Source organism: Adiantum capillus-veneris, chromosome 8 (genome assembly GCF_014529385.1).
Source record: "Adiantum capillus-veneris isolate H3 chromosome 8, ASM1452938v2, whole genome shotgun sequence".
Lineage (NCBI taxonomy): Eukaryota > Viridiplantae > Streptophyta > Polypodiopsida > Polypodiales > Pteridaceae > Adiantum > Adiantum capillus-veneris.
In genome coordinates, this window is record NC_140938.1 from 128,572,574 (window position 1) to 128,716,752 (window position 144,179).

General features: G+C 43.7%; 1 protein-coding gene across 1 annotated transcript; it reads left to right on the forward strand.

Moving 5' to 3' along the window:
- The first annotated feature begins 42,273 nt into the window (after positions 1–42,273).
- LOC147452948 (Ubiquitin-associated/translation elongation factor EF1B protein) lies at positions 42,274–112,259 on the forward strand. Its single transcript, XM_086518488.1, has 5 exons — positions 42,274–42,546; positions 67,565–67,614; positions 67,703–67,867; positions 111,756–111,857; positions 111,944–112,259. Exons 1-5 carry the CDS (start codon positions 42,387–42,389, stop codon positions 112,067–112,069), a joined length of 603 nt encoding a protein of 200 aa, XP_086374614.1. The 5' UTR covers positions 42,274–42,386; the 3' UTR covers positions 112,070–112,259.
- Positions 112,260–144,179: the final 31,920 nt, after the last annotated feature.

Sequence of the window (144,179 nt, forward strand, 5' to 3'; positions counted from 1 at the left end):
AAGTGAATCTAATGCTTTGTAGTGCATCTAAGTGCTCAAGAGCCAGAGAGTGCTTTATGGTGCCTAATCATGCTCTGAAGAGCTTGGTAGAAATTCACAAGCTTTTCCAAGTGTTGTGGAGTGCTTTGAAGTGCATCCAAGAGCTATACAAGTAATTATAGGTTTTCCAAATTGTGCTTGTCAGTGGGACCCAGTGCTTCATAGTGTTTTATACTACTTGAGATCAGTGCATCATAATGCTTAACAATGATATAGATTTCTTGAAAGTGATTTATAATGCTTGATAGTGTTTCTAGATGTGTCTTCTATCTCATAGGGAGACTTTTATATGCAGTTTTCGGAGGCTTATCCAGACATGAGCATCTCCCTTAGATGTTTTTGAGGGTCTAAAGCCATACTTCGTATGCAAGTTAAAGGATTGCAACACTTGTTGTTGTTGTGAATGCCATGTTCAACTTGTATACATCAAGGAAGCCTCAATCAGTTTCCCCATGCAAAATATGGGCTACATGGCCAGTCATGCAGCTGTAGGTGCCTTGTTTGCAGTCCCCATGATGGAACATCACACAGTGCACAACATCCAATTCAACATTTTCAAGGTTAACAAACCTATGGGATGCATCAGCATCGCAAGTGGTGTTAGCGTTGGAGTTTCAACTGAGGACTGCTTTCCAATCGAGGCATACATTTTGATGATGATTGTAAAGGTGGAGTTTATTTTCCAAGGATGGCTAATTTTGTAGACAAAAGTGTGTCGTGCTCTCTATGCTTGTTGAGAGTGGTTCATACTGTCATATGTGTTTGTTGGCACTCATGTGAACACTTGTGGTTTGTCTTTGAGATTTTTTATCTCTATTTGTACAAATTTATAGGTCATTCATAGATCACAGGGTTTACAGATAGTTGGATACAGGTTCTACACTAGTTCTAGGTTCTGGTGGGAGCTTATGCATTGGTTTATGAGTATGTTAGCACCTGCTTATGTGTTGTAAGCTCTTTTGAGAGCATTATCCCTACTAGGACCCTATATTGCTCGCATATCTATCAGTACTTGTTTATGCATATATCCCATGCTTTTGCAAATATTTTTTGACTCATGTACATTGAGTTGTGGATTCTACCTATGTATGTCGTTGTGGAGCCTATCTTGCCTGATTTTTTATAGTTATCTCGTGGATTCTGAGACTCGATCAAAAAGAGACCCATTTGAGACTGTGGGTGGTGTCTTGAGTTTGCTTAGCCTTTTGAAGGGTCGTGTGTGAGGTACTAATGAGCAGGGATATTCTCAAATGTTGAGATACCTTTGGTAATACAGGTTGTGGAGTTCCCTATTTCACTATCCTTGCCATAGGCTATTTATAGAGGGATATAGGTTCTTTGATGCCATGTTGGTAGTCACTTGTTGATGAGATTTGACAGTTTATGCCCACTATATATCTTTTTTTCATAGATATTGTTAAGGTTTTGTTCTCCGTGCAAAGGAGACTTTGTCAAAAAAAATTCTCCATAACCCTAACCCAAAGTTTGATACTCTTGTATTTGCTCTTGGTAGTTGTGGTTGGTTCTTCTGAAAAATATGATTATTACATCAAGAAGTTTGATGGCGCAAACTTTACAATTCAAAAATGATGCATGTTTTTCACAACCCTATACATAACTAAAAGCCAAATGAAAAATCCATAAAAAAAGTTGGCCATGATGAGAAAGTGTTGAAAGAGGTGGATTTTTTCTCAAAGTAGACCGAGCGTGGTGTTTCATAAGACGCTGAGTGTTACCATATACATGTGGTAGTGATGTGTGTGAACACACTAGGACCGCCGGGGCATTTTTTCCCTCTTTAGGAGGTTTTTTCCCCCGTGCATTGTATATACGCCCATCACTCTAGGGCTATCTATCTTTCCATTGCACACTAAGTAATACACTCTCTATTGTGTGCCTTGAGCTTCCTTTGTCTTCTCCAAGCTGTGTGTGTTTCTCTGCAACCCTAATTCAAACAATTGGTATCAGAGCAGGTCACGTCCTCCCGGGCTTAGTCGCCAGCTGCTCCAGCACACACCTGCTCACTTTCTCCGATTCAGTGAGCTTTGACGAGCGTTCGCAGGTCGACAAAAATTTTGGGAAAGCTCAAAGAGCTAGGTCTTCTTAGAATTTTGATTTGGGCTCATTTCGGTCTCCGTTTCCACTACAGGCAGGTCTGCACAAGCTATTTCGTCATTTTGTGCAGAATTTCTATCAGTGTCGTTTTCTGCATAACAGTGCCTTATAGTCTTCTACACGGTTTGTGCTATATAGCACAGGTTGTTCCCGCTTCATTTCTCCTATTTTCGGACAGTTTTCACATCAGGTGCAGCATTTACCATGGCTGACAACAACAACACAGATGTGTTCAAGATGTTTGCTGCTGAGGACAGGTTGGATGGGGACAACTACCCTATGTGGGCTTATATGATGCAGCAGGTTCTTGTGTCAAAGGGTGTCTGGAACATTGTGCAGGGCATTGATGTACGTCCTGGTTCTAAGGATGTAGGCGATGTTGAGGATGTTGCAGGTCTTGCTGCAAGGATTGCAGTTGTTAGAGTTGTTTTGCCTACGGCAGAACAAGCTCGTTGGGATGTTAAGGATGCGCAGGCTCATGCATTGATTGCGTTTTCTGTGAAGCGCACCATTGTTCCTCACATCCGTTCAGCAAAATCTGCAAAACAGGCTTGGGATACTCTAGCAGGTCTTTATGCAAGCCGCAATGAGGCTAAAATTGCTTTGTTGCGTAAAGAGCTGGAGTCGAAGATTATGCATGAGGAAGATGATATGGACACTTTCCTTGCTAGTGTCAAGGATATCAATGAGCAGCTTATTTCTGCAGGTGAAGTCATTTCTGACAGTTCCCTTGTGCAGACTGTTCTTGATGCCTTACCAGATTCCTACCAGACTTTTGCTAGTACTTGGAGACTGATGACCCAAGGAAATCCTGAAGTTGTCAAGTTTGATGCATTATGCACATTGCTGTTGCAAGAGTCACTTTCTAGAAAAAACAGGACTAGGCAACGTGCAGTTGAACAGGCTTTTATTGCTTCTCAAAGAAAGGGTAACAGTAATGCAGCCACTTCTTATGGTTCTGCTGCGAGTGGAAAAAATTCTGTTCCTTATGCTTCTGCTGGCAATACTTCGTCTGGTAATTCTGGTGATAAGGGCAAAAAGAAGATGCGTTGCCATTATTGTAAAGCCAATGATCACTTGATCAAGTCGTGTCCTAAGTTGAAGGCCAAAGAGGCTAAGAAGAAAGAGGGTGGTTCCACTGCAAATGCTGGTTCCACTACAAATGCAGCCATTGTTGAGTCTTCTGTGAAAGGAGATTGTGTTGCTGATGTTGATGCAGAATGGGCGTTTAGCGTAGAGTGCACTTACAATCCTACTGTCCATGATGCATGCTTGTCAGTTGCTGCAAATTCACATGTGTGGTATTTCGATAGTGGTGCTACAAAGCACATTACCTCACATCGTGAATTGTTTACCTCTCTCGAGTCTGTCCCTCATGGGAATTCAGTCACTTGTGCCAACAACGCCTCTTATCCAGTTCAAGGAGTTGGAAAGATTGTGCTCACTGCTGCTAATGGCAGTTCCTTCACACTTGTTGATGCACTGTATGTACCTGGGATCAAGAAGAATCTCTTGTCTGTATCCGCACTTGCTAGACTTGGACTTGTAGTCAAATTTGTGGATGACAGATGTACAGTTCATGATCTCAGTTTTGGTGATGAAATTGTTGCATCTGGCCTTTTGTGCCGTGGGCTCTATAAGCTCACTTTGTATGACAAGTGTGGACAAAACTTTGCAAATGCTGTTGCAGATTCAAGGGATATTTCAGATGCAAAACTTTGGCATGCACGTTTTGGTCATCTGAATTTTGCCAGTTTGCTGCGTTTGCAGAAATCTGATATGGTTGCTTCTTTGCCGCCTCTTGAAGCACCTGACAAACATGTCTGTGAAGGCTGTATTTTGGGTAAGATGCAGCGTTCCAAATTTCCAAAGGATGGGTCAGTTCGGGCCACATGCAGGTTGCAGCTTGTGCATAGTGATGTTTGTGGGCCCATGCAAACTCCGTCCTTGGGCAATTACCTGTACTTCGTGACTTTCATTGATGATTACTCCAGGCATGCATGGGTATTTCCGCTTAAAGCGAAGTCCGAAGTTTTTATGTGCTTCAAACAATTTCTGGCTATGGCTGAAAATGTCTCGAAATGTACTATGGCACCCTCCGTTCAGATCGAGGGGGGAGTATATGTCTCATGAATTTCATGCATTTCTGGCTAGTCGTGGGATAAAACACCAATGTACAGTGCCTTATACACCTCAGCAAAATGGTGTTGCTGAGAGGAAAAACAGGTCACTGACGGAAATGGCACGATGTATGGTCAAAAGTCAAGCTTTACCGCATTCTTTTTGGCTTGAGGCCATCATGTGTGCCACTTATGTACTTAACAGGTGTCCTACGAAAGCTTTGCATTCTATTACTCCATATGAAGCATGGCATGATAGAAAACCTTCTATTGAGCACATGCGTGTTTTTGGTTGTTTGGCATATGCTTTGGTGCCACAAGTGCAGCGTGGAAAATTGGATGATAAGGCTATCAAATGTACTTTTGTTGGTTATAGTGCTGAAATCAAAGGTTACAGGTTGTATCATCCGCAAACAAAACGTATTCTGCTTTCTCGGGATGTAGTGTTTGTGGAAGATTCTGTTCAGCCCTTGCTGTCATGTACTAGAGACAGTAATGTAAGCTCACAGGACATTTATGACACTTTGTTGCCTCTTTTTAGTGGTGGAAATACGAATGTAAGTTCCAATGAGGCAAATGTACAGCCTATGGGGGTTTCTGAAAATGTTTTAGATCAGCCTATTACTGATGCAGATGTACATGATGTACTTGATGAGGAAAGGGCTGAAAATGAGCAGGCTAGAGGTATGCCAAAATGGCTGGTGCACACTTTGCGTGACAGTAAATTGGATGCACCTTTGTCTAGTCGTACTCGTTCAGGCTCTCGCCATGCATCTTATGCATCAGATTGTTATGCTTTGGCTGTGTCTAGTTTACATGATGTTGAGGAGCCTCTATCTTTTGATGAAGCACACAGAATTCAGAAAATTGGATGGCTGCCATGCAATCAGAATATGATGCACTTATAGAAAATGACACATGGACTTTATGTGATTTGCCTCCTGGCAAAAAGGCCATTGGTACGAAGTGGGTTTACAAGTTGAAACGCAAGCCGGATGGTGAGATTGATCGCCATAAGGCTCGACTTGTTGCAAAGGGTTATGCACAGCAAAAAGGCATAGATTATGAAGAGACTCTTTCTCCCACTTTTCGTATGACTACTGTGCGTTTTCTATGTGCATTGGCAGCTCATTTTGGTTGGGATGTACATCAATCAGACATTGTTACTGCTTTCTTGAATGGTGACATATTTGAGGAAGTTTATGTAACGCAGCCTCGCGGTTTTCATAAAAGGACAAGAGGACAAAGTGTGCAAATGTAACAAGTCTTTGTATGGGTTGAAGCAATCTCCTCGTGCTTGGTATGAGAAAGCTGACACTCATTTGGTCAAACAAGGCTTTCGTAACAGTCCAACAGAAAGCACATTGTATGTAAAGTGTGAGGGTGATGTATTTCTCATCGTGGTTCTTTATGTTGATGATTTGCTGATCACTGGACCAAATGAGAGACATATTGCTGAATTTAAGGCTGATTTGAATGCTACTTTCAAGATGAAAGATTCGGGGCTGTTGCATCATTACTTGGGTATACAGTTTAAGCAGTGTGATGGTGGTATTGCCTTGTGTCAGAAAAATTACATAGAGACATTGCTATGTAAGTTTGGACTTGAGGATTGCAAACCTATTGCCACTCCCATGGAGCAGGTTTGAAGTTGAGTCTACATGATGCTGGTGATCCTGCTAATGTCACTCTTTACCAAACTGCTGTTGGTTGCCTCATTTATGTATGCAACATGAGGTCGGATATCAGTTTGCAGTCTCAAAGGTCAGCAGATTTATGCATAGCCCAGGGTCTAAGCATTGGCAGGCTGTCAAGAGGATTTTTCGCTACCTTAGTGGCACTTTACATCTTGGCTTTTTTATCCCAAGGGGGGATCATTGCCGCCAGACTTACATGCTTTTTCGGACTCAGATTGGGCTGGTTGTTTTGACACGCGAGTGTCCACATCAGGTTTTTGTTTCATGCTTGGAAGTTCATGTATATCATGGTTGAGCAAGAAGCAACCTACTGTGGCCACTTCGAGTTGTGAGGCTGAGTACAGGGCAGTCTTCACAGCTACGGTTGAGTGTGTATGGCTCAGACGCCTTATGGCTGATTTGGGTGTTGGACAGGACACTGCCAACACTATCTACACTGATAGTCAGAGCGCATTGGCAGTTGCGAGGAACCCAGTTTTTCATGCTCGCACAAAGCACATTGAGGTGCATTACCACTATGTCAGGGAGAGGCTCTCAGCAGGAGAGATCAGCTTGGCTTATGTGCCAACACAGGACAACCTTGCAGATCTTTTCACAAAGGCATTGTCTCATGAGAAGCTTGAAGCTTTCCGCAAAGCTTTGGGCTTACTCCCCTTTGTGGACTGATCCTGTCCTCAGGGCATGGCACTTCCCATTACTCATGTGCCAGCTCTCGTTCACCGCATCACTCCAGGGGGGATTTGTTACCATATACATGTGGTAGTGATGTGTGTGAACACACTAGGACCGCCGGGGCATTTTTTCCCTCTTTAGGAGGTTTTTTCCCCCGTGCATTGTATATACGCCCATCACTCTAGGGCTATCTATCTTTCCATTGCACACTAAGTAATACACTCTCTATTGTTTGCCTTGAGCTTCCTTTGTCTTCTATCATCTCTAGCAACACTCTGCCTGAAGGGTGTTCTAAATATGTGAGGAACATTTGACCTACTTATCTATGTTAGATTATAATATTTTAGTTTCTGTTAGTGTTGCATATATGGAAAGAAAACTAGCTTTACAATTTTCCACTGAATAAAGAGTTAGAGAACCCTCTAGACTTGGTACATAGTGATCTATGTGGTCTATGTTGTATAAGTCTCTAGGGGGCACTATATTTCCGAATGTTCATAGATGACTCTATTAGGAAGGTGTGGCTCTACCTCTTGCAGAGGAAAGACGAAGTCTTTGCTACTTTCCAAAAATGCCTTGTGTTGTTTGAGAAACAGTTAGGCAAGAAGATTAAGGCTTTGCACACAAACAACGGGGGAGAATATGTTAACATAGAGCTCAAGGATTTCTAGAAAATGAGTCATTAGGCAATTGTACACTGCACCATATGCATCTACTAAGAATGGTGTAGCAGAGTGTATGAATAGAATCATACAAGAGAGAGTCATAGCAATGCTATCTATGCCTTACCCATAGAGTTTTGGAGAGAGGCTATTCTCAAAGCGGTTTACATCAACCACTTGTTCATGCATCTCACCCCTACCCACTAGTGTTGTTGCCCATAGAGAAAATTCTTACCTCTTTAAAGCATAATTAACCTTACAACCCAAAATAAGCAATGTGTTCTACAATTCAATCAACGTTTGATTCATCCACCATGAACCCTCTAAAATCATGTCTCTCATACCCTTAGTCTAGTTGAGGCACTTTATTGAGTATTTCCCAAACTTCAAATCGAGTATCTAAACTTTTTTCTTTCGAGTATCTAAACTTTTTTCTTTCGAGTATCTAAACTTTTTTCTTTAAGCAGTACTCTCTCAATTGAGAGAGCTAAATATTTTAGATAAAAACAAACCATCATACAATACTCCATGCTCTTAATGAGCCATGGAAGCATAAAGTGACACAAAAGAATTACCAAGTATTTGTCACAGAGTATATAAACTTTTAATAATGAACACAATTACATGTGAAAATGTATCCACATTTGGGCTGGGTCCACCAAGTCACATTCTCTTGACCTAAATCCAATCTTAGTACCATAAGGCCTGTAATTAAAAGAATTTGAACCTATGTAGCTATTCATCAACCTCATGTGGTTGCTCCTCATCTATCATTATCGAAGGATCGTGTTACTACGTATAAAAGGATATATATGCACCAACTTTTGTGATCCAATAAAACCTTCCAAACCTTTGTTGTGATAAACATCAAGTGCCTAGTGTGCTTTGAAAATTGAAATGCTCTCGTTAATGAGACCTACCTCTAGCCATCCACGCTGGCATGGATGGCTAGAGGGAGGTGTCAGACACACGACTTGCGAGGAATTTTCTAGCACAAGCAATGGGCATACGTGCATAACTCTCTCCTAGGATGATGATTGATGATGATGCAAAAAATTGTGCCCTATAATGATTGCATTCATGCTATTTGACAACTGCCTATGGCCATCCACGCCGGCGCGGATGGCTACAGACAGTTCTTGAAGGGGATGAAGCGAGACAGGTAACGACTCTCATCCTCAATAAGCTACACTCAAGCGTAGCCGTGATAGGCCAATCATGGCCGCTACCCCTCCCTTCTGATCCTCCTTCCCTTGTATACGTTCCCAATACTCCAATGCTAGCGAGAGAGAGAGAGAGAGAGAGAGAGAGAGAGAGAGAGAGAGAGAGAGAGATGTTTCCCTCCTCGGCTATCAGCACGAGTCAAATACACAGTCCCAACGAGAAGAAGTCTCTCTCTCTCTCTCTCTCTCTCTCTCTCTCTCTCTCTCTCTCTCTCTCTCTCCTCTCCTCTCTCTCTCTCTCTCTCTCTCTCTCTCTCTCTCTCTCACACACACACACACACACATAGAGATAGAGAGAGATGACCAAAGGCAAGGAAACTTTGGAAAAAAAGCATCCATGCACAAGGTAGCAAGATCAATTGGACTCAAGATCATTGGGACGCGTGGAGGCAAAGGCCGGTGAGAGGTGATTGAGACCTCCAAGGGAGAAATGGGTCTGCGTTGAGGTGAGGTAGCCAAGTGCAAAAGGCTGGGGAGAAACCAAAAGATAACATAGGATTGATGGTCTCTCCCACACGGCAAGCAAATCTCTAGCCTTTACTCTCACAACCTTCCCCCCATGCAAATGCCTCAGGCAGTCGAGTTGCCTCCATTTACATTATAGCTAGCTAAAGAGCAGCTCGCTACAATGTTAATTGACTTTGGAAAAATAGAAGCCGTATTTCACATTGTAGGGACATACTCACACGTCTGATATAGAAAAGCGCTAAGACATTCAGAGCGATGAACCTTTGTAAACATTGGGGATTGGGGATGAACATTTTTTGGCCCCTTTGCCAATCAAATTCGAGGGTGAGAAAAATAAATTTTACGAACATATTAAATACAAAATTTCCTTCAAGGTAGATTTAAAGAGGGATTTTTTAAAAAATACCGGATTTTTTGCAATTTAACTCTATTTTCTTAGATTTTTCAAACAGATTTTCTTCTTCTCCCCTCCCTTCAATTGATTGTTTTGATTTCTCAACCGGCTCATGGCTAAGCTGAGGCACACTTTTCTCAAGCACTTTAAAAATGGAAACTCGCCTTTAACCCATACAAAATCTCCAAAGCAGATATATTTCCTGTCAAAAATCGAGCCTACAAGCCAAGTCATCTCAGCATGTCATTTGCATTGACGCAAGATAGGTTGTGAGGGGAGTATTGACCAAAATGTCAACTCAAGTTTCCATCCAAATGTATTAACTATGTTATTGCTTTGCTGACCACTTAGGTGAGATAAGCAGCAATTCTCTGCTTTGCTGCCCTTTTGATTCATAAAAGGAAGCAGAAGAGTACTCGCCACAATAGAGTGACTTAATTCTCAATAGATTGTTGCATTTTCTTCTACAGTGATGCTTGAAAGCACACTCACAAAAGGACAAAAAAAGAGAGGTTTTTCATGGAGTGTTGATCATCCTCAAAGGTGAATCCAAAGAGGATGGAACAAGAGAGGTTTTCGTGCCGTCCAAAAAGGTGGATCCAAAGAGGAACACAAATTTTTCATTGAATGGATGCATGCCATGTTAGTGATACACTCTTCATTATTCCTTTGTGAAAAAATAGTCTAAAGAAGACACTTCTACATCCTAGAATATGGAGGAGGAAGTGGGCATGAATACAGTTCTTAACCCATATTGTCATGCATTGGAATCTAGTTGGACATGTTTTACAATTATTTTGGAATAATATGGGATTGCATATTGGCAATGCTGGTAGCATCCAATCTTTGCAATATTTTACATAGGGTTTTGGTTGGCTCTAACATTCGCTTCTCGCTTCTCTAATCCAAGCAAGGTGGTGTGTGCCTATGACTTCATTGTGCATTTGGATGAAGTGACAACATGCCTCTACCAAATTACTCAACATCTTCCTCCCTCAATGCCTCTCGACAATGTGTGCCCTAAACCCCCTCTTTCTTGTTCATACAAATAAATCAATACTCAAGTATGCATCAAGCCGTCTTATCCAATTGGAGGCACATCTCTCTCTCTCTCTCTCTCTCTCTCTCTCTCTCTCTCTCTCTCTCTCTCTCTCTCTCTCTCTCTCTCTCTCTCTCTCTCTCTCTCTCTCACACACACACACACACACACACACATAGAGTTCTATATTTGGAGCAAGTCACTCGGTTTTTTACTCGCTCAAAAATATTTGCTCGTTGTTTGGTAAGACTCGCATGAAGATGTCATCCTAGGGGCACCATGGTTTGACAGTATGGTTGTTAATGTAAAGTTCCTTGAAAGAAGGTTGTATTTTAAGTATAGGGAAAAGAATATGTACATAAATGCTAATGAGCCTGGTTATACCATACCCCTTGTTAATTCTCTTGCTTTTGACAAATCAATGAAAAGCTCAGTTTCTGCGTACATGATTTTTGTCAAAAAAATCCATAAAAGGTCCTAATGTTTTATCAAATGAAGATGGTAGGAATCAAGAAGATTTAGACTTGTCTAATTTTCTAAATGGATTCCAAGATGTTTTTAGCAATGATATCCCTATGGACTTACCTCCGAAACGAGGGGATGATGACCATCGAATTGTGCTCCTACTAGGAAGCCCGCCGCCTAACATGCCTCCTTATCGAGTTTCCCAAGCTCAACAAGAGGAGATCACGAGGCAAATACAGGAATTGGTAGATAAAGGGATGGTGAGGCCTAGATCCTCTCCCTTTTGTTCTCCTGTCCTTTTAGTGCAAAAGAAAGATGGTACATACCGCATGTGTGTGGACTATTGAGCACTAAACCATATCACTTTCAAAAACAAATTTCCTGTACTGCAGGTTGAAGGTCTATATGATAATCTACAAGGTTTGACCTACTTCAGTATGATTGACTTTAAAAGTGGCTATCATCAAATAAGAATAGTGAATGAAGATATTGTAAAGATCGCGTTTCGTACAACGTTTGGTCTTTATGAATATCTAGTCTTGCCTTTTGGCTTGACTAATGCACTGGCCACATTCAATCATTTAATGGAGAATCTTTAGACCTTACCACAAATTCACTGGAGTGTTCTTTGATGATATCATCATCTACTCCAAGTCCTTGGAGGAGCACAAGCAACATCTCCAGGTAATTTTTCAGGCTTTGAGGGAGAACAATCTTTTTATCAATCAAAAGAAGAGTGAATTTTTCCTTCAAGAGATTCAATATTTAGGTCATATTATCTCTCAAAATGGTATCCGTATGGATCCATCAAAGTTGGAGGTAAAAAAAGCATGGCCTAATCCAAGGAATCTACATGAGTTGATATGTGTGTATACTATAGACGCTTCATAACAAAGTTCTCTCAAATAGCAGGACCATTACATAACAAAGAAGAACATTAAGTACTCATGGAATTCTAAAGAGAAAAATACTTTTGACAAGCTCAAAGAGAAGCTTACCTCCCAACAAGTCCTTATGCTTCCAGAACTCTCAAAGCCATTTGAGGTCCAATGTGATGCTTGTGGTGATTGCCTTGGAGCAGTCTTGCTTCAAGAAGGGCATGCCATAGCATATGAGACCCGAAGGCTCAATGCCGATGAACGGGTCTTGGGCATATACAAAAAAGAGCTTTTAGCTGTTCTGCCCTAGACACATGGAAGCACTATCTATTAGGGACTCCATTTATTTTGCAAACGGACCACCAAACTCTCAAGTAGTTCATGACGCAAACTAAGCTCTCCGACAAACAAATGAGGTGGAAAATTTTTCTTTTGCAATTTTATTTTCATATTGCTCACCTTGCTAATAAGCACAATCAAGTGGATGATGCACTTTCACAACGACCAAGAGTCAATGTGGTGTCTATAACAACTCACAATGACATATCTTCTATGATAGATGAGTATGCTACTGACCCTGAATTTAAAGACATAATGTCAGCCCTTGCATTGGGGAAGAAAGAAGAACCATTCACCTTGCAAGATGGTTATCTTCTCCTATAGGCTATGTGTTACTCACTCCCTTCGTGACAAAGTCATGTATGAATCCCATGCTCCTCCCTATGCGGGGCATAGACGCATTCAACCTACTCTTCGAGGAGTAGAGACGTACTTCTATTGGCCTACCATGAAAGTAGACATACAAGAGTATGTTTCAATATGTGTGGTATGATGAAAGACCAAGAATGATAGAGGAAAGCAGCATGGATTACTCTAGCCATTGTCAATCCCTAATTCACCATGGGAGAGTATATCCATGAATTTTATCTTTGGATTGCCCAAGTCTATCCATGAGAATATGGGAATATGGACAATAGTTGATAGGTTTAGCAAGCAAGAACACTTTATTCCTGTCAAAAAGACTATTAAGGCACCCAAATGGAAACTCTTGTCATATCTCAGATTTTCAAACACCATGGATTGCCAACACCATCGTGTCAGATAGAGACCCTAGAATGACGAGTAATTTTTGGAAAGGTCTCTTTGAAAATCTAGGTACAAGATTGATTTTATCTCGGCCCTATCACCCACAAAGGGATGGCCAAAGTGAGATATCCAATCTTAAAATTCTTGATTTACTAAAGACTTATGTTACAGAAGTAGATCAACGCTCAAAATGGGAGAAGTACTTACCCCTTGTAGAGTATGCGTACACTGTTACTTTCCATACTACTATGGGAAAGGCACCTTTTGAGATCATAGAGGGAAGACCTGAAAGTCCCTTGCTACTTAAAGTACATGGGAAGACCTTTGTTGTCAATGAGTATAGCCATGACCTACAAGAATCTTTCCAAAAGATCATCTCTCAACAAAGGCAAAAATCTGTTGCTAATAAGCACAAAAGAACCTCAACGTTCAAAGAAAATGATTGGGTCTTACTCAAGTTTTCCAAGGCTTGATTGAGGCAAACAATGGGCAAAAATCCTACGGGCCATCAAAAGTATTATGCTAAACTAGCAAAAAGATACTATGGTCCTTTTCAAATCTTGAAGCCAATCAATGACATGGCTTCTCAACTCAAGTTGCCCAACCATTGGCTCATACACAATGCTTTTCATGTGAGCCTAATTAAGCCCTACAAAGGAGATCCACCGATAGAACCAATTATTGAAGACCCCCCCAAAATCTAAGACCAAGAAGAGGTGCTAGAACCCAAATCTATCCTTCGGCATGAGGACAAGATACTACGACATGGTAAGATTATTCGACGGTATCTTATTAAGTTCAAAAATTTTCCTTTTAAGATGCTAGATGGATGCAAGTCATACAGCTTAAGGATAGTATGAACCTTGTCAATGCTTACAATGCTACATTAGAGTAAGAAAATGTACATATTTCTTTTAAATGATCAATGTTCTTGTCTTATAAGACTAAATTCTCTTTTCTTGTGCACAAATTTAAGTAGTATGCATGCTTAAAATCATGTTTGTGATGACAAAGTCTCTCAAACACTAAGTAGAATTTGTCACTCTACCTTTGGAGAATGAAATGGACTCAAGAGAAGACATGCTTGCAACAGCTAAGTCTCCCAAGCCCCAAATGGATTAGTCATCCATCTTGGAATGATGTCATAGGGTAAAAAGGGATCATCTACCCGCTAAGAAACATTGACTAATGATTAAGGCTTTATCTCTTCTACCTCATCGAGGACGACTATGATTTCAAGACAGAGGTAATGACATAAAATCTGATATCTAACTAACCCAAATGATTTTCTCATATTAAACTGATCATTTAATGTGGGAGAATAAACAAGAACAAGGGTTAGAATATAAACATGTGTTTTAAGCTTAATGGCCATGTGGCCGATCGCCCATCACTAACTACTCCTAACCCTAAGTGTGCAGCTATACACTTGTGTGAGCCACTAACACAACTAGAGTGTGTATTGTGCCTAAGTGCATAAGATAGAGAAGAAAGAAAGGGGACACACAGTGTGTGTTGGCTCTCCCCTTCCAACCTGTGTGTGTGGCTATGGTGGTGGTGGTGTGTGTGTATGTGTGTGTGTGTGTGTGTGTGTGTGTGTGTGTGTGTGTATTCATCTTCCTCTTCCGATGTGCTTCTGGTTCCTCTTCTTCATCTATTATCAAAGCTGTTTCATTCTTGAAATTGCTTCCACACACGTGTGCACTTTCAAGAGTGCAAACAGGGTTCCAACTTTGGAATCGGCAAATTCAGCATTCCGAGAGTGTTTCCAGCAGGAGTCTTGTTGTTTTACCCCCCTTTCGGAGCCATTCGTGCCATCAAAAACCTCATTCGAGCTATGGTTTAGGAGCTGCATTTTTCAACTCTCTTTTGGTGTTTGTGCTATAGAGCTTCCATAGCCATTACTTGCAATCTCTTCCATCTATGAGAGCAGCTCATTCGGGAGTGTGTAGCCTCTTCCAGAGTGGCCTCATACACACACGTTGTCAGGAGTTTTTTTGGAGCAAGGGATTGCGCATATGTACATACACATGCATGGTGCATCAAATAAAGAATTGCCCATTTTCCTTAGCCAGGTGGTTACGTGGGCCCACATGTGTACAGGTAGGACAGCATGTACATAGTTCATCGATTTTCACTATCACCAGTACCAGTATGTTTTTTCTACAATAATGAGGAGTTTATAGCGCGTAAAACTTCTCGAGGAAGCTATCCGCGGGCCGACGACGTGAGGTCAGCAGGTGCGTCAGATGGCATCTAGTGGCGTCAGGAGGGCGAACGAGGTCAATATTTGCACGCAGATGAGGACGGACACAACGTGGGTGTTTGCTTGTGAGAATTATGCAGAAAGGTCATCATGAGGACCTTTTTTTGGGGCCACTTCACGTGGTGGAGAGATGCATTATTGGAAAAAAGCTGAGTGCCAGGTGTGCGAATGATGCAAAAAGGTGACAACTATGCACTGCGAGGTCAGTTTTTGGCCTGTTCGGGGTCCGTTTGAGGTCATCTAAAAGGCCAAGGGTGCCCAACTAATAAAGCTAAGTGTGGGAACTGAAAAAACTGAGAGAAGACCAGAAAAAACGTGGAGAAGGGAGGAGGAACAGCCGCAGGTGTGTTTTTGCCCATTTTGGAGCCTGTTTTGGCTGTAAACTGCTCATCCGAGGTCGGATTTGAGCACTTTGACATTGTAGACTGGGGTTTTGGGCCGTTCCGGACGCGATGGCGCTGTCCATTTTGCCAAATTCCTCACTCTTTTTCTGTTGTTTTTCTGTGTAATCTTCTCCGGTGAGTGAAGCTTCTTCTCCAATTTGTGATTGTATCTGGTATCTTTTACCCATATTGTGTGAGCTGTTTACCCCATTGGTGTTGGCCCAAGCTCAATTGTATCTAAACATCAGAAATTCTCCTCTTTTGAGCTGAGTTTTTTGGGTGTGTGTGTGTGTGTGTGTGTCTGTGTGAGTGGATAAGTGGATAGTTTCTCTCCTCTCACTCCAGAGGTGTGTTCCCTGTCTCGGCCAGGTGTGTTGTCTAAGCCGAGTGGTGCCCCATAGTGTGTGTGTGTATCTTCCCAAGAGTGTGTGTCGGGTCGTTATAGAGGCGCTGTGTGTGTTTTCATCCCGCTCACATTCTTTTGGTGCCCCCACGGAGGATCTTCTTCGAGTACCTTCTGCTTCGAGCTTCGAGCTTCGAGCTTCGGGATTGCAGATTACAGGTTGCAGATTACAGGTTACAGGTTACAGGGACAGGTACAGGTACAGGTGATTCACACAGGTACAGGTAGCTGGAGTACAGTGATATACTAGCAGTGATGTCACTTGCAGTTGTTGTGGGAATGCATCACTTGGCGCCTATTTGAGCGCATTGTCTGCTGGATTGTACGTTACTTGTGGAAACTGCCATTGTACGCATTTGTGGAGCCAAACTTGGTTGTATTTGGCAGTCCCAGCCATTTCTGAGACTTGGTCTGGAAGATAGTCATTTCTGAGACTTGACTATATGCGATTTGCATTAGCTTTCGTGTGAGGGTCGATAGCGTGAGGTTTTTATTGAGCTGGGGGATTCTCAAATGTGAGATCGTTTCGGTGATACAGGTAGCTGGAGCACCCTTTTCGTGACCTCGCCATAGGCTATGTACTAGTGAGTCCTACTTGATGCTCGGGTTCTATTGTTGACAGTTTTTGCGTACATAGACAGTCTATATTTTGGGTTCCTACTGCTCTACTTCTGGGGAAACTCTGGCAAAATTTTCCCAAGTTATGATGGCTGGTTTTTTGGTATTTTGAGCCATTTATGCTGTTATGCTGCTGAAATTCTGGCAAAATCAGAGGTTGAGTCAGGTGTGCCTTCTTGGGAGCTTCATGGTTGGCTTTAATGGATGATCAAAATGGCCCTCAGTTCACTCCTTTTCATTTAACTCAAAGAATTCAGATTAATGTTCATGTGTCCAGGAAGATCTTTTTCCAGCAGCGCATAGTCTTTATGTTTGGGCCAAGAAGATTGAGAGAGATCCTGGAATGTCCTTTGCCTGTTGTAATTCCGATGATCAACTATGAAAACTCATTTGATGTGCATGTGTTTGTTCTCATCTAAAGCTGAGCTCCATTGAAGTTTCTGGGGATTGGGTAGTGAAAAGTTTTGGGTTCTTGCACGTGTGTTTGAAGGGGTTCTCTAGCCATGGCTTTCTCTTATCCGGAGTTTCATGGAAGAAGTGATGAAGATGTGGAGACTTTCTGGAAAAGATGGAGGTTGCCTGCATTAGCAACCAGATTCATGACCCTACGCAAATGTTACGCCTTCTCCAAATTTGTTTGAAGAGTGATGCACGAGCTTGGTCCAAAGCATTTGAAGAGGAGTTGCGTATGGCTGATCCACCTATAAGATTGAGTTGGGACAATCTAAGGCATGGATTGGAAGTGGAGTTTGTGAAGATAGAAGATCCTGACAAGGTGTGGCAAGAAGTACAGGCTTTGGTGCAAAAGGAAGGTGAGCCAGTAGATGCGTACATACGTAAGTTTTCATTGGCATGGGAGCGAATGTGCAAGGCTTTAGCACCACAGGTACCCCCGCCTGACATGATGAAGAAGGACAGGTCTTGGCTGGTCTTTGGGAGAATATACGTTGGAGAGTGGAGCTAAAGAAGCCTAGGACATATGAAGATGCACTAGAGGTAGCAAGGAGCAAAGAGTGGAAGCTGAGGAAAATGAGCCAGTTAGGGGTGGAGTCTTTGCCAATGAGGTCTGAATTTCAACCTATAGAGTCTTTACAAGGGCGCATGTTAGGGGTTCATAATGAACCAGTGGTTCCTGTTACTACTCAGGTTATGCCAGCAGTGGTCACTACAGCAGTGCAAGATGATGGGCTAAGGCAAGACATGAGGCAAATGGTAGATTTGATGAAGAATCTCAGCCTAAACATGCTAGGTCAAGTGGGAAATAATCGAGGTCGAGGGAGGTTTGCAAATCAGCCAGGAGGGAATGAAAGGCCTAGGAATGGTGTTGGACAAAGCAATGGTAGGTTTTGGAGCAGACGCCCACATGTTATAATTGTGGAGAGTTGGGTCACATCAGCCCGCAATGTGATAAGCCACCAAGGATGGGGGGAGACATGTATCCATTGCCAAGACAGGTGTTAACTCGGTCAAATGATTATGGCATCGAAATTAAGGGAGACGAAGGAACCAGTGGACTGACCCAGGAGGAAAAGGAAAGACAAAAGTGCTAAGTGTAGTCACCTTGGAGAAGGCATCAAAGCTAGAGGATACATTAGTGATGCCTATTGGGAAGAGGACCACAGAGGAAAAGGAAGGAAGAAGTGCCCCAGGTCCTAGTAAGAAGAAAGGAAAGAGCCATGAAGGCGAGGATGTCAAGGCCAAGAGGAAAAGGAGAGCTCGTCGAAAGTTTCATGTTTCAGATTTTCCACTAGGGGATGGGCAATTAAGCTATGACTTGAAGGAGGATCTGACGAGCAGGAAGGCAGAGGTTACTTTTGGGCAGCTTATAGAAATGGTTCCTAAACTAAAGCGACAGTGGAAGAGGATGGTTAACCCAATGGAGAAAGAGCCAGAGAGAGGTTCAGTGAAGGTGTGGCAATGGACGAGCTACCAGACATTTGTCCAATAGTAGATGTGTGGCATAAAAGGAAAAATTTGGGACAAGGTATGTGGATGGCGGAGCCCAAATATGCGTCATAACACACTCATGCGTTGAGAAGATGGGTCTCACAGTGGCTGGGGTGTCAGGTTTTCGGATCAGATTGGCAAACCATCAAAAAGTAAAATGCTTGGGTGTTGTAAAGAGCTTAGAAGTGGAGGCATATGATGCAAAGGCAGTGGTTGATTTTCATGTGATGCCAGCAGGGTTGGGAGCATATCCTATTATACTGGGCAGACCATGGTTACGTGCAGTGGGAGCTGTTCAAGATTGGCAACATGGTACGATTAGCCTCTATGGAAAGACAGGTACCAAGAAGCTTTATAATATGGACACAAGGAAACGATTAGAGGAGCTTTATGAAGATGAGGATGAGTCTAGTGATGAAGACTCTTCCACGGTGACAGATGAGGACAGTGATAGCACTACCAGCAGTGATGAGGATGCTGATGTTGCATTTCTTTTGATGGATAAAGAAATCCAGGAGTGTGGTTTAGTCGCATTTGCGAATGAAGTTGAAGATGAAAGTGAAGACCTTATGAAGTGATTGAAGGGCTGATGCAAACCAAGGTTGAGTTGTCAAAAAAGCAGGAATTAATGACGCAAATGATTAGTGGAGACCTCTCAGCTATGGAGAAGGATATATTTTTGCATATGCTGGCTAGTTTTCCTGATTTGTTCATTACTTCATATGAAGAGATCAGAGGGTTCAAGGGCGAAGAGATGCATATAGAGCTGAAAGAAGGTTCTAAGCCAGTGCGGCAAAGGCTAAGAAGGATGGGTCAAGAGCAAATGGAAGCCTTGCGGGAAGAGGTGGACAAGTTATTGAAGGCAGGGTTCATAGTCCCTGTGGAGACCACAGAATGGGTGAGTCCAGTAGTAGTCAGTCCAAAGAAGGATGGGAAGTGGAGGATTTGTGTAGATTTTAAGCCCTTAAACGCAGCCACTAAGAAGAACCCATATCCTCTTCCATTCATCGATCAGATCTTGGATTCAGTGGCAGGTTATGAGAGGTACAGTGTGTGTGATGGTTTTTCAGGCTATTTTCGATTGAAGATTGCTCTTAAAGACCGCACAAAGACAACTTTTATTACGCCATGGGGCTGCTATTGCTACACAGTGTTGCCGTTTGGGTTGTCAAATGGACCATCTTTCTATCAAGAAAGAGCAAATTGGGTGCTGGAACCATTCATTGGTAGTTGTGTTAAGGCTTTTATGGACGACTTCTGTGTCTATAGCAGTAGGGCTGAGCATCATGAGAAGTTGCAGATGGTATTGGCTCGATATGATGAATGTGGAGGACAACTAAATCCAAAGAAATGTCATCTAGCACAGCCAAGGGTGAAGTTATTGGGCCATATGGTGTCAGAAAATGGCATTGAGGCTGATCCAGATAAGGTTAAGTCTATTATTCTTCTTCCATCACCTATGAGTACGAAGCAATTGGCAACCTTTATACACAAAGTGAAGTACATGGCACGGTTTATTCCATTGTCTTCGCAGCTTCTTTATCCATTACAGCAAGTGGCAAAGCATGATCCATTGCAATGGGATGACAAGTGTGAAGAAGTGTTTCAAGAGGTGAAAGAGGTGTTAGGGGGGTTGTCAGCCATGCAGGCTCCTGATTGGGAGAAAGTTTTTTATGTAAATCCATCAGTAGGGGATGATGCCATTGGAGCCATGCTATTGCAAAAGGGGAAGGGCAGCCATTATATGAGGCCAGTGTATTGTGCAAGCCGAGTGAAGTTGGTAGCGGAGAGAAAGTTATCGGAAGTAGAGCTAGTGATGGCCAGTGTAATATTTGCTTGTCGACGATTTCGTCATTACTTGTTACCACGGCCTTTTGTTTTCTTGACGAGTTATGCCTTTTTGCCACAGTTAATTAATGGTATTAACATGTCAAATGTGGTGAAGAAATGGGTAATTGAGCTGCAAGAGTTTGAGTTCTCTTTTCTAGTGGAAGATAGTACAAGGGCTACCCTAGCTGATTTGTTGACCTACAAGGAGAATCCCCTTATTGTTAAGGAAGAGGTGGTGAGAAAGGTAGTTGAAGAAGTGCCACAGATCAGCAATGCACATGTGTTGTTCTTTGATGGTTCATACAGAAAGAGCCATGATGCAGCTTCAGGGGGTATAGCACTTTATGATCCAGAGGGGAAGCTAGTATGCAAGAGAGGGTTCAAATTGGATGCGCATAGTAACAATGAGGCTGAATATGCTACATTGGAAGCCGGATTACACATTTGTTTGAAGCATGGGGTTCGAAGGTTGAGCATAAAAGGTGATGCCTTGTTAGTGGTGAAGCAAGTGCTGGGTGTGTGGAAGAGCAAGAACACCTCATTGAAGGAAATGTGCTTCAAAATTAAAGGCCTGTTAAAAAAGTTCGAAGCATGGAGCATCAGACACATTGAACGTGCTCTAAATGGAGAGGCACATGAAGCAGCTCAAGGCATGATTGGGGAGCTATTCGTGTTGAGGACCAATTTACCTCTTTATCATGGCCGGGAAACTTTGGCTCAAGAAGAGGAATTTTTGCTAACAGGAATCATTCCAAAGGAGATTCAGAAGTCTAAGAAGTATGGCTTTGTGCGTAGAGCATACAGGTACAAATTGATTGGTGATGTCTTATACATGAAAGGGGCTGATCTCGTGTTGAGACGTGTACCTTGGCGGGAGGAGCTTTACAGAGTGTTGGAAGAGAATCATGAAGGCGCATGTGGTGGCCATTTTGCTCTAAAGATCACCTTGCATAAGATTTTGCAAGAGGGGTATGTATGGCCTAGTTTGCACAAGGATGTTCACCATTGGTGTAGGTCTTGCAATAGGTGTCAAGCATTTGGGAAGAGAGTGTTGAAGCCAGAGCTACGAAAAACCATTATGGCGTTTGATGTGTTTGAAAAGTGGGGGATTGATGCAATAGGCCCGTTACCTATCACAAGCAAGGGCAAAAGCTATATCTTGACGGCAGTGGACTATCTCTCTAGATGGGCAGAGGCTATAGCAGTAAAACAAATCACTGCAAAGGATGTGGCAAAATTTGTGTATGATGAAATATGTTGCAAGTTTGGGGTGCCACTGGAGTTACTTTCAGATAAGGGGCCTGGCTTTAGAGCTAAACTGCTAGATTTTTTATGTGCAAAGATGAAGATTAGGCACCAGCATACCACTCCTTATTATCCGCAGTGTAATGGCTTGAATGAAAGATTCAATGGTGAGTTGGTACAGATTCTTTCGAAAGTGACAGAGCACCAAGGAAAGAATTGGGATTTGGAATTGCCTAGTGCATTATGGGCTTACCGTACTTCGGTGAAGACAGGTACAGGGTTTACTCCATTTCATTTGGTGTATGGAAAGGAAGCACTATTGCCTGTGGAGGTAGAGTTGCCTGCGGTCAAGATGTTAGAGAAGTTGCTTGGGCCGCCTAGTGATGCATTCAAAGAGAGGCTCTTGCAGTTACAAGAGGTCCAGTTGGATAGGATGAGCGCATTGGAGCATTATGGGCAGATGCAGGATAAGGCTTTGGCAAAGATAAATGAAAAGGTCAAAAGTAAGGGTATCAAGAAGCATGACTTGGTTTTGCGCTACAACAGCAAACTGGACAACACCTTCCAAAAGAAGTTTCAAATTAAGTGGGAAGGCCCTTTCAAGGTAGTGGAGTGTTTCCCGAATGGTACATATCAGTTGGCTAACCTGGATGGGATTTTACATACGTCAAGGGTAAATGGATTGCGTCTTAAGTTGTATCATGCTAGGTTGATGATGGTGGAGCAAGATGAGTTTTCTGAAGAGCGAGTGATGTCTGTGAGGGATGAGGAGACCTGTGATGCGGCGAGTCTCATATCTCTCTTTGCTGCTGCTGATCATGAATGATCTAGCAGGCTAGGGGGTGGGCAAATTATGTCAGGAGTTTTTTTGGAGCAAGGGATTGCGCATATGTACATACACATGCATGGTGCATCAAATAAAGAATTGCCCATTTTCCTTAGCCAGGTGGTTACGTGGGGCCCACATGTGTACAGGTAGGACAGCATGTACATAGTTCATCGATTTTCACTATCACCAGTACCAGTATGTTTTTTCTACAATAATGAGGAGTTTATAGCGCGTAAAACTTCTCGAGGAAGCTATCCGCGGGCCGACAACGTGAGGTCAGCAGGTGCGTCAGATGGCATCTAGTGGCGTCAGGAGGGCGAACGAGGTCAATATTTGCACGCAGATGAGGACGGACACAACGTGGGTGTTTGCTTGTGAGAATTATGCAGAAAGGTCATCATGAGGATCTTTTTTTGGGGCCACTTCACGTGGTGGCGAGATGCATTATTGGAAAAAAGCTGAGTGCCAGGTGTGCGAATGATGCAAAAAGGTGACAACTATGCACTGCGAGGTCAGTTTTTGGCCTGTTCGGGGTCCGTTTGAGGTCATCTAAAAGGCCAAGGGTGCCCGACTAATAAAGCTAAGTGTGGGAACTGAAAAAACTGAGAGAAGACCAGAAAAAACGTGGAGAAGGGAGGAGGAACAGCCGCAGGTGTGTTTTTGCCCATTTTGGAGCCTGTTTTGGCCGTAAACTGCTCATCCGAGGTCGGATTTGAGCACTTTGACATTGTAGACTGGGGTTTTGGGCCGTTCCGGACGCGATGGCGCTGTCCATTTTGCCAAATTCCTCACTCTTTTTCTGCTGTTTTTCTGTGTAATCTTCTCCGGTGAGTGAAGCTTCTTCTCCAATTTGTGATTGTATCTGGTATCTTTTACCCATATTGTGTGAGTTGTTTACCCCATTGGTGTTGACCCAAGCTCAATTGTATCTAAACATCAGAAATTCTCCTCTTTTGAGCTGAGTTTTTTGGGTGTGTGTGTGTGTGTGTGTCTGTGTGGAGTGGATAAGTGGATAGTTTCTCTCCTCTCACTCCAGAGGTGTGTTCCCTGTCTCGGCCAGGTGTGTTGTCTAAGCCGAGTGGTGCCCCATAGTGTGTGTGTGTATCTTCCCAAGAGTGTGTGTCAGGTCGTTATAGAGGCGCTGTGTGTGTTTTCATCCCGCTCACAACGTAGAGTGGGAGTTCGACGGCATTGTCTTTTTCGACGATAGGTACAGATACAGGTACAGGTACATGTACATAGAGTGGCTTGGTTAGCTTCCTCTGTGCTTCTCGGCCTTGATTTTGGCTTCGGCTATGGCATCAAGATCGACTCACACGCTACAGGTTTCAATACTTGTGACATTCTGATTCCATTGGGATCAATTGTTTATGCATACATGCATATATTGGCACTTTTGACGTGTTTGAGCTCTTTTGAGAGCAATTTGACTCCCCGCAGGGATATTTCTTTGCATACACATGCTTTTGGCGCCTGTTTGAGCGTTGTGACAGACTTGTACGTCTTTGTGGATACTGCCATTGTACGCTTTTGTGGAGCCATCTTTTGGCTAGTATGGCAGTTCCAACCATTTCTTAGACTTGGTCCAAATGATAGCTATTTCTAAGACTTGGCTATATGTTTTGCTGCATAGCCTATGTTGTTGAGGGTCGATAGCATAAAGTTTTCATTGAGCTGGGGTATTCTCAAATGTGGAGATACCTTCGGCTATATAGGTAGCTAGAGCATCCCTTATGAGGCCTTGCCATAGGACATGTATAGAGTGGTATAGGTGCTTTTGACGTCAAGTTGGCGGTCTATGGCTAGTTTGACAGTTTTATGCACCTTAGCTGGTCTCTATATAATGTGCTTTTGAGAGACATTGCCCTCTTTTATGCTTTGTGAGTGACATACTTGGTCATTTTGTCTCGTATTTTGATTGACATAATCCCAAATACAAAGGAGACTTTGTTGAAATTTTCCCAAAATCTTTTGGTAGTTTTGTCACCATGTTACTAGCAAAAATCGTGACATTTATGACATAAAGAAGTTTGATGGCACTAATTTTCAGCTTTGGAAGAACCAAATGCATGATGTGCTTGTCCAAAAGAAGCAAAAGTTGCCTATTGCCTATGCGGCTAGAACTAAAGATATGCACATGACTTAGTTTCAGTGGGAGGAGCTTAATGAGCTATGCAGGTCTATGATTAGACTGCACCTTGGTGAGTTGGTGTACTTTTCAGTGTCAGAATGCGATATTGCTCATGCTTTATGGCAAAAATTATGCGACACTTATGAAAAGGATACGGCTAGCAATAAGGTTTTCATGATGCGAAAAATTTTCAACCTTCATATGAAGGAGTCAGCTAGCGCGCTGCCAACCATATCAATGATTTGATTCTCTTTTTGCCCAGATTCGTGCGCAACGCATGACCATTAATGATGAGATGAAAGCAATATTTTTGCTTTGTTCATTGCCACCCTCTTGGGATATCTTTCTCACAATCGTTAGTAACTCTGCTCCTAATAGTACGCTAAAATACAATGATGTTACTGGTGCACTTTTGTCAAAGGAGATGCATCAAAAGACCATGACTAGCTCACATTATGGCAAAGCTCATTATGTGCAAAGGGATGATAAGAAACGTAAGGGCCGTTCTTCGCAACGTGAGTCCAAGAAAGAGGGCAATAGAGATGCATCAAAGGGTAGATCAAGGTCTTGTGGTTTCCGCAATGTTCAATGCCATTATTGTGATAAGTTTGGTCACATAAAGAAGGATTGTTATGCTTGGAAGCATGACAAAGAGAAGGGCAAAGGTAAAGGCAAAGATCATGATGATAAAGAGGAGAAACCAAAGAGTTCGGTTAAGATTGAAGAACTGAACATAGTTCACGATGACTGTGATGTGCAAGACATTAATATCTTGACTGAAAATAATGATGTCTTTTATGATGCACAAAAACTCTATCTTTGCAGAGTTCTATGCCAGACGAACTCTCACTGAACTCCTTGTTAGTGGTGAAGTATCCCATACATGGATTCTTGATTCGGGTGCTTCATTGCATGTCACACCTCATAGGCATTGGTTTACTACATACGAGGAAACCATTGGCTCTGTTACACTTGGTGACAATTACTCTTGTGACATTGTTGGCGTAGGTGATATTGCCATGGTTATGGCAAATGGGGTGAATTTTATCATCCATAATGGGCGTCCTGTTCCAGCCTTGACATGCAATCTGATTTTGGTTGGACGTCTTGATGACTTGGGTTACAAAGTCACTTTTCATCAGCAGTCTTGGCGTGTTGCAAAGGGTCATCTTATTATAGCCCATGGTTCTAAAGTTGGTTCACTTTATCCTCTTTATGTAGCTGATAAAAACAGTGTTCTTTTTGTAGTCGAGCTGCCAACCATTGCTTTGTGGCATAGCCAGTTAGGACATATGTCAAAGAAGAGAAACATTCATTTTTGACGATGCAACACGGCATGTTTAGGTCTATGCCATGAAGTCTAAAGATGAGACCTTTTCTTGCTTCAAGAAGTTCTTATCTAGTGTTGAAACTCAATCTGAACATAAGTTGAAAGCTTTGCGGTCAGACAATGGTAAAGAATATGTCTTCAAAGAGTTTACAGACTTTTGTTCAAGTAGGGGAATTAAGTGTGAGTTTACAGCTCCTTATACCCCTACACAAAATGGTGTTGCAGAACAAATGAATAGGACCATCCAAGAGTGGATTATGTCTATGCTATCACAGGCTAATTTACCGCAAGAGTTTTGGGATGAAGCATTATACACAGCTGTGTACTTGATCAATGGATCACCACATGCTTCATTACAGTTTCGTGTACCTTTGGAGTTATGGTCAAGACATAAATTTTCTTATGAAAAACTCATTACATTTGGCTGTGAAGCTTATGCACATTACCCAAGGAGTTGCATGCTAAGCTAGATCCTAAGTCGAGGAAATGCATCTCCATTGGCTATGCTGTAGATGGTCAATTTGGCTATCGTTTATGGGATCCAAAAAGTTGATGGTGATATGTAGTAGTGATGTTGTCTTTAATGAGACTAAGATGCATAGACATCCAGTGAAAGAGGTTGAATTCCAAAAAGTGATGTTTTTTGATGTATCACCTCCTATCCATATAGCTCCCAAGCCACTTACTACATAGGCTAGTAGAGTTCTGATCAGCCGCGTAGATCTCAAAGAGTCTCACATCCGTCAGAACGTTTTGTTCTAGGTATGGATATTGTTTTGCTGACAGATAGTGGTGAGCCTTCTTGTTACAAAGAGGCTATGCTAGCCAATGATAAGGTTCAGTGGGAACATGCTATGAAGAGGGAGCTGTCCAGTATTGCAAAGAACAAAACGTGGGAAATTCCGTTGCCAAAAGGTAGGAAGGTATTGCCTTGTAAATGGGTTTACAAGAAGAAGATTGACAATTACAAAGCTTGGTTAGTGGCCAAAGGATTCAAGCAAGAATATGGTGTCGATTTCCAGGAAATATTTTCTCCAATGGTCAAGATGACCACACTAACAATGTTGCTTGCTTTGGTTGCCATTGAAGATATGGAGCTTGATCAAATGGATGTCATTACAGATTTCTTATATGGTGATGTTGAGGAAGAGATTTATATGCAGCAACCTGAAGGGTTTGTGCTAAAGGACAACAAGGAACATTTGGTCTGTAAGCTTCTAAAAAGTCTCTATGGCTTGAAGAAATCATCCAGACGATCATATTAAAAGTTTGATGCATTTATGCGTTCCCTAGGCTATAAGTGCAGTAATGAGGATCCATGTATTTACGTGAAAAGACAACCCAATGGACAACTTATTATGCTTATCCTTCATGTAGATGGCATGCTTATTGCTGGTCATTCCAAGCAGGACATTGTTGACTTGAAAACCAATGTGAAAAGTCAATTTGACATGAAAGATTTGGGTGAAGCCAATCACTTTTCGAGTATGCGTATTACTCATGACCGTAAGGAGAGGTTGTTGTATCTTTCTCAAAAATATTATATGCACAAGGTTCTTGATCATTTCAACATGCAGAAGGGGAAAGCTTTGAGTACTCCATTGCCTACATATTTGAAACTTAACAAGAACAACTGTCCCAAAATCTGTTGAGGAAAAAGCTGCGATGGCTAAGGTTCCTTATGTTTCAGCTTGTGGTAGTCTCATGTATGCCATGGTGACTACAAGACTTGACATTGCACATGTAGTGGGAGTTGTCAGCAGATTTATGTCCAAACCTAGTAAAAAGAATTGGGATATTGTCAAGTCGATTATCAGATACAAGACTTGACATTGCACATGTAGTGGGAGTTGTCAGCAGATTTATGTCCAAACCTAGTAAAAAGAATTGGGATATTGTCAAGTCGATTATCAGATAATGGATCTATCTCAACAAGGGGCCAGAGTTAAAGGGATCCAAATGAGAAATGGTCTGTCAAAGAGCAATGCTAGCTAATGGAGCTTGAAAGATCTTAGGGTTAGCTTCATTAAAGACCTCCAATGGTTAGTGTAAAAGTCCTTAGACCTTAGGCAAGAGAGGGTTGTGCTTGAGGTGGGAACCCGGCCCAAGCTTGAGGTGCTTGTCGTACTTGTTGACTAAGGTGCTTGAGGTGCTTGTCGTGCTCGCTGACAAAGGTGCTTGAGGTGCTTGCTGACTAAGGTGCTTGAGGTGCTTAATGACTAAGGTGCTAGAAGGTATTAAGTTGTTCCAAAAGGTCAAAGAAAGGCCTACAAAGGAGGGGGCGAGCCATGAGAGTAGGGGATGGGCTTGAGTGTCCACTCCTTCATCCAAAGGGCACCCCTTGCTTAAAGAGGAAAAAGGGACACATATCAAGCCCCTAGCTAGGTTTCCCTCAAGGTGTGCCTAAAGCCTATTGGTTGGCCTCTCAAGGGGTCCAATGATAATTTAGCTAATTAAATTAATTGTTTGTGTATTTATCAAATCCTCTCTCTCAAAGGGGAAAGGGGGACACTTGTCCCAAGGCTAGCATGGTTGCTTGCTAAACACTATGCATAAGATTAGCTAGGCTTGTAGGGGTCCACTCAACTTCCAGCATGAGCTACAAGGGGGGTCGACCAAAGCAAGCTGGGGGTGTTCTTGGGGGGTATACTCTCTCTCACACACATCACGTGCTCATTCTTGCTTGGCAAAGTTCAAGAGCTCCATCTCCTTCTCCAAGCTTGTTGAGAAGTTGAGAGACTACACCAACACTCTTGGCTATGGAATGCAAATCCAATCAAGAGCCATGCTTCAATGCTTAAGCTTGCCATCTTCTTCATCATCATTATTATGCTATTATGCTATGCTATGCTATGCAAGAAGAGTGATGATAAGTGAGGAACAATCTCTTTCCCGTATGTTACTTCTTCTTCCCTCATTCCCCGCTAGCTCTCTCCACCTTCGAAGGTGTTTGAGGCCTTGGGACTGAGGCTAGGGATGGTTAATGCTTTTTCAAAGTTTATGTTATGCTCGTGATGCATGAATCTTTCCATATTCATTGCATCACCTAGGTCACAAGGAACACAAAGATTGTTTTGTATGAAGTCTCTCTTGATGGGGAAATCTATAATACAAAATCCTATTGGACGGCGAGCTGGCTCCAGATAAATCTGGTCCTCAACTGTTGTGATGTTCTCTAATTATCTCTCTTGCAAAAGTATTTTTCATGCCAAGCTAGTTAAGTATAATGGTTGTCTCGCTACCGTTCATTAAGTTCACACTCTATGTTCTCAACGTAGCCTCATAAAAATGTTCACTATAATTCTCTTGATTCCACTATTCTCAATGTTCATATGCCATTTCCATTACATCATGTGATACAATATATATTGGTTCGCAAATGCATCAAGCTAATCAAGGTCCATATATATGATAATTCCGTAGATGCTCTTACAAAGAGCCTAGCCTCAAAGCGGTTTGCACATTGCATTGAGATGGTGGGTGTAGGGTGAAGCCACATGCATCACAACCATATAGGTATGTACATATATAGGCCACTTGGGACACATTGGATTTCAAGTGGGACTTTGTTGGGGTTTCAAGCCAACTAAACAAGCCATCCACTAGCCCATCACTAACATGATCCACTTATTGGTTCAATAGAACAATAAGGAGTGGATGAGTATCCTTCTCATCCGTGCTCCACCACACCCCGTGTGTCTTCTTTGTACCGCACTCATCGCACACACGCTCTATATGCACTCACAAGATTTACAATGGGCACATGAGGTGGAGAGGACATTCACTAGATGTAGAAAAACTTGCATCCAACAAAGGCCTTGCTTGTAGTAGTGAAAATCAAGAAAAATATATCCAATAAATCCAAAAGTGTCTATAGTGTACTTTATTCGATTTTTCATAGAACGAGATTTGGAGGGCATGAATAGCTCCTACAGGAGGAAATATCCCAAGTTCACCTAAGTGAAAACATGCTCCCACAATCTCTTTTGGTGAAAACCACATAAAAACTACGATCGCATGCGCGAATGTTGAGCACTCTTAACTTTCTCTAATACCAATGTGAGAAGAGAGGGAGGCCATGAACTCCATGCCATCAACACTTTGATATCAAGCCTCTACGTAGTTGAATCTGCATATTGAGGCTCCACCCAACTAACTCCTTATTTAGCAAGTTCCTACCTCCTTTATAGAATATCCTACTATGTGTGCATCCCTAGGGTTAGCTACTTTCATGTTGCTTAAAATGAATGCCCAAATAATGATGCAATTTGACGTCTCAAATGTTTCATTCAAATCCTTAGGCTTCTAGCTATTAGGTAAAGGCGGTGTGCCTCACCTTGCTTTTCCCGTGTCCGTCGGCCAGTGTCCAACCGCCCACATGTATCTCCTTATTCTTTATAAAATACAAAGAATAAGGAGCTCTCACTCATTCTCACATTGTGCTCATACTGTGAGATTTGGGAGCTCCACCCACATCTTGTGTACTCTCTCTCTCCCCCTCTCCACATTCTTCGTACACGCACCACATTCGCGCATTCACAATTGGTATCAGAGCTCAAGGATTGGGAGCACCATTGGAGCTCAGTGGGGAAGCAGGCGGAGAATCAGCAAAAACTGCAACACATTTTTTCCAGATCTATTTTGGCCTATCGAAACGTCTTCATTCAAGCCGATTCTCACAATTGCTGACCGGTTTTTTGTCCTCTTTAAACTATGCAGAAGAAAGTTTTCTTAAAATCTTCACCAATTTTGAAATACGTCACTCAGATTGCTTGCACAACTAGGGTACACAGCTATAGATTTTTACAGGTCTGTTTTGGCCTATAAAAACAACACATTTCAGGTCCATTCCCATTATTCCCAACCGTTTTCTCATGGTCTACAACTTTGCAGAAGGAAGTTTCTCTGCAAATTCTGAACGGTTTGGGAGATATGGGTTGACCGGCTGCAGGGTGTTCAAAAAGTTGAGGATATGATGTATGCCTTTTGTGGTTTGATACTCATGTGATTGCAGTTTGAGCTCGGCAATGTATGCCTCGAGAATGTTTTTTGGCAATCACAGGTAGAGCAGGTATTTGTGTACTAGATTTGCAGGTGTTTCCAATGATGTATGCAAAGTGTGGAGATTGGTGCATGCATTTGAAGTGTGGTCTGATGTGCTTTGGTTGCTCATGGTTTTGAGCATGTAGTCACTTTGGTTACTGGTTTTGTAGCCGTTTTGCTGATGAAACTGTCGAAAATTTCCCAACAGTTTTATGCACATCGTTGGTGCGATCAAGATTGTGAATTGCTTGTAGCACTCAGGATTTGCGTGCAGTGTTTTCCCTTTTGGGTGGTGCATCGCGAGCGCGTTTTACTCTACATTTTTGGTCTTGAGCTGTGAGTACTCGACCATTTGGAGCTTCCAATTTTGACTTCCAGATACAGGTTGAGTCTAGTACTCCCCCATGTGTTGCCATTTGCAATTGAGGACATCTTCTGCAGTGTTTTGGCTTGCATACCGGTTTCGACACAACCATTGTCTTGAGCTTTTGATTTGTGTATGCTTTTGTGGGATAGTGGGTGGAGTTTACTCGCCATAGTTTGTGATCGAGCTTAGCTCTCACATTGACAGGTTTTGTCACTTTGGCACAATTTTGGTGTTCTTGTACCCACTCTCGCAGGAGTGAGGAGAGGCTATTGTAGAGGCTAGTGAGCTTGACCGTTTGATCACCTTCTTTGCTTGAGACAATGGTTTTCTCTCGGGTGGGAGAGTTTTGTGATCTCGAGAATTGTTTGCCATAGTTTTGGCATGGATATGGAGACGCTTCAGGCTAGAGGTAGTTCTCGCTCACGATCGTGACTAACATGTTGGCACTGCGACCACGATGTGCATATTAGGCATCGTTGCTTCAGGCGTATGAGGCAGCGGAAGAGGTAGATACATGGTGCTACTATGAGGACAGATGCTAGAGAGTATGCATGTGATGGGCATGTCACTTTTGAGTCTAGCTTGCCTTCAGACAGCTGTGTGTGATTGTAGTGGTGATGATTTTTTGATTTTGCAGTCATTCTCAGCAGATATGCCTTTGCCAGACGATGCTGACATGGTGATGCATAGTTAGGTGGTTCCTGACGAGGATGCAAGGTTGTCTTTAGTGGGAGAATGTTAGGTAAAGGCAGTGTGCCTCACCGTGCTTTGCCCGTGTCCGCCGACCAGTGTCCGATCGCCCACATTTATCTCCTTATTCTTTATACATACAAAGACTACGGAGCTCTCACTCATTCTCACATTGTGCTCATACAGTGAGATTTGGGAGCTCCACCCACATCTTGTGTACTCTCTCTCTCTCTCTCTCTCTCTCTCTCTCTCTCTCTCTCTCTCTCTCTCTCTCTCTCTCTCTCTCTCTCTCTCTCCACACTCTCCATACACGCACCCCATTCGCACACTCACACTAGCCCATGCTTAGCCATCGTGGGGTTATAGCGAACCTTTTAAATTCTCACAGCTACTCCACAAGTTTTCCAGCCTCTGATTAACTTCTGCAATTCTTTGCACCAAATGGGAAAGGCAATTCCATCTCACCTTATTTCATGACACCCAATTTTTTTGAGGATGCAATGTACATGCTACAATGATATTTTCCACATGATCTACAAGAAAGGGTATTCAAACACTTCATCCAAAAGTGGGAAAACTTCATACTATAGCTTGTTCAACCATGTATAGACCATCCAAAGTGCTTTCCAAAATGTATACATTGGAACTCATTGGGCCAATTCTTTGTCATTGATGTCATGGCTCTTGGTACATGCTTCATGCTTCACACACCACTATCTAATGTTCATACTGATCACAAACAAAGCAAGATTGCTGCAAAACATCACACTTGATTTCTCTAATGTCAACACCATTCATCTAGATTTGTTTATCTAGTTCATACCTTGTGATTTTTGTATTTCCTAGATGGACACAAAAGCTACCTTGAATATCATACCCATTGACCCATTAAAGTAAACACATGATATGAAGATGTAATAAATCAAAAAAAAATTACCTCTCTGAAATTGATATCAACTCCAAATCTTTCTTCTACCCAAAAGTTCTCTTGTGCATGAACATTTGAGACATGATATTGATACAAGTGGAAAATATACCTACATGTCGTTTGCTCATATCTATTGAAGGAATACATTCTTCACTTCCTTAGGTGTTAAAATTTTAACTAGGTTGTAAAAAATAGAACTCACATTTTCATACTACTTCCTGTCAAGCTCAATATAGACTTCCTTCTTTTCATTACAATGCTTCCCACTATATAGTCATTGGATGCGTGAAAAATTCTTGTGGGAAAAAAACACACTCATGTTATGCCAAGGGTAGGACTAGACGGGCACGGCCCGGGGAATGTGCCGGACACACATGCAGTAAAGGGGTCTATATATAGAAGCGGGCCAGGGGCCTATATATAGGATGGTTGGGAGGTTATTCGCATGTCTGTCTACCCACTTGCCTCACACTGGTATCAGAGCAAGGTGGAGGGGAGGGTGAAGAGCGAGCTATGGATGAAGGTTGTGGCTCGCATGGCTTTTCTCCCTTTCGTTCTCTCTCTCTCTCTCTCTCTCTCTCTCTCTCTCTCTCTCTCTCTCTCTCTCTCTCTCTCTCTCTCTCTCTCTCTCTCTCGATCTCTCTAGTGAAGGATGGACTCTCTTTCATGGCAAGCCTGAATCAGAACGCAGAAAAACCGAATCAAAGAAGAAGAAGATTAGAAGGATTGCATGCAAGCATGCATGCATGGTTAAAGAATTTGTTGCCGCTCGGACAAGCAAGCCGTGGGGAGCAACCCCTGTGTTGGGAGTAGAAGTCGACAGAGGACGCGGGAACGGTTTCTTCCTTGAGGACAGGCATGAATTCGGTCTGCACAAAAATTTCCAATTTCGGCCTTGTTGGAAGCGCCCCAGGCTCTAGAGGGTTTTTCGTCACTTGATGGAAGTGATTGGAGCAGCATATGAGTCGGCATGTTGGCAAATTACCTTGCGCAGAGTCGCCAAAATCGCCATAGCCTGTGCAGGTTTATTTTTTTACAGAAAATTGAAATATTCTGACCTTTTGGGCGCCCTATTTTGGGCACCCATCTCTTTTAAGGGCTTGAACCCATGGCGAACTGGATTCCGCATGCGTAACTGGCATCCGAGGCATAGCCATGCACATGGTGGTCTTGCTGAGGAACACGGAGTCTATGCACATGGTGGTCTTGCTGAGGAACACAGAGTCTATGCACATTGTGGTCTTGCCTCAAGGGGGCACTATAGATGGCTCAAGGAGCCATTGAAAAACCTCGAAAGCCTCTATTGCTTATAGAAAGACCTCAAAAGCCTACTCTGATTAGGCAAGTTTTTCGGACATAGTCACAGACTGCTCAAGGAGCCATGAAAATTTCGATATTCCGCTTACAGAGATATCCCCATTTTTGCATTTTCGTCGGTTATCAACGTGGTTTTCGACAGGGAAAGCTTGGCAGAGATGATTATGCGGCATGCAAGCTGTTTCTCGCAAGGGAATCACAAAGATGAGGATATGCTTGCAACGTCCACGGATGAACGCCATGCTCATCAGGTTTGTTTTTTTCGTCATTCCACGGATTTTCTTAATCCCTATGTGATGTTACTTTGTAGACTCATATAGAACGAATTTCCAAGCTTGATCTTTGATGCACCGGCAAGGCCGGTGGCTACTTCGGCTCATGCTTGCACAGTTGTTTTGCATGGTAGTTTGGGCTTGCAGCGAAGCAAGGCTTCCATACGTATACATCGGTCAACCGCACCATGTGGTGATTATCACGAACCATGGCACTCAAACCTAGCAGGTAAGAGCATGGAAGTTCTCACACGATTCCACCTTGGTTGCAAATTGGGCAAGGCCCTTGACAGCATGCAGTAGAGTAGTTATGGAGCATGTGCTTGATAACTTTGGTATGCATGGGACTAAATGATCACGGCACTCAAACCTAGCAGGTAAGAGCATGGAAGTTCTCACACGATTCCACCTTGGTTGCAAATTGGGCAAGGCCCTTGACAGCATGCAGTAGAGTAGTTATGGAGCATGTGCTTGATAACTCTAGTATGCATGGGACTGAATGATCACGGCTATCATTCATAAAGTCACACAGGTACGAGATGCATCATTTGCACGTATGATACTGCTTTTTCACTAGATTTATCATTCGACAAGGTCAATTTTTTGTGCATGATCGACAAGGTCGGCTTTCTTTGATATGACGACTTGTTGCACTTTCTTGTTTGATTCATTCTCAATGTACAGTTGCTAATTGTATGCTCGAGCATGGCTCACTTGGTCTTCAACATGTTGTTCTGATCATTGAGCAAGGCTCATTGAGTGCATATACCACTGTGGTGTTGAGTAAACCACTCCAGAGTTAACCCTTGCGACTTTTTATCATGCATGGCATGTATCTACTTACACGGGCAATGTCCGAAGCAAAGCTTTCATTTTTGTCCTGCTAACATTTGGAGAATGCTAGGAGCATATTCATTGGGGAAATTTTTACAATTGTATGGTATGACCATTTCATGGGGGTACATAGGACAATTGGACAAGGTCCATTATCTATGCATGATCGACACAGTTGACTCTATTCGCTATGACATCTGTCATCAATAGCATTTATTGGCAATGAGGACAGACATAGTTATGTGAAACATGGCTTCTCCTGAGTACCTTGATAGCGCACGCTCATCACAGATTACATTTTCTTTCAAAGGCAAGGCCAAGGGCCAATTTTTCAGTATCTCAAGGAGATCGACATGGCCTATTACTGGACTTGTTGAAGGCAGCAAGTTGCTCGCCACATCAGTTGGCTATTAGCACTACCAGATTTAGGTGAAGCAAGGCTTCTATTTATGCATCTTGCATAGTGACTCACCACGTTTGGCATATGCTATGAGCATACAAACTTGGGAAGGCTTTGGCAAGCAGGTGCCATGGATTCCACCACTTCATGAATTATGCTTCCACTATCACACTCGCAACTCTGTCAAGGACAGCATAAGTGATGGATTATTTCACAGGATTGTTTAACATGATTGTTGGTTGCTATTAACACGCAACAACACTAAGGAATTATTTTATGGGCAAAGTGCCACAGCTCAGTCATACTCATACAATCCATGACCCCTACAAGGTAGGTGGGTCGGAGTGAGTTTCGTACTTTTTTGTTACCTCTCTCGATGAGAGCGTCATATTGGAAAACTGTGGAATGCTTATACGATAAGCTACAAGTTAGGCATAAGATGCTTAAAAGCACACAGCTTGGGCACACACTCTACAACCTTAAGAAAAGTTGCTCAGCCCAGCATGCTCTTCTTCTCTAGTTCTCTCTCTCTTTAAGAGAAAAATGAAAAATCTTCTCAAATTAGTCTTCATCAGTTCGTCCACTGAACACTAATTTGCACAAGCGCTATGAGCCACACAGGCTAAGACCCATTGTCAGGCCAAGGGTAAGACCCAACTATTGGCATTCTTTGGGTGATTGTTCTCAAGATTGAACAGATCTACCTAGGGGAGTACACATCGACGTTAATAGACATGCAAGAGTCTTGTCATTACGGATGTTTAGGGTGTCATTTTTGCTGACACTCAAGTTGAGTTTTTGATAATCTTCAACCCACAGCCGCTGATCTCTACAAGGAAGTATAGATGCAGCAATCAGTTCCGACAGCACTTGTGTGGATGCTCTGCTCTCTCTATAGCACTACAAGTGTCTATGGAAGCACAGATTTGGGGGTACGACCCGACGGGTGAATGCTACATCACTCCATAGGCATTGAGGATCACAGTTTGACCTCTTCCAATTAGACTTTCAAGGAAATAATTCCGCAATCTACCATGCGGTAGCGGACAAACTCAACTTTTCAAGTTGATTTCAATCATTATGTACACGGTTAACTATGTTGGTTACCGTTACCTGCTAGTTGAGTAGTTTCTACAAAGGGTCTTACCAAGGGGTTTGACTACGTAGATTTTACCAAAGGGGTTGGATTGTGTAGGCAACACCCACGGTTTCCAGTGCAAGTCGTATAAATACGCTTGAATGTTTCAAATCCATGCCAAGGGCATATTGGAACAGAGTATTTTGGACCGTAGTGTCCACTATACATTACGCTATTACGAACCTAGTGTAGGGTTCGATTTGTCACATGTTGTCACATGGGATACAACATGGTCTAGGAACTCAAGGAGTTCAGTTTAGCTAAGGGTGGGGCAAGATAATGAGGGTCCCTCTCACTCTTGTCGCAGAGTGTTTGTAGTTACCTCCACACACAAGTACCAGCTCGTACTTGATGGATGTCTCTTTTCTTGATATCCTTGTTTGAGACATATTCCACATGTGGAGAATATGAGTCTCTCGGACTGACACTGGCGCCAACTATCTAACAATGTGTCGCGACAGAGTCCCTAGGTGCTGGTCGCATCCATGGATTCGACCATTTTGAGCACACAGTATCAGGAGCAATTTCAGTGGCCAGAAATTGTCGGGTACTAAGCACAAACTTGTTACGATTACAAGTGTTGTGAAACCACCTTAACGGAGGGTTGTTTCTACATATAGCAAAGTATGCTATGTTCATGAGAATGTCTCATGGTTGGTACCTAGGTGTGACCGGGTTGTCACATTCTATTATGGTCCAAAGTCTCGTCATGGAATTGCGGTTCGGATATGTTTGTGTTAAATGCATGCACACTAGGTGTTATGGGCCCTAGTGTTTAACACAAATTTATTCGGAGCGGCATGCAAATTCATGGACATTATTGTTTTTGCAATTTTTTGCACTGCCAGTGCAATCTCTCTTGTAGATTTAGTATGAGTTTACACCCTGCCATACAAGGTGATGGCTGAGTATGGGTGTTCGTGATTGGCTGCTTGAAACTCCAATCTGCTTTCAACCTAGTTGGTTGTCTCCATTCCATATCGAGTATATGGCTGGATACTCAATGATTGAGTCATAGTTTGTCGTCAGTCGTGGGCGACTCTCTGTAAGTGGTTGAGAAAAGCACCTCACTCTTACCGCTATTCATCCCGCATAGGATGGGCAACTTACGAGCATTCTATTTAGTACTAAAGGATATGCAAAGTGCATACGTTAGTAAACCATGCTAAAGGATATGCTAAGTGCATACGTTAGCAAGAAGTGAAACAACTAATCGGTTACCTTTCTGGTTTGGAGTTTACTTCATATGATGAAAGGCATGTTACGGCTAGTTTTAGTGTTTGCCTATTATTCTCAAGTTATCAACCTTAATCATCAGTTTGGATGAGGTTGACTATTGGCAAGAAACCACAGCAAGTCAAGGACTTGGTTGTTGCTGATGAGTATGTCAGCATAGTACTTTCATGGAAAGATGAGCCGAGGTTATATTGCACATTTCGGTACTTTCAGAAAGTCTGAAACCTGGGTATGCATTTAGACACCTCTTAGTTGTGATAACTCGTTTAGCATTCTCAAGTGAGTTCTAAATGGAGCCTTCACACTCTTTTGATTATGGATCGGTTAACCAAGACCGTTGCATAGGGACAGCAATGTGGAAAATCAAGATGTTACTCTTGATTTCATTGAACCTCCCAATGAACCGGGTTCCAATTCAACGAACCGTTGGATCCATGAGGGATGCCACGGTGGAAAACATTAGTGTTCTTATGAAGATACCACCACTTGTGTTTTCGAGGACGAAAACGCTTCTCCAAGGGGGGAGTAATGTCATGCCAAGGGTAGGACTAGACGGGCACGGCCCAGGCAATGTGCCGGACACACATGCAGTAAAGGGGTCTATATATAGAAGCTGGCCAGGGGCCTATATATAGGATGGTTGGGAGGTTATTCGCATGTCTGTCTACCCGCTTGCCTCACAACTCAAATCTTTTTCTTTCACTTCATAAAAACTATTGATTTTTGAGCTATGTTTTCAACAATAAACAAAGAAGGTTTAGAGCTCATGATTGATGAAGATAAAATAGCAAGTGCATCTATGTCACTTCATACATTTGTAAACTACAAATGTTTCATCTGCTATTAATACTAACATGTATGTCAACGACTGATGTCGAGTCTTCCTTGAGAAATGCTGAGGTAAAAAGACCAACACCAAAGGAGGAGAAGAAAATTTATTTGACACATCCATAATTTTGACGACAAATTGTGTGAGATGTCAATCCACTGAGTACATATACAAAGCTCCCATGTTTGAGGAATGAAAACAATGGATGATCAAATTTTACGATAAAGGATTTGCACCTCATACCAATGACAAGCTAGCAACACGTACTCATACTCTAACATTCAAACTACCACCATAATGAAGTAACTTATTTATCTCTTTCCAATTCTTTGCAAAGGTCTATTCAAAGAAATACTTGTGAAGCTTGATGCTGATGTAAAAGATGACAATTCCCTAATAACAACCTACACATAAGGATGGTTGGACAACAAGCCAAGTGACATCTAAACATACACAATGGAGATGTTTCGCTATGCCCATAAAATCGATATAGTGAAGCTCCTAGTCCTAGATAGATACCGTGCAACCAATGTGTTGAATAGAATGATAGGTAAACACGGTCTCACACACAAAGGAGAGAACACACTAGCAAGTATAGAGAAGATTGCATGGATCGAGGTAGAAACTCCATATAGCAGCTATCGTATGCCCAACAGGCTGAGTGCAAATATCGCCAACAACGACTTAACGTTCCATAGCGCAGGGCATACTGCTGCTAATATATTGTCTAAGTGCGGAATCAATTTCAGCGTCAAGATTCGTAGTTTGTCTACTGTTGAATGTATTTTGCAACCTCAAGATTCTGAAATTATTTTATTTAGTTATACACTCAATATATCATATATGTTGGGTATCAAGCGCCCTCTTTTGCAAATACATTCCTCATGATGCTGCATCTTATCTCGATTTTCTTGTAGAGATGAATCAGCTTTCTTTGCATATCTTACTGGCTTAGCATATAAGATCCATTACATCAGCAAAAATTCGAGGAGGGTTGTCTGTCCGATAGAGGGGTTGTTTGGGGTGCTGCGGATTGGAGGGCCGCTAGGGCTTGAGAAGGAGAGTTGGCTGCATGGGGTGGTGGCGGTGACATCGATTGGATTGAACATATGAATTTGGTTGTATGCAAAAAAGGGCTAGATTTCTTACAGGATTCATGCCGCCACCTCAACTGTATCATTAACAGAACTACTAGTACCTCTATCGTAAGCATTGGCTTCTGCATCTTTTGGAGGGATCACACCTTGACAACCTTCGAGTTGCATCTTTTGACTAGAGATATTAGTTTCTAATGGTGTTGCGCCCCTTGCACACAGAAAGTGGTTATTGAAGGCCCAAAATCGATGATCCTTTAAAGTTGTTTTTTGCTCATTACTGCTCAAAGCACAGGACTCACGAAAGTTCAGAAGCAGACGCTCAATGCAGAAAACAAATATATTGCTCTTGAAAGTGAGATCGTTGACAAAGGCATCATAGATCTTTTACAATTGTTGGTGAAGAGCTTGAGTATACCATCTTTATGGCAAGAAGACATAATTGCTGACCGAAGTAGCTTACAACACACACAGACACAAAGAGAGAGAGAGAGAGAGAGAGAGAGAGAGAGAGAGAGAGAGAGAGAGAGAGAGAGAGAGAGAGAGGGAGGACATATATTCACAACACTGCACATTCCAATTGCACAAGCACGACTCCAGCTCGACAACACTGCAAAGGTTCGTTATCTACATCCAATTTTCCATGCGCACACGTTTGCTTGGCGCAACACATAAATGCTACAAGGCAGGGCACGACTTCCGTTTCTTATAATTTTTTGGGGAGACCACAGTGCTAGCTCTCCACCATACTTTTGTATGGCACCTCTGTAAGACATGCACTGTATATTTTGCACTTTCAGTCTGTGACATTTCATTGCAAGTCGATATGTTTAACTATTCACATTTTTTTTTGTAGCTTGACTCAAATATCAGCTTGTAGATTGGACAATTGAAAAGCAACAGAACATTGCAGGTCAGTAAAGCACCTCATTTATTGTTGTAGCTCATTCATGCTTTATCTATTTGCTTGTTTTAGAATTTTTTGCATTACTTCCTTTGCTTCAGTTTATTTGGATCTCATTTTCAGAACTATACACTCGATACGACCAACATCTGCACATGTTAGTTACACACACAACTCTTTGCATACGGTTGCTAGACAATGCACGGGATGTATTACAGTACTGAATACACAAGTAATGAATGCATGTGGTGTATCACACTAGTGAAGTGACCTTGTGTATCTTTACTTTAGCTCTAAATAATTGATACCATACTAGGTGTCTAAATTATTGATGCCATACTATATATGTCCTTGTTTCTCGCATACTAGGTGTCAGTGTGAAGTTCTCAAGACCTAAAAGATTACAGTCCAAGCATCAATAAGCTAGAGAGCAAACTGGAGCCAACTTGAAACTAGCTTACCATCCATATGCTAGGTCATGGTTTAAAATTACTGCATTGTATAAAGATTGGAGCATGCAATGTGGCATCTTTGATCACAATCTAGAAATATGTCCCTCCTATGCGGTGACGAACCTCGCATATATAGTGATGAACGAGGTCGATAGACAAATAAAATAGACACTCTTGCTTCCCTCACTTCTGTATTATTGTTGGGCGCTTTGCCATCGGAGTGGCAACAACAAGACTTAGCAGCATTGCATCTACATACCATTACCAATTCAAGATACCAACCACGAATCAACAATATCCCCTATCTATTCATGAGACTAACAAGCGAAATTTGGACATAAAAGAGGCAGATATTATAATTATAAACAAGATGTCCATGTTAACCCAAACGACTTTTTACCTTATCGTAAGATAAAATGTCAATGTAACAAGCAGTACATTGGCAGATCCCTTCAATAATAAATGTGTTTTCATGCTCGGTAATCTTGCCCAACTACCCCTAGTTTGTCGTTACACACGGGAGCTTTGTAACACATGCCATATCACAAGCTTGGTCCACTGTCTACATGCAACTTTCTACAAGATATCATGGTTTGTAAGACATGCATCGACAGCCCCTGAATTTCTTCAATTCTTGACATTGTAGCATTTTTCAAATGTATATCCCCTTCACGCAGTGCAGTCCTTGTCAAATTAATCATCTCTTGTTCCCTTCAGTGCCAAATACTAAATGTCAATTTGCATATGTCCTGTTATATTCTATAGATGTTATATAGCAAGGCCCACGAAGCCAAGAATAGTTTATTTTAATAATTCTCAACACTACAATTTGCATATGTCCTGTTATATTCTATAGATGCTATATAGCAAGGCCCACCAAGCAAGACTAGTTTATTTCAATTATTCTCTACACTACAATTAGTACCATGGTGCAATTCTGCTCTGAAGGACACAACACATTACTCTCGAAGGGAGCGAAGTAAGCTTTTGCTTTCTCTTTCAGAAATTGAACGTGGACGAGACGGCAGGCTGAGCGATCGCAATGGACATCGTTTATCCCAACCCGGGTTCCACTTCTTCCTTCAACACCAGGCAACAGCAGCAGCATCAACAGCCGCGTTATCCCTATCCGCAACTCGCCCAGCCAGTGGGACCTCCGTATGGCCGCCCTCCTCCGCCTGTCCCTTCCAACCCTCCAGCTCGTAAGTGGTTTTATGGATTCAGAGAGAGAGAGAGAGAGAGAGAGAGAGAGAGAGAGAGAGAGAGAGAGAGGGAGAGGGAGGGATCCAACGCTACAAAATAAAAAAATTCTAAGCCAGCTAGTATGGTGGGTGGGCTTTGGAATCTTTGGGAATGCTTGATGAGATTCTTGTCCAAGCGTGCGAAGCGATAGCAAAGGCTTGTTTGTAGATGCGGCACCTATGCTTTCACGTTCACGGTATGAGCCATTATGCAAGGCATTAATACGAGCAAGCAAATGATATAAATTGTTTAGTCAATGGCTGTTGAAAAAAACGCAATGCCCAATGCTTTTCTCAATATGTATGTCAAACGTTGTGTGCCTTTTTGAAAGCACAAAAGTTTAATGATTTTGATGTCCAAGATGCCAACTCTTTGAATATGGAGTATGCCAAAGGGCAAGATGTACCACAAGGGCATTCTTGCTCAAAGAGTTTGTGTCAGAGTTCATAGGTGTGCTGCAAAAATTGGACTAGACCCTCATGAGGAGAAGAATCAACTGAATGTGTGATACTACTATAACTGGCTTGGGATAGACAAGATGGTAAATCCTTAGCAACACACACGTAAACTTTTAATACTTGAACCTCAAAACTTAAAGTCGTTGAGACATGAAGCGGCAAAATTTTGCTTCCAGATGCGTTGGTCCCAAAGTTTGGCACCGCTTCCGATGTTTCTTTTTGTATCAATAAGAACAGAGTACAATTGTCAGGGAGAGTCCTTTGCTGTGTGTGCCCACACACTAATTTACCAAAGGCTCCCTAAGGCACTCCTTGAAAAGCAATGGAGCCCCAAAAACAGGGTGCCCTCGAAAGCTTGGCACAACAGTCTTGCTGAAAATCCCCCCAAATTTTCCGTATAGGTGCCACGTGTCACCTCTACAAATAGCGGTGCAAATTATGGAAGGCTGCCATGTTATCAGTATGAAATTTTCCATGTCATCAAATCTGTCTATTTGTCAACTTATCGGCCAGTATGCCATGTCATCACATTTGTGACAACATGAGATACTTGCAAGGTACGGGCTGTGGAAGTACTTGGCAATGATTTGATCTGCATGTGTGCCAGATGTGGTGTCCTTTTAAAAGTACAAAATGTTTGTGACGGGATCTATTGAAAACGCACGAAGTTTTGTTATCGGGCTATGTTGCAATCATTGCTGTCAAAGAGACAATATTGTATTGAAGGTGCGGGCTAGCATGCTCTTGGCTATATTCAGGGACTATTCTAGGTTTATAGTGTAAAGAGATTCATTGTTAGATGTAGCAAAATTGAGAGAATAGGTAGAATCGAGAATGACACTTCCTCAACACTTGGTTTTTTCCTTGTGTTAATGAATGCAGCTTTACATTATTGATGGTTCCTTTTAGATGCGAGAGAGATAGATAGATAGATTTTATTATCGTCCTTGGAGGACCTATGGGACCAAAGTTACATATGATGTAGTATGTGTATGGTTGATGAGTGACTCTCGATGCTCCAAAATTGTGGTGATGAGAGTCGCAATGGAGAGTCTACACTGTGGCTAGGAGAGGAAAGCGTGTAGGTCTAAGTCATGGCTGAAATGTGAGAGAAGCAAGTTTGGATGTGACCAAAAGCTGAGACTCTAGTAGTGTGTGGTACTCAGACTCTCGAACTTGCAGTGAGCATAATGTGCATAGTCGATTTGACTCTTCTCCATTGCCCCAACGCCCTGTCTCGCATCGAAGGAAATGGGAGCTAAGCCGAATGGCTACGATAGTGCGTATCGCCGACAAGGGGATAGGCTCAAGCATGTAAGTGTGAGTACGGTTTCCTCTTTCAGCGAAGAACATGGTCTTGTAGTTGGGGGCAATATGGGTGGTGTAATGTATGAAGCGTGACCCACCGGATTTCTCCCAAGCCTTAATACATTGGCGTTGTAAGAAAGCTTTATTCACTTGGGAGTCAATTGAAGCATCATGTAGCAAGTGTAATGCATCCCATCTCCCAAACCACTTCTTTATGTCTTGCATGCATCCCGTGCTCAAGATCTTGCTTTTATGCATCTTTTGAACTTTTTTGCTTGCTTCCCATACAATTGTAGGAAGTCGATGTGAGGGGTTTTGGCGCATCTTTATCATGTACTCTACAACCCTTTCCATGCCCATAACCTCAATTGGAAGAGATCCCAACTCAAGAATTAGAAGCATATATGGTGTTTGTGTCTTAACTTGGAGAAAGTTTACAAGAAAACGCTTTTGGACATTCTCAAACTCTTTCCAAGTAGACTTTGAGATGCTCCCGTCCCACACTTCAACTTCGTAAAGAAGAACCGGTGTCACCAATGCATCAAAAAGATACTTCTTGAGAACCCAACAATTGATGTGTCACGTGACACATCCAACCCTATGTGTCCGTGGACAAGCTATAGCATTACCAGGGTTCAGTTCAGTCAAGTGAGTGTAGAATAGGAAGTGATCTGGCACTTTTGTGAGTGTTCGCAGACCGTGCATGTCCAGACACTTAGATTAGATGCATATCCTCTGGTTGTACACAGCACGATCATCAACATTACCATCAGAATCCATCAGGAGCATTTTTATAGTGCATAGACCTATTTTTCTAATTTTGACATTTTTCACTTATTATTTTTAAGTGACTTTTGTTGGGAACTAGGTAGGGCAATTTTGCTAAGTTTGTATGTATAGAAACCTAGCACTAGCACTTTCTGGCAGAAGAGGCAGCAAGAGCACTTGCTCAACATGCAACTTCTCAGCAAGACCAACCCCCGCAACTGACCTAGCGTTTTCAGCCCAATTGAGAAGCTAGCGTTTTTGCAAGACAGATCAGCCCTGGCGTTTTGTACAGAAGATCAGCCCCGGCGACCCCCGAAGACAGCAGATTCCGAGCGGTAGCAGATTTCTACCGCAGGAAGCAGAATTCAGCCTTGCGTTTTGGGATTGTAGTTCAGCCCTTAGCATTTTGCAGTTCCATCGGGATAAGATCAACAAGTAGACCAGCGTTTTCAGTTTTTAGTAGTCAAGCATCGCAGTAGAAACCCCAAACCTCGCAGATCTCACCTTCCCGCAGCAGATCCTCGCCGCACGGTGAGATTCATCAAGGTTTTTAGTTTCAGCCCGGAAAACATAGATTTCAGCATCTGCGTCGTCGTCGCGTCGTCATCACATCGTCGTCATCGACATCGTCACCGACATAGAGTCAAAATTCAGCAGATAAAGATTTGCAGATTTCAGCCCTTAGCGTTTTCAGATTTCAGCTCGTCTCGTCGTCGTCCTCATTGTCGTCGACATCGTCGGCAAGTCCAAGTATTGTAGACATTTGTGCAATCATAAGTAGACCACTCTCGCCATAGAGAATGGGGCCTGTAACAAACTTGGACACTCCAAGTCAAGAATCAACCGCGACAGCACCAAATAACCACTTCAAAACAATTCACAGATCACAATAGATTTGCACTGGCCCGGCGGAGTTCCGTGCCTAGAGATATTGGCCCCAAAGACTGGCGCCCCTTTCGGTATTTCTTTTTGTATTAATCAATCATCAAAGTACAAGAGAGCGGTTAGGGTTTCACTCTCAGACTCTACGTGTCACCAGCGTGTGACTACTATCTATCCTTTTTGTTGATTTCTTTCTTATTATCTATTTACTTTCACTTTTTGGAAACACCCCTCGGGAAATCTAACTGCCCTGCATTGCATAGCTAGTGTGGAACTGTCCAGAGGGAGTCCGGGCCTGAGGGCAAGAGAGCACTAAGGTTGGACAAGGACTATGGTTAGCCAAGTGGGGTCATTGACTAGCCAAAGTGGAATCCTTTGCTACAGAGGCTACATTTCAGTTCTGGATGTGGCCGCAGTGTACAAAGAGGGTCGGATGACCTAGAAAGATACAATGGCAGCATCTCCTAAAATTTAGGGAACTGCTATTTTGGGACCTGAAAATGTCTTCGTGTCATTACGTGCAGTTTGACATGGGGATCATTTTGTTACTCTGTGGCCAAGTCAACAGAGGCTGCAGGTGAGATATTTTTAGACCCGAGGGTCTAAAGCGGGAAAATGCACAAATGAGTGACACTTGGCACTTTGAGGCCAGTTTACTACTTATAGAGAAGGCAAAAACGTGATTTATAGTGGGGAGGCTCATTTTGCAAGTCTCTGTCACAGGTTAAGAGCTATGGAGTGCTTGCTTTCCCTCTTATGCACAGTGCGGTGCCAGGAGTGATGCCCTGCACGCTACGCACTGCCCTCTCTCTCCCCTTTGGCAGTATGTTATGCCCCTCTAGTGGGCTCTTCATTTGACCAATGTACAGTTGTGTGGGTTCATGCGCGATTGCCGAGGCAAGAGCCTCTTGCACAGGTACTGGATTAGCTAGCGGCTAATCCCCCCGCAGGTACAGGTGAATTCGGAGAGGTTTCACGCCAGAAATCTCGTCCGATTCAAAGGGCAAGTAGCCCTACAGGTGCGGGAGCTCGAGGACTTGCTAGGGATGCGACCGGCACGCGAAACGGAGCCCGAAACAGTGAATTACAGCCTGCTGTGTATTTTTGCAGGTTTAGGGTTTTGGCCCTAAACGGACCCTAATACCCCCAGGAGGTTCGGGGACGCAAGGGAACCGCTGTACAGGCGATCTGGCGCATTTTCAGGGCTGAAAACAGAGAATTCAGCGTGCTGCAGATTCTCGCCAGGTTTTGCAAAGTGCCCGTATGCTTCGGGAAAGTCGGTCAATGCGTGGGAATACTGACCGTGAAGGGTTCTAGTACAGTTATGCTGCCGAAATCGGGCTGGAACAGTGGAAATTCAGCCGAGTTTGTGCGGGGCAGCTTGTAGGAACCACAGCGTTTATTCCCTCTTTTGAACAATAAAGAAATACCGAAAGGGGCGCCTAAGTTAGGGGCCAATCTGGTGTCCGTCTACTCATACAGGTGCAATCTAGCAGCCTGTATCCCTCTCCCCTTTGTTGTGTCTTGAAAGTACATGTAAAATAGACGACTAATAATGGGTGAAAGCTAAATCAAGGTTTAAAGTAAAGTCTACCGCCCTTTTTGGATTGAACAGGCCGGTTTCATGGTTCCATCGACGGGATTAAATCACTTTTTCCCATAGAAGTGAGCCTTGGTCAGTTTTGGGCTTGAAGACACAAGGGATCATAGACCAGACACAGGGAATTGTAATTATGGCTGACAGACCAGATGATGTGACTGAAGAGGTTTCCTCTTCACAGGGTCAACAGACACATGAAGTGGGTGAGTCGTCAAGACCACCACAGACAGATGACGATATATTCAGGACCCAGTTGGCTACTGCTGTGGCTATGTTCACACAAGTAATGCAGAATCCGAGGTTTTTAGCCTTTCTGCAACCTCCTGTTCCGTCTCAGCAATTTGGGTCACTGGATCATATTCAAAAGCCTGTTAAGGCTCGAACACAGGTGATTCATACCGCACAGTCAATGGAAACACCTGTACACTTGACGGAGAACATGCAGTCTCCACAACGTATACCTAAGGTGCAAGAACAGGTGGCTGAGATGCCAGTTTTTCAAGCTGTACCAGTTCAGCCCGCCACCTTTCAGCAGCCTATAGCTGGTTCTAATGGGCAGGGAAGCAACTTACAGGCTATGCAACAAGTCTTCCCACCACCTTCAGTACACCCTGGCTATTTTGGAGGTGGATCGGTATTTCAGAGCATGGCTGGTCATGCACCTGGAAATCAGTTTTATACGCCAGGAACAGTGTTTGCGGGTGCTCAAACGATGATGCCTAACCCCATGTACAGTGTCATGGGTATGCAACCAGGGTTTCAAAGCACTCAGGGACAATTTGGGATGCCACAAGCAAATTTTGGTATGGCTGGAATTACAAATCAGCAGCCAAATATGGCGTTTCCAAGTCAAGTTAATAGCGGCCAAGGAACACAAATGAACCCTAATAGTGTTCCCATGTTTCAGTCACTTCCATATGACAATTTAACGCCGTTGGAGAGGCCAACTCCGTACAAAGAAGGTGGCAAAGGAGTGTCATTCACGACCTTTACAGGGTTTGATGACAGGAAGAAGGCTCTTTCATTCCTCCAGCAGTTTGACAAGGCCTATGCAGGGAGAAACTTTACAGAGGCTTCAAAGGTCCGCAAGGCAGCCACTTTCTTGACAGGGAATGCGGGACAATGGTGGACAACTTTATTGCTTCAAGGGCAAGCTCCGTCCACATGGATTTACTTCAAGCAGATTTTTGCAGCAGCATGGTTATCTGATGACTTTGAAGCAGATGTCATGACAGAATGGCATCAGCTTAATGCTGCCACTTGCAGAAATCTGGATGATTACAATCGGAAGTTTTGGAAAGCTCTACTTCCAGTAACTTCCTATAGGTTTGTGCCATTGACAGAACAGATTGAAAAATACTGTTGTGGCCTACCTAAAGGATTGAGAAAATACTGCACGAAGACAAAAGTCACTACTTTGACGCAGCTCATCGAGGTAGCAAACACTGGCAATGGTTTGCTCAAGGGAGAAGATTGTGAATTTAACACTGGCGTCAAGGCAGGATCAGGCAAGAAAAATTCAGCCAAGAAGCACGTTCCCAATGAGGCTCCTAAAGGGACTCAGGAGTCGGCCAACACAGGGAAAGACAAAGCTACGGCTGAATCAGAAAAAGGACCAGCAAAGAAATGGAAAAGACGTTTTCCTCGCAAGTCAGAAGAGCAAAAGAAGGTCCTGAGGACAGAGAACAAATGCTTTATATGTGAGCAGCCTGGCCACATTGCTTACAACTGTCCTACAAAGAAAAGGCCAGCTGATTCTGGACAAGGAAGACAAGAAAGGAAAGAAACCCATGGCTGGTCTAGTGCCAGATATGGTGGGCGACAAGCCAAATTCAGATGCAAGTGAGCTTTGCAGAGCATGGGGAAAGGTTAGGGATCAAACAGTGCTTATCTTCTTTGATCCAGGTGCCAAAGCCAACTTCATTTCCCCAGAATTGGCTTCAAAGTTGGGAATCAGACCTGAAGAGATGGGGTATATAGCAGAGGCAGGTTTGGCATGTCCTGGCCATACAGAGGCTGTGACACCCATCATTGGAAAGTTGCGTCTACATATCCAGTCCTATGTAGATGCTGAAGAATTTTACATCATGCCACTGGATGGATGTGATGTGTTGTTAGGTATTCCTTGGTTATTTCGTGTACAGGGAATCATGGATGCCTACAACAAAAAGATCACTGTACAGAGCAGGGGAAAGACTCACATTCTGGATGTAAAGCTTAAAGGGGAGTCTATTCCTACTGTATCAGCTTCTGCTATTACTTCTGTAATGAAAAAGCATCTTTCTGCGTACTTGGTTTTTGCACGTGAAGTGTCAGATTGTGATGAATCAAATTTATCTGTGCTAGATAAAGAAAGGTCAATGTTTTTACAACAATATAGTGACTGTTTTTCCGATTCATTACCGTCTCAATTACCGCCAGAGAGACCCGAGGACCATGTGATAGATTTGGTGCCAGGCTGTAGCCCACCAAATAAGCCTCCGTACAGGGTTAGTGCGGCTCAGCAGAAAGAGATAATGGGCCAAGTACAGGAGTTGTTAGAAAAGGGGCTGATTCAGCCCAGTTCATCTCCATTCTGTTCTCCAGTGTTGTTGGTGCAGAAAAAGGATGGCTCATGGCGTATGTGCATCGACTACCGTGCACTGAACAAGAATACCATCAAGAATAGGTTTCCTATACCTAGAATTGATGATATTATGGACAAATTAGAAGGAGCAGCTATGTTTAGCAGGATAGATCTAAAGAGTGGGTACCATCAGATCCGCATTAGATCAGAGGATGTGTACAAGACTGCTTTTAGAACAACGTTTGGCCTTTACGAATTTTTAGTGATGCCCTTTGGTCTCACAAATGCTCCTGCTACGTTTAATAGGATGATGGACAGAATTTTCCGTCCACACCAGCAGTTTGTTGGTACGTTCTTTGATGACATGATAGTCTACTCAAAGAATGAAGAGGAGCATAGGCATCACTTGGCCATTGTGTTCAAAGAGCTACGCAGTCATAGGTTGCTCATCAATGCAAAGAAAAGTGAGTTTTTTCTGGAAGAGATTCACTTTCTGGGACACATTGTCTCAAAGGATGGTGTCAGAATGGATCCTGCAAAAGTTGAAGCGATCAAGTCATGGCCAAATTTGAAGACGGTGCATGATGTCCGAAGCTTTTTGGGACTATGCTCCTATTACAGAAGGTTTATCCGAAATTTCGCTGAGATTGCTTCACCTTTACATGCTCTTCAAAAGAAGGCAGTCACCTTTAGATGGACACAAAAAGAGATTTCAGCTTTTAATCTCTTAAAGGAAAAGATGACTTCAGATCCAGTCATTGTGTTGCCAGATCTTAGGAAGTCATTTGTGGTCCAGTGCGACGCCTGCGGTAGTAGCATTGGTGCTGTGCTAATGCAAGATGGCAGGGTAGTAGCCTATGAGAGCAGAATTTTGCAAGGGCCAGAGATGACCATGCAGGTCTATGAGAAAGAGTTACTGGCTGTGATTCATGCGCTCTTAAGTTGGAAACACTACCTGCTAGGTGCAGATTTCGTTGTCCAAACGGATCATCAGACCTTGCGATACTTCTTGACACAGACAAAGTTATCTGAGAAGCATATGCGATGGGCAAATATCTTGTCCATGTTCCATTTTCAGATTGTGCATGTGGAAGGCAAGAAGAACGTTGTGGCTGATGCCTTGTCAAGGAAGCCACAAATTTCAGCTGTGTCGATTCCTTATCATCATGAACTTGATGATATGAGAGAACAGTATGCAAATGATGAAGATTTTGCAAGGGTCTTCGAGCAACTAATGGATGGACAACGTCATGAACACTATCTTCTCAAAGACGGGTTCATGATGATGCATGGCAGATTGTGTGTCACAAAGCCATTGCGACGCAAAGTTATGGAAGAGAGTCATGTCCCACCGTATGCAGGGCATCGTGGTATTGATGCTACAGTTAAAGCGGTTGAGACATTCTTCTATTGGCCTACATTGAGAAGGGATGTGGATGCCTTTGTGCGAGAATGCCTAATATGCCAAAAGGTCAAGTTTGACAGGCAAAAGGCACCAGGGTTATTGCAACCACTACCTATTCCAGATAAACCATGGGAAAGTATTGCTATGGATTTTATCTTTGATCTTCCGAGAACGCAGACAGGAAATGATGGTATTTGGACCATTATTTGCAGATTTAGCAAACAGGCTCATTTTATTCCTGTCAGGAAGAAGATAAAGCCAGATCAGATGGCACGCTTGTTTATGAGCAATATTTTCAAGTATCATGGCATGCCACAGTCGATTATTAGCGACCGTGATCCACGCATGACAAGTTTGTTCTGGAGAGGCTTGTTTGAGAATATGGGTACCACGCTCAAATTCTCTTCGTCATTTCATCCTCAAACAGATGGGCAGTCAGAAGAGGCAAATTCTACTGTCCTAGATCTGCTGAAGTGCTATGTGTCAGAGCATAAAGGAAAGTGGGAGCAGTATTTGCCATTGGTGGAGTATGCATACAATAATACAGTGCATTCATCAACTGGCAAGGCACCTTTTGAGATAGTTGAAGGTGGCAAGAAAGTTCCTCCCATACTGCATACAAAGGACAAGATATTTGAAGCAGATATGTATGTTCAGGACATGGATGAAATGTACAAGAAGGTCAAAGTGGCCTTAGAAAGGACTCAGGCAAAGCAAAAGAAAGCAGCTGATCGTCACCGTCGTGAAGTGGTATATTCACTTGGTGATTGGGTGCTTTTACGCTTTGAAAAGGCAAGGTTAAAGAAGATGAAGGGCAAGGAAAGACTGTTTCCAAAGCTCAGCATGCGTTACTATGGGCCTTTTCAAGTGTGCGACATAATCAGTGATGTTGCATATAGGCTGAAATTGCCTGACAGTTGGAAGATTCACAATGCGTTTCATGTGAGTCTTCTCAGACCCTATGTGGGTGATGTGCCAGAAGATATGCCAGCTGAAGATCAGCCGGAAGTCGAGGAACTTGACGAGATCTTGGTCCTTGAACAGATTTTGGCACACAAAGAAAGGAAAGTGAAAGGCAAGGTTACTAGGCGTTACTTGGTAAAGTTCAGAAACTATCCACCAATGGATGCTAAGTGGATGGAAGAAGGTGAACTTGCAGAGTCACCAACTGTGTTATCACTTTACCTGGAAGCCTTCGATTTGCAACCTACCTTGACCCCTTGAGTTTCAAAGCTAAATGGATTGTCAGTGTGACAATGGCTTCTGAAACAAATGATGTACATGGTATTTAAAGTGAGCTCAAATCAAATACCTGTTACATGAATGTTAGAGCTGTACAGATTGTCAGTTTGGCAATTGCTCTTATGGAATGTCCAAAAGTTTGATTAGTGCTATAGAAGTGAGTATTTCTTGTCAGTTTGTCAAGGATACAGTGATTGCTTCTATTGAAGAGTACATGTGTAGCTGCATTCTTAAACTGTCGGTTTGGATATGCTCGAAAGTGTTACGGGATCCAACGTGTACTATAAGACAGTGGCAAAATGTGCAGCTACCATTTTGTCATTGGAAAGTTAGTGACTCAAAGCAATGGCAGAGTGTGAAGCTACCACTATGTCATTGGGACAGGGTTCACACGCAGGCAATACATGAGTCGACGAGGTGTTGAATACACCAGGGTTGACAATGAGCATGTATGTGTCGTACATGTGTCGACAGGTGTTGAATACATCAATGTTGACTAGGAGCTTGTACGACATAGATGCAAACGAGGACGTTTGAGATTTCAAGAGGGGGGTATGTCACCAGCGTGTGACTACTATCTATCCTTTTTGTTGATTTCTTTCTTATTATCTATTTACTTTCACTTTTTGGAAACACCCCTCGGGAAATCTAACTGCCCTGCATTGCATAGCTAGTGTGGAACTGTCCAGAGGGAGTCCGGGCCTGAGGGCAAGAGAGCACTAAGGTTGGACAAGGACTATGGTTAGCCAAGTGGGGTCATTGACTAGCCAAAGTGGAATCCTTTGCTACAGAGGCTACATTTCAGTTCTGGATGTGGCCGCAGTGTACAAAGAGGGTCGGATGACCTAGAAAGATACAATGGCAGCATCTCCTAAAATTTAGGGAACTGCTATTTTGGGACCTGAAAATGTCTTCGCGTCATTACGTGCAGTTTGACATGGGGATCATTTTGTTACTCTGTGGCCAAGTCAACAGAGGCTGCAGGTGAGATATTTTTAGACCCGAGGGTCTAAAGCGGGAAAATGCACAAATGAGTGACACTTGGCACTTTGAGGCCAGTTTACTACTTATAGAGAAGGCAAAAACGTGATTTATAGTGGGGAGGCTCATTTTGCAAGTCTCTGTCACAGGTTAAGAGCTATGGAGTGCTTGCTTTCCCTCTTATGCACAGTGCGGTGCCAGGAGTGATGCCCTGCACGCTACGCACTGCCCTCTCTCTCCCCTTTGGCAGTATGTTATGCCCCTCTAGTGGGCTCTTCATTTGACCAATGTACAGTTGTGTGGGTTCATGCGCGATTGCCGAGGCAAGAGCCTCTTGCACAGGTACTGGATTAGCTAGCGGCTAATCCCCCCGCAGGTACAGGTGAATTCGGAGAGGTTTCACGCCAGAAATCTCGTCCGATTCAAAGGGCAAGTAGCCCTACAGGTGCGGGAGCTCGAGGACTTGCTAGGGATGCGACCGGCACGCGAAACGGAGCCCGAAACAGTGAATTACAGCCTGCTGTGTATTTTTGCAGGTTTAGGGTTTTGGCCCTAAACGGACCCTAATACCCCCAGGAGGTTCGGGGACGCAAGGGAACCGCTGTACAGGCGATCTGGCGCATTTTCAGGGCTGAAAACAGAGAATTCAGCGTGCTGCAGATTCTCGCCAGGTTTTGCAAAGTGCCCGTATGCTTCGGGAAAGTCGGTCAATGCGTGGGAATACTGACCGTGAAGGGTTCTAGTACAGTTATGCTGCCGAAATCGGGCTGGAACAGTGGAAATTCAGCCGAGTTTGTGCGGGGCAGCTTGTAGGAACCACAGCGTTTATTCCCTCTTTTGAACAATAAAGAAATACCGAAAGGGGCGCCTAAGTTAGGGGCCAATCTGGTGTCCGTCTACTCATACAGGTGCAATCTAGCAGCCTGTATCCCTCTCCCCTTTGTTGTGTCTTGAAAGTACATGTAAAATAGACGACTAATAATGGGTGAAAGCTAAATCAAGGTTTAAAGTAAAGTCTACCGCCCTTTTTGGATTGAACAGGCCGGTTTCACTACGTCCAGATGCTCTGAGAAGTGAGGCCCTCACCACTAATTTAAAGGTTACAAGGGATGCCCAAAAGCAAAGCCCCAAAAGCTTTTAAAATCAAAAGCATCAATTCTCTCTCTCTCTTAGAGAGTCTTTTCTCTTTTTTTTATAAAAAAAAAGCAAAAGCAAAATTCGCGTCGCTCATCGTTTTCCAAATTTTTTTTAAAAAAAAATAAATAAAAAAATAATCCGCCTCCGCGATTTCCGGAATTTAGGGTTTTTGGCAAAAATTAGGGTTTGCAGGAATTTTAGGGTTTCTTGCAGAAATTAGGGTTTTTGCTGTCTGCCACGTCATCACTTTGTGACATACCCCCCTCTTGAAAGCATTGTAATCGACCGCGATTATGCCTGCAAAACCGACAAAAGCCATAAACCGTCTTAGCAGACACTGACTGTTAGTACCTACGTACTAGGAACGCACATCTAGCACATGTACAAAATCGACAGTCACATCACACGACATCACAGGACATCACCAGACATCACAGGACATCACATGACATTCAACATTCATTCGGATCTTAGACCATGATTTATCGGCAATGTAGCTAGCAATCACATCTAGGTCCAATCGGGACCTCATCGATGTCCGATTGACTAACCCCTATTGCAACCATGTCTATTCGAGATCAATCAGACCAAAATGCTGCAGTCATTTCGGCTATCAGTTCCTGCACTCACAAGAAGTCAAGAACAAATCAGTATCATAATCAGGAATTCCATTTCATAAAGTCATCCAGCAGAATATTGTCAGCTCTCAGTATCCCTGAAGCTCAAAGAGACATCAGTGACTTTAGTATCAAAATCGAGGCATCTGTTGACAAAGGAGTGGAGTAACTCCCCTCTTGTGCATCCCACTGCACCAGATCTTCGGCCAAGCTGAATTCTGGGTTCCATTTGGAGTAGACTATGCTAAACCAAAAGCATCGAGGTAAAGTTTCACAATCTGAGGAGTATCTGCTAGGTCCTCCTCCTCCATCCACTTCGCATCAAGTGCAGGATAATTCTTGAACTTAACCAAGAACCGCCTTCGGACTTTACCCTTATTCTTCGTATCCTTATGTGCCAAAATCTGTTCAGGAACAAGGATCTCCTCGTTTTCTTCCACTTCGGGTTGCTCATCAGGCTCCCCATCATGAGACACATCACCTTTAAAAGGTTTCAAGAGATTCACATGAAATGCATTGTGAATCCTCCAAGTATCTGGCAGTTTCAATCGGAAGGAGACATCATTTATCTTGTCAGTAATCTGGAAAGGTCCGTAGTATCACATACTAAGCTTTGGAAAAAGCCTCTCCTTTCCCTTTTCCTTTCTTAGGCGTGCCTTCTCAAAAGTAAGAGCACCCAATCATCCTCCTTCAGTTTCCAGTCGCGACGATGGCGATCCGCTGCCTTTTTCTGTTGTTCTTGAGACTCCTGCAAAGTCTCGCGAACCTTAGCAAAAGCCGTATCCAAATCTCGCGAATATTCATCCGCTTCAAATTTCTAATCTTTCGTGCTCAGGAAGGATGGAACCTTCGCAGCAGTTTCAACAATCTCACATGGCGTCTTCCCCGTCGAAGAGTGTATCGTGTTACTATAGGCAAATTCCACCAAAGGTAAGTTCTTTTCCCATTGAGTCTTCTGATGCGAGATAGAAGACTTCAATAAATCTAAAATCACTGAATTGGCAATCTCAGATTGCCCATCAGTCTGCGAGAACTGCAACTGCGTGCTAATGTTCTTCCAAATTGCCTTCCAAAACAAACTCATAAATCTGGGGTCTCTGTCGGAGACAATCGTCTCAGACGTGCCATGTAATCAGAAAATCATCGTGATCATTCTGTATTCTCGGGAGATAAAAAAAAATGAAATCCATTTCAATATTTTCCCAGGGGCGGGTGGGTATGGGTAAAGGCTGTAACAATCCCTGTGCCTTATGCCTGTCAAACTTGACCTTCTGGCATACCAAGCAACTGCGCACAAACTCTTCCAAATCCTTCTTCAGTCTCCGCCAAAAGAAATCTCTCTCTACCCCTTTCATGGTGGTAGCAATGCCGCGGTGACCCGTAAAAGGTGGACAGTGGCAATCAGTCATAACCTTTTCCCTCAACGGCTGTGTAACGCACAACAGTCTTTTTCATCAAGTAGCCTTCCCGAAGGGAGTATCCAGCTACTATCTCCCCATCCCATATCCGTGTGAAAATATCTGCAAAATTTGTATCTGTGGCACACTGATCGACCATATCCTCGAAAATCCCATGATGTATCGCAGAAATAGCCAGAACCAACGGTTTCCGAGACCAAGCATCTGCCACCACATTCTTCTGTCCCTGCACATGGACAATCTCGAAGTGGAACTGTGACAAGATGTTCACCCACCGCATCTGCTTTTCCGAAAGCTGCTTCTGCGACAAGAAGTAGCGCAAACTCTGATGGTCTGTAAAGACAGTAAAATCCGCTCCGAGTAGGTAATGCCGCCACTGAGTAAGAGCATGGATAACCGCCAAAAGCTCTTTCTCATAGATCTATGCTGTCATCTCCGGCCTAGAGAACAAACGGCTCTCGTAAGCTATGACATGGCCTTCCTGCATCAAGACCGCACCCAGACTACGACCACAAGCATCACAATATACTTCAAATGACTTCTGCAAGTCCGGCAAAGTCAAAATAGGTCCCGTAGTCAATTTCTCTTTCAATGTCCGAAAGGCAGTCACCTCTGTGGGTCCCCACGAAAAAGGTACTCCTTTCTGTGTCAAGGTATGTAAAGGGGAAGCAACCTCTGCAAACTTTCGTATGAACCGCTTGTAGTACAAACACAGTCCCAAGAAGCTTTTAACTTCATGGACATTCTTCAAGTCGGGCCAATTACGGATAGTCTCTATCTTGGCCGGATCCATTTGCACTCCTGCTGTTGACACAATGTGTCCCAAAAAGTGTATCTCTGGTAGGAAAAATTCACTTTTCTTAGCATTAATCACTAATGTGTGATCTCGTAATGCCTGAAAGACCTGAAGCAGATGATCTATGTGTTCTGCCTCATTCTTGGAGAAAACAATGATGTCGTCAAAGAAAGTGCCAACAAATAGCATGTACTCTCGAAAAATCCTGTCCATCATCTGGTTAAATGTCGCAAGAGCATTGGTTAAGCCAAAAGGCATCACCAAAAACTCAAATAACCCAAAAGTCGTCCGAAAAGCTGTCTTGTAGACATCTCCTGGCGCTATCCTGATCTGATGATGTCCACTCTTCAAGTCAATCCTGCTAAAGCACGAGGATCCCTGTAACCTGTCGAGTATATCATCGATCCTAGGGATCGAAAATCTGTTCTTGATGGTGATTTCGTTGAGAGTGCTATAATCGATGCACATTCTCCAAGATCCGTCTTTCTTCAAAACCAACAACACTGGAGAGCAATACGGTGAAGTACTAGGCTGGACAAGACCCTTTTCCAAGAGGTCTTTCACTGGGCTCATAATCTTTTCATTCTGTACTCGGCTCACACGGTAAGGTGGCCGATTCGGTGGCGTGCTTCCAGATATCAGATCAATGGTATGATTTTTAGGCCCTCTCAAAAGCAATCGGCATGAGCGTGGAGAAAAAATCTTGGCGTTCTTTTCTTCAGGTCAAAACATATTCAACCTTTATCCATCGTTCAGTTCTCCCAAAAGAATGAGTAAGAAAACTGAAGTTCATCAAGTACAATCTCTAAGCCCTTCATTTATCAAAGTCGCTTTCTCGGCCCGGTGGTCAACCACGGCGTAGTTCTTGTGGTACCAAGGGATCCCGAGTAGAACGTCACTCGCGTGCCCGGAACACCCCTGTCATTGCAAACAAAGTTTGCCAATGCTCGGTGTAATGGCAACATCCCATCCGGGTGCCAGTCGAACTACCTCCGCCTGTGGCGTCAGTCTGTCGGGCGTAGTTCCAAATCGAGCCGCCAATTCCAAGTGAAAAGAAGTTGGCCTTGGCTCCTTCAAAAGAGCTTCCTGATTCTTCGCTTTGCCCCGAAAGCGGCAAAGTTTGTACTTTCATTCATTAGATTCGGTGCAGGTCCCACGCCATGTGGTACCAGTTCTGCTTTTCTATCTGCCTTTTCTGCCACATTCCTCAGCTGCTCTCGAACTCTCAGACCTGTCGTCGTCTTTATCATTCTGTTCTTTCTGTGCCTTATCAGGGCACTTTGCGAAAATATGTCCATGTTCCCCGCATCCAAAGCACTTCCCCTCTCTGATGAAGCGAGCTCTCTCCTCAGGAGTAAGCTTGGGTCGTGCATCCTTTTTTTTTCTCTGGGTTGCTCTTTTTCATTCTACTTTCATTCCCAAAAGTCTGTTCGGCTCGTTGTGTCATGGCCTCATCTGTGGGGTAGGTCAGACTGCCAGAGTGAATGGCAAAGCCCCGCTTCGCATGACTCATCAACTCCTGAATAGAAGCTGACTTCTGTTCCAAGCAGTGGTCTCGGATCTCTGTAGGTAGACCCAATGTAAACCGCTCAATCTGTTCTCTGAACGAGATCTTCTTGAATGAAGAGGCAGGTAGAAAAGAGTTCCAAAATCTTTCACAGTAAGAATTCACTGTATCGCTCTTGGTCATTTGGAGATGGTTCCAAGCAGCTCATATATCTCGCTCAAACTCTTGAGTCAACCAAGAAGAAATAAAAAGCCTCTTGAATTTCAGCCATGTAATTGGCACAGTCTTGCTTAATAGAAGCGTGGACCACCAAGTGCGAGCGTTCCCCTTAAAATAAGAGGCAGCTCTCCGAATCTTGGAGTGCTCTGAATAGCGTCCTCCCGCGAAAGCGATGTCAAACTGTTGTATAAAAGACAAAGCCTTTGAAGCATCGGAGTATCCCGAAAAAGTATCAAACTTAAGTGCTTGGCCACCTTCCTTAAACTCTCGGACTTTCTTGCTTTTATCTTCGAGAAAGTCATACTGGTTGGCTTTGTAAAAATTCCTCTTGTTTGCATAAAAGTTTCCGTTGTCAGAGTCTGAACTGTCCGTAGACGAGTCCTCTGTAGAAGTGTCACTCACTGGGCGAGACCTAGATTTCCTTGCCTTTTTCTTGCCCTTTCCGAAGCGTTGTTTCTTGCTTCGCTTTTTGCTTTTCCTGTCTTCTTCGCTCGAGTTTGAAGAGCTAGAAGAACTGTCAGAAGAAGAAGAAGAAGAACTGGGTAGGCCTTCAAACTTGACGCGCTTCTTCAGTTTCTTTGCTTTGTCGAATGTCGACTGACGACCCAAATATCCCGGGAAGTCAATACCTTTGTTCTGCTTTTTGCCGTGCTTTTTGCCTTTCTTTTGCACGTCGAAAAGCTGAGCAATCCGTGCATCAACCACGTTCTCCAGTTCCTTCTCCGTATATTTCTTGGAGGCAGAAGGTTTCTTGAGAGCGGGTTTCGGGAGTGGTGTTGTGGTTCTCTGCCACTCCCTCTGTACCTCTTCCAAAGAGGTCTGGTTCATATATTTTGCCATCTTTGGGTCCTTGGCAAAATTGAGCATCATCTTTGTTGCATCACCAATCAATTGACGACGCTCCATCTCTCTTTGCTCCGCCTGAGTAGGCCGAGGCGGGCCATACTCTCTGTCTGAATCTTCGTTGTGATCCCAGCCCGCATCTCCAGATGCAGAGGGAGTCGACTGATCATTGCCTGAAGACATAGGTGCCGCGGAAAAAAATTCGGGGATCGGATTTCCCGTCGAAGAGAAATCGGTCGTGCTCTGATACCACTGTAACAAACTTGGACACTCCAAGTCAAGAATCAACCGCGACAGCACCAAATAACCACTTCAAAACAATTCACAGATCACAATAGATTTGCACTGGCCCGGCGGAGTTCTGTGCCTAGAGATATTGGCCCCAAAGACTGGCGCCCCTTTCGGTATTTCTTTTTGTATTAATCAATCATCAAAGTACAAGAGAGCGGTTAGGGTTTCACTCTCAGACTCTACGTCCAGATGCTCTGAGAAGTGAGGCCCTCACCACTAATTTAAAGGTTACAAGGGATGCCCAAAAGCAGAGCCCCAAAAGCTTTTAAAATCAAAAGCATCAATTCTCTCTCTCTCTTAGAGAGTCTTTTCTCTTTTTTTTTATAAAAAAAAAAGCAAAAGCAAAATTCGCGTCGCTCATCGTTTTCCAAAATTTTTTTTTTTTTTAATTTTAATAATAATCCGCCTCCGTGATTTCCGGAATTTAGGGTTTTTGGCAAAAATTAGGGTTTGCAGGAATTTTAGGATTTCTTGCAGAAATTAGGGTTTCTGCTGTCTGCCACGTCATCACTTTGTGACAGGGCCTTTGGAGGAGGATTTGACAACTTTCTGGTGTCGTATTCTTCTCTCTATCTCTGTCTCAACACCTTCATTCACAGTGTTCATCACTTTATGTGTGTCCATTGCAATCTCTCACTAAAGGAACGGAAGGCTCTCCCTTTCGTAAGTAAAAGGAACCCTTGAGCACAGTTCGGAGCACTCATCTTGAGCGAAGTTCAACATTCACTTCCGCTGCACCTTACATTGGTATCAGAGCTTTGACAGTGTTGTGTATATCACAAGAACCACAAGAATTTTATTTATTTTTTGCTTGTTGCGGTCGCAGGCAACCTATGTCCTCTTGGGCGTGTCGATTCCTAATCGTGTTTTTGAAGAGTGACAGGAAACCCAAGAAAGAAGGGCTTGTCCAGCCTCCCCTTGTGCCTCTTTTTACTCATTAAGAGAGGACCGTGCACTTAGCAGCCGGCCAATCGACGTGAGGTGGGAAAAAGCAACCTTGATGTGAGCGCAAGGCCGCGAAGGGGTGCGCCCGCGGAAAAGAGCAGAACTCGTGTCACGATTGTGACTATGTTAACAACAATACATCTACTCCTAGTTGCAGATACGCGAAGTGCCATGCCAAGAAGGACCCCTGCGCTTGGATGGTCACACCCCTTCACCCAAAGGACGTGTCTCTTCGCCAAAAGCCACACTCCTTCGACGATTGGTCACACCCCTTCGCTCTATGGGTGCGACTCTTCGCCCAATGGTTGCAGCTCTTCGCCGAAAGGATGTGTCTTTACGTCTAAAGTCGTGTCTCTTCACCAAGAGACGTGTCTTTTCATTTATGTCTCTTCGTCCACTATATAAGGAGCCCTTGTATCACACATTCGATCAATCAAACACAGAGTCTTCTTAAGTCTTTCTTTGAGTTCAGTTCAGTTTCTTAAGTCTTAATCATGAGTTTAAGTACTTAATAGAGGATTAGTACCTAGAATCCTCACAGTGGTATCAGAGCAATTTTTTTCCGGGACCCGAAGGTTGTGAGCCTCTCACCCTCGCCGCTACCCTCTCCCCCCCCTCTCCCGGAGTTGTATGGAAGCAGAAGAAAGATGGAATTCAACCTCTTCGCCGATGGTCTGAGGTAACTGATTTAATTCTACGCATATAATAGCAGCATAAACAGAAACGGGACAGCAGTGTGTGTGAGTGTGTGGCGTACCCAGAGTATGTGTGTCGCGTACCCGGACGCTACACCCTTTGGCATATGCAACAGTGTACCCCTTGGAGCCAACTCTTCACATGCTCACCCCTTGCGTGTGCGTGGACAGCCCTTCCCACTCGTGACCTTTCACGCTGTTTGCACCTCTTCAACAATCAAATTCGGCCGTCAACACCCCTTCGTGAATAGGTGCTACTCTGTGTGTGCCCCTATGAAAGGTCACACCCCTTGCAAACTGAGTGTTCTGGTGTAGGCACCCCTTGGTGCTACCCCTTTACTGGCGCACCCATTGCGTAGCAACTCTTCATGTTTGCGCTACTCATTCACTGGCCCAACCCTTCACGTAGCGTACGGAATTACTTACGCAGCCATCGATTCTGGACTTTCACGCTACTGGCTATACTCTTACACATCAATAAATTGGCCGGACACCTTCAAGTTGACCAAGACCAATTTAATAAAAAGGTGTGAAGTCACTTAACTTTAAATAAAAAAAAAACAACTTCATATTCTGTGAGTAAAAGACCAACGATCTAAGTTTTTGTAAGCTGCTCCTACCCCATCCTCCAACGCTGGCATGGTGTGCTTCTCCTGCACGCGGTGCTCCCGTCCCAAAAGTTGTAACCATCTAAAAAAAAACCTGCTTTAGCACGTGTTCGAGTTCCCTTTAAGGTGTAACCATGCCGAATTCTCAGGATGGAGGTGGTCAATCTGACGATGCCCTTACTCTTATTAAGGAGCAGATGGCCACACTTTCCATAAGCCTCGCATCACTTCACACTCGCTTGGATGAGATGCACATGGAAAACACTTCTCGAAGTCGACCTGCTGTTTCTTGAACTACAAATGCAGCATCTTCAACACCTTCTTCCGAAGCTTCAGTGGACGAACCAAACGAACCAGATCCAACTGAAGAGGTAAACAATCACGAACTTCAATTACTTTATAAAATTTTTAATGCTGCACAGAAGAAGAAGCTTGATGTTAAATTGCCGGAACCATACATTGGTCGCCGCGACAAGCGCGTGCTGGACCAATGGCTGTTCAAAATGGAGATTTACTTATCGAACACAGACTTGGTCGAGAGTAAAAATGTTGCACTTGCTAGTTCTCTGCTCAAAGACAGCATTTCTTTGGTGGCAACGACGGGTTGCTGATGGTAAGCACACACCTTCTTGGGATAAATTCCGGCGTGCTATTCGCAAGGGGTTCGAACGTGCCAATGCGTATTTTCATGCCCGGTCCTCTCTTCGCCGCCTGAGCCAGACAGGTTCCTTGGCCGCGTACATCACAGAGTTCCAAAGACTAACTCTGGAGATAGAGACCCTTAGTCCCTCTGATAAACTTCACAGTTTTATCGACGGACTCGAACCCAACCTGAAGGATGATGTGCACAAATACAACCCTACCACTTTGGATGCTGCAATTGCCTATGTGGAGCGTCTTGGCGATAATCGACGCCCTACACGGAATTTTCTCCCTGGTAACAGATCTTCAAATAGCGCTCGCTTTTCACAGCGCGATCGCAGAGACAACTATAGCCAAAGTCAACAACATAAGTCTCAGTTCAGACAGCAAGCAACGCAACCTTATTCAACTTCAAGGTTCTATTCTCAAGATTGACAATCTTAAAGCAGATCTTCTTCACACGTTCCTCCACTTGATCGTGGTAAAGGACGTGATTTTTCTCAAGATCGGCATTCCAATACTCAGCAAGGCTCTTCGTCAAATGGATCTTCTACTTCAAAGAAGGAAGGATTATGTACAATTTGCAGTGGTGACCATAGATGGTATCAATGTCCAAAGAGACTAAATCCGTCTAATTCGAAAAGAAATTCCAACGCGAAAACATCATCGAATTCTGAACAACCAGATTCTGCTAAGGATAAAGGAAAATCTGTGGTCAATACGATTCGTGTCTCAGAGGATACGAGTATTCTTATGAAGCATGCTCTGTGCAATTCTTCAATTTTGGAGCCTCTCTCAAAGCAAGTTTTGAGCCTTTTTGGACTACTCAATGGTCGCTCCATCAATATTTTAGTGGACAGCGGATGCTCGAATAATTTCGTTAGCACTCAGATAGTTCAACAGCTTGGCTTACCAACTCAGAAGACATCTCACTTATATGATGTGGAATTAGCAGATGGATCAATTTTGACTTGTGATCAGACAGTTCGACAGTTGCAGTTCAAGATTCAAACTTATGCAGATCAACTGGATTTTGAAGTCATGCCTTTATCTTATTACGACATGATTCTTGGTCAGCATTGGTTATTCCAATATGATCCAGCAATTAGCTTTCGAGGACATACTATCAATTTGTTCAAAGATGGACGTGAATTGACTTTACACGGGCTTTCTCATGCGGAAAGAGTGATTCAAGCCTCACGTGTACTAGTCAATTGCAAACAGCATGATACAATGGATTATGAAGAGAATATGATTTCCGATGCAGATGCAGATATTATTATTGATGAATTTTTGAATTCATTAACTTCTCCCGAATCAATTGATGAAGACAAAGATAAAGATATAGTTGCAGATTCCGAGTCTGAAGACGACTATGTTTTCTTTGATTCTTTACTGGATGATGATATGCCAATTACAAGTCATGAAGTTATAGTTCCAGAATATGATTATGAAGAATTTTGGGATTCGTTATTGGAAGATGATTACAGTCTCAAGCCAAAATCCTCTCCAGTGATTCATAAAGTTGAAGTTACCCCATCTGAAGAGTATCTTGAGAAGATTTCCTCTTCCCCAAATATTTCACAGTTATTGGAAGATTTTGAACCAGAAGGCTTACATCACACGCAGGATTTTGAAGATCAACCTTTTGTTGCAATCAACCTGATTATGCCAGATTCCTCTAAAAAGTCTTTGAATAATGCAATGACATGGGATTTAGCAGTCAAAGCAAAAAGGTTTCGCAAGAAGCAAAGGTTAAAGACAAAGGCTCTCATTTTAAATGGGAGGGAATGTCACGATTGTGACTATGTTAACAGCAATACATCTACTCCTAGTTGCAGATACGCGAAGTGCCATGCCAAGAAGGACCCCTGCGCTTGGATGGTCACACCCCTTCACCCAAAGGACGTGTCTCTTCGCCAAAAGCCACACTCCTTCGACGACTGGTCACACCCCTTCGCTCTATGGGTGTGACTCTTCGCCCAATGGTTGCAGCTCTTCGCTGAAAGGATGTGTCTTTACGTCTAAAGTCGTGTCTCTTCACCAAGAGACGTGTCTTTTCATTTATGTCTCTTCGTCTCCTATATAAGGAGCCCTTGTATCACACATTCGATCAATCAAACACAGAGTCTTCTTAAGTCTTTCTTTGAGTTCAGTTCAGTTTCTTAAGTCTTAATCATGAGTTTAAGTACTTAATAGAGGATTAGTACCTAGAATCCTCACAACTCGGGTGAAGAGAAGATCCTTCTCTACTACAGATTGCAAGCGAAAGAAGAACTGCAAGAACCTCAAGAACCGCAAGAACTCAAGAACCTCAAGAACCTCAAGACCTCACGACCCTCAAGAACCTCAAGAACCCAAGAACCAAGACTCCTCAAGGACCCAAGTTCCTCGTAACCTTAAGAACCCAAGACTTCAGTGGATGGTCATCACCATACTTCGCATGGAGGTGATGAGCATGAGGGTGGTGAAGAAGAATTTTCCACACCAGGAGGTTTTTCCGACCCTCCCCCTTCCCCATCCAGGCCAAGGATTGTACTAACTCCTATGGAGAAGTTGAAGCAGTTGTTTATGAAAAGGAAGTTAGAATGCGAAGAAAGAAAGGTAGCTATTGAGCTGAGCGTGATCAAGCGCGCTTGGCGGCCAAAGAAAGAAGGGCAGCCATAGATCGTGAATACAAAGAAAGAACGGCAGCCATAGAGCATGAGCACGAGCAAGCATGCTTGGAAGCCACAGAAAGACAAGCCAAATTTGATCGCAAGAACAAAGAAAGACGAGCAGAATTTGATCGCAAGAACAAAGCAAGAAAAGAAAAGAGTGACCAACACATGAAAGAGTTCTTGCAACTCTTTCCTATTGTGCAGGCGCAGTTTGAAGAGGATCAGGAAAAGGAGACTCTCTCCGTCTTTTCTTCTCCCAAGCATGACATATAGGATTTGCATGATGATAAGCATGATAATGACAAGCATGATGATTTGCATGATCAAGATGCGATTTCTCACAAGCATGATGTGGTATTAGAGCTCAGGTGATAGGTCTTCTTAGAGCAATTCGGTCCAGAATTGCAGTAATTGACTCTGGAAGCAACATCTTCTCTTCTTTGGGAAGGAGGTGAGTCGTCTCGATAGCTAGCCGTGGTGGGAGGCTTTAGATGTTGGTATGCACAAGGTCCAAATCCTTTACTATGGATGGATTGCTACCGTTTTAGTACTCTTTGGACACACCACTTTCACATGTTCAAAGATTAACATAGTCTATGGCGGAGATTCATGAATTCTCACCTCGCACGGGCTTTGATGTGTCATAGAACAGTTTCGCACCTTTCCCTTTTAAATACAGAGAGACAAGTAGATATATTTGGTGCCTCTGGAGCAGCGCATATACCAACTATGTGACTTAGGAGCCTGAGAGGAAGGAGCATTACATATGGTGCTGCCTTGTATACTATGAGAATGGAAAGGTTTAGTAAGGGCTTCGGAGCCTCTGCCAATGGTGATGGTCTACAGTGACCAGAGATGCCTTGGGCTATTTTTGCTACTAGTGAGAGAGTTTATGTGATGGCACTTACACTGGCAGCCCACTCAGGAGATCAGGCTTTGGGAGATGTGCCACCGGCTGGCTCTACTGGCTCTTATTTGTTTATATTTGTAGCATTTGTTATCGTAGTTTTGTATTGGGCAGTTGGATCTCATGACGACGATATTATTTTCTGGTCTCGTACATCTTTTGCAGATGTAAATAAATATTTGCACAAAGGAAGCATAAAATTTGAGCCAGTGTGGCTGAATCTGACCTACACCAGGCCTTCCAAAATTCTTGCTGTGATGCAGGCTCTTGCTTATGCCCTGTGTTGCACACACAGATTTTTGCTTGTACAGATGTTCTTAGTCTGGGAATTAGTGAAAATGACTACACCAATGTCTTTTGTGATGCTAGCTTCTCGCTTATGCTTTGCGTTTGACACTGAATGAATCTGCAAAGTGATTTTCTTAGTCTGTGTGATGAATCTCTTCAAGGAAATGTGTTGATGAGTGAGATTCCTGCCTGCAGGTACTGGTATCAGAGTAGCACTAAAACCTGAGTATCGATTGGCACCTCCGGTATGCAATAAAGAAATTGTAAAAATTTTTAGACAAATTTTCAATTTGGGGTTGTCATTGTTTATGATGTTTTTTTGTTGGTGAGCAGCCCGAGCTTTTGCCCCTGATGGAGGACATACCCCAGAGCACTTTCCAGTTTGACTTTGATTTGGAAAGAAAAATTTTGGAAGAATCTAGAAAGGAGGGCAGCAGTTTCATAGGATCATTACGGAGGCCATCGTCCTTGAGCAGAGTTGCTGATGCAGCTGGCACGGTATGGAAATTTCTTTTTCTAGATTGATTAGTCATTTTTGTTTACAAGTTCCGGCTGGTAAATTAATGGTTGATGGAGGCATGCTGGTCTTTGGAGACTGGCTTATAATTATTGAGGCACTACACCAATAGTCAAGGTTTGTGCAACTATTTTCTTTGGATAATAGAAAGCAATTCTTTAAGCGAGAAAAGGGAAGGCAAGGGACAGAGAGAGGGATCTCAAGAGGAGGACAAGAGACAGATGCCTTGTGGAGGCTAAAACAATGTCAATGCTATCATGCTAAAGTGATGATACATGGCAAAGGGGGGAGCAACATATATACAGGTCCGCCAAATCTGGCTGCCCCCAAAGGAAGTCTCCCACGGATGATAATATGGAGGCCAAGCATTCACAAGGCCCCCTCATCATATAGCATGACGAGTATGAGTACTTTCTAGGTTCCTGCCCTTGCCCCCCGTACGAAGGAAATACTATGCTATCTCATCAATGTAGAGACTAAACATCGTGTGCGGAGTGTCTATATAGGTTTGTGCACTCACCATCATACCATCTGTTTTGGGGCAGTCCATTAGGTGTGGTACCTCCTATGTGACAGCAATGGGAGAAGCTGCTGACTCTTGAGGTGTGCAGGATGGTGGAAAGCTGGTTGGTGAGTGTCTCCAGAGGTGCCGAGGGGTCTAATTGGTAGATGCGCTCATATACATGGTGAGTGTAAACATCATAGCGAGGGTGCCGCGGAGCTTATCCTAGATGACAAAGGGAGGATGCATTTGTCCAAGGTAATGTCCATACACAAGGTGTGCAACAGAGCATGTAGTCTCTATCCGGGATCTTAGCATGGGCAAGGAACTCAGAGGGGGTGTAATCACTTCTGACGAGTGATCTGGCAAAATACACAGAGAAAACCACAATTTGCAAAACTTTGCAACGCTTTTATCACTTCAAATAACTTGAAGTGAACTGTATAGAGAGTGAACTGTATTGGTGGTACCACTTTTAGCACTTTTTGGTGGTACCCTTTACTAAAAGCAGAGACTGGTAAAATTTTGTTAGTTGCAGCGGAAGGGTTTAAAGATTCTGGCTCAAATCTAGTACTTTGCACAAACACAAGGCTACTTCACTTGAGAGAACTAAACTGAACACAATGAGAGAGAGAGAGAGAGAGAGAGAGAGAGAGAGAGAGAGAGAGAGAGAGAGAGAGAGAGAGAGAGAGAGAGAGAGAGAGAGAGAGAGAGAGAGAGAAATGACCCAACCACCCTCAAGGGCCCCGTTTTTTTGTTTCCAAAGCAAGTACTTGCTTTAGATTACTTGCACAAATGCTGATACAATGGCTAAATGCTGAAGGGGCAAGTATCAGCTTCGGCTATCACTTCTGTAATTAAAAATCATCTTTCTGTGCACTTGATTTTTGCACTTAACGTTTCAAATAATTGTCAATCAAATTTATCCTTGTTAGATAAAGAAAGGTCAGCATTTTTGCGAGAGTTTAGTGACTATTTTCTGATTCATTATCGTCTCAGTTATTGCTAGAGAGGCTTGAGCATCATGCGATAGATTTGGTGCTAGGTTGTAGCCCACCAAATAGACCTCCCTACAGGGTTAGTGCGGCCCAGTAGAAAGAGATTATTAGCCAAGCAGAGGAGCTATTAGAAAAAAGGGCTAATTCAACCTATTTCTTCACCTTATCGTGCGTTGAATAAGAATACCATTACGAAAAGTTTCCTATTGCAAGGATTGATGATATTCTTGATCGTCTAGAGGGTGCAACAATTTTCAGTAGGATAGATCTTAAGAGTGGGTACCATTAGATTCGTAATAGGCCAAAGGATTTGCACAAGACTACCATTTGGTCTTACACATACTCCTGCTATGTTCAATAGGATGATGGATCATATTTTCCGCCCACATCAAATTTTTTTGGCATATTCTTTGATGACTATTCGAAGAATAAAGAGGATCATAGGCATCACTTGACCATTGTGTTCGAAGAGTTACGCAGTCACAGGTTGCACACTAAGAAAAGTGAATTCTTCTTGGAAGAGGATCCACTTTCTAGGCCACGTCTAAGGATGGTGTCCGAATGGATCCTGCCAAGGTGAAAGCAATCAAGACATGGCCAGATTTGAAGGCTGTGCATGATGTTCGTAGCTTCTTGGGATTGTGTTCCTACTATAGAAGATTTTACCAAGATTTTCTCATCCCTACATGCTTTACAAAAGAAAGAGGTCACTTTCAATATCGACACGAAAAGAGATTATAACTTTTAATCTCTTGGAGGAAAAGATACCGTAGATCTAGTATTTATTTTACCAGAACTCAGGAAGTCATTTGTGGTCTAGTGTGATGCATGTGGCAATAAAATTGGGGCAATTTTAATGCAAGATGGTCGGGTAGTTGTCACGTGACACATCCAACCCTATGTGTTCGTGGACAAGCTACAGCATGATCAAGGTTCAGTCAGTCCAGTCAATCTAGATTACAAGTGATCTGGCACTTTTGTGAGTCTATTCGTAGACCGTGCATGCCCAATCACTGAGTGTAGATGCATATCATCTGGTTGCACACAGCATGATCATCAGAATTCCCATCAGAATCCATTAGAATCAGTTAGGGGAATTTTCCAGTGCATTTAGCCTATTTTGAAGTTTTTTCCCTATTTTTGACATTTTTCACTTATTACTTTTAAGTGACTTTCCAACAAAAGTAGGTAGGGCAATTTTGCTAAGTTAATATATAAGCAAACCCAAGTTAGCACTTTCTGGCAGAAGAGGCAGCAGGAGCTTCCCGCTCAACAGGCACCTTCTCAGCAAGAACCCCGTCGGTACCCCTAGCGTTTTGGTTTTCCTTCATCGTCGGACATTCCCTCACTTAGCGTTTTCAGATTTGCTTGATCGCCATCAACATTTAGCCCTAGCGTTTCCAGTTTGGCATCGCCACAGTAACCTACAGCCTAGCGTTTGCAGATCGCCATCAGCAGTACCAGAACTTCCCAGCTACCTATCATTTTTGCTAGCGTTTTTCAGATCTGCCAGCGTTTCCTATTTTCAGCCAATCTGTAACAGAAGAGGCAGCGTTTTCAGCAGTTAAGGACAGCAGAAAATTCAGCCCTAGTTGGTTGAAGAAGACCCCCATTTTCAGCCCTCGAAACGCAGCCAAAACAGTCATTTTCAGCCACCGAAACAGCCCCGAAATTCAGCAGTTAGAAGACCACAGACTTCAGCCCTAAAGTCGTCGTCGTCATCACCGTCGTCGTCATCGGCATAGTCCCAAGTTGCATCAGTCCATTGCATCCGCATTGTACCACTTTGTGCAATCAATAAGTAGACCATTCTCGCCGACGAGAGTGGGGCCTTCGGAGGAGGGTTTTACGTCGTCTCTGGTGTCGTATCTCTCTTCTCTCTCTATCTCTCAGTCTCATACACTTGCACACACATTGTCCATTCACTTTGTTCGTGATCATAGCATTTTCCATTAAGAACGGAAGGCTCTCCCTTCCATAAGAACTAAAAGGAACCCTTGAGCACAGTTCGGAGCACTCATCTTGTAAGGTGCAGCGGAATGAATGTTGTATTTTCTCAAGATTAGTGATCTATATTTGCTCAAGGTTCTTTTTAGTTCTTAGGGAAGGAGAGTGCCTTCCGTCTTTATGGAGAGTGCGATGATCACGAACAAAGTGAGTGGATATTGTGCGTGCAAGTGTATGAGACTGAGAGAAAGAGAAGAGAGATACGACACCCGAGAGTTTGTAAAACCCTCCTCCGAAGGCCCCACTCGTCGGCGAGAGTGGTCTACTTTTGATTGCACAAAGGTGTACAATGATGATGCATGGGCTGATGCAAACGGGGACTATGCTGATGACGATGATGATGACTTTAGGGCTGAATTTGGTGCTCTTCTATTTGCTATCTACAAAGGGGTAATGGCTGAGAACGTGGACCACTTTGGGAGGCTGAAAATGATTGGTTTACTGCTGTGTTTATGGCTGAAAATGACTGGTTTTGTCGGAGTTCGTATGGTGATGAAAAACGCTGAAGTTCTTGCTCTATCTGGCTGCGTTTTTATGACTGCTTGTACCTGCGATTTTACCTGCTGCAAACGCTGTCATGGCTGTGTTTTCCATGCTGAAAACGCTAACACAAAACGTTGAAGTTGCAGATGGGCTGGCAATCCAAAAATGCTAATGGCTGGGAGTGTTGGTCGCTGGGAAAAATGCCAAGGGAGGACACTTGATGGCGATGGCTTGCTGTGGGAGAAAACGCCAAGGAGAGGAAGTGGATGGCGATGCTAAAACGCTGGGGATGGCTCACCAAGGGATGGCTTGGGGAGGTCTTGTTGAGAGAGGGAGGAAGCACCTGTTGCTTGGGAAGCCTGCTGTGCTCTTTGCTCATCTGCCCAATTGTGCTAAGTTGGGTTTGCTTATATATTAACTTACCCAATTTGCCCTACTGAGTTCCCAACAAAAGTCACTTAATAAATAAGTGAAAAATGTTAAAAATAGGGAAGAATAGGATAAAGTCACTTGAAAAATCCCCAAACTGACTCTGATGGAATCTGATGGAAATGCTTGTGTTTATGCGGTGTGCAACCAGAGGATATGCATCTACACTAAGTGATTGGGCATGCACGGTCTACGAATAGACTCACAAAAGTGCCAGATCACTTCTAATCTAGACCGACTGTACCTGACGAAAACCCTGTTATGGTGTAGCTTGTCCACGGACACAGGGTTGGATGTGTCATGTGACATCCCCACCTTTTTAAAGTGAGGTACTGGTACCGAGCTGCATGGCTTCCTTGTAGTGTGCCAACAACTCTGGATAATCCTTGAAGAACTCTTCGTCTACCCACACCGCTCTATGGGTTCCTTGATCTTTGAACTTCAAAAAATATTGTCGTACTTGTTTCTTCGAACCATGGCGAAACCAATGCAACAAGACTTGCTCCGGCTCCATGAATTCAGCTTCATCGATGATCTCCGGTTCTTCTTCTTCCGAAACGTCCTTTGGAGGTGTTCCCTGAAACACTTTCAACCAAGAAACATGGAAAACGTTGTGCATTGACCATGAATTAGTCAACTGCAATTTCATTGAAACCTCTTTAATCTTTTTGATGACTGGAAATGGACTATACGTACGAAAAGATAACTTAGGACATTTCTTGCCAACTTGCTTAAGACGCTGTTTCATGATTCGTAGATACACCCAATCTCCTTTCTTGATCGAGACCTCCTGACGATGCTTGTTAGCTTGTCGAGAATAAGATTCCTGAGCCTTGCTTAGCCGAAGCTTCACACTCTCAGAAATCTCATCCAATGACTGACTCTCAGCATTGGCATCAGGCATTTGACTGACCGATCTAGTCAAAAGTGACTGGAACGGACGGCCAAAGGCTGCCTCATACGGAGTTCGACCAATAGCCGAAGAAAAGGAATCATTTTGAATAGCCTGAACCAATGGGAGATAGAGCTCCCATTGAAACTGCTGATCATGAACATAAGATTTTAACACATCAAAAGCCAACTGATTATAAATTTCGGTTTGACCATCTGACTGTGGATGAAAAGCGGATGAAAAATTCAACTTTGTGCCAAAATTTTCAAAGAGTGCACGCCAAAAGTTGGACGTGAACTTAACATCCCTATCTAAAACAATGGACTTTGGCAAACCACATAGGGGGTACCGATGCTTAATGAACAATCGTGCAACATCTCGTGCAATAACTGTGGCTTTACAAGGAATCAACATGCAAAATTTGCTGAAACGATCAACAATTGTTAAACATCGAGTGTTCCTTGAATGCAGACTTGGTGGTAAGTTAGTCACAAAATCCATAGAGATATCCTGAAAAGGTCCCTCGGGAATAGGCAGCAGAAGCAAGAGGCCTTGCTGCTTACCGCGAAAAGCTTTTACTTTTTGACATATAGTGCACTGTGTGACATAACTAAACACGTCTTTTCGCATTTTAGGCCAGTAAAAAAATCATTCAATCTTTTCCAATGTGGTGTTCATACCCCTGTGCCCACCCGTGAGAGAATCATGTGCATCATGCAATATGGTTGGCTTGAGAGAGGGCAACACACATAAACGCTGACGAAAAAATAACAATCCATCACGAATGAGATAGTTGCTGGGCCCTTGGGAAGCAAGAGCCTGCAACCAATACTTACCAAACTCCGAATCTGCATACTGATTCTTCATGCTGTCAAAAGACTCACCCTGTATAGAAAATGTGGTTCTTGACTCAAGAGCCAAAATTTGTCCTTTGCGACTCAACGCATCTGCAACAACAGGGTTAGCTTTTCCAGGCACACACTTTATCAAACCTCCAAATTGCTCAAAAAATTGTGACCACCGCGCTTGGCGATCACTCCAATGTGCACTAGGTATAGACTGGAGCCACTTGAGGGCTTGATGATCTGTGCGCAGTGTAAACTCTCTACCATACAGAAAATGCTTCCAATGCTTAAGAGAGTGAATGACAGACAAAAGTTCTTTATCATAAACTGAATAATTCTTTTCCACACTATTGAGCTTCCGGCTAAGAAAAGCTACTGGGCGACCATGCTGCTGGAGCACAGCGCCTATGGCGACATTGCTCGTATCTGTCCATACCTCAAAGGGATCATCCCAAGAGGCAAGGATAAGACACGGTGCTTCTGTCACACCTCAACCTTGAGAGCTGCGAAAGCCTCAATGGCTACCTCGGGCAAGTCTATGCGCTGACGGCGAGTCTTTACCCCTTTTAAAACATCAGTCATAGGTGCAGCAATGCGTGAATTCTCTATGTGCGATCTATATGCTTGACATAGACCAAAAAAAGAACGCATATCATATGCAGTTTTGGGCAAATCCCAATTACGAACCTGTTCCACCTTCGCGGGGTCTAGCTTGACGCCTTTTGCAGAAATGATATAACCCAGATAAGTGACTTTAGTAAGAAAAAAATCAGACTTCTTAGCTTCAATGTACAATTGACACTCATCCAAACAAGTTAGTACCCTTTCAACATCTCTTTCATGTTGCTCCCACGATGCATAAAAAATGAGAATATCATCTAAAAAGATGAACTCACATACACCTACCATATCGCCGAAACGACCTACCATGAGACGATTGAACGTACTCACGGCTCCTGTCAATCCAAAAGGCATAACAATATACTCCCATTGCCCTCGCTCGGTGCGAAAGGCCGTCTTGAAAATGTCGTACGTGATGGTATCCACTTTTGAGATCGACCTTGCTGAAAACCTTTGCCCCATTGAGCTTATCGAGGATATACTCAATGCGAGGCATCGGAAACTTGTTTTTGACGGTTATCTTGTTTAATTCCCTGTAATCAACACACAAATGAGACGAACCATCCTTCTTGCGAATAAACAAAATAGGGGCAGCAAAAGGACTTACACTAGGACGTATGAATCCTCTAGCCACCAACTCCGTGAGTTGTCGCTCTAACTCTTCCTCCTGTGACTTGTTCAAACGGTAGGGAGCCTTACTGACAGGCTGCGCTCCCTCCATAAGCTCGATGCGATGGTCCTCCGGCCGCTCGGGTGGGAGACGAGGTGGAAGATCATCTTGCAAAAAGAGATGTTTAAACTTCGTAAACAACCCCGAATACTTACCCGGAGCCTGAATGCTCTGGGAAACTGGGGCAGCATAGATGAATGCCGCTTGTGCTCCTCGTCGTAATTCACGCTTTACCTGCACATGCGAGATGAGAGGCAAAGAATGCAAGCCCTCCTCAGCACGAATGATGAGGGGGGGGAATCAGTTTTGGCATGTAAAGTGAGAGTGTTAGCCTCCCAATCAATGAGAGGGTTGAGTTTACGAAACCATTTAATGCCTAAAATCATATCACATCCTGCGAGAGGAGACACAAAAAATTTTCTACAAAAAGAAGCTTGTTGAACGGTAAATATCACATCAAGGCACTCCTTCGTGATGAGAGAGTCCATACCAGGAGCGAAGCCAGAAATTTCGAGAGGAGATTTTTGGCTAACCTCTAGGCGGGCTCTCTCAACAAGAGGGGGACTAATCACATCATGTATACTGCCTGGATCAAACAATATGATAAGACGATGCCCTTTTACATGACCATAACACTTCATGAGAGATTCATCAATGTGTGTGTCAGAGTTATGAGAAGATGCAGGTTGTGTTGTGACAGTGCTTGTGGTAGCTGTGGGTGCCTTTGGTTCTTTAGGTGGGACTGTCTTAGGACAGGCCTTCTTAATGTGACCCTTGACGTGACATTGAAAACATCTACCTTCTTTAGCATAAATCACTTGTTCTTCAACCGTGATGTATCCTCCTATAATTCCTTGTGAAGCTTTTTCATAAGGGTTCCGCTCGCGTTCTAAAGCAAGGCGATTGTCTTCTTGTTGTGCGGCAAGTTTTGCGTTTCTTCCGTCGCGCTCACAGTCCTGAGCAAGGCGATTTGCTTCTAGTCTATCCATCATGGCCATCATCTGCTTGACCATTGCCTCCATAGGGTTTGGTGCACTTGGTGGCGTAGATGGCGAAGGGGGAGGGTTGAAGAAATCATCTCCTGGTGGGGAAGAGTCTTTGTCGCCTCTCTCATGCTCATCACGTGTATGCGAAGTATCCATTCCGCTTCGGGTGACGACCATGCACTATGATCTTGGGTTCTTAAGTTCGCGAGGAACTTGGGTTCTTGAGGGTCTTGAGGTTCTTGATTCGTGAGAATCTTGGGTTCTTGAGGTTTTCTTTTGCTTGCAAATCGCGTTGGAGAAGGATCTTCTCTTCACCCGAGTTCTACACCTTTCTGCGGGCGCACCCCTTGGCGGCCTTGCGCTCACACCAAGGTTGCTTTTTCCCACCTCACGGCGATTGGCCGGCCACTAAGTGCACGGTCCGCTCTCAATGAGTGAAAAGAGACACAAGGGGAGGCTGGACAAGCCCTTCTTTCTTGGGATTCCTGTCACTCTTCAACAAAACACGATTAGGAATCGACACGCCCAAGCGAACTTGGGTTCGTGCGACCGCAACAAGCAAAAAAAAATTATTGTGGTTCTTCCCTTGAGTAGTACAGAACACTTCCAAAGCTCTGATACCAATGTAAGGTGCAGCGGAATGAATGTTGTATTTTTTCAAGATTAGTGATCTATATTTACTCAAGGTTCTTTTTAGTTCTTAGGGAAGGAGAGAGCCTTCCGTCTTTATGGAGAGTGCGATGATCACAAACAAAGTGAGTGGATATTGTGCGTGCAAGTGTATGAGACTGAGAGAAAGAGTGAAGAGAGATACGACACCCGAGAGTTTGTAAAACCCTCCTCCGAAGGCCCCACTCTCGTCGGCGAGAGTGGTCTACTTTTGATTGCACAAAGGTGTACAATGATGGTGCATGGGCTGATGCAAACGGGGTCTATGCTGATGACTTTAGGGCTATCTTTGGTGCTCTTCTATCTGCTGTCCACGAAGGGGTAATGGCTGAGAATCTGGACCACTTTGGGAGGCTGAAAATGACTGGTTTATTGGTGTGTTTATGGCTGAAAATGACTGGTTTTGTCGGGGTTCGTATGGTGATGAAAAACGCTGAAGTTCTTGCTCTATCTGGCTGCGTTTTTATGACTGCTTGTACCTGCGATCCAAAAACGCTAATGGCTGGGAGTGTTGGTCGCTGGGAAAAACGCCAAGGGAGGAGACTTGATGGCGATGGCTTGCTGTGGGAGAAAACGCCAAGGAGAGGAAGTGGATGGCGATGCTAAAACGCTGGGGATGGCTCACCAAGGGATGGCTTGGGGAGGTCTTGTTGAGAGAGGGAGGAAGCACCTATTGCTTGGGAAGCCTGCTGTGCTCTTTGCTCATCTGCCCAATTGTGCTAAGTTGGGTTTTCTTATATATTAACTTACCCAATTTGCCCTACTGAGTTCCCAACAAAAGTCACTTAATAAATAAGTGAAAAATGTTAAAAATAGGGAAGAATAGGATAAAGTCACTTGAAAAATCCCCAAACTGACTCTGATGGAATTTGATGGAAATGCTTGTGCTTATGCGGTGTGCAACCAAAGGATATGCATCTACACTAAGTGACTGGGCATGCACGGTCTACGAATAGACTCAGAAAAGTGCCAGATCACTTCTAATCTAGACCGACTGGTCTTGACGGAAACCCTGTTATGGTGTAGCTGTCCACGGACACATAGGGTTGGATGTGTACGTGACACATCTTGAACAAAGCGCAAACAATCATTCCGCTGCACCTAACATTGGTATCAGAGCTTTGGCAGTGTTCTGGATCACTCAAGGAAAGAACCACAAGAACCACAAGAATTTTTTTGCTTGTTGAGGTCGCACGAACCCAAGTTCGCTTGGGCGTGTCGATTCCTAATCGTGTTTTGTTGAAGAGTGACAGGAATCCCAAGAAAGAAGGGCTTGTCCAGCCTCCCCTTGTGTCTCTTTTCACTCATTGAGAGCGGACTGTGCACTTAGCGGCCGGCCAATCGAGGTGAGGTGGGAAAAAGCAACCTTGGTGTGAGCGCAAGGCCACCAAGGGGTCCGCCCGCGGAAAAGAGTAGAACTCGGGTGAAGAGAAGATCCTTCTCAAACGCGATTTGCAAGCAAAACAAAACCTCAAGAACCTCAAGAACTCAAGAACCCAAGAACCCAAGACCCTCAAGAACCCAAGTTCCTCGTGGACTTAAGAACCGAAGATCATAGTGCATGGTTGTCACCCGAAGTGGAATGGATACTTCGCATACAGGTGATGAGCATGAGAGAGGCGACGAAGAATTTTCCCCACCAGGAGACTTTTTCGACCCTCCCCCTTCGCCATCTACGCCACGAGTTGTACTAACTCCTATGGAGATGATGGTCAAGCAGATGATGGCCATGATGGACAACAAGAAGCAAATCGCCTTGTTAGGGACCGCAAGCAAGAAGCAAATCGCCTTGCTAAGGACCGTAAGCGTGACGAAAGAGACGCAAGACTTGCCGCACAACAAGAAGACAATCGCCTTGCTTTAGAACGCGAGTGCGACGCCGCAAAGAACGAAAACAAGAAAGAAAGGCGGAAGAGGCGGCAAGAAGCGCGGCCTTGGAGGCCGAGCGTACAACTCAAAGATTGGCTTGGGAGACCGAGCGTGAAGCTCAAGATTGGCTTTGGAGACTGAGCGTGAAGCTCAAAGAGAGCTACGCACTCAAGAATTGCTTCGACAAGTGCTAGCCTCGAAGACCGAACCACCCAAAGATCGTGGGGTTTCCTCAAGTGGTGCAAGCCACGTGGCGGATTCCAACCATCCAGTCACAGAGAAGTTGACTTTCAGTAAGTATGACGGTAAGATGGATGCTACGGTTATTCATTCTTGGTTGCATCAATTTAATGCTTATTTTGCGACAACTAAGAAGACAGGAAATAGCGAAGTTTTGACGACAGCTATGTACCTTGCCGGTGATGCCATTAATTGGTACCATGCATGGCAAGAGGCACAGCTAGCCGTGCACCTAGAGGAAGTCGACGAATTCACGCCCCTTTCCTTCAATTGGGCTGATTTCCAAGACAAGCTCAAGGCGCGGTTTATGCCACCTCAGTACCTCCCACGATTGAAGGACGATTGGTGCTCTCTCAAGCAAAATGGTATGCTAGTCATGTCTTTTTCTAATCGTGTTTTGCAACTAGGCACTCAATTACGAAAATCGGATGATGAGCGCAAAGAGGCTTTTCTCTTTGGATTGGACGAGTATATCAAGTACGATGTTGAGGTTCTCGACGTCATGACAGATTGGCACCAGCTTACTTCAGCTTCGTGCAAGAGCTTGCTGGAGTACAATAGGAGGTTTTGTAAAGCGTTACTATCAGTGACCTCCTACAGATTTGTGCCATTGATAGAGCAGATAGAGAAGTACTGTTGTGGGCTGCCTAAAGGGCTTTGCGATTACTGTACAAAGAACAGAGTGGCTACCCTTACTCAGCTTATGGAAGTTGCAAACACTGTTCTTGCCTTGTTGAAAGGAGAGGACAGTGGATTTCCGAGCATTGACAAAGGAGGGTAGCAAAAGAAAAATTCAGCGAAGAAGCCCTTTGTGAAAACGGCTCCTGATGCGTCACAGGGGTCAGAAAAGGCCACCAAAGACAAGGATTCAGCCGGGACTTTTGGAGCGCAGGCAAAGAAACAGAAAAGGAAGCCTTTTGTGCGCAAGTCGCTCGAGGAAAAGAAGGTCCTAATGGCTGAGAACAAATGCTTTATATACGAGCAGCCTGGTCACTTTTCTATCAATTGTCCACAAAGGAAAAGACCAACTGACTCAGAGGATAAAGAAGACCAGAGAGGCAAGAAGCCTAAACCCACGACAGGTTTAGTGCCAGACATGGTGGGTGACAGGCCCAGCACAGATGCCAGTGAGTTATGCAGGGCATGGGGTAAAGTTAGGGATCAGACGACACTCATCTTCTTTGATCCAGGTGCCAAAGCCAACTTTATCTCACCAGAGTTAGCTATGAAGCTGGGCATCAGAGCTGAAGAGATGGGGTACATAGTAGAGGCAGGGTTGGCATGTCCTGGCCACTGAGAGTGTGTTACTCCCATCATTGGAAAACTACGTCTGCATATTCAATCGTATGTGGACATTGAAGAGTTTTACATCATGTCGCTGGAAGGTTGTGACGTCTTGTTGGGGATCCCGTGGATGTTCCGAGTGCATGGAGTCTTGGATGCCTACAACAAAAAGATCACTGTACAGCATAGGGGCACAACTCACATCTTGGATGTAAAGCTTAAAAGAGAGTCAGTCCCTATTGTATCTGCTTCTGCTATCACTTCTGTAATAAAGAATCATCTTTTTGTGTACTTGATTTTTGCACGTGATGTCTCAGATAGTGATTAGTCAAATTTATCCGTGTTAGATATAGAAAGGTCAGCATTTTTGCAAAAGTTTAGTGTTTGTTTTTCTAATTTATTACTGTCGCAATTGCCGCCAGAGAGCCTGAGGACCATCGGATAGATTTGGTGCCAGGGTGTAGCCCACCAAATAGACCTCCCTACAGGGTTAGTGCGGCGCACCAGAAAGATTATGAGCCAGGTTGAGGAGTTATTAGAGAAGGGGCTGATTCAGCCTAGTTCTTCACCCTTTTGCTCCGCAGTGCTCCTAGTGTAGAAGAAGGATGGCTTATGGTGCATGTGTATTGATTACCGTGCGTTGAATAAGAATACCATCAAAAATAGGTTCCCTATTCCTAGAATTGATGATATTCTCGACCGTTTAGAGGGTGCTGCAATTTTCAGCAGGATAGACCTTAAGAGTGGGTACCATCAGATTCGTATAAGGCCAGAGGATGTGCACAAGACTGCGTTTAGAACGACATTTGGTCTTTATGAGTTTCTAGTGATGCCGTTTGGGCTAACAAGTGCTCCTGCCACGTTCAACAGAATGATGGACCGGATTTTCCGCTCGCATCAACAGTTTGTTGGAACGTTCTTCGATGACATGATAGTGTATTCGAAGAATGGAGAGGAGCATAGGCGTTACTTGACCATTGTATTCGAAGAGCTGCGCAGTCACAGGTTACTTGTCAATCCTAAGAAAAAGTGAATTCTTCCTAGAAGAGATCCACTTTCTTGGCCACATAGTCTCAAAGGATGGTGTTAGAATGGATCCCGCAAAGGTCGAAGCTATCAAGACATGGCCAGACTTGAAGATTGTGCACGATGTCAGAAGCTTCTTGGGATTGTGTTCCTACTATAGAAGGTTTGTCAGAAATTTTGCAGAGATAGCATCGCCTCTTCACGCTTTGCAAAAGAAAGAGGTCGCTTTCAGATGGACCCAAAAAGAGATTTCAGCTTTTAGTCTCTTAAAGGAAAAGTTGACTTCAGATCTAGTTATTGTTTTGCCAGATCTCAGGAAGTCATTTGTGGTCCAGTGTGACGTGTGTGGTAGTAGCATCGGAGCAGTGCCAATGCAAGATGGACGGGTAGTAGCTTATGAAAGCCAAGGGCTAGAGAGGACTATGCAAGTCTATGAGAAAGAGCTCTTGGCCGTGATTCATGTGCTTTCTAGCTGGAAGCACTACCTCTTAGGTGCTGATTTTGTTGTCCAAACAGATTACCAGACCTTGCGATACTTCTTACACAGTCAAAGTTATCCGAAAAGCATATGCGATGGGCAAACATTCTTTCCATGTTCCACTTCCAGATTATGCATGTGGAAGGCAAGAAGAATGTTGTGGCTGATGCGTTATCAAGAAAGCCACAAATTTCAGCTGTGTCAATTCCTTATCATCATGAGTTAGATGACATGAAGGAACAGTATACTGCTGATGAAGATTTTGCAAGGATCTTTGAACAGTTACAAGAGGGGCAACATCACGAGTACTACCTCCTCAGAGATGGTTTTATGATGATGCATGGCAGACTTTGTGTCACTAGGCCACTGCGACATAAGGTCATGGAAGAGAGTCATGTCCCACCGTATGCAGGGCATCGTGGCATTGATGCAACAGTTAAAGCGGTAGAGACATTCTTCTATTGGCCTACCTTGAGGAGAGATGTGAATGCCTTTGTGCGAGCATGCATAGTTTGCCAAAAGGTCAAGTTTGACAGGCAAAAGGCACCAGGGTTGTTACAACCACTGCCGATTCCGGATAGGCCATGGGAAAGCATTGCTATGGACTTTATCTTTGATTTTCCAAGGACGCCAACAGGGAGTGATGGTATATGGACCATTATCTGCAGGTTCAGCAAGCATGCCCATTTTATCCCTGTCAGGAAGAAGATAAAATCTGATCAGATGGCACACTTGTTCATGTACAATGTGTACCATGGTATGCCACAATCGATTATCAGTGATCGTGATCCTCGCATGACCAGTTTGTTCTGGAGAGGATTGTTTGAGAACATGGGCACTACGCTCAAGTTCTCGTCTTCGTTTCATCCCCAAATTGATGGACAGTTAGAAGAGGCTAATTCTACTGTCTTAGATCTGCTGAAATGCTATGTGTCAGATAATAAGGGCAAGTGGGAACAATATTTGCCTATGCTTGAGTATGCGTACAATAATACGGTGCATTCGTCTACTGGCAAAGCACCTTTTGAGATTGTTGAAGGCGGCAAAAAGGTTCCTCCCATTTTACATACAAAGGACAAGATCTTTGAGGCAGATCGATATGTCGAGAACATGGATGAGATGTATAAGAAGATTAAAGTTGCCTTGGAGAAGACTCAGGCAAAGCAGAAAAAGGCTGCTGATCGTCACCGTCGTGAATTGCTACTATCACCTGGTGATTGGGTTCTGTTAAGGTTCGAAAAGGCAAGGTTAAAGAAGATGAAGGGCAAGGAACGGTTGTTTCCTAAGCTCAGCATGCGTTACCATGGGCCTTTTCAAGTGCTTGACAAGATCAGCGATGTGGCTTACAGGCTGAAATTGCCTGATGCGTGGAAGATTCATAATGCGTTTCATGTGAGTCTTCTAAGACCCTTCATGGGTGATGTGCCAGAAGATATGCCAGATGAGGATCAGCCAGAAGTTGAGGAACTTGATGAGATGCTGGTACCTGAGCAAGTTTTGGCACATAAGGACAGAAAGGTTAAAGGACAAGTTGCAAGACGCTATTTGGTGAAGTTCAAGAACTATCCGCCTATGGATGCAAAGTGGATGGAAGAGCATGAACTGTTAGAGTCACCAAATGTATTGCAGCTTTATCTTGAAGCCTTTGGGTTACAACCTACTTATGTCCCAACCCAACGTGTGCAAAGGAGGGCTAATGATAGAGCTAGTACATCAAATGTACATATGAATTCAGTGTAATAGATGGAAATGACAAAAGTATGAAGGCCTCATTAAGTCATTTGTATCTATATGTTATGACCTTTCTTGCGGATACATGCGATGATAAAAGAGTGTTGATAGCACAAGATCATTAGTGGCGTGTATTTATGATATGCAATCAAGGACGTTTGCGATTTCAAGAGGGGGGTATGTCACGGGGACGTGGCAACTGTTAACTATGTCACGAGGACGTGGCAACTGCTAACTTTAGTTGTTGGTTTCTTTCCAAGGGGTTTTGTTTTATTTTTGAGACCCTCTTCTTGAAGTAGCAAACGGTTGGACATTGCATGGCCAATGTGAACGGTAGTTTCACCCGCAGATGGGTAGTGGTCGGCACTGGAATTTGTATGGTAAGAGGATGTCTAGGCTCAGAGCAAGATCATATAGGTCCCCCCGTCGCACTTAACAAGTTGGTGGATACTAGGAAGTGAACTCAATAAAGGCCTAAAGTCAAGGTGTGACTACCAACAGAAAAGTATCCGACAGTTGGGCCACATTGCATTTTTGGATGCGGTCCCAATGAGGATAGATGGTCAGAAGACCAGTGGGAGCCCAACGGAAGCATCTCCTAAAATTTAGAGAACTGCTATTTTGGGCCGAGAAATGTGTTTGCGTCATTACCTCCGGTATGACTAGGGGAACATTTTACAACTCTGCCGCGAAGTCAATTGGGCAACCGGTCAGGATATTTTTAAGCGGCGAACCCAAAACGGGAAAATGCTTGTAAATGCGCCAAGTGGCACATTTCTGTGCACTTGCCTCACAAGGGAAAAATGGGCGCTGATTTTTAAGCTGGGAGGCGGTCTCTTTTGCATTCTGTCACAGGTTAAGAGCTATGTAGTGCTTCCTTTCCCTCTTATGTACAGTGCGATGCCAGGAGTGATGCCCTGCACGCTACGCACTGCTCTCTCTCTCCCCTACGAGTAGTATGTTATGCCCCACTAGTGGGCTTTTCATTTGACCAATGTACAGTTATGTGGGTTCATGCGTGATTGCCGAGGCAAGAGCCTCTTGCACATGTACTGGATTAGCTAGCAGCTAATCCCCCGCAGGTACAGGTGAATTCGGAGAGGTTTCACGCCAGAAATCTTGTCCGATTCAAAGGGCAAGTAGCCCTACAAGTGCGGGAGCTCGAGGTCTTGCTACAGATGCGACCGGCACGCGAAACGGAGCCCAAAACAGGGAATTACAGACTGCTGTGTATTTTTGCAGGTTTAGGGTTTCGGCCCTAAACGGACCCTAATACCCCCAGGAGGTTCGGGGACGCGAAGGGACCGTTGTATAGGTGAACTGGCGCATTTTCAGGGCAGAAAACTGAGAATTCAGCGTGCTGCAGATTCTCGCCAGGTTTTGCAAAGTGTCTGTATGCGTTGGGAAAGTCACCTATTGCGTGGGGATATTGACTGTGAAGCGTCCTAGTAGAGTTATGCTGCCGAAATTGGGCCAGAACAGGTGTTTCTTAGCCTAGATTGTGCGGGGCAGCTTGTAGGAGATCACAGGTTCTATTCCCTTTGTTACAGAATAAAGAAATACCGAAAGGAGCGCCAATGTTGGGGCCTACAGGTTGTCGGCGTCTGCTCGGAGCATTGTAGCTGCCGAGCCGTGTGTGTGATTAAGTGTCAATTCCCGTTACAGGTTACCTTTGCAAAGTGCTCTGTGTGTGTCTAAAGTAAAGAATTTTCGGGTGAAAGCCAACGCCTACCGACCTACGGGCCGGTTTCATCAATAAATACATAACTGAGAGAGAGACGACACGCGACACAGAGTGGAGGAATCCCACCCCAAAGAGTATTGGCCCCAAACCTTGGCGCCCCTTTCGGTATTTCTTTATATTGCATCAACACAGTACAAGCCGGAACTCCACCCTCTGCATTCTCCAAGAAACATTGCAGAGATGAGCCCTAACCTCATATTTAAAGGCCCTAGGCCCCAAAAGCAGTTTACAATAAAAAGCCTTCTAACTCAAAAGCATTTGGTCCAAAAGCAAAGCTAAAAAGCTGCTAGCGTAATTTATGGTAGGTTATTTGCGGAAGGAATGATGAGGGAGTCGTTGAACAACTCATGGATCGGACGTGGTTATTTGCGGGGGGAGTGTTCATCGGCGGCTTTATGTTTCTATGTCTTGTAACATGCATATGTGAGCATTTGTGTTGCATTGTGATGTGCCAACCACTATATATTCCTAATTGGATGAGATTACCTGGGTATGTAATGTTAGTGCATAAAGACACCCGTGGAAGATCAGTGCGGTCTGGGTGTGATGGCTAATTTTACTACGCTAGAATATCAAGAGTTCCGATCTGGAAGAAAGGAGAAGCCAACTCCTTGATCAAAAGAGCCGAAAGGAGAAGCTAACTCCTTCACAAAAAGAGCAAACCGATTGTCCCTCGGATTAACCTCCGAAATTCTTGAGCTAAGTTGAGTTGTTTTGCAGATATGTTGTAATCACGGACGATTACTCTCTTTCAAGAAGGGGAGATGTCACAAACTGCTGATGTGTCAAAGCACTGAAGAATGGAGCCAACTTGCAGATGCCGGCCGAGGGGCCTAAACCCTAAGAAGAACAAGTAACAGAAGAAGTCCTACCAACTTATGGGGACCCCGTCCGATGGGGTCCCAAGAGACATCAAGGAATTAAAATAAAGCAGGACCCACACATACACAAAGGCTTGCGCCAAAAACTGATGACATGGCAGTTGTATGGAGGCTCCGGAAATTCCAACGACTGTTGATGTGGCAAAACTGTACGGATTTTCTGGCAGTGCTGACGTGGCAGAACTGTACGGATTTCCGCTTTTTACGCTGACAGTGCTGACATGGCAGGACTATGGATTTCCTTGATTTACGATGGGAGCTTTTTGGCATTGTTTTTGGACCAGGAGCCTTTGAGTTCGAAGGCTTTTTACTGTAAACTGCTTTTGGGGCCTAGGGCCTTTAAATATGAGGCCATGGGCTCATTCTCGGGCATGCTTCCTGGAGAAGGTGCAGAGTTTGGAGTACCGGCTTGTACAGTGTTGATGCAATATAAAGAAATACTGAAAGGGGCGCCAAGGTTTGGGGCCAATACTCTCTGGGGTGGAATTCCGTTACTCCGTGTCGCTTGTCGTCTCTCTCTTTCAGTTAAGTTGTTATTGAAGTGCTAAAAGTTTGTTCAGTTTGTTCTTTTCTATTGGCACGTGGTGCTTGTCTTGTGATAGAAATCCCGCCGGAAAACGCACTGACAGGTGACGTGGTAGGCAATACGAACTTCCACAATATCCGCTGACATGCTGACATGGCAGTGTATGGATTTCCGGAAATTGCGCTGCTGCTTTTGGCTGAATTAGCACTGGCTGCTTTTGGAGAAGATTGCTTTTAAGTTTTAAGTGAAAGCTTTTGGGGTAGTAAGCCTTTGAGTTGAGATTTTGGGGCTCTGCTTTTTGGGCAACCCTTGTAACAATAAAAAGGTCTTTTGGGCCTCATTACTCAGAGCATCTGGACGTAGAGTTTGAGTGTGAGTTCCCAGGGACTCTCTTGTACTTTGCACATAGATTAATTTAAAAAGAAATACTGTAAGGGCGCCAGTCTTTGGGGCCAAAACCTCTTGGCATGGAACTATGCCGGGCCGTGTCGTCTTTCGTGAACGTTTTAAAGTGAATCTCTATTGTGTCGTGGTAGAATCTTGACTTAGGGGTGTCCAAGTTTGTTACAGCTTCTGCTTCTTCACTTAGGGTTTAGGCTCCTCGGCTAGGATCTCCAGGTTGGCTCCGTTCTTCAATGGCTTGACACGTCAGCAGTTTGTGATAGGCACCAGGGTTGCTACAACCACTGTTTATTCCAAAAGAGCTATGGAAAAGTATTGCTATGGATTTTATCTTTGTTGTCCCAAGAACGTCGACTGTGAATGATGGTATAAGGACCATTATTTGCACTTTCATCAAATAGGCCCACTTTATTCCTGTCAAGAAAAAGATAAAATCTGATCTGATGGCACGATTGTTCATGTATAATGTGTTTAAGCACCATGGTATGCCACAGTCAATTGTCAGTGATCGTAATCGTCGCATGACAAGCCTGTTTTGGAGAGGCTTGTTTGAAAACATGGGCACTACGCTCAAGTTTTTTGTCCTCATTTCATGATGGAGAGTCAGAAGAAGCCAACTCTATTGTCTTAGATCTGCTTTAGTGCTATGTGTCAGACAAAAAGGGCAAGTGGGAACAATATTTACCTATGCTTGAGTATGCATCCAACAATCTGGTGCATTTATTAACTGGCAAGGCACCCTTCGAAATTGTGCTCAAGTCATGCAACATGGATAGTAGCAATAATGAAACATTGAATAAATATGGAACAGATCAAGGTGCATATTTAAAAAAAATGCAAGAGCCATGATTAGATCCTAGTTGGCTGTTGCATTATATCTTCTAAAGTGATAGTTGGCTGCTCCATTCAGTTTTTGATCATGTAACAAGGCATCAAGAGTGAAGACCTCTTCTTTTTTCCTTCCATGGTCGATGCCTCTTGAGTGTTGGGCTCTCATTATGTTTCCTAAATACGTGCTTTCATTATCACTTCAGTTTTTGATCATGTAACAAGGCATCAAGAGTGAAGACCTCTTCTTTTTTCCTTCCATTGTCGATGCCTCTTGAGTGTTGGGCTCTCATTATGTTTCCTAAATACGTGCTTTCATTCTCATTATCACTTTTGGTAACTAGAGTGCATGGCTAGTTGCATTCGCATTGGAGTGAAAATTGAGCAAAGTATTGAAAAATGTATGTGCCATTTCAACACTTCTCAAATGAAAAAGATCAACAATGTTTATTAGTTGATGATATTGATGATGTCTAAGATGTATGTAATTGTGTGTGTGTGTGTGTGAGAGAGAGAGAGAGAGAGAGAGAGAGAGAGAGAGAGAGAGAGAGAGAGAGAGGTGGCAAAAAGGTTCCTCCCATTTTGCACACAAAGGATAAGATCTTTGAAGCAGATCGCTATGTAGAGAACATGGATGAAATCTATAAGAAAATTAAGCTTGCCTTTGGGAAGACTCGGGCAAAGTAGAAAAGCTGCTGATCGTCACCGACGTGTATAGTTGTTTTCACCTGGTGATTGGGTTCTTTCACGGTTTGATAAGGCAAGATTAAAAAAGACGAAGGGCAAGGAAAGGTTGTTTCCCAAGCTCAACATTTTCAAGTACTTGATCAGATTAGTGATGTTGCATATAGGCTGAAATTGCCTGACACTTGGAAGATTCATAATGCGTTTTATGTGAGTCTTCTAAGACCTCTTGTGGGTGATGTGCCGGAAGATAATGCCAAATGAAGATCAACCTGAAGTTGAGGTAGAGTCACCAAATGTATTGTAGCGTTACCTTGAGGCCTTTGGTTTACAATGCACGTATGCCTTAACTCAACGTGCTCAAAAGAGGGGTGATGTTGGAGCTAGCACATCATATGTACATACAGATTCAATGCAATAGAAGTGTACATTGCTTAGCAAGTTTTAAAGGTATAATGCTCACTTCTATGATTGATAGAAATGAGAAAAGTATGAAGGTTTCATTAAGTCATTTGTATCTATGTTTCATGACGTTTCTTGCAGATACATGTGATGGTAAAAGGGTGCTAATCACACTAAATCATCTATATCGTGTATATCTTGCATGCAATCGAGGACGTTTGCGATTTCAAGAGGGGGGTATGTCACGGCAACATTGAAGGCTAGGTAGCCACAAGATGGTTGGGCCGATCGACATTAGTAAAAGGGTGGCTAGGCTCAATTAAAGTCATTTAGGCTGCTCATGGAGACTTCATAAGTTGGTGGGTACTAGGAATTTAAACCAAATGGGCATAAGTAAAAGGGTGGCTAGGCTCAATTAAAGTCATTTAGGCTGCTCATGGAGACTTCATAAGTTGGTGGGTACTAGGAATTTAAACCAAATGGGCATAAGGGACACTTGGCAGCTCCAAAGCAATCTGCAAGGACACCTCAACAGCTAGCAATTGGGGCGCCCAAAATCGAGTAGAGAAGGGAGGGAGGCTGATTTGACTTCATTAAGTGACTACAAAGTGTGTGTGAGTAGTGGGTGCATGATTACAGCTTTAATAAAAAGCTTGCCTTCTCCTCTGTGTTATGTAGCACAAGGATTCCGCTCGTGCATCTCTCTCCCTTTTTGAATATAGAATCGTGATGCCGACTCAAGGGCTATTCATCTGTATGCGAGGCAAGAGCCTCTTGCACAGGTACTAGATTAGCTAAATGCTAATCCTAACCAGGTAGAGGTTGATTTGGAGAGATTTCGTACGAGAAATCTCGTCCTAATTGAAGGGCAAGTAGCCCTACAGGTGCGGGTCTTCTTTTCCGATGGCACGTGGTGCCCCCTCCCGTTACAGCTGTGCATTCCCTCAGACCTGCAACGCACACCCTCTCTACTGTGTGCGTCGCCCCCACATCTACTGTGCGAGCTGCCCCTGCTTGACCCTCTGTGCACTACCCTGCTCGCAGCCATTTTAGGGTTTTATACTGTAGCCATTACCCCTTGGTGCTTGGTCCTACTGCCTACAAGTGCTACAGATTTTACCCTTGTTACAGGGGCTTACAACAGCCTTTTGTAGCCTGCTGTTGCGGATAAATGTCACAAAATTATGACGTGGCATGTCCAACTAACAGGACCAAGAATTATAAGTTGTTCCAACTTATAGGGTCCCGTCGGATGGGTCCTTAGGAACATTAGACAACTAAAAAGAGCTGGCGGGCAGCTATTTGAACGTCGTATTATGCGCTGGCATGCTGATGTGGCACAACATACGGACCGCTGCGAATTGCGATGGCACTGGCCTTCGTTGAGCGATGAGCCCTCTTATCCCTTTTTGAGTACACAGTCTCCCTTAGGGGGAGGCTTCTTTTACGAACCCGGCATCCACCTCATCGTCCATGCCAATCAGAGGTGTGGCAAAATCAGCGCATCCTCCCAACTTTCCATCGACAGTTTTGGTCCTGCATCTGGACCCTTTGGATCAGCCACAGGATATGGTTTTTCATGTGGATGATAGCACATGCTGGATTTCCTATAGGCACTTGGTCGGTAGTCAATGGTCATGATCCCACTTGTCAGAGATGTACTTCGGAGCCTGAGTCTTTGAGACACTGTTTCTGGGTTTGTCCATATGCGCAAAGTGTGGATAGCAGTTTGTTGTCTGTTGATTAAATAGGGTATCCGTGATGGGTTTGTGACATGGGGGGCAGTTGCATGGCTTTTGCAATTTCCGGGTCATACACCTCTTTTCAGGGCTTGCCGATAGACGCGGTCTTCTTGCTTACTCCCTTAGGATATAGACCAGGCACTCTACAGACGATACCAGATGCAGGTCATGAGTTGGATTTCTGCCACCGAAACACAGTCTTCACCTCGATATGCAGCATCATGCTTTGGACCGTGTGGAAGGCTTGCGGTGCCCACATTCTGGGCTCTCAATCCTCCCCTACGTCCACCGTTTTGACAGCCATTTGGACAGGGCTGTTGCATACTCTCCGCAGTTTGTGGGATTCTTCAGCTGGCTCCTCCAGGGCAGCAGAGCAGCGTCGATGTGTCTTTCTTCACAAATGGGCGAGATTGTCAATTCTTTTTTGTCGAGATCATGGCCACATCACATGGCATTATGCACCTCCATAGTGGTTCCTTTTACATTCATCTTACAGGCCACCTTGATGTATATATAGCGCATACCTTGTTAACCTACTTTTGTACTTCCTCTGGGTGATAGGCCATTGTGCATCGCCAGAGGTCTCTTATGCGAGAGAGAGAGAGAGAGAGAGAGAGAGAGAGAGAGAGAGAGAGAGAGAGAGAGAGAGAGAGAGAGAGAGAGAGAGAGAGAGAGAGAGAGAGAGAGAGAGAGAGAGAGAGAGAGAGAGAGAGAGAGAGAGAGAGAGAGAGAGAGATGAAATAAAATGAAATATTAACGTCTTCAAAAGACCAAAGTGACCTATGAGACCAGAAAGTTACAATGCGGTGTATCTGATACAAAGTCAGATTAACAAAATAAATTAAACTAGGATAACAAAATATAAATACTGCGGGATCCTAAACTAAGTAGTACAATGTGAAGACAATATGGGAGGGGAGTAGAGATCCATCTTCATCTGCACTCGGGACGACGAAAGAGTATGGCTCGAATCCTTTGCTGTAGCCTCCTTCGAAACTGTGTATCTCCTCTTCTCCATCGGGGTCGTCTAGATCTCCCTAGCTCCAATGCTCGGTCTATGAGAATGCCAGTAGTGCGGGTTGCTGGGTAGACCTCTCCACTGTTGGCTGCTCCTCTATCTGTTCTTCTGGGTGTACAATATCTAGTGTAAAGAAATCTGTGATCTGTCTCTGGGGTTGTCTCTCTTCAGCTCTCCGCAGTAAAGTTTCTCTATGCCTGTGTAACTCAAGTAGATATAGCCCAAGACATCTCTGAACCTCATAACTCATGACCCTAGATAGAGGCCCAAAACCTTCTCTGAATAGACAATGAAAACGGCCTCGTATCTCATAGTACATTGTGCAATGACATATGTGATGTACTTCTGTCTCTGGCTCTAGATGGCATAAGCGGCATATCCTGCTATCTGCTGGTGTCCCTCTGAATCTGCCAGTCTCAATCTCGAGCTGATGTGAGGACGTGCGTATCTGGCCAATGGCACAACGCAAACCATGAGAAAGATGCGTGTCCATATAGCTAGGTCGAATCACAAACCCATCCCCCGTGAGGTGGAGAAGATGCTCTCTATAGAAAGCCATCTTTGTGCCCAACTCCTATAACGGCTCTATCCATGTCCTCCTCGTGTCCAGCTGGATCAGATCCCGACGAATAAGTCTATTAATCTGTACCCGTGTCAGAGACCTCAAGGGTGCCTGTAGAGAGTATTGAAAAGGAGGCAACCTGTCCATGGTGAAACCATGTGTTTGAAACCATGATGCCATTTGTGCAAACCAACATGATGTATCCCCATTAAGAGCTAATTGTCTGGAGGACTCTAGAGCCACCCTGGCATATCTGTCTCTAGTAGTATCCCACAGACTGTGTACAAAGGAGACTGATCTGGTAAGCGCCTCAATCTCCATAGGGGGGGCAGAGACCTCAAGGGTGCCTGTAGAGAGTATTGAAAAGGAGGCAACCTGTCCATGGTGAAACCATGTGTTTGAAACCATGATGCCATTTGTGCAAACCAACATGATGTATCCCCATTAAGAGCTAATTGTCTGGAGGACTCTAGAGCCACCCTGGCATATCTGTCTCTAGTAGTATCCCACAGACTGTGTACAAAGGAGACTGATCTGGTAAGCGCCTCAATCTCCATAGGGGGGGCAGCTAATTCCGCTCGAATGATATCATGCGGTACGAAAGCCTTGGCTCTAATCAGCCGAGAGATCATAGATACCAGGGGCTTCTCCATACGCCTCCAGCCATCCTGGCCTATAGAAGGTCCCCAAACCTGCACCCCATATAATATAGTAGAAGCAACCAAAGTATCAAAGAGCCATAACTTTGTCCTAGGTTCCTGGAACTGAACCTGCGAACACATCCTCTCCATTCCTCCCAGAGCCGCACCAGCTCTAGTTAGTCTAGTCTCTGTTGCTCTTCTGAAAGAAAATCTCGGCCCAATAAAGACTACCCCCAGGTAAGTGTATGCATCTGTATACTCCCCAATCTCCTGACCATATTTGAAAGTAGGTACTGATCTCCTAATCCATTGTGGTGTGGTGTTAAACACCATAACCTTGGTTTTACCTAGGTTTACACACAGTCCACTATCCTCTGCAAAACTGCGTAGTGCATCCAAATGTCGTTGCATACCTTCTGGTGAGTCAGATATCAACACAATATCATCAGCATATAGCAACAATGGGATCCACGTCCGTGCCAGCTGGGCACCCCTATCACCCTCTCTGTCGATGTACTCAGACACCTCATCAACATACATACCAAATAGAGTAGGAGACCATGGGCAGCCCTGTTTCACTCCAATAGTAGAGTGAACTAAATCAGATACCCCTTCCGGAGTGCGTACATGTCCTACCACTGATCTGTACAAAGCCATAATCCCCCAAATTACCTCTATGGGCACCTCCATCTCCTGCAGTCTGCGCATCAATCGAGCTCTTGGTACCATGTCAAATGCTTTGCGAAAATCCACAAAGCTACAATAGATCCGTCTCCCATGTGATCTGCCCTCCTCAATGATGGCCCTGAGTGTCAGAATATGATCAAGAGTGGAGAAACCCCTCCTGAAGCCGGCTTGACCCTTTGCTCGTACACCCTCGCCCTCTGCCCAATTACTCAAGTGTTGCTCCAGAATAGATGCATACAACCGTGCCAATGTGTGTCCAACCATAATAGTGCGGTAGGTCCCAGGCTCTGTAGGGTCCCCAGCCTTGAAGATGGGCACAATATTAGACAACCTCAAGTCTCAGGTAATCCCTCACATGGCACGATTGAACAACACTACGAGAACCTCCATTAGCACATCCCTGGCATGTATAAAGTGCTCCGCTACTAGACCGTCATGATCATATGCCTTCCCGGTCCTCATCCTGTCGATGGCCCTTTGTACCATCTCAAGTGTAAAGAAAGTGCTCGTAGCTGGGCAAGGCTTGTTAGGGTCTGGAAGGGGTTCCTGTCCAAGAACCGTATATAATGATGTCGCATATTGGCCCCACACATCAGGTGAAGTAATCATTGGGGGAGGGGAGTGCTCATGGAAGAGTCACCATGCTTCTCCTGAGTCCCTACTCAAGAACATCTGATATAAGTCTCGTTCCATCTGAGCTAGGTAAGCTCGCTTCTTCCGTCGCACAAGGCGTCGGAAAGCAATCCGAGACTGTCTGTAGGTGATGACTCCTAAAAGAAGATCCATTTGAAGCTGGGCTCTCATCTCTCTGCATTCCTCATCATACCAACTATTCAGGGGCATGCATCCAGAATGTCGTCTCTTACCCGGCTGAGTGTGTGGGTATGCCACTGATGCAGCCCCATGTAGTGTCTTAGTCAGTAGAGTGGTGCACTCCTCCACTGAGAGGCCTGTATCATTTGTACCAGCTGTGCCTTCCAATAGACGGTCCCAGATCTCCTCTGTATAAACGAAATCAGTCTCTGGAGTAAATGTATATCGGGTGTGTGACTTGCCTCCTGATGTCTGGGTTGTACTATATTGAAATTTGACGGACAGTGTCAAGAGAGCATGATCTACTGCTATGCCCACTGGCCTGGCTCCCACAGTGAAATCCTGAATGTAGGGGATAAAGCTCGGTTGTGTCATAACATAATCCACTGTACTAGCCCCATGTCTGTGTGGAAAGCATGTGAAACCGGCTGCTCCAGGAAATCGCTGTAAGCCATTAAGTATAGCTAATTCATGTGTAGTCGTCATTTCCATGAGGTATCTCCATATTCCGTCCGCTCTCTATCATCTGAGCACCTGTCAAGTCCCAACTCACCCACGTCCAGCTCTCTAAGCATCTCATCTGAAGTGTCGTAGAAGATTGTCTGTGAGTTGCCCGTTCGGGCATTGAAGTCCCCTAGGAGAATGATATCACCATCCCTAGAAAACTCCCATATGTCATCATCTAGTATAGAGAAAGGCGACTGCCCTCTGGATGCAGCATACACTGATGTACTGGGAGGAAAGTAACATATGGCCATATATAGGAATCGACCTGTGTTAGCTCTTAGTCTTACCCACATATATCTAGCATGATCATCTCTTCGTACAATATGCAGTAATGGTTGTAGTTCCTCTCTGAATAGCACTGCTACTCCTGAACCTCTACTCCCATGCTCATATCTCGCATTTGTCCTGTGAGCTGTCTCCCATCTGTATCCCACCACATGTGGAATCACCTGTCCATGGGCCTGATGAGTCTTTGAGAAGAATACAATATCCTTGTCTTTGAAACTGTCCTCAAATGCACCCACGTCCAACCTCATAGACCCATTACAATTCCAGGTAGCCATCTTCAGCGTGGTCCCATATGTCTCGCACCGTCATGCAGTGCGCCGCTCTAAAATCACCAGCCGTCCATCTCTATAGAAGGCCATCTTTCCCTTCTCCCTTGCCGCTGTAATCTCTGGCATTACCTCTCTCATATGTGCGAGTTGTGAGAGAGTCAGGTCATCACCAAGGAAAATACCTGTCTTTTTGAGAGTAGGTCTCTTCCTCAGGAATTCCTTCTTCTCTTCCAACGAGGGGAAGCGTAGTATGAGAGCTCTCCCTTTTGAAGACTCTCCCGTGCCATCACTTTTCTTACCTACCCTCCATGCCTTTGTGTGCAGAGGCTTCTGTCACAAAGTGATGACGTGGCGGACAGCAGAAACCCTAATTTCTGCCAGAAACCCTAAAATTCCTGCAAACCCTAATTTCTGCCAGAAACCCTAATTTCCGGAAATCGCGGAGGTGGAATATTTATTTATTTTTATTTTTTTGGGGAAATTTTGAGCGACGCAAATCTCAGCTTTTCGCTTGATTTGGGAGAAAGAAAGAGAAAAAGAGAACTTGTTTTTTACTGACTCTCATTGAGAGAGAGAGAATTTGCTTTTGCTTTCACGCTTTTGGGCATCCCTTGTAACCTTTAAATTAGTGGTGAGGGCCTCACTTCTCAGAGCATCTGGACGCAGAGTCTGAGAGTGAAACCCTAACCGCTCTCTTGTACTTTGATGATTGATTAATATAAAAAGAAATACCGAAAGGGGCGCCAGTCTTTGGGGCCAATATCTCTAGGCACGGAACTCCGCCGGGCCAGTGCAAATCTATTGTGATCTGTGAATTGTTTTGAAGTGGTTATTTGTTGCTCTCGCGATTGATTCTTGACTTAGAGTGTCCAAGTCAGTTACAGTGGTATCAGAGCACGGCCGATTTCTCTTCTACGGGAAATCCGATCCCCGATTTTTTTTTTCCGCGGCACCTATGGCTTCAGGCAATGATCAGTCGACTCCCTCTGCATCTGGAGATGCGGGCTGGGATCACAACGAAGATTCAGGCAGAGAGTATGGCCCGCCTCGGCCTACTCAGGCGGAGCAAAAAGAGATGGAGCGTCGTAAATTGATTGATGATGCAACAAAGATGATGCTCAATTCTGCCAAGGACTCGAAGATGGCAAAATATATGAACCAGACCTCTTTGGAAGAGGTACAGATGGAGTGGCAGAGAACCACAACACCACTCCCGAAACCCGCTCTCAAGAAACCTTCTGCCTCCAAGAAATATACGGAGAAGGAACTAGAGAACGTGGTTGATGCACGGGTTGCTCAGCTTTTTGACGCGCAAAAGAAAGGCAAAAAGCACGGCAAAAAAAGCAGAAGAAAGGCATTGATTTCCCCGGGATATTTGGGTCGTCGGTCGACTTTTGACAAGGCAAAGAAATAGAAGAAGCGTGTTCGATTTGAAGGAGTACCCAGTTCTTCTTCTTCTTCTTCTGACAGTTCTTCTAGCTCCTCGCATTAGAGCGAAGAAGACAGAAAAAGCAAAAAGCGAAGCAAGACACAAAGCTTCGGAAAGGGCAAGAAAAAGGCAAAGAAGGCTACATCTCGTCCAGAGACTGACAGTTCTACTGAGGACTCGTCTACAGACAGCTCAGATTCCGATGACGGAAAGTTTTATGCGAACAAGAAGAATTTTTACAAAGCCAACCAGTATGACTTTCTCGAAGATAAAAGCAAGAAAGTCCGAGAGTTTAAGGAAGGTGGCCACTCGATCAAGTTTGATACTTTTTCAGGATACTTAGATGCTTCGAAGGCTTTGTCTTTTATACAGCAGTTTGACATCGCTTTCGCGGGAGGACGCTATTCAGAGCACTCCAAGATTCGGAGAGCTGCCTCTTATTTTAAGGGGAATGCTCGCACTTGGTGGTCCACGTTTCTATTAAGCAAGACTATGCCAGCTACATGGCTGAAATTCAAGAGGCTTTTTATTTCTTCGTGGTTGACTCAAGAGTTTGAGCGAGATATACGAGCTGCTTGGAACCATCTTCGGATGACCAAGAAAGATACAATCAATGCTTATTGTGAAAGATTCTGGAGCTCTTTTCTACCCGCCTCTTCATTCAAGAAGATCTCGTTCAGAGAACAGATTGAGCGGTTTACCTTGGGTCTACCTACAGAGATCCGAGATCACTGCTTGGAACAGAAGTCAGCTTCTATTCAGGAGTTGATAACTCATGCGACGCGGGGCTTTGCCATTCACTCTGGCAGTCTGACCTACCCCACAAATGAGGCTATGACACAACGAGCCGAACAGACTTCTGGGAATGAAAGTAGAAAGAAAAAAGAGCAACCAAGAGAAAAATGATGCACGACCCAAGCTTACTCCTGAGGAGAGAGCTCGCTTCATCAGAGAGGGGAAGTGCTTTGGATGCGGGGAACAGAGACATATCTCCGCGAAGTGCCCTAATAAGGCACAGAAAGAACAGAATGATAAAGACGACGACAGGCCTGAGAGTTCGAGAGTAGTTGAGGAATGTGGCAGAAAAGGCAAATAGAAAAGCAGAACTGGTACCACATGGCGTGGGACCTGTACCGAATCTAATGAATGAAAGTACAAACTTTGCCGCTTTTGGGGCAAAGTGAAGGATCAGGAAGCTCTTTTGAAGGAGCAAAGGCCAACTTCTTTTCACTTGGAATTGGCGGCTCGATTTGGAATTACGCCCGACAGACTGACGCCACAGGCAGAGGTAGTTCGACTGGCACCCGGATGGGATGTTGCCATTACACGGAGCATTGGAAAACTTTGTTTGCAATGACAGGGGTGTTTAGGGCACGCGAGTGACGTTCTACTCAGGATCCCTTGGTACCACAAGAACTACGCCATGGTTGACTATCGGGCCGAGAAAGTGACTTTGATAAATGAAGGGCTTAGAGATTGTACTTATGAACTTCAGTTTCTTACTCATTCTTTGGGAGAGAACTGAACGCTGGATAAAGGTTGAATATGTTTTGACCTGATCAAAAGAACGCCAAGATTTTTCTCCACACTCATGCCGATTGCTTTTCAGAGGGCCTGAAGATCAAACCATTGATCTGATACCTGGAAGCACGCCACCGAATCGGCCACCTTACCGTGTGAGCCGAGTACAGAATGAAAAGATTATGAACCCAGTGAAAGACCTCTTGGAAAAGGGTCTTGTCCAGCCTAGTACTTCACCATATTGCTCTCCAGTGTTGTTGGTTTTGAAGAAAGACGAATCTTGGAGAATGTGCATCGATTATAGCACTCTCAACGAAATCACCATTAAGAACAGATTTCCAATTCCTAGGATCGATGATATACTCGACAGGTTACAGGGATCCTCGTGCTTTAACAAGATTGACTTGAAGAGTGGATATCATCAGATCAGGATAGCGCTAGGAGATGTCTACAAGACAGCTTTTCGGACAACTTTTGGGTTATTTGAGTTTCTGGTGATTCCTTTTGGCTTAACCAATGCTCCTGCGACATTTAACCGGATGATAGACATGAATTTTTTTTTTCGAGAGTACAGGCTATTTGTTGGCACTTTCTTTGATGACATCATTGTTTTCTCCAAGAATGAGGCAGAACGCAGAGATCATCTGCTTCAAGTCTTTCAGGCATTACGAGATCACACGTTAGTGATTAATGCAAAGAAAAGTGATTTTTTCCTACCAGAGATACACTTTTTGGGACACATTTTGTCAGTAGCAGCAGGAGTGCAAATGGACCCGGCCAAGATAGAGACTATCCGTGATTGGCCCGATTTGAGGAATGTCCATGAAGTTAGAAGCTTCTTGGGACTGTGTTCGTACTACAGGCGGTTCATACGAAAGTTTGTAGAGGTTGCTTCCCCTTTGCATACCTTGACACCGAAAGGAGTACCTTTTTTGTGGGGATCCACAGAGGTGACTGCCTTTCGGACATTGAAAGAGAAATTGACTATAGGACCAGATTTGACTTTGCCGGACTTGCAGAAGTCATTTGAAGTATTTTGTGATGCTTGTGGTCGTAGTCTGGGTGCGGTCTTGATGCAAGAAGGCCATGTCATAGCTTACGAGAGCCGTTTGTTCTCTAGGCCGGAGATGACAGCACAGATCTATGAGAAAGAGCTTTTGGCGGTTATCCATGCTCTTACTCAGTGGCGGCATTACCTAGTCGGAGCGGATTTTACTGTCTTTACAGACCATCAGAGTTTGCGCTACTTCTTGTCACAGAAGCAGCTTTCGGAAAAGCAGATGCGGTGGGCGAACATCTTGTCACAGTTCCACTTCCAGATTGTCCATGTGCAGGAACAGAAGAATGTGGTGGTAGATGCTTTGCCTCGGAAACCGTTGGTTCTGGCTATTTCCGTGATACATCATAGGAGCTTCGAGGATATGGTCGATCAGTATGCCACAGATACAGATTTTACAGATATTTTCACACGGCTACGGGATGGGGAGACAGTAGCTGGATACTCCCTTCGGGAAGGCTACTTGATGAAAAAGACTATGTTGTGCGTTACATAGCCGTTGAGGGATAAGGTTATGACTGAATGCCACATTCCACCTTTTACGGGTCACCGCGGCATTGCTACCACCATGAAAGGGGTAGAGAGATATTTCTTTTGGCGGAGACTCAAGAAGGATGTGGAAGAGTTTGTGCGCAGTTGCTTGGTATGCCAGAAGGTGAAGTTTGATAGGCATAAGGCACAGAGATTGCTACAACCTTTACCCATACCCACCCGCCCCTGGGAAAATATTGAAATGGATTTCATTTTTTTGATCTCCTGAGAACACAAAATGATCACGATGATTTTCCGATTACATGGCACGTCTGAGACGATTCTCTCCGACAGAGACCCCAGATTTATGAGTTGGTTTTGGAAGGCAATTTGGGAGAACATTGGCACGCAGTTGCAGTTCTCGTCATCGTTCCACTTGCAGACTGACGGGCAATTTGAGATTGCCAATTGGGTGATTTTAGATTTATTGAAGTCTTGTATCTCGGATCAGAAGACTCAATGGAAAACGAACTTACCTTTGGTGGAATTTGCCTACAATAACACGATACACTCTTCGACGGGGAAGACGCCATGTGAGATTGTTGAAAGTGCTGCGAAGGTTTCATCCTTCCTGAGCACGAAAGATTAGATATTTGAAGCGGATGAATATTCGCGAGATTTGAATACGGCTTTTGCCAAGGTTCGCGAGACTTTGCAGGAGTCTCAAGAACGACAGAAAAAGGCAGCGGATCGCCATCGTCGCGACTTGAAATTGAAGGAGGATGATTGGGTGCTCTTACTTTTGAGAAGGCATGCCTACGAAAGAAAAAGGGAAAGGAGAGGCTTTTTCCAAAGCTTAGTATGCGATACTATGGACCTTTCCAGATTATTGAAAAGATAAATGATGTCTCCTTCCGATTAAAACTGCCAGATACTTGGAGGATTCACAATGCATTGCATGTGAGTCTCTTGAAACCTTTTAAGGGTGATGTGCCTGATGATGGGGAGCCTGATGAGCAACCCAAAGTGGAAGAAAACGAGGAGATCCTTGTTCCTGAATAAATTTTGGCACATAATGATACGAAGAAAGGTAAAGTCCGAAGGCGGTTCTTGGTTTAGTTCAAGAACTTTCCTGCATTTGATGCGAAGTGGATGGAGGAGGAGGACCTAGCACATACTCCTCGGATTGTGAAACTTTACCTCGATGTTTTGGTTTAGCAAAGTCTACTCCAAATGGAACCCAGAAACTCAGCTTGGCCGAAGATCTGGTGCAGTGGGATGCACAAGAGGGGAGTTACTCTGCTCCTTTGTCAACAGATGCCTCGATTTTGATACTAAAGTCACTGATGTCTCTTTGAACTTCAGGGATACTGAGAGTTGACAGTATTCTGCTGGATGACTTTATGAAATGGAATTCCTGATTATGATACTGATTTGTTTCTTCACTTCTTTTGAGTGCAGGAACTGATAGCCGAAATGACTGCAGCATTTTGGTCTGATTGATCTCGAATAGACATGGTTGCAATAGGGGTTAGTCAATCGGATATCGATGAGGTCCTGATTGGACCTAGATGTGATTGCTAGCTACATTGCCGATAAATCATGGTCTAAGATCCAAATGAATGTTGAATGTCATGTGATGTCCGGTGATGTCGTGTGATGTGACTGTCGATTTTGTACATGTGCTAGATGTGTGTTCCTAGTACGTAGGTACTAACAGTCAGTGTCTGCTAAGACGGTTTATGGCTTTTGTCGGTTTTGCAGGCGTAATTGCGGTCGATTACAATGCTTTCAAGAGGGGGGTATGTCACAAAGTGATGACGTGGTGGACAACAGAAACCCTAATTTCTGTCAGAAACCCTAATTTCCGGAAATCGCCGATGGGGGATTTTTTTTTTTTAAATTATTTTTTTGAGCGACGCAAATCTCAACTTTTCGCTTTGATTTGGGAGAAAGAAAGAGAAAAAGAGAACTTGCTTTTTACTGACTCTCATTGAGAGAGAGAGAGAATCTGCTTTTGCTTTCAAGCTTTTGGGGCTCTGCTTTTGGGCATCCCTTGTAACTGTTTAAATTAGTGGTGAGGGCCTCACTTCTCAAAGCATCTGGACGCAGAGTCTGAGAGTGAAACCCTAACCGCTCTCTTGTACTTTGATGATTGATTAATATAAAAAGAAATACCGAAAGGGGCGCCAGTCTTTGGGGCCAATATCTCTAGGCACGGAACTCCGCCGGGCCAGTGCAAATCTATTGTGATCTGTGAATTGTTTTGAAGTGGTTATTTGGTGCTGTCGCGATTGATTCTTGACTTGGAGTGTCCAAGTCAGTTACAGCTTCTCCATCCCCATCATGGATGTAAGGCTTGTGACCTCTTTCTCCACATTGTTTAGGTCCTTGAGACCAGTCACTCTCACATGCAGTGCTCGTATCCGCCTTCTTTGTTCCTGTTCGAGGGTCATGTTGATAAGCGTCGGTGTACAAGGAGTTTCTTGGCCTTTCCATTTCTTGGCGACCTCAATCCATTTTTCGGCCTGGTTCGCCTTTTTCTGTGTCCTTGTTATCATCTCCGCCCATGAAGATGTCTTTGCCACACAGTTTTTCTTCCTCTGTGATCATCCTTACCTGTTCCTTGATTTCCTTGATTTCATCTATTACCGAGGGCTGAAATTCGCCTTCCTCTAGTTCACATCTTACTCTATCAGCAAGCTCTTGTTTAAGGGCCGAGACTTCTTTTTTGAGTGTCCGTATCTCGGCGTTTGGGTTCTCCTGTTTGAGGCCTGAGACTTCTTCTTTGAGTGTCTGTATTTCTTCGTTAAGGCTCTCTTTCTCCTTCTTCCATTGTGCGCCTTCATTGAAGACCATCTGAAGGAGGTTGGCCTTCTCCTTCCACCATCCTTCCATATCTGTTTTCCACTCCTTCATTTCCCTCTCCATCTGCGCCATCCGCTTGTTCGTGAGCATGAAGGTTGCCTTTGCTCGCGACTTGCAAACAGGTGAGACATTGACGGCATCCGTGTCCTGTGCAGGGTCTTGTGCAGAAGAGATTGCTTCCATGCTTTGTCGTTCAAGAGATGTATCGGGTTCACTTACCATTTCGCACACAGAATCATCATGAATGTTCCACTGAAACCTACGCGTATGACGTCGCATATGATATCCAGCTGTCTTCCCAGCTACATGTAGGATGCCTGACCTACGCGTAGAATGACGACCTACGCGTATGGCGTCTGTTGACCTACGCGTATTATGACCCTCCTGCGTAACTGACCACCAGCTGCTGCTGTCCAGCTTTTATGCAGTAAAACCTCAGATGATAAGAGGGTCTTGCGCCAGATGCCTTAACTCCCAACACTGTCCAAAGCTGTCCTGCTCATATCATGCAGCCCTTGGTTGCTTGAGAATGCCTGCAAGTGAAGGCTACCCCGAAGGGCGCGAAGCATGTACCCTGCTGAATGTAGGTGATGCAGTCCCCAGCGGGTCTGCCCTAGCTTCAACCCCTGTAGGAAAAGAGCGTCTACGCAACCCCCTGCTGGAGATAACCCACGCAGTCAACAAGCCCGCTCAGGGCGCAGAATGTACCTGCTCGCAGCCCCCTTCTGAGGTACTGCCCCGCTGCAAGAGCTCGAGATAGAGCCCTCTGTGATATCCCGAGCACAGCCCTACTGTGGCTGCTCCGACCTGCAATAGTGTGATGAAAACAGCCCTTCCAGGGCGTGACCTGTGGTATCCGAAAGCAGCCCCCGCTGGATGGGAGGCCTGCTGTATGCACTCGAAACTTGGGATGTAGGGGCGCAACCTGCTACCCCGCGACTTGCTCCTGTGTGTGTGTGAGAGAGAGAGAGAGAGAGAGAGAGAGAGAGAGAGAGAGAGAGAGAGAGAGAGAGACCTACCTGACCCTTGCGCTCGGCAGCCCGCCAGAGAGAGACCTCGCGCTGCTGCAGGAGAGAGAGGTCGCTTCATCCTCGCACTCAGCAGCCCGCCATGTGCTCAGAAGAGAGAGGTCGCTTCATAGTCGCGCTCAGCAGCCCGCAATGTGCTCTTGCCCGCCATAGAGAGAGAGAGAGAGAGAGAGAGAGAGAGAGAGAGAGAGAGAGAGAGAGAGAGAGAGAGAGAGAGAGAGAGAGAGAGAGAGAGAGAGAGAGAGAGAGAGAGAGAGAGAGAGAGAGAGAGAGAGAGAGAGAGAGAGAGAGAGAGAGAGAGAGAGAGAGAGAGAGAGAGAGAGAGAGAGAGAGAATCATCGCTCGCCCATGCCTGCGGGTTCTGCACCATCTTCTAGCAGTTTGCCCTGCGTGCTGATATTGCTTCCCTCGCCTCAACTTGCACACAAACGCGATCTGCCTGGTTCTCTCTCTCCTAACCCTACCCTCCTTTCCGGTTGCTCTCTAGCTTGTGGCGTTCTCTCTTTTCTTCCTTCTTTCTTACGTAGACTTTTCCTTTTGATTGTTTTTTTGTCTGCTTGTTACCTGTTGCGTATGCTTGTGTCTTCCTTTGTTTGTGTATGCTGTTTGTTTTGTTTGCTTGCTTGCTTGCATGTTTCTCTGCATGTGTATGCATGTCTGCTTGTGGGTGGTGTGTGTGTGGCTATTGCATGCCGTCTTTTTTTGCCTGTTTTCCTGTAATTTTCTTGTTTCTGATCAATTCGCTAAGGTATTTAGGGATTGTGGTGGCCATGGAGGGTTGGGTGTTTGAACCTATAGTCTTGCTCCGCACTATGTTTTTGCTAAGAGTCACTGCTTCGAGGCTATCCGTCTCCCGGAGTTTTGATGCAAAGTTTTGGGGGTGGTGGTGCTTATTTTTCTTGGATGTGCCGTTGCTTACGGCCTTGGAGACTTGGAGTTGGCTATTGGAGATTCTTTGGTGGAGTTTACGGCCTCCATGTCGAAGTCTGGGTGGCTTGGTTCTGCTTCAGCTCTTTGCTTCCTTCTTCCCTTCCCCACTCCTAGCTTTTTTCGTATCACCCATCTTTTGTAACTTTGTATCACTGGTATGTGGCTGTTGAATAACCGAGGGTTTTTTTCACTATTAGATCCGTTCTATTTTGTGTGCCGTTAGGCTGATGTAATGGCTCCGTCGATGTTGTGTAGCTCCTCTCCTCAATCGCGGGCGTCTAGATCTCCCTAGCTCCAATGCTCGGTCTCTGAGAATGCAAGTAGCGGTAGTATGAGTGCAGGCAGAGCTCTGCAATGGTGTCTGCTTCTCTGGCTGCTCCTCTGGGGATCCAATATCTAGTGTAAAGAAATCTGTAATCTATCTCTGGGGTCGTCTCTCTCCAACTCTCCTCAGTAAAGTGTCTCTGTGCCTGTGTAACTCAAGTAGATACAGTCCAAGACATCTCTGATCCTCATAGCTCATGACCCTAGATAGAGGCCCAAAACCCTCTGTGAATAGACAATGAAAACGGCCTCGTATCTCATAGTACACGGTGCAATGACATATGTAATGTAACTTTGTCTCTGGCTCTAAATGACATAAGCGGCGGAGAGAGAGAGAAAGAAAGAAAGAAAGAAAGAAAGATTTTTAATGTCTATGTCAGGCCGAAATCGGCCTATGAGACAAATCAAATGTACATGGTGTGTATGTCATCCGTCTATCGGAAAGACAAATGAAACAAAACTGATACAAAACTGAACTGAATGTAGGTAGTGGAGTATCTGAGGAGGGATGGAGCTCTATCTCTAGGGGTATATGCATGTCTATATGCTCAAGGTAGTACAATCATGAGAATGCATCAAGCTATCTAGCTCCATCCTGTACTAATGGGGGGATGTAAGATGTGGTACATGGGCGGGTCTGGTGCCAAGGCTACCCGGATGAAAGCTATCGGGTCGGCCCTCATCTAAGCCACTCGCTCCTCAGTGGCACGGCGCTCCCGGGCTCGGATCTCCTCGATTTGTCGGTGGTGGGAGCTCGCGCCCCTGTAGCCTGTGACTCGTGGTCGTCGTCTAGCTCGGCTCACCTCCGCCTGTGGGAGTGTCACTCCCCTCTGAGTGTCTGGTGAGGGAGGGGCGGCAATCCTCTGAAAGAAGTCTGTGAGCTGCGACTGTCTCCCCTCTGTCTGTGTAGCTGTGTGTGGCTGTAGTAGTGTGTCCCGATGGCTCTGTATCTCTAGTAAGAAACGTCCGAGCTGTCTCTGATCTTGAGAGTCCATGATCTCTCGGAGAGTGGGCTGTCCTCTGAATAAGGCCTCATACCTGCCTCTGATCTCAGTGTATGCTCTGCATCTACATACAAAGTGCTCCTCACTCTCCACCTCCTCTGTGCAGGCTCTGTAGACTCGCTCCTCCCTGGGAACACCAGTATGTCTCCCGATCTCAATCTCTAACGTGTGTGAAGCCACTCTCAGCTGACCAATCGCCACCCGTGAGCTATGTGGCATATATGTGTCCATGTAGCGTGGTCTCTGTATGAACCCCCCAGACAATATGGTGAGAAACTGGTCTCTGTAATCTGACATCCTCGTCCCCAAGCCAGGTGACTCCCAGACTCTCCTAGTGTATGGCTGCCACAGATCCTGTCTCAATACCAAGTTCCTCTCACTGCGAGAGAGGTGAACATATGGTGAGTGGGGGTCGTACTGGAATGGTGGTAGGCTCTCCATGTCAAGACCGTGTCCCTCAAACCATGCTCTGACCTGTGAGTACCATGCTCTCTCATGCCCACTCTCTGATAGCTGTATAGCTGCCTCAAATGCTCTACGAGTAAGTCTGTCAGGAGGTAGCTCTCTCATCCTCTGGATGAAGCAGACTGTCTGGAATAGTGCCTCTACAACCATAGGTGGTGTGGCGAGCTCGGCTCTAATAATGTCATGTGGCACTGTCTTCTTGCTGCGGAGCAAGCGTGAGATCATACATACCTGTGGCCTCTCAAGCTGTGTCCACTGGTCAGCTGTCAATCCTGGTGCCCATACTGCCGCCGAGTACATCAAGGCCGGGGTGACTAAGGTGTCGAAAAGCCACCCCTTCGTGCGGGGCTCCTGAAAGTGTGCCTGATGGCATCTCCGCTCTAGCATGGCCAGAGCTGCATATCCTCGGGTGAGCCTGTCAGCAGCAGCCTGCCTCATAGTGAAGGGTCCTGGTAGGCTGGTGAATGTGATGCCAAGGTAGACATAGGAGGTGACTACATCAACCTGTCCTCCTGCTGCTGTGAAGGTGGCAGCGCTTCTCACTGCACTGGATGTGTGAAAGATCATAACCTTGGTTTTGCCAAGGTTCACAGTCAACCCCCCGTGTGTGCTGAATTCGTCCAAGGCCTCAAGATGGCGTTGCAAGCCCTCGGGTGACTCTGAAATCAACACAATATCATCAGCATATAACATGATGTGGACCGGAGTACCTGCCAAGTCGCTCCCCTCCCCTCCTACTCGCAGTATGTAGTCGGAGATCTCGTCGATGTAGAGCCCAAAGAGTGTCGGGGAGAGTGGGCATCCTTGCTTAACACCAATGGTGCTAGCAATGGTCTCTGAAAAACCGCCTGGGCAACGAACTCGACCCGTCACCCTCTCGTAGAGAGCATATATGGCCCAAATCATCTCTGTTGGTACCCCAATGTTGTGAAGGCGCTGGAAGAGTCTCTCGTGTGGGACTGTGTCATAGGCCTTGCGGAAATCCACAAAGCAGCAGTAAAGCCTCTTCTTCCGCGCCTTTGCCCCATCAATGAGGCAGCGCAGAACGAAGATGTGATCAGTGGTGGAGAAAGCTCGTCTGAAACCTGCCTGGCCTGGAGCTCGTAAACCCTCGATCTCTGCGTAGCAGCTGAGCTGTGCCTCAAGTACTGCTCCATATAGCTTGGCCATCGTGTGGCCAATCATGATAGTCCTGTAGTTCCCTGGGTCCAGGGTGTCGCCAGATTTGTGGATAGGCACTATGGTGTGCTGTGTCCACTCCTCTGGGAAGTCCTCCCCCATAGCCCGGTTGAAGACGTGCAATCAACGGGGCTATAGTGGAGGCCGCATAAATGATGTGCTCACTCTGTAATCCAGTATGGTCAGCTGATCGTCTGTGCTGCATGCGGCGTATGGCCCTCTCTACCATCTCTGCTGTAAAGAAGGAGGAGCACGTGGGGCGTGGCTCGTGTGGCTGTGGGATAGGAGGTTGCCTTGGCACCTCATAAAGTCGCTCTGCATAATCATGCCATATCTGTGGATCCTCAACAGCTGTAGTCGGGCGTGGCTCGCGCAGGGTGCGCCATGCCGTCGCGCTATCCATGCTCATGAATAGGCGGTATAGCTCAAGCTCCTGTGCCTCTTCGAATGCTCGCCGCTTTTGGCGTGTCAGCGTCTTCATATGCCGTCTGGCCTCTCTCTCTGTGATCTCTCCTAAGGCTCGCCGTGCACGGAGGCGTCGGTATAGCTCTCTGCACTCATCATCATACCAGCGGTTCTGAGGCATAGTCCCGGGGGGGGGGGGGGGGGGGGGGGGGGGGTGCGTCCTGTGTGAGTGGTGTGTGGAAAAGAGCTAATAGCTGAAGTGTGGAGAACGGAAGAGATATGTGATGTGAGAACTGAGAGTGGTGTGGATGGGTGGAGGAGGCATAGGCCATGCTCGACCTCGGCCAAGTAAAGAGAGGCTAGCTCATGTGTGAAATGGATGGTGGTGTGTGGAGTGTGTGCTGTGGAGCTGTGTGGGATGGTATCTCCGGTGATGGAGAAAGAGAGGTATGTGTGGTCGGCTCCGATGGGTATGGGTGGAATGGTGAAGGATGTGATAAGGTGTGTAGCCTCCCTGGGTCCCAGAATATAGTCGACTGTACTCCCCCCTCCCTCTGCAACTCCATGTGGCATACAAGTCAGGCCCCCTGAGGTGGGCCACTGGACCATCCCGTTATAAATAACGAGACGGTGCTAGGAGCGAAGTCGAAGTAGATGTCGTCCGTAGGCTGTGACTGGAGCTCTGTCTGCTGTATCTCTCATAGTAGCCTCCTCATCTAGAGTGTGTAGTGCCTCTGGGTCCTCGTGGTCATATGCCTCACACTGCTCACTGCGCGTACGAGCATTGAAGTCTCCCATAAGGAAGACTTCACCCAGTGTGGAGTACTCCATAATCTCCTCCGTGAGGCATGCGTACGGTGACTCTTGCTCAATAGGGACGAATCTGGAGCCTGTGGGAGCAAAGTAGCAAAGGGCAATGTAGACGATCCTGTCTCGTGAGAGCTCGAGGCGAATCCACATGTAGCGGGCCTGTGGGTCCCGGGCAACAATCTGTAGTCTGCTGTGAAGCCCCTGTCTAAAGAGTATGGCCACTCCTCCTGAGCCGCGAGTGGTGTGCTGGCGCATACATCCTCGATGTAGAGACTCCCACTGGATTCCATGTATCCGTGGTAACCCTCTCTCTGGGCTCTCGTGTGTCTCTGTAAGTAGAATGATGTCTCGACCTCTCATCACCTCCTCAAGTCTCTCTGGGTGTGTCCATAGGTCTCCATTGCAATTCCAAACCGTGACATGAATCTCCTCGTGTGTCCCACAGGCCGCGAGTCCCTATGCGATGGTCTTGCCATCAATGATAACCCTACCATCTCGATATACTGCCTTCTTCCCTTCTTTGCGGGCTTGGTGGACTCTAGGCATGCACGCGCGACGGTGATCTTGTTGCATCTTTGTGAGGTCATCATCAAGATAAATCGGGGGGCCTTCTAGCCCTCTCAAGATGACCCTCTTTCGGAGGAAAGAAGTTCGAGACTCCTCGGAGGCGAATTGGAGGATGAGAGCTCTCTTCTTTGGATCTTTGCCGGCTCTCCAAACTTTGGAGAAAGGGATCTCTTCTTCCTTGTATCCCACTTTCTTGCATAAAGCTTTCCCATCGCTCTCGGGTGTAGACCCTTCTTCTTCTTTGATGCCGGTCACTCGCACATTGAGACGGCGAGCTTGTCGCATCTTCTCCTCCTCGATGGTTGTGTGTACGATGAGTACCTCATCTTTTTGGGCTTCCTCTCTTGCTACCTTCTTGATGTTCTTTTTGACCACTTCGACCCATCCTTCTTTGGTGGCCTCTAATTTGTCCTCAATGCTTGCGGTGAGGGCTTTGGTGATCTCCTCCTTGAGGGCTTCCTTAGCCTCCTCTTTAATCTCTCCTTCCTCGGGGGTGAGGGATGTGATGGAAGCATGAAGGAGATCGATTTGTGCCTTCATCTCTTCTTGCTCTTTCCTCCATCTCTCCTTCTCCTTCTCGTTCTCCCGTTCCCTTCTCTCCTTCTCCTCTTTGAGATTTTGGATTTCCGCTCTCATGTCCTCCTTCTCTTCGTTCCATAGCTTGATGAAGGTGGCTTTCTCCTCCTCCCATATCTCTCTCTCCATCCGCCATTCTTTCATGTCCTTCTCCAATTGTGCAAGCCTCTTGTTCGTGAGCATGAAGGTTGTCTTCATTGTCGATGTCGGCGTCTTGATGATGGGGGAAGACATGGTTGTCTTCGTAACTACCCTCTCTTCATATTGTGAAGAAGAGGGGAGAAGGGGAAGAGAGGGAGTACGTGTGTGTATGCGTGTATGTGTGTAGTGTGTGTGTGGGTATGTATCTGTGTGTGTGTGTGTGTGAGAGAGAGAGAGAGAGAGAGAGAGAGAGAGAGAGAAATGAGAGAGAGATTTTTAACGTCTATAAAAAGGCCGAAGTCGGCCTATGAGACAAATCAAAGTACATGAGGTGGGTGTCCTCTGTGTATCCATAAAGGATAAAAGGTACAAAAGTAAAAGTAAGCTATCGTGTGTAATGACTGGGGGAGGAGGTAATAAGTTATACAAGGGTTGGGGGGGGGGGGAGCTCCAAAACTGGGGGAAGATGCAAAATCCTGTATGCTGTGGTAAATACAATCATGAGATGCTATCCTATCTCTAGCTCCATCTAGTCCCTTAGTCAGGGTGTAATACATAATGCATGGGCGGATAGGGTGTGAACAATCTGTGTAAGATGGCGGTTGGATCTGCAAAAGCTGGAGTGTGTCGCTCCTCCAAAAATCTATAGTAGTGCTCTTGGATCTCCTGAATCTCTCTCTGTTGTAGGCGAGGTGCCCTACGTCTGTGGGTACGTGGGCGTCTGCGAGCTCGGACCTCCTCAGCCTGCTGTAGAGTCACTCCTCTCTCCATGATTGGAGGTGATGGTGTTGCTATGGTCCTCTTAAAAAAGTCTGTGAGCTGTGTTTGGCGCTTGTCTCTCACACGTGATGCTGCTTGGAGGAGGAAGTCCCGATGCTGCTGTGCCTCTATGAGGAAGCGGCCGAACTGTTGCTGGTCTTTGGACTAAAAAATATGATGTAGAGTGGGCTAATCGGCAAACAAGGTCGGATATCTGCCTCTAATCTCCTCATATGCTCTACTTCTGCATACATAATGCTCCTCGCTCTCAACCTCTGCTGTGCAAAGTCTGCATATCCTCTCTGCTCTGGGGACATGTGCAGCTCTCCCTGCCTCAATCTCTAGCTGGTGTGATGATACTTTGAGCTGTCCAATGGCGACCCCTGCTCTATGTGGCATGTGTGTGTGTGTGTGTGTGTGTGTGTGTGTATATATATATATATATATATATATATATATATATATATATATATATATATATAGAGAGAGAGAGAGAGAGAGAGAGAGAGAGAGAGAGAGAGAGAGAGCTTTGTTTTTGTTCATGCACATGAGATATACGATGTAAAATCATGAAAAGTTGGATTTCTGACTGGTTGGTTTGTAATTGGAAGGCTGCACAAGAAGACCCTGTTGTGGCCAAGTATACTTCAATGGGTCTGAACAAGGAAGCTGTCGTACTGGCAATTGCAACTTATGGAGATGTTCAGACCAAGGTAAAGGTGCACGGAACTGAGACAACCGTCCTTTCATTTTCTTAAAGAGGCTTGATAATTTCTAAGTCGGAGTTTTCTGTCAACAGGTTGTTGATTTCGTAGCATCCTATGATGTATTGCGAGAAATGGGGTTTGAGCCTGATAAGATTGCAGGTGCTCTCGCAATGTTTGATAACGACAAAGAGCGAGCATCGGCCCATCTTATAGGCTGAAATGGGGTGGAGCTTATGTTATGTAAGCACGGCCCATTGTATTTTACAGGTAAAAGCAGGATTCACAATAAGAACTCACTCAATAATTATAGTGTTAGAGCCCTTGTCTACATCAGAATCGTAGCCCTTGTATATCAAATATGGATGTGTTTTTCATGTGAGTATCTTAGTTTGCCCTACACAGAAACAATAATTGTGCTCATGATTGTCAGAATGAGACATCAATTGCGGTGGTGTATTTTCTCATTGAAATTTGGCAGATGGGCAGGATAATGCTGTTAAGACCAGTTTACCTTTTTTAAGAATCGTAATTAAACAATTTGAAGAGCAGGGCCAAAGCATGTTGGAGTCATTTGGTAAGCTAAAAAGAGCAGTGACTTCCCATAGTTTATCTGTAAATCTCACATTTTTCATGGGAAGCTGCTCTTGTGGATGCGCTGTTCCTTCAGTGTAAATGTTGTCTCGGTTGCTTCGTGGCAAGGTTTGTTGCTCTTGCATGTGAGCATGATGTGCTGTTGTGATGTGAGGCTCAGAATTTGGGGCTGAGTTGTGTTGGGGACCTTGCCCCTTATGCATCGCCAGCCTGATGTCTGTCTCCTATTCATTCATGAATGAAAAAAATACGGCTTGTTCTGTGAGAACTAGAAGCTCTAAAGATCTGCTTGTGTTGTTTTATACCAAGATCAGGAAGAGTGTTGAAGTTGGCATGCATGCATCCATGCACTCTTCATGTGATAATCTTGGTGGCATGCAGTGTGGTGGTGTTGGCTTCTTTGCACCTGGTTCTTGAGTTCAAGACTCTCTCTCTCTCATGCACGCGCACGCGCACGCGCACACACGAGAGAGAGAGAGAGAGAGAGAGAGAGAGAGAGAGAGAGAGAGAGAGAGAGAGATTTTACTATCGTCCTCGGAGGCCAAATATGACATTTGGGACCAAAGGTACATGTGATATTCTATGTATGGTGATAAGTGATTCTCGATGCTCTACGATCATGGTGATGAGAATGTGTTATGTACTATGTATGTGGCTGATAAATGATTCTTGATGCTCTAGGATTATGATGATGAGAATCGCAATGGAGAGTCCACATTGGAAGGAAAGTGTGTAGGTCTTAAATCATGGGGTTGAAAACGCGAGGGAAACAAGTTCAATTGTGAGCAAAAGCTGAGCACTCTAGTTGTGTGGTACTCATACTCTCGAAATAGTAGTGAGCATAATGTGCATAGTCGATGTGACTCCATTGTCTCACACCTTGTCTTGCATTGAAGGGAACGTGAATTAAACTAAATGGTCGCCATAGTTCGTATTGCCAACATCATGTAGCGAATGCAATGCATCCCATCTCCAAACCATGTCTTTATGTTTTGCATCCAAAGATCTTGCTTTTATGCGTGTTTGTAGCTTTGTTGCTTGCTTCACATGCAATTGTTGGAAGTCGATTTGAGGGGTTTTGATGCATCTTTATCATTTATCACTATTTTTTAATGCCATAACCTCAATTGGAAGTGATCCAGACTCAACAAATAGGAGCATATATGGTGTTTGTCTTGTAATAAAATGCTTTTTGGACACCATAGGTCTCTCTCTCTCTCTCTCTCTCTCTCTCTCTCTCTCTCTCTCTCTCTCTCTCTCTCCATGGGACACATCTTTGCTAATGACGTCGAAAAATCTTTTTGTCCGAGGAAATTGGAATCACTTTTCCATCATGTAGATCGATTATTCCAATTCCCTCTTGACTAACCATCTTGAGTTCAAGACTCTCTCTCTCTCTCTCTCTCTCTCTCTCTCTCTCTCTCTCTCTCTCACACACACACACACACACACACACACACACACACACACACGCAATTTTGAGGAATGTCAACTGTTGACAATACTGATTTTTTGGAAATATGGGGTTATTGTAAGTTTGGTTTTGTCAAAGATTTGTACAAAATGAAGAGAACATGGTGTTAGATGGTTTTTATGAGCAACCAATTTTTCCTTTTCCACAACCCAAAACACTACAAAAAGGAAAAGAACATGTGGGCGACATTTGCATTGATTTATAAAAACACAGACCATGAAATTTATAAGAAATAATATGGATAGAATCTCAGGGAGAGACCCCCCCCCTTCCCCCCGAAACCAAAAGAAGTAAAGACATTTTAAAAAGCTATGGCCAAAATCTTACCCAAACAAGTAAAGACATTACAAAAAAACTATTTCTTAGGATTGGGCAATATCATCATCTGTTGGGGTGGAGATGTTGGATGCTTGTTATGTCTTCCAACCCATGATGGAGATCCTTGCTAATTCCAAACCAAATCATGCTTGTGAGGAGATTCCCTTGCTTTTATGGCCTACCCTAATTTTGTAATTATACCACACTTAGCATCCTTCAGCCTCTTCGACGTCTCTTAAATATGATACAAGTTACAACACAGTGAATGAATACATGCAATTCTTTGGAACTTTCTATGCTCACACTCACTTCTTTGTCTTATGCATACTAACAACTTGATGGTTTCATGTTAGGTTATGGACATTTGTTTTTTGCCCATGGTATTCACCACTTGCCCCCATTTTTGCAGAAAACAAGTCCACAATGTGCGTGTCCTATTTGCCACAAGACTAAAACTTAAACAGACATTATTCACGAGCCGAGGGACAAAGGTATTGCTGGCTATGGGTGTTTGTTCAAATCCCTATGTGGTGGGCAATGTCCTTGGGACATGAATCCACATCCCCCCTAGTTGAGAATGTGACGAGCTAACCACTTCACATGTGCATACATGATGTAGGAATTGTGGATTCCAAATGGACTCATTTTAACTAAACAAGGGCAAGGGCGTGTTAGGGTCTACTTGTTGCCAGATTGAGTGACCATCCATATCGAATGACAAGGGGTGCTCCAAATCCCCCCTAGGGTTAAAAATTACAAGGTTCCCTTGCACTTCCTAAGGAAGGGAAACCTACATGGTTGCTGTCCTTGAGGAAAGGCTCTCATCCAATTCGCCCATCAAAATGCAATACCAAAGTTTTAGCTACCGGTCCAATATCTATAATGAAAAATTGGTAGTCTTTGATATGGTCACCAACATAGTAACCCATGAAATTTTTCATTACTCATAAAGTCTCAAATGAATCCGCACATTAGCTTATGCACAAATCAAGAGGCAAGTGAAAAAAATAAATCGAAAGTAAATTAGAGATATATGCATACGAAATGTTCAAAGACTTTGAAATTTGACAATGTTGCACAACACATATTTCAAACATAATAAACAACAAAAACAAAGAAACATAAGATAAAACCATAAGTCAATTTCATGACTATCTAGACATACTCATATTTGAAAGCAGAAGGAGCAATTGAGGGTTTCTCCATTCTCCCTCGTGTGTTGTAATTCTACACAATGGTAGAGGTAGAGGAGGTGACTTATGTCGTTGAACCTAGAATCATGGCAATCATCAATTTTTTTAAATTAAAGATAGAATACAGGTGGCAGAGAAAACTTCAAAGGCAAAGGGAGTCAAAGAGGTCACGGAAACTTTTGTAGAAACAATGTGTAGAATAATGGCAAGGGATGTCGGACATGTGGCAGTCCAGACCACTTCAAGCGTCATTGTCCACAAAGAAGGAAACAAAACAATTATGGAGGTACTAGGAAGGGTATAGATGAGTTGAAAAGATTGTTTGCTGTAGATAAATGATGAATACTTTATTTCCAAATGTTTTAAATTGTGGTGGTAATGTATGATATGTGGATTCGAGTGCATCAAGTCACATGACTAGACATGGTGAGTGGCTTTGGGACCTGCAAACTTTGAACCATTTTGGTTATGTTGAGGCCCAGGAGGATGCAACACATCCTACTACAAACTTTGAACACTCTTGGTTATGTTGAGACCGGGGATGATACAACACATCCTATTGCACATATATGCAATGTGTCATTGCCTTTGATAGATGGCAAGGTGAAGTATTTGGTTGATAAATTGCATATTCCCAACATTACAAAGAACTTGGTGTTTTCTGGGCAAATAGTAGATCAATGTTTGCAACTCAGGTTCAATTTTGGTCTTCTGTATGTAAAAGAATGCAAGAAGAATGGAAGGCTCATTGCACAAGGTAAAAATATGGGTAGAGTGTTCACTCTTGATTTGGATGGATTGAAACAAAGCTTCCATGTTTAACAAGGGTCAAGAGTTGGCGCAAATATTAACATTTGGTATAATCACATTGGATATGTCAATGTATAAAGGTTTAAAACTATACAAAGCCAAGACCTTGTGATAGGTTTGCTAATGTTTAAGCCCTATTTATGATGACTGAAGTGCACAAGGTTGGTGACTTGTGAGGCTTTGTCAATTTGGACAGTAGGCAAAGATGTCATTTCTCATGACAAGCATGTAAGCAAAAATGTATTGGAGATAGTACATTCTAATGTGTAGGGTCGCAAAAATGTATTGAAGATAGTACATTCTAGTGTGTAGGGTCCCACAAAGATTGCAACTATGGGTGGATGTAGGTTTTATATGTTACCTTCATCTCACGATGACCATACAAGGAAGGCATGGGTATAATCTATGAAGAAGAAAAGTGATGTGTTTACTCAATTTTAGAACTTTAAATTTCGGAAAAACAGACTGGACAGTATGTACAATTCTTGAGATCAGATGGAGGAAAAGAGTACTTCTCCAATGAGTTTGATAATTTTTTTAAAAAGCATAGAATTTTCACAAAAGTTTCATGTGGGTGTCCTTCATAGAAAAGTAGTATTGCTGAGTGAAAGAACATACACAATGCAAAAGTTTCAAGAGAAATGATGGATGAGAGGAATATGCCTCATTTATATTGTGCCTAGAAAGTTCTACAATTGTATATATTATGAAAAAGACACCCACTTTTGTTGTACATAACATAAACCGAGGAGGAGTGGTAGGAAACCTGATTGGGTACATCTCAGAGTGTTTGGATTAACTTATTTTCATGTGCCAAAGGTTATGTGTACAAAGTTGTATCCAGAAGTTAAAAAACGTGTGTTTATTTTTTGTTCCCTTGAACAAAAAGGTTATAAGTGCTACAATCCTATCATGTGTCAAGTGAGGGTAAGAGATGATGCTGCTTTTGATGAGTTAAAGAGATAATATGCAAATTTAAAAGATGATTTTGGAATGATATGAAGGTAAATGTGACTAAATTTAATGCAGCTACACAATCACATGTTTTGAAAGGACCACACGTCATGTTGAAAATCTATGGAATTGTAGGTTGTGTGAGAGACTAAGTCTTTCAAATTCACCAAATGTATCAAGAAACGGGAAAGGAAAGGTTGATAATGACCCAAGGATGTAAAATTTGAGTATAGGTCATGATGATGGCAATTTCAAATGGCTTGGAGTAGAGTCTTGACAAGGAGTTTGGTATACCCTCTATTAAGACTCCAAGAAGTGTAGTCAAACAATTAGGCACTTGGTAGTGATCATGGACAACAAAGATTTGGGAGAGTGAGGAATCCTATGCAAAAATTGACTTCTGACACTTATGTGGATTATCATTGTGCATATATGAAGAATAATGTGTAGGATGTAGAGCCTACTTGTTTTGAGGATAGTGTTGAAGATCCCTAGTGCTCTGCTGGCAGCACTTCGTCTGACCACTCTAGTGATAAGGGAAAAAAGAAGATGTGTTTGCATTATTGTAAAGCTAATGATCACTTGATCAAGCAGTGTCCGAAATTGAAGGCAAAAGAGGCTGGATCCACTACGGGGTCCAATACAAGTGCAGCGATTGTAGAGTCTTTTGTCAAAGGAGATTGTGATGTTGATGTTGATGTAGAATGGGCATTTAATGCATAGTGCACTTATGATCCTATTGTCCATGATGCATGTATGTCAGTTGCTGCAAATTCACATGTGTGGTATTTTGACAGTGATGCTACAAAGGACATTACCTCACATCGTGATTTGTTTACCTCTATTGAGTCCCTCATGGGAATATGGTGACTTGTGCCAACAATGCCTCTTATCGTGTTCAAGGAGTTGGAAAGATTGTGCTTACTATTGCAAATGGCAGTTCTTTCACACTTGTTGTCGCATTGTATGTACCTGGGATAAAGAAGAACCTTTTGTCTGTATCTGCACTTGCTAGACTTGGACTTGTAGTCAAATTTGTGGATGATGGATGTACACTTCATGATCCCAGTTTTGGTGATGAAATTGTTGCATCTGGCCTTTTGTGCAGTGCGCTGTGTAAGCTCACTTTGTATGACAAGTGTGGACAAAATTTTGCAAATGTAGTTGCAGATTCAAGGGTTGTTTCGGATGAAAAACTATGGCATGCACGTTTTGGGCATCTGCATTTTGCCAGTTTGTTGCGTTTGCAAAAATCTGATATGGTTGCTTCTTTGCTGCCTCTTGAAGCACCTGTCAAACATGTTGGTGAAGGATGTATTTTGGGTAAAATGCAGCGTGCTAAGTTTCCAAAGGATGGGTCAGTTCGTGCTACATGCATATTGCAACTTGTGCATAGTGATGTTTGTGGGCCTATGTAAACTCTGTCCTTGGGAAATTACTTGTCTTTTGTGACTTTCATTGATGACTACTCCAGACATGCATGGGTATATCCGTTGAAAGCTAAGTCCGAAGTGTTTATGTGCTTCAAGAAATTTCTTGCTAGGCTGAATATGTCCCGAACTGTACTATGGGCACCCTCTGTTTCGATCAGGGGGGGGAGTATATGTCTCATGAATTTAATGCATTTCTGGCTAGTTGTGGGGTAAAACACCAATGTACAATGCCTATACGCCTTAGCAAAATGGTGTTGCTGAGAGGAAAAACAGGTCACTTACGGAAATGTCATGATGTATGGTCAAAAGTCAAGCTTTGCCGCATTCTTTTTGGCTTGAGGCCATCATGTGTGCTACTTATGTACTAAATAGGTGTCCTATGAAATCTTGGCAGTCTATTACTCCATATGAAGCATGGCATGATAGAAAGCCTTCTATTGAGCACATGCGTGTTTTTGGCTGTTTGGCATATGCTTTGGTGCCACAAATACAATGTAGAAAATTGGATGATAAGGCTGTCAAATGTATTTTTGTTGGTTATAGTGCTGAAAGCAAAGTTTACAGGTTGTATCATCTACAAACAAAGTGTATCTTGGTCTCATGGGATGTTGAGTTTGTGGCAGATTCTGTTCAGTCCTTGCTGTCATGTAATAGAGACAATAATATCAGCTCACAAGACATTTATAACACTTCGTTGCCTCTTTTTAGTGGTGGAAGTTCGAATGTAAATTCCAATGAGGCAAATGTACAGCCTATGGGGGCTTCTGAAAATGTTACAGATCCTCCTATTACTGATGTAGATGTACACGATGTACTTGATGAGGAAAGGGCTGAAAATGAGCTGGCTAGAGGTATGCTAAAATGGCTAGTGCATACATTGCGTGAAATTGGATGCACCTTTGTCTAGTCATACTCATTCAGGCTCTCGCCATGCATATTATGCATTAGATTGTTATGCTTTGGTTGTGTCTAGCTTACATGATGTTGAGAAACCTCTGTCTTTTGATGAAGCACAAAATTCAAAAAATTGGATGGCTGCCATGAAATCAGAATATGATGCACTTATAGAAAATGACACATGGACTTTATGTGATTTGCCTCTTGGCAAAAATACCATTGGCACAAAGTGGGTTTACAAGTTGAAACGCAAGCCGGATGGTGAGGTTGATCGCCATAAGGCTCGACTTGTTGCAAAAGGCTATGCGCAAAAAAAAGGTATAGATTATGAAGAAAATTTTTCTTCCACTTGTCGTATGCCTACTGTTCGTTTTCTATGTGCATTGGCAACACATTTTGGCTACGATGTACATCAGTCAGACATTGTTGTTGCTTTCTTTAATGGTGACATATTTGAGGAAGTTTATGTAACACGGCCTTGCGATTTTGTCAAGAAAGGACAAGAGGATAAGGTGTGCAAATGTAACAAAGCTTTGTATGGGTTGAAGCAATCTCCTCGTGCTTGGTATAAGAAAGCTAACACTCATTTGGTCAAACGAGGCTTTTGTAACAATCCAACATAAAGCAGATTGTATGTAAAGCGTGATGGCGATGTACTTCTCATTGTGGTTCTTTATGTAGATGATTTGCTGATCACTGGACCAACTGAGATACATATTACTGAATTTAAGGCTGATTTGAATTCTACTATCAAGATGAAAGATTTGGGGTTGTTGCATCATTACTTGGGTATACAGTTTAAGCAGTGTGATGGTGGTATTGCCTTGTGTCAGAAAAGTTACATAGAGACATTGCTATGTAAGTTTGGACTTGAGAATTGCAAACCTATTGCCACTCCCATGGAAACAGGTTTGAAATTGAGGCTGGTGATCTTGCTTGCAGATGTCACTCTTTACCAAACTGTTGTTGGATGCCTCATTTATGTATGCAACACTAGGCCGGACATTCAATTTGCAGTCTCACATGTCAGCAGGTTTATGCATAGCCCATAGTCTAAGCATTGGCAGCCTGTCAAGAGGATTTTCTGCTACTTGAGTGGCACTTTACATCTTGACTTGTTTTATCCCAAGGGGGGATCATTGCCGCTAGATTGGGCTGGTTGTTTTGACACGCAAGTGTCCACAAGTGGTTTTTGTTTCATGCTCGATAGTTCATGTATATCATGGTTGAGTAAGAAGCAACCTACTGTGGCCACTTCTAGTTGTGAGGCTGAGTACAGGGCAGTCTTCACAACTACGGTTAAGTGTGTATGGCTCAGACGCCTTATGGATGATTTGGGTGTTGGATAGGACACTGCCAACACCATCTACACTGACAATCAGAGCGCATTGGCAGTTGCGAGGAACCTAACTTTTCATGCTTGCTCAAAGCACATTGAGGTGAATTACCACTATGTCAGGGAGAGTCTCTCAACAGGAGAGATTAGCTTGGCTTATGTGCCAACATAGGACAACCTTGCAGATCTTTTCACAAAGGCATTGTCTCATGAGAAGTTCGAAGTTTTCTGCAAAGCTTTCGGCTTACTCCCCTTTGTGAAGTGATCATGTCCTCAGAGCATGGCACTTCCCTTTACTCATGTGCCAGCTCTTGTTCACCACATCACTCTACGGGGGATTTGCTACCATATACATGTGGTATGATGTGTGTGAACACACTTAGGACCACTGGGGCATTTTTTACCTCTCTAGGAGGTTTCCCCCCCTGTGCATTGTATATACGCCCAATCACTCTAGGGCTATCTATCTTTCCATTGCACACTAAATAATACACTCTTTGTTGTGTGCCTTGAGCTTCCTTTGGCTTCTCCAAGTTGTGTGCGTTTCCCTACAACCCTAATTCCAACAATCACTGCTTGTACTCCTTGAGTCTTCACTATCCTCAAGCTCCATGTACTCATCACCTGCATCTTTTGTTTGTTTTCTTTTCAAGTAATCTTTGTACATATTTTGTTTGTTGAAAATTACATCCCTAATTATAAATATTTTTCGTCTTGAGGATTCCATGGGCGATACCCAAAGTCAGCTTCTCCATAGCCAATGGAGAAACAATTTTTGGACTTTCCATCCTTTGACCTTAGGCTTCTATCTGTGTGCATAAAAGCCTTACATCCAAACACTTGGAGAAATGCATAATTCACCGATTTACCTATCCATGCCTCTTCTAGAACGCCCACATCCAATGCATAATTCACTGATTTACCTGTCCATGCCTCTTCTAGAACGCCCCCATCCAAAGCCGTTGAGGGTGATCAGTAGATTACGTACACGGATGTACTTACTGATTCAGCCCAAAGCTCAAGCGGTAGGCCTACAAGCCACCAAGGGATGGTGTACTTGCAGGACCCCAAACACTAGAATGAACCAATTCAAGTTTTTTATTTTTTATTTTATTTTTTTCCTTTTGAAAATTTACCCTCTTTTGTTTACCATAAACACAATCTTCCCAAAACTCTAAGTCCACTTCTTTCAAACCTGGTAGAAGCTTCTTTGATTGAAGGATTTTCATTCCTTTGACACTCATATATCCAAGCCGATAGTGCCACATTGCACTGTCAAATTCTGTAGCTATTGCAGAAGTTGAAGATTGTGTGCTGATAGTACACAAGTAAAGTCTACCAACCTTTTCTCCTTTGGCAACCACCAAGATCCCTTCCAAATTTTGTTCCCGAATGCAATGTTGTGACCATCGTCCAATTGTCTTGTAAAGATAAAATGTTTGCAAAGAGAAGGAACATGCCTAACATCTTTAAGCTTCCAGTCATTTCCATTAGTAGTTTTGACACAAGCTGTACCTTTGCCGACAATTTCACAAGTTTCATCATCTCCCAAGTATACATACCTAAAATTATCTTTGGTGTAATATTGGAAATGTTGCTTGTGCGGTGTCGCATGGAATGAAGCCACAATATCTACTATCCAAAAATTAAACACATTGTCTAATGAGAAAATTAGAGCATCTTGATCTACTTTACTTGCCACATTGGCCTCTGATGTTGGCTTATTGTCGTGAGACTCCAACTCCTTCTTCTTCTTGAACTAGCAATCCTTCTTGATGTGGCCCTTCTTGTTGCAGTTACAACATTCAAGAACTGACTTTGTGTGTGACTTCCTCCGTCTTGAGCGATCACGACCCTTTTGGTTTTTGAACCTTTCCTTTGATCTTTTCCCTCGTTTTCGCGGATAGTGCAACACTTGATGATTCACTTGTGCTTCTCCTTCACATTTCCTCGCTTATAAGAACACCCAAAACATCATCAAACTTAAGAGTCTTTGTGTCAGAGACGAAGTTACTTACAGCCATCACAAGACTGTCTCAACTATTCGTTAGAGAGGATAGTATAAGGAGGGCTCACACTTCATCATTGAAATTGACCTTCACCGATAGAAGTTGAATTATGATGGCGTTAAAGTTGTTTAGGAGTTCTTCATGTGAACCACTCTATGTCATCTTTAAATGGAACAAGCGCTTCATGAGAAATACCTTATTAGATGCCGATGGTTTCTCGTAGAAGTTGTCGAGTGTCTTCATCAAGTCCTCCGTGGTCTTCATCATCAAGATGTTGAAGGCCACTGTCGATGCCAAGATTAACCGGATTGTTCCTAATGCCTTTAGGTCAAGGAAAATCCATGATTCATTTGCCATGGTTGCAGGCTTGTTTGCAAGACCACCTAGTGGCAAATAAAGGTCCTTATGGTAGAGATAGTCTTCAATCTACATCTCTTCCAGTGTTGGTAGTTTTTGCCATTGAACTTATCGATCTTGAGCTTACCTTCCTCCGCCATTACTCCCACTCAATTCAAGGAATCCTTTCCTTGAGATACTTTAGCTACAAGCAGACCTTGCTCTGATACCAATTGTTAGAAAATAGGACATAGCTAAGTAGATATTAGAGTAATTTAGTTAATGGAGAGAGATAATTTTACACGCGAGAGATTATGAGGTAGAGAGAGAGAGAGAGAGAGAGAGAGAGAGAGAGAGAGAGAGAGAGAGAGAGAGAGAGAAAGAGCACACACGATATACGTGGTCACCAATGTGGGCTACGTCCATGGGAAAGCAACCACTCAATGGATTGCGTACTTTAAACTAGAAGTAAGTTACAAAGGGATCATACCCTTAATGGAGCTCCCGCCTTGCTTCACTTTCACCACGTCACATACACCTTGTTTCATCAACTTCACAATGCACCACAATGAATTTTGTGTGTAGAAGAGGCCTCCTTTTATAGGCAAAAAGGGCTGTTCTCTCTCATGAGAGCAGCCGCGTGTAGCCATCCTTGTGTAGACAAGTCCAAGTTGGACTCTCCCACGTGCCCATGTGTGGCCTTCCTTGAGAAGACAAGTATGCCTAGAAATCATCCACCCACCAGCCATTGAATTCGGCCACCGACCACCGACCATCGACCATTGACCAACCCCTTGGCCATTTTTTGACCACTTTTCGATCGTCATTCGACCATAATATTTTGGTGAAAAGGGAATATTCCGGCGTGAATTTTTGATTTTCCAAAACGAGTGATTTTTCTTATGCATATTGGCCATGAGATTCTGGAGGTGATTAACATTTTGACAAATAGATGTACGCCATACAAGAATGGTGGGTGTGTAAGAGAGGTGTAAGAGTGGTCAAAGGATGTACTTTTCTCTCCCAAGAAGGGGATGGACAACTTTATGATTTTTGACCTTCCATAACTCCTACATATGATCTTCAATATGAGTGGAGAGTATAGATTTGTAATCTACATATCGAGCTCTTTCCGTAGATATGTTACACGTTAGGTTTTACATTTCATTTTGGGGGGAAAAATTGAATTCAAATAAACTATCCGTTTTGTATGTTTAAGTTCAAAAGATGTTCTTTGATTGATTTCTTGATACTAGAGGTTTGATTTCCTTAAACTGCCAAACAAAAAGGCCCTCCTAGACCCCATTCTCTTCCTAATGTTAACAACACTTAATGTCCTCATTTGCATGGTGACTCTTCTATTAGTCTATCTAAAAATAACGATCCAAAGTTCTCTATTTGTTTACATCTAAAAAGCACTTTCCATGATTATTTGCGAACATTAGATGATGGAAAAACTTTCAAAGATGTCAAATCCCCTCATATGAAGAAATATATAATAATTCAAGTTTTAAATTTCTTTAAAATTTGTGATTTTGGCATAGGTTGTTGGTTCCCTATGTTGTTTCAAGGATTTTATGAATTTTTGGGTGATTAGGACCACTAAGTGGTGAGTGATGCTAGATTTGGCTTTAAAGATATGAAATCTTCCATTCTCTTGTTACAATGGGTTTTGGTGATTTAAACATGGTGAAAGTTGGTAAGCATGATGACAATAACCTATGAGACAAGGGTGTGATGAGAAAGTTTACCTCTAAAAGCCAAGTAAAAAATATTGATGTTTTACAATAGCTACAAAGTTCCTAGACTTCTCCCACACATTTCCAACATAATCTAGATCGCACTTGTGTAATAAAAAGCTAATTTGAAATTTAGAAGAAGCCCTTTGATGGCATACTTGACCAAACAATATCTAAAATACTTATTTTGGCCCTTGTGAAGCTTTCACATGACCAATTTGATCCCGATTTGTGCAACTGTCCATATTCCCACTTGGTACAGCCTTAGATAATGAAAAAATCCTAATTTCATTAGAATGTATAATAGCGTAATTTTTTACATTTTGCCAAAATTTAAAGTTTTTCACTTGGTTGCATTTCCTAATGTTTTTGGAGTCCTATGATGTCTACCCTAGAGTGTTTTTGACTTTCTTGATGTCACGACAAGGGCAAGGCTAGGGAGTCATGGGCTGGGCCAGGGGCAATGGTATCAGATAGAAGAAGATTCCCTAAAGGAGGCCAATGTACATGGCTATCCAAAGAATACCTAGAGAAGTGTACCCAAAGATGCATCTTTATGCTAAGTAGGATGTATTTCATCTTGAATGTATGCTACTTAGCATACATATATGCTGCTTCATGAAAAGAAGCATACATGTAATAGGACTCATCTAGCTGGCATACACTTTAAACTATGTGCGCTACCTAGAAAACCAATGCTACTTGGAATATATGTATGTTACCTAGAAAACAAATGTTGTATTGTTGAGCATACTTCAACAAAGAGCTTGTATCCTAGTTAGCATAGACTCCTAGATTGGCATTTGCTAGCTAGCATACTTTTGAGAGAAGCTATTTGCCTACGTAGGTTTTCTACGTACTCTTTCTCTTCAAATCTTTGCTTTGATGTGCCTATGTAACAAACAAGACATTTTTGTTTTGTTAAGCATCCTTCATATGCTAATGAACATCCCATGTATGCTATTAAGCATCATGTGTATGCTAAATAAAAATAGGGGTAATGGGCACAAGGCATGTGCTCACAAAAATTCCACATATGGTAAAAAGCAAAGTTTTGGATTAGGCATGAAACATGTGCTATCAAGAATCCCCAAGTATGCTAACTAGCATAGGCATGCGCCATCATGTATCTTGTATGTGCTAAAAAGCATCTTGTATATGCTAAAAGAAAGAACACATTGTATTGGGCATAGGTTAAGAAGCATGCTAGAATATTATTGTAGTTAACATGCACGGTAGGAATGCTAACAAGCATAGCTGGTACGCAAGGTTATAGCATAGTTCGCATAAAAGAAATTATTGCTTATGTCAACAAGCACATGATGTGTTAGCATGCACATAATAGTATTGTAGGTATGTTAATTGGCATAGCTAGTAGACAAGTTTATAGCATACTTCACATTAAAAAAAAGCATTGCTTATGTTAGAATGCACGTAATAGGATTATAACATGGAAAGCTATTGGAAGTAATCTTGTGAGTTGTAACATGCATGGTAGGTATGCTAACTAGCATAGTTAGTAGGCAAAGTTATAGCATAGCTCGCATAAAATAAATCCATGCTTATGTTAGCATGCGCATAATAGTATTGTAGCAAATAGTGTTAGACTTACTATTCAAATAAACTACATATGCTAACACATATAGTATGATAGCATGCATCTTATTTACAAAATTTCATGCAGTATGAGGCTATTCAGAGTGAGTTATTTATGTGTTGAAGAATCACATTACTCCCTAGTTCCATGCTCTAAATACATAATGATATTGCAAGCATCCTTTTGTGTATATGAACTATAATCTATTAGACAAGACTCCTTGTGATGTGAATTTATATAAAATGAGGTTGCCTAACTAGAGTAGTCCAAATTTTGTTTCCCATTTTAGTGAGTTAAAGATGTTGAAAAATATTATTTGCTAAGGACAGATGCAAAATGTCAGCTTGGATCTATCCAAATATGCCCATCATCATAATTAGTAAATTGTCTTTCGGACTCTTTCTTTCCTTGCGACTTCAACTTCCCTTTCCATAGAGACTAAACTAGTGGTGGAGAATATCTTGATAGCAGTGCCATACTTGGATAGCCTTATATTTTTTAGAAAGAGAGGGGGAGAGAGAGAATAACCAAGGAGAGAGAAGCTAATTAATGATCACCAAAACAATAATAATGCCCAATGTACTTGATGGAAAGGTGGCTTATATAGCCAAATGCATACAAACTTGCAAGACAACTACTTAGATTAGTGGATAAGGAGCTAGCATAGAGAGATTCCCATTAGTAGAAGCTCTAGATAGTGAGATACTAGTATGTAATGACCCTTAAGCTCGACATGGATGAAAAGAGCAGTCTAGATGATATCCAGTGGAAAAGAAATGAGTAAACATGGTAGAAATAAGGAAAAAACTATCATGGTCTCTACTAGATTTAAAGATGATGTGCCTCAACATGATCAAAAGCAAACAACTTTCACATCTCAAATGATGAAAAGAAGCTACCATTGCTAAGAGGAAACATAGTAATTCAAAGGTTGTGCTACACATGAGCTTTAGGCTCAACTTGATAAATGGCCAATATTCCCTCCTCTTTTGAGACCAAATACTTAGGGAAAGAGAAAGAAAAAATTCCCCCACCAAGACTACTCTCTAGAAACAATCTTTAGTGCAATACTGAATGTGCATAGGGTTGCTTGCATCCTCCATTGAGACATGCACATTGTCTAAGATTTTTCTATGATACCATATTTATAGAGATAAAAACCTCGAGGAAGAAAGCCTTTGATTTATCAAAGACATGAAACTAAAAACCTAATTCATGAAGCTTAAGGTGTCCTCTCTATAAATTGATTCAAGCATTAATATCATGAATTTCTTCATAGAAACCTCCTCATTTGCTTGATTTTGTGTAGTAGGATGTTGAGCATATTGTATGTCTCATAGCATGTCCAAAATCTTGGAGCATTGGTGCCACAAGCCTTTTTGAATATTCTTTTAGTAAAAAAGGGTTTGATAAAAGGTCAAAATCTATATTTTGTCTTTGCTCTTCTTTCATAATAATAACATACTTGAAATTGAAAGAGAACTCAACATTTGAGAAGGAGTTCTCCACTTGGATGTATTGGCCTCTCAGGTAGGTGTCTACTTGTGGTACTTTGTTTCATTATGCTCTTAGCTAGATATATAGCTCCCGAGGAGGTCTCAAACTACCATTGTGCACGTGTATAAGGATATCCATAGGCACATATTTAAAGCGCCTTGGCCTCAATTTTACAAGGTGCCCCCAAAAGAATATGCTTTCAAAAGCTCTAAAGTGAATCTTTTAATAACTGACGCAAAAGCTCTCAGTGTCTATCCTACCACATGAGCAATGTGCGGAAAATGTTTTCCACACGAATTGTGCCACATTTTGTGCTCAATTTGGACTTGAATCTGGTTGATCATTCTGTTCACAAGCTCTCCTGTCATCTTTCAATCTAGTAGCAATCATGCCACATCACCAAGTTGTGACATACATAAGTTTTTACCATCTTTTGCAACTTATCCTCCTATAATCGCCTTGCAGTCTGAATGCAAGATGTCACCAATAGGAGCATAAAATTATGGCTCTCCTTTTCTGATAGATCAAGATATTGGAACCGTATCACCATAGATAGGCATAAAATTGGGATCGCCAATGAAATTAAAGCAATTAAGGCTCCCAATAAGAGATAAAGTAAGCCTCTTGATAAGAGATCTCTATAGCGGAGTATTTCCATCACAAGTCCAAGAATGTGTGAGCTAAAATCACAGAACAAAGTGATCAAGGTTGCTTATCTTTAAACTATATTTTGAGAACATTGCCAATAAGGGAAGGTAGACTAGTATGCACAATTGTCCAGACTCCAAAAGAAGCTTCCTTATTTGTATTGTTTGTTCTTGGAATTTTCTCATGTTCAAAATGCTCTGATTTTATAATATGTATGGTAGGTGCTTGAAAGGAATGCTACATTGGCAGAGTGTGGCAAGCTTTAGAGTCTTTGACTTGCATGCTGCGCAATCTCTGCTCATTGACATGGCCAATGCGTTTGTGCCAAATGTCAACATCAGCCACAACACCTGTGCCCTGTGCAAATAATGCAGCTTTTACCTCAGGCATGTCTACATTCAGCGTAAACATTCTGCCCACACATTTGCCCTCTGTGATCAGCTTACAGCCATTCTGGAAATCTTCTACATAACAGCCATTTGGATTGAAGCGAACCTGCAAACCCTGCTCAACCATTTGTCCAACAGAAACAAGATTCTTTGTAATGTTTGGGACATGAAGTACATCTGCTAAGTACTTTGATTTCCCACTCTTCGTATTTAGAGGTATGTCCCCTACATGAGCAATGGGGTGAGCTGTGTCATCTCCTGTCTGCACATAGCCTGACACATCTGGTTTGCGCATATCTCTAAACCACTCTCCACGAGACGTCATGTGATTAGAGGCACCTGAATCCACATACCAAACATCATCTTGGGTGGAATTCTCTGCAGTCATTGTATTCATTACATGCTGCATAACAAACATGCGCTCGTTTTTGCTGTCATCTGCATCTCTGCTAGTAGATGCATAGTTGCGCTGTTCTCTCTTTCTACTTGCTTTTTCCTTTGGACAGTCACGTGACATGTGACCTCTTCCACCACAAGTCCAACATTCTCTACTATCTGGAGTATGTTGCTGCCTGCTTGATCCTGCACCACGACCTCTTTGACTCCCCCTGCCTTGAGACTGGTTTCCCCTGCCACCTGTATTGTTTTGATTTGATTGACCTTCCAGAAATTGGCCCCTGCAACCCCTTGGGCCTCGACCACGACCTCTACCTCTACCTCTGTTGGAGTTAGAATAGAAGGCCTGTTCAGAATTATTTCTGCCATGAGAAGAAGATGTGTCAAGGTTCTTCTCCTCAAGAATAAGCATAGAAATCAAATCTTGGAACACGGGGATGTCGTCTCTTGTATTCATGGAAGACCTAAAATGTACATACTCATCTCCTAGACCATCCAAGCATGCACGGACAATGTCATCGTCTTCCACTGAGACTTTAATAGATCCAAGAGCCTCAATGATACTCTTGATCTTCAAGGCATAATCATTGATTGAGAGGTTGTTCCTCTTAACCTGATTTAGCTCCGACTTTAGTTGAAGCTTCCTGGCCTTGGTGTTCACCTCGAACACTCTGCCTAAGTTTCTCCATGCAATGGCGGGGGTTTCAGCATCCTGTAGATAGCCCATCATGCCATCTGTGATGCTCATAGACAGCCAATACATCACTTTGCTCTGGCCTTGTTGCCAGTCCCTCAAAGCTTTCCTTTGTTCTGCTGTAGCATTTGCCTCGGGAATCTCTGGTTCCTTTTCATTGTCTCCTTCTACATAGTCCCAATAACCTTTTCCTTTTAGGAAATTTGTTATTCTGAACTTCCATGCAGGGTAGTTATTTTTCTCAAGCTTCTCAGTAACAATCTGACTGAAACCGTCAGACATCTTGAAGCACTAAGACAAAATAGCTGCAATCTGCAAAAACCTGCAAATCTGCTGAACCTGCTATCGTGGTTCCTGTAACGCTTTCTACACTCAACGAGTGTCCACAATCAAGCGTTTCACAACCACTGTACTTGTACAGTAAATCTCTGTATACTGCACTTTGGAGACCTGTTCAGAAACTCCAAGCCTACTGTGTAGCTCAAGTCTGGCCTTGTGATAGTCAAGTAGATTAGACTACCCACCATCTTCCTGTACATATTGACATCCTCAACAACATCACCCTTCTCTGCACTCAGCTTTGCATTCACATCCAAGGGAATGGAAATCGGCTTACAATCAGCCATACCATACTTTGACAACATGTCCAAAGCATATTGTCTCTTTGACAGCCATACACCCTCTGGAGTCCTGATCACCTCAATGCCAAGAAAGTAGCGCAACTCGCCCAAATCTTTCATTTCAAACTCCTGTTTGAGAAGACCCTTCACATGGTCAATCTCCATAGCATTGTCACCAACAATAATAAGGTCATCTACATATATGGTAATGACCACAATCCCCACATCACTCTCATGTACATAGAGTGAATGATCAGCATGAGCTCTCCTAAAACCAATACTGACAAGATACTTGGCAATCCTGTCATACCATGCTCTAGAGCCCTGCTTCAAACCATACAAAGCTTTGAGAAGTCTGCATACATAATTTGGGTAACCTGGATCGACATAACCAGGTGGCTTATCCATATACACTTCCTCTTGCAACTCACCATTCAAGAAGGCATTCTTTACATCCATTTGATGCATAATCCATCCTCTAGATGCAGCCACTGCTATGACAGCTCTCACAGTCGTCATCTTGGCCACTGGAGCAAAGGTCTCCTCATAGTCTATGCCATATGTCTGTGCATAACCCTTTGCGACCAGCCTTGCCTTGTGACGCTCAATGTTACCATCAGCCTTATGCTTGGTTTTATACACCCATTTACAGCCAATAGCTTTCTTGCCACTTGGCAATGGCACCAACTCCCATGTGTCATTTGCTTCCAATGCAGCCATCTCTTCATTCATTGCATCATCCCAATGCACATTTCCAACTGCATCCTCAAAACATGTGGGCTCCACATCCTGTATCACCTTAGCCATGTAGGCTTGGTGATGCGCTAGATACCCACCATAAGTCAATTTCTGAACTGGATTTCTGACTCTATTAGATCTGCGCGGTCCTTGGTCACTCCTTTGCCCTCTAGCATCTTCTTGTACTTTCCTTACACCAGGTGTCCTGACAGCCGGAATTCCAAATTCCTCATCAAGACTTTGTTCAGAACCATCTGAATCCATGTCTACATGTGAAAAACCTGATGATGCATCAACCATAAAGGGAGGTTCATCAACCTTTTCCTTTCCTTTTCGTGATACATTCCCTGTACCTGTTGGTGGAGTAACCTGCGTACGTAGTCTACCATTCCATGGTTTCTCAACAGAGCCACGAGAAGAGGACTCTTGTGGTCCACTCAAAACCTGTGACTGTGGCCTCACATTTTGTACAACCACATCATCTTTTACATCAGCCCCAATAGTGCCATGTGCATTACTGTACCAGTTGCTCATCTCATCAAAGACTACATCTCTGCTCACTCGTAATTCTCGTGTAGTAGGATTGTAGCACCTGTACCCCTTTTGTTCAAGGGAATATCCCACAAGAATACATTTCTCTGCTTTAGGATCCAATTTCCTACGCAACTCATCTGGTACATGCACGTAAGCTATGCAGCCAAACACTTTCAAGTGTGCCAAATCAGGCTTTGTACCTGTAAACTTTTCCTCAGGTGTTACATCATGCACCGCAGCTGTAGGTGTCCTGTTCATAATGTACATAGCTGTATTTACAGCTTCAGCCCAGAAATGATGAGGCATGTCCTGTTCATAATGTACATAGCTGTATTTACAGCTTCAGCCCAGAAATGATGAGGCATGTTCTGCTCATTCATCAATGCACGTGCAACCTCTGCAATGTGCCTGTTTTTCCTTTCTGCGACCCCATTCTGCTGTGGAGTATATCTGCATGTAAACTGCCTGTGTATACCATGCATTCGCAGAAAATCTGAAAAATCATTGGAGAAGTACTCTCCCCCTCCATCTGACCTCAATGTCTTGATTTGCATATCTGTCTCCTTCTCAATCATGACTTTGAAGTCTTGAAAGTGACCAAACACTTCACTTTTGTTACGCATGAAGTGGACCGATACTTTCCTTGTATGGTCATCAATGAAAGAAACATAATACCTGCAACCATGTATACTTGCAGTATCGGTTGGACCCCAAACATCTGTGTGCACCACCTCAAGTGGCCTTTTACATACATTGCGCTCATGTGGAAATGAGCCCTTTGACTGTTTTCCAAACTGGCATGCTGCACACACTTTATGCATACCATTCACCTTGAATTTGGGCAAACCTTTTACAATCTGTTTTGATTGCATGCTGCGCAATCTCTGCTCATTGACATGGCCAATGCGTTTGTGCCAAATGTCAACATCAGCCACAACACCTGTGCCCTGTGCAAATAATGCAGCTTTTACCTCAGGCATGTCTACATTCAGCGTAAACATTCTGCCCACACATTTGCCCTCTGTGATCAGCTTACAGCCATTCTGGAAATCTTCTACATAACAGCCATTTGGATTGAAGCAAACCTGCAAACCCTCCTCAACCATTTGTCCAACAGAAACAAGATTCTTTGTAATGTTTGGGACATGAAGTACATCTGCTAAGTACTTTGATTTCCCACTCTACGTATTTAGAGGTATGTCCCCTACATGAGCAATGGGGTGAGCTGTGTCATCTCCTGTCTGCACATAGCCTGACACATCTGGTTTGCGCATATCTCTAAACCACTCTCCACGAGACGTCGTGATTAGAGGCACCTGAATCCACATACCAAACATCATCTTGGGTGGAATTCTCTGCAGTCATTGTATTCATTACATGCTGCATAACAAACATGCGCTCGTTTTTGCTGTCATCTACATCTCTGCTAGTAGATGCATAGTTGCCCTGTTCTCTCTTTCTACTTGCTTTTCCCTTTGGACAGTCACGTGACATGTGACCTCTTCCACCACAAGTCCAACATTCTCTACTATCTGGAGTATGTTGCTGCCTGCTTGATCCTGCACCACGACCTCTTTGACTCCCCCTGCCTTGAGACTGGTTTCCCCTGCCACCTGTATTGTTTTGATTTGATTGACCTTCCAGAAATTGGCCCCTGCAACCCCTTGGGCCTCGACCACGACCTCTACCTCTACCTCTGTTGGAGTTAGAATAGAAGGCCTGTTCAGAATTATTTCTGCCATGAGAAGAAGATGTGTCAAGGTTCTTCTCCTCAAGAATAAGCATAGAAATCAAATCTTGGAACACGGGGATGTCGTCTCTTGTATTCATGGAAGACCTAAAATGTACATACTCATCTCCTAGACCATCCAAACATGCACGGACAATGTCATCGTCTTCCACTGAGACTTTAATAGATCCAAGAGCCTCAATGATACTCTTGATCTTCAAGGCATAATCATTGATTGAGAGGTTGTTCCTCTTAACCTGATTTAGCTCCGACTTTAGTTGAAGCTTCTTGGCCTTGGTGTTCACCTTGAACACTCTGCCTAAGTTTCTCCATGCAATGGCGGGGGTTTCAGCATCCTGTAGATAGCCCATCATGCCATCTGTGATGCTCATAGACAGCCAATACATCACTTTGCTCTGGCCTTGTTGCCAGTCCCTCAAAGCTTTCCTTTGTTCTGCTGTAGCATTTGCCTCGGGAATCTCTGGTTCCTTTTCATTGTCTCCTTCTACATAGTCCCAATAACCTTTTCCTTTTAGGAAATTTGTTATTCTGAACTTCCATGCAGGGTAGTTATTTTTCTCAAGCTTCTCAGTAACAATCTGACTGAAACCGTCAGACATCTTGAAGCACTAAGACAAAATAGCTGCAATCTGCAAAAAACTGCAAATCTGCTGAACCTGCTATCGTGGTTCCTGTAACGCTTTCTACACTCAACGAGTGTCCACAATCAAGCGTTTCATAACCACTGTACTTGTACAATAAATCTCTGTATACTGCGCTTTGGAGACCTGTTCAGAAACTTGTGCGAAAAACTTGTTCAGAAACTTCGGCATCTGGTCGTGGATTGCGAACGAAGGGATGGTGATGCTCTTGCTCTCTTACCCTCTCTTGCCTGCACCAGGCTCTGATACCATGTAAAGAATGAGGATGCAAGAGAGCTACACAAGACAAGCACAAAGCACACAGAGATGGAAAGCTTCTTCTTCTTCTTCACAGAAAAGAGAGTACAAAATGACTAAGTGCTAAAGCTGAAAAGTAGCACATATGTACATGCGGTCACTAAGTGTGAACTCGCTAGAAGTGTACTAGGATGGCACTATAAGTGTAGTCCAGCTGTAGAATCACTGGCAGAGATCCTCCGTGTCGGTCACCTAACGCGCCAGCGAGTAAATGCCGTAAGCGGCCAAGACCCGTAGTGGATGCCAGCTCAAGGTGTAGAGCTCGACATCTCAACAAAGAGGATAGGTAGACATCTCCTTCACAAAGAGATTTTTCTCATCCTTCACATTACCAATCGTCACTTTCACATTTGGACAAGCCCCATACAGCTCTCCTGATGAGTTATTGCATTTCTAATCATCCACCCATGGTCTGTTTCTATCGGCCACTTACCCTTCATGTAAAGACTCTTGGACATAAGATTGATCTCAGAGCCATGATCTATCAATGCAACATATGGATCCTCAAGGTCACCCACCTTGACTAAGGTTTTTGTTGTTCCTCTTGCCCAATGACTTTTGCAATAGTGGCTTTTATAGGAGGCTTCATCATCATCATCATCATCTGCAAATCTAGCATGTGAATCTCTTCAAGAAGACTGGTAGCATCCTACCACACTTTCATCACAATCACTCTCTTGGACATGTATTCCATGTGCCTTAAGTGACTCCCCTTCACCCTCAGAATGTGGAGGAATAGACTTGGTGAGAGTTTGCCTCTTTCTTTTTATGATATATATAATTTCTTCATGAAACTCGCGTTTAGCAATGCCAAGAACCTCACCCAAGGTAAACTCAACTTTTCTATTCAAAATCCTTTCCTCCAATACCTGCTTTAAGTTTGTGGCAGCTTCAATGTCAGATTGTAGTTTGTATGCAGGGCCTTTTGCTTTAGCTTTTCCTTGCTTTTTCTTCTTCCCTGTAGATGCCTCCTCCATAGGAATCTCAGGAGGAGGAGGCACATGTGGTGGAGCCTCATAAGAAGGTCCTGGATCCTTTCTTCCACCAGCTCTTGTAACCCTCTTCGAAGTACAAGGACTTGCATCTCCATTGTCATGTCTGTGCTTCTCTTCCACAATTGCTTCATTGTTATAGCATTTTGCAAGATAGGCATGCACTGATAAAGAGTCCACAGGGTCATCCCAACCTGTTGTATGGCTTATGTAATCACCAGCTTCATGTAATACCTATTTAGTTACCTTCCCTTTTTCTGTTGAGACTACTGCATATGGCCACAAGCTATCAACCTCCTCAAAATCATATGGAGTATAATTTAACACTTTCTTTGGAATTAGCTCTACCTTTGCCCCATAGGTAGAAACCTCCACTGCAAAAATAGCATGACTATTTGCCATATCCTCCACTAACTTCCGCAAACCTCCTTTTCCAAAGTTAGTTCCTAATGGCATACATGTCTCCCGCAGATGGATCTTGAGATCCTTAAAAAACACAAGATTTCTTTTTAACGCATCACTAAATCTATTGCAATCCCTTCTTCCATGGTCTCTGCCATCACACCATATGAATCTGTGCACAAATCCTACTTTGTTTTGGGATTTTTGTTCTGCAGGCAGGTTGTCCTTTCTCTTCAGGCCTTATTAGCTTTAACTTCATTTCTCGCATGCCCTTAACAAGTTCATCAAGCATTAAATTATCACCTTTTGGACTCATAACAGTAGGCTTTGGTGGAATCTCTGACGTGCTAGGAGGAGAGGTAGTACCATTCACCACCATCTTGTCCCTACGACATTGCCTCTTGTTAAGTATGGAGCCTGATTTACCCTTGTAATTTTCTGTGGTAAAAGCGCACATTTGTAAGGCCCCCATTATGAGGAGAAGCCATCGTGCGTGAAGGAAAATCACTCACCGGAAACCAAAATTTTCACGGACAAGAATCAGGGGTAACTTTAAAGGTCTCGGGGGCGGAGGCCCCCGAGACTTTTTTTTCGCCGGAATATTCTTTTCCCCCGGAATATTATGGCCGGCCGGCGGCCGGAAAGTGGTCGGAAAACAACCGGTCGGTTGGCCGGTGGCCGGTAGTCAATGGCCGATGGCCGGTGGTCGGAAGTCAATGGCCGGTGGCCGGTGGCCGAATTCAATGGCCGGTGGCCGAATTCAAAAGCGGACTTGTCTTCTCAAGGGTGGCCACACATGGGCGGATTGGAGGGTCGGATTTGGACTTATTCGCACAAGGGCGGCTACACATGGCTGTCTCTCATAAGAGAGGGCAGCCCTTTTGGCCTATAAAAGGAGGCCATTTCTCCACACATTTCATAGTGTGAAGTTGATGCAACAAGGTGAGTGTGAGGTGGTGAGAGTGAAGCAAGGCGGGAGCTCCATTAAGGGTATAATCCCTTTGTAAACTACTTCTTGTTTTGAAGTACTAAAGCCATTGAGTGGCTGCTTTCCCGTGGACGTAGCCCACATTGGGTGAACCACGTATATCGTGTGTACTCTCTCTCTCTCTACTCTATAATCTCGTGTATATAAATCTGTCTCTCTCCATTAAGTAATCTACTCAATTATCTATTTAGCCACGTCTTATTTCCTAACAACTGGTATCAGAGCAAGGTTTGCTCGTAGCTAAATTATCTCAAGGAAAGGATTCCTTGAATTGAGTGGGAGCTATGGCGGAGAAAGGGAAGCTCAAGATTGAGAAGTTCAACGGCAAAAACTACCAACATTGGAAGATGCAGATTGAAGACTATCTCTACCAGAAGGACCTCTATTTTCCACTAGGCGGTCTTGCGAAGAAGCCCGCAACAATGGCAGATGAAGCATGGATTGTCCTTGATCGAAAGGCACTGGGAACAATCCGGTTAAGCTTGGCGTCAACGGTGGCCTTCAATGTTTCGGAGATGAAGACCACGGAGGACTTGATGAAGTCACTTGACGACTTCTACGAGAAACCATCGGCATCCAATAAGGTATTTCTTATGAACCGCTTGTTCAATCTAAAGATGGCAGAGAATGGTTCAGTTGCAGAACACCTAAATGACTTTAACACAAACATAAGTCAACTTCGATCAGCGAAAATCAATTTCGATGACGAAGTGCGAGCTCTCCTTATACTATCATCTCTACCGGATAGTTGGGACAGCCTTGTGATGGCTGTAAGTAATTCTATCTCTGGCACAAATACTCTTAAGTTTGATGATGTTGTGGGTGTTCTTATAAGCGAGGAAATGCGAAGGAGAAGCACAGGAGAATCATCAAGTGCTGCACTATCAGTGGAAACAAGAGGAAGGCCTAAGGAGAGGTTCAAAAACCAAAAGGGTCGTGATCGCTCAAGGTGGAGCAAGTCACGCACAAAGTCAGTTCTTGAATGTTGGAACTGCGTCAAGAAGGGCCACGTCAAGAAGGATTGCTGGTCCAAGAAGAAGAAGGAGACAGAGTCTCAAGACAACAAGCCAACATCGGAGGCCAATGTGGCAGGTAAAGTAGAGCAAGATGCTCTAATTCTCTCATTAGACAATGTGTCTAACTCATGGATAGTAGATTCCGGGGCTTCATTCCATGCGACACCACACAAGAAACATTTCCAAGACTACACCAAAGGTAATTTTGGGTATGTATACTTGGGAGATGATGAAGCTTGTGAGATTATCGGCTAACGGAAATGAATGGAAGCTTAAAGATGTTAGGCATGTTCCTTCTCTTCGCAAAAATTTGATCTCTATAGGACAATTGGACGATGAAGGTCACAACATTGCATTTGGAAACAAACGGTGGAAGATCTCAAAGGGATCTTTGGTGGTTGCCAAGGGTGAAAAAGTCGGTACACTTTACTTGTGTAATGTTAGCATGCAACCTTCAGCTTGTGCAGCAACTACAGAAGTTGACAGTGCGGTGTGGCACTATCGACTTGGGCATATGAGTGCCAAAGGAATGCAAATCCTTCAAACAAAGAAGCTTCTACCAGGTTTGAAAGAAGTGGACTTAGAGTTCTGTGAAGATTGTGTTTATGGTAAACAAAAGAGGGTAAAATTTCAAAAATCAGGAAATGAAAGAAAAAATAAAAAACTTGAGTTGGTTCATCCTGATGTTTGGGGTCGTGCAAGTACACCATCACTTGGTGGCTCATTGTACTATGTAACATTCATAGACGATGTGACTAGAAAAACATGGGTTTATGTCATGAAGAATAAATCCGATGTATTTTCCATATTTCAAAGGTGGAAAGACTTTGTGGAGAATGAAATAGGTACCAAGGTTAAATGCCTCAGATCCGACAATGGAGGTGAATATTGCAGCCAATCTTTTGAAAGATTTTGTGCTAGCAATGGAATTCGGAGGCAAAGGACAGCCCCAAGGACACCTCAACAAAATGGGATTTCGGAAAGGATGAATAGGACAATCATGGAACGAGCAAGAAGCATGCGGCTACATGCAGGCCTACCGCTTGAGCTTTGGGCGGAAGCTGTAAGTACGTCTGTGTACTTAATCAATCGGTCACCCTCAACAGCATTGGATGGGGGAGTTCCAGAAGAGGCATGGACAGGTAAACCGGTGAATTATTCATTTCTCAAAGTGTTTGGGTGTGAGGCTTTCATGCACATAGATAGAAGCCTAAGATCAAAGTTAGATGCAAAGTCCAAAAAGTGTTTCTTCATTGGCTATGGAGAAGGAGACTTTGGGTATCGCCTATGGAATCCTGAAGATGGTAAAATCTTAAGGAGTAGGGATGTAATTTTTAACGAACAAAATATGTACAAAGATTACTTGGAAAGAAAACAAACAAAAGAAACATGTAATGAGTACATGGAGCTTGAGGACGGTGAAGACTCAAGGACTGCAAACGGTGACAATGTGCAACAACGTCAACCAAATGAGGAGCCTCAACCTATTCCCCGAAGATCTACAAGAGCAAGTAGACCTCCAGAAAGGTTTGTTCCTTCCTTCAACCATCTCTTGATCTCAGATTCTGGAGAGCCGGAATCATATGAAGAAGCTATGCAACATGAATCCAAAGAAGAATGGACGAAGAGCATGCAAGTGGAGATGGACCCACTACATCGCAACCAAACATGGGAGTTGGTTGAGTTGCCTAAAGGTAAGCGGGCACTTCAAAACAAATGGGTGTACAAGCTAAAGGAAGAAGAAGGTGGGAAGAAAAGGTACAAGTCTAGGCTTGTGGTAAAAGGGTTTTCTCAAAAGAAAGGTATTGACTTCAATGAAATATTTTCTCCTGTTGTAAAAATGAACTCAATTAGGCTTGTCTTAAGCCTTGTGGCTGCTCATGATCTAAATCTCGAGCAAATGGATGTAAATACGGCATTCCCTCATGGTGACTTAGAGGAGGAAATCTACATGCTTCAACCAAAGGGGTATGAAGTAAAAGGTAAGGAGAAAATGGTTTGCAGATTAAAGAAGAGCTTGTATGGTTTAAAGCAAGCATCAAGACAATGGTACTTGAAGTTTGATCGATGGATGTTGGATCATGGTTTCACAAGATGCAACTCGGATCACTGCGTCTACACGAAGAATTTGGGAGATGGGAAATTCATCATCCTAATGTTGTATGTTGATGACATGTTGATTGCAAGTGCTAACATGCAGGACATCAAAGACCTAAAAGAGGAGCTGTCCAAATCTTTTTCAATGAAAGATTTAGGTGCTGCAAAGAGGATACTTGGTATGAAAATATCAAGGGACAGGATGAAGAAGACAATAAAGCTATCTCAAGAAGATTACATCAAGAAGGTACTAGAAAGGTTTGCAATGCAAAATGCAAAACCAGTTTCTACACCTTTGGCTGGTCATTTTAAACTAACGAAGGATATGTGTCCAAAGACGCAAGAGGAGATAGCCTATATGTCTAAAGTTTCATATGCTGCAGTGGTAGGTTCTCTAATGTATGCTATGGTCTGGACAAGGCTAGACATTGCACATGCAGTGGGAGTTGTGAGTAGGTTCATGGACAACCCAGGTAAAGAGCATTGGCAAGCTGTGAAGTGGATACTTAGGTATCTAAAAGGGACAACAACAAATGCTTTGTATTTTGGAGGAACTGATATTTTTCTAGAAGGGTATGCTGATGCAGATATGGCAGGTGACAAAGATACTCGAATGAGCACTACTGGCTATGTGTTCCCGGTTGGAGGCACAACAGTAAGTTGGGCACTCACCTTGTTGCATCAACTTCACACTATGAAATGTGTGTAGAAATGGCCTCCTTTTATAGGCCAAAAGGGCTGCCCTCTCTTATGAGAGACAGCCATGTGTAGCCGCCCTTGTGCGAATAAGTCCAAATCGGACCCTCCAATCCGCCCATGTGTGACAAGTCCGCTTTTGAATTCGGCCACCGGCCATTGAATTCGGCCACCGGCCACCGGCCATTGACTTCCGACCACCGGCCACCGGCCATTGACTTCCGACCACCGGCCATCGGCCAATGGACCGGTTGTTTTCCGACCACTTTCCGGCCGCCGTCCGGCCATAATATTCCGGCGAAAAAGAATATTCCGGCGAAAAAAAAGTCTCAGGGGCCTCCGCCCCCGAGGCCTTTAAAGTTGTCCCTGATTCTTGTCCGTGCAATTTTTGGTTTTCGGTGAGTGATTTTCCTTCACGCACGATGGCTTATCTTCATAATGGGGGCCTTACAAATGTGCGCTTTTACCACAGAAGATTACAAAGGGTAAATCAGGCTCCATACTTAACAATCTCCCACTTGGAGACTGATCTCCAAACCAAACCTGTGACTGCTTTCCCTTCTGGCTTCTTATCCTTGAATGCCGATTGAAGATGAGAAAAAGCTCAACTTCTCCTTGTTGACCACCTTTCTAAACATGTCTACAAGATTTTTGCTTGTATGCACCTTTCCTAGCTTTAGTTGTCCCTCTTCCAAAAGAGTGCGTATGAAGTGATATCTCACCTCAATGTGCTTTGTCCTTGAATGAAAGGCTGAGTTCTTCGCAAGATGGATAGCGCTTTGGCTATCACTGTACAAGACACAATTGTCTTGTTTGAATCCAAGCTCTTCTAAGAATCTGTGAAGCCACAGAATTTCTTTGCTTGCCTCCGTCATTGCTACATACTCTGCTTCCGTGGTAGAAAGTGAAACCACTTTTTGTAGTCTTCAAGGAGTAGCTCTAGATTTTATTGGAGCTCAGATCCTGCAGCTTGAAGGAACAATTCAGTCTTTTCACTATCCAAAGTGGCTCGCTCTGTTCCTGACAGCTGAGCATAGCGCTGCTCAAACTCTCTCAACAGTTCGATGATGGAAAGTCCTTCTTTTGGCTTTGCAACCGATTCCAGGAAGGTCCTTTTTGTAACCCTTTCAGAGTCCTCCATGAAGTATTCCTCCTTTAGGGCTAATTTGAATTTCTTCCAACCTTCTCCATCCTCCTCCCTGATTCCCCTTACATGGTCTCTAATCTCAGGGACCACAACAAGCTCAAAACTACGAATCATGTCCACCTCTGGAACCCGTTGTAGCTCCATCTCCTTTACATAACCACGAAGAAACTTTGTGACATATCTTCCTTCAAATTGGCTGATTTTGTTCACAATAGCTTGAAGGGCTTTGGTTGCTGACACCTTCCTTCTTTCTACAGCCTATTGTTGCTGCATAAACATGGCGAATGCTTGAAACATTTGCATTGTGCCTTGATCAAAATGCATGCCTTGTTGCTCTTTTTGATCCATATATTTAATTAGTTTTAATTAAACCTTTCAAATCAAGTTTTTGAACCCCCACCCCAGTTGCTTTGCGTTGGGTTCACCAAAAATGTTGAAATGTGTGCGGTCTAGCTGGGAAGGTGCAAATCCTCTGGCTGTGAGAGTTCGTGATGAGAGTCACAAAGAATTTGTGAATAAGCATTTGTGAAGAATCACCAACCCTCTTTTTAAGGGTGGCAAAAAATCTAAGAGCGTCCATGACAACAAAGTCACAAACCCTCTTTTCTATCGTGCTTGGAGTTTGCTTGTTTTCATAGTCGAGATTATGATGAGAGGATTAGCAAATCACATTCAATTTCACTTTACAAGACCATTTAAAAACACGAAAGTTTCAGCCATGAAACCTCAATTCTCATACAAGCACAATTCTCAATCAAAACCCAAACCTCTTTCATGGTATCATGTAGCCTCGCCCCCAATTACATAGTCGTTAACATCAAACAGTTGAAAGGAATGCTCGAGCTTCCACCTTCACGAAGACAATTTTTTGATTTTGCAGAGATTTAAGAGCTTCTAAAGTGAAGTCCACACACCATTTTGATAAGGGGAAACCCTAATTCACTCCCTCGCTAGCTCAGATACAAGATCTTGAAGAGGCGGGATTGCCCTACACATAGATTGAGCAGCCATGGAAGCCATTACATAGTAGAGCAAAATTACTGGTTTTTTTCTTGTAAAAAGCAGCCCTCTCCCTCTCTCTTCCCCACGGAATTTTCAGCTGATGTGTCAATTTTTAGGCCATTTTTCCACTTTGGACCAAAACTAGGCTATTTTCAGCTTATTTTTGACCCAAAAATGCCATTTTTGATGCAAAAAATCCCAAATGGAGTCAGAAAAATCCCTGAATTTGTGGGATCACTCGCATGAGCATAAAAGCATAGATAAGCATCATTTTCCATCAATATACTATTTTGGGCCATTTCCATGCAATTCTGCAACGACGCCTATTAGCTGCTATTTTTGGCAATTTTTGCCCGCATCAGTCTTTATAGGCGAGATGAGTGTGCCACCATGAAACACTTGGACTATGTACACAGTCAAAACAAATTAAGTATCTTATCAAGTGGAAAAGCATGCGAATGCGCCACATCTAGGGCCACGACTCCCTCGATAGGTACGTACATGATAATGACTGTAGTAGACGCTTCAACATATATCACAATATGTACATGATTGCTTTTATTTGCATACATTGAGAAGTGTCAAGAGTGAGGTGAATGTTTTTATTTCACACGATCTATGTGCCACGGCACAACAACGTGATTGTTTTCATTAAATAATGTGGATCGTTTTCTCATGTGAACAACATATCTTGTTTGTGCATGGTACATTTTTTATGCACAAATATGGTTTGCTTGAGATTTTTAACGCTCAAGGCATGGAGAAGTCCCATTATCGAACAAGGGGGGTGTACTTCAAAAATACTCGACATGGTGGTGGAATGGTGCAATCCAAGTATTTGGAGGAGACGTTTAACTAGTTTTTTTACACAACATTTGCTCGTAAGCTCACAATGGAGCGTGCATGACAATCCAAGATTGCTAGGGAAGTGCAAAAATGGACTCGCCAAGAGCACAACAAGTGGCAAATGTCACAAGGCCCTACCAAGCATGGTGCGTGGTGCCAATGCACAGTGCCACAAGGGTCAAAGTGGATTTTGCACGAGTGACTATACATGAACGCAGGGTCTAACTCTTAACATGTTTTTAAAAAACATT

Excerpts from the sequence above, each read along its gene's own strand:
- LOC147452948 (XM_086518488.1), top strand. The coding sequence starts at position 42,387 with ATGGACATCGTTTATCCCAACCCGGGTTCCACTTCTTCCTTCAACACC. Across the intron at positions 67,615-67,702 it reads AGTATCGATTGGCACCTCCG|CCCGAGCTTTTGCCCCTGAT; the intron begins GTATGCAATAAA and ends GTTGGTGAGCAG. Across the intron at positions 111,858-111,943 it reads ATGGAGATGTTCAGACCAAG|GTTGTTGATTTCGTAGCATC; the intron begins GTAAAGGTGCAC and ends TTCTGTCAACAG.